The following is a 144,179-nucleotide window of genomic DNA, read 5'->3' as shown; positions in this document are numbered from 1 at the left end:
CTCAGGGCCTGTAACGCATTCCACTGTTGAAATGACACTGGTGGGTCAGGATGGACATAGGGAAGCAATCGTGTTTGATGTGATCAAGGCCCTACAATTTCAAGTAATTCTTGGAATTCCTTGGTTAGAAACACATAATCCCAGAATTGACTGGCGAGCAAAGAAGATAAGTTTTCCTGATTGTGAACCAACTTGTTATCCAAGAAATCCAGTTATGGGTCTAGCCTCAGCAACTTCCACCTCTGTACAGCTACCGTCAGAATACCAAGAATTCCAAGACGTTTTTCAGAAGGAACAGGCTAACACGTTACCTCCCCATCGGTCTTATGATTGCCAAATCGATCTGGTACCCAATGCTCAACTACCTTGTAGTAGGATTTATGCTCTTACGGAACCTGAGAACCTGCATTTGCGTCAGTATTTGGATCAGTACCTAGCCAATGGTTTTATTCGCCCGTCCAAGTCTCCTGTCTCCTCAGCTCTGTTCTTCGTGCCGAAAAAAGAGGGCGACCTTAGAACATGTATAGACTATCGCGCCCTAAATCAAATAACGATTAAGAATCGTTATCCTCTGCCCCTGATCCTTGAGCTTATCGACCAGGTGAAAGACGCTTGTGTATACACCAAGTTAGATCTTCGAGGAGCTTATCACCTGGTGCGTATAAAAGAAGGCGACGAATGGAAGACTGCATTCCGCACCAAATTTGGGCTCTTCGAATATCAGGTGATGCCCTTCGGTTTGTGCAATGCACCTGCCGCCTTTCAGTACTTTTTGAATGATGTTCTTCGGGAACTTATCGATGTCAGTGTCATCGTTTATATTGACATCCTGGTGTACTCTTCTTCAGAATCCGATCACAGAAAACATGTTAGGGCAGTTCTTGAGAAATTGCGCCAGCACAGACTATTTGCAAAGCTCGGAAAATGCGTTTTTCATACCACAGAAGTTGAGTTTCTCGGATTCATCCTGGCACCACAAGGAGTCCGAATGGACTCGCGAAAGGTGGATGCCATCCTCAAATGGCCATCTCCTAGCTCGGTGAAGGGAGTTCAGAGCATGCTTGGCTTCGCCAATTTCTATCGAAGATTCATCCCGGAATTTTCCCGAACAGTCCAACCCATCACAGCTCTCCTAATGAAAAACAAACACTTTGAATGGACTCTTGAGGCCGAACAAGCCTTTCAGGACCTGAAAACCAAATTCACCTCTGCACCTGTATTGAAGCACCCGCACCCAGATCTCCCTTACATTGTGGAAACCGACGCATCCAGTTCGGCCATGGGAGCTGTCCTGTCGCAAAGAGATCCAGAAACTAACCAACTACACACTGTGGCCTTCTGGTCCAGGAAATTTTCTCCTCCTGAAATCAACTACGCAATTACTGACAAAGAGTTACTGGCTATTAAATCTGCTTTCAAGGCTTGGCGTCACTACCTTCTCGGGGCAAGACACACCATCACCGTAATTACGGACCACAGAAATTTACAGTATTTAAAGACGGCCAAAGCTCAATCTTCACGGCAACTCCGATGGACTCTATTCTTTGCGGAATTTGATTTTGTAATTACCTATCGCCCTGGCTGCAAGAATGGTAAAGCGGACGCCTTATCCCGGATTGGCATGGAACAACCCAATTTGAGTTTAGAACCTGTGCCAATCATACCTGAACAAAGAATCTTAGGCCTAACTTCATTGCAAACTATTGAGGACATCCAAACGCAAGTAAAACAACTTCTAGACTCTTCAGCCTTACTGGAATGGAGTCAAAAGGGTCCTCATTACACCGTTAAGGATGATTTACCCTACTTCCAGGAGCGGTTGTTTCTGCCTAGTAAAGAATTGCAAGAACTTGTTATTGCCCATCATCATGAATCATTAATGGAAGGACACCCTGGTATCGCTAAAACGGAGGAAAAAATCAAACGCCACTTCTGGTGGCCTTCTTGGAGAAAAGACATAAAGTCTTTTGTATTGTCTTGCGGAATTTGCGCCCAAAACAAGGGTCAAAAGAAAAGGCCAGCCGGCCTACTTCAACCCTTGGATATTCCACCGGCACCATGGCACACCTTGTCAATGGACTTTATAACTGACCTGCCTCCTTGTGCTGGTTACAACACTATTCTTGTAATTGTGGATCTATTCTCCAAAATGGCCCACTTTATCCCTTTAAAAGGTTTGCCTTCAGCTTCCACCTTGGCCAAGGAATTTCTGGAGAATATAGTTCGCATACATGGTTTCCCTTCCATATTAGTCTCGAATCGTGGAAGTCAATTTATCTCCCATTTTTGTAAGAAGTGTTGCCAACTAGCACAAATAGATGTGCAGTTATCCACCAGCCACCACCCCCAGACCGACGGACAAACCGAGAGAACCAATCAGACTCTCGAGCAATATCTTCGGTGCATGTTACACCAATCCGAGTTAAATTGGAAAGACATCCTTTGGATCGCAGAATATGCATACAACAATTCAGTGCATTCTGGAACCGGACAAACTCCTTTTTATACTTTGTATGGTCACCATCCTCGGACCTCTGACCTAGATCCACCGCTGACCCTGGAAATGCCCGCAGTAAATCATTTGCATTCCACAATAACCTGAGCCTTCAAAGAAGCTGCAACTCATTTACAGCAAGCCAAGAAAAAGTATAAAGAAAATGCTGATTTGCACCGAAGTAAAACTCCTCCTTACCAAGTAGGAGACCAGGTATGGCTAGCAACGAAACATTTACCCCTCAAGGGCCCGCGAACCTTCAATCCCAGATTCATAGGACCTTATCCCATCAAGGCTATAATCAATCCCGTGGCCTTTAAACTGGATTTACCGTCCAACATGCGTATTCATCCAGTTTTTCATGCATCACTTTTGAAGCCAGTACAACCAGGGACCCGACTGTCCAAGCCTCCAGACCCAGTTCAAATTGAAGGGGAATTAGAATTCAAAGTTAAAGACATTTTAGACTCCAAGGTGTTAAAGTCAAAACTCTTCTATCTTGTTGACTGGAAGGGATATGGTCCTCAGGAGAGATCGTGGGAGCCTAGTAACCATGTTCACGCACCTCGATTAATACAAAGGTTCCACCGGAGATTTCCGAACAAGCCAAAACCCCCGGAGGGAACAACCTTGGGAGGGGCCTTGAGGGGGGGTACTGTCATGATGCCTACCTCCAAGGAGCCAGGTCCGACCCAGCAAACCCAGAGGCAGGCATCATTCCCCCCAGGGAAGTGCCAGCGGGCCCAAGCTGGGGCCCTTTGGACACAGTCCTGGCACCTTAGGCGCCAGGCTCATGTTGGACCCCTGTCCTGGCGCCTTACGCGCCAGGCTCATAAAGCTAGACATGTGTTCAAGTGTTTTAATGTGCACTTACCCATTGCAGACCATGCTGCTACATCCAGGCCCTCTTGAGGCCTGAATGGAACTACTTTACCTGTGGGACTATTTCCACCTGGGTGTGGTCGGGGAAGGATACATACCTGATCGGTGGAAGGATACATACCTGGAACTTCTTCCAAAGCTATTTAAACCACGCCCGATCAGCAACTCACGCTTCGCGTTGTTCTGCTCCTCGCAGATAGACGCTCACCGTGTCAGCTCCTGCATCTGGACTTCAGTCACGCCTGTCAGCATCCTGGGTCACCTGCAAAGGGAGATAAGAGAGAATTGGCGAGAAAGAAGACCTTACCTGCTAAAGCTGTATCACGGAGACATCACACCGACGATCCTGAAAGGGAAGACATCATTTTTAAAAGCATTTCGCTTCGATCGCTGCAGCGCTGCATTTCACTCACCTTTCCTGGCACCTCCATCTTCAGCAGCGACCATCCGGATCCGCAGCCACTTCCCAGAGCCTGGAGAGAGAAAGACAAGAACACAAGGTGAGAGAAGGAAGGGAATAGGAAAAGCTCAGTTTCCTTCTAAGACTTACCTGTTGGGTCATTCCCATTTCATTTCGGGTCCTGCCGCTTCCTGGCATTCCGGACCCCGGCCCCTATGGGGAAAAAAGACAAAGACATTGAATGAGCGAATGCAAAGACATTACCCGAACGCTCATCCAGAACTTACCTGTCATTTATTGGAACTGCACGTTTCACTTCGGGTCGGCGCCATATCTCCGGCATTCCGAACCCTGGCCCCTAAGGGGAAAAAGACATAAGCGTTAGCACTTGCTGCAATAAGACAATGAACATTATTATTAAGCTTGAACTTTTGAACTTGCAACAGAACTCTTACAGCGCCTTACCTGAATAGTCAAGCTTATTTGAACTTCCTTCAAACCTCAATCCAGTGAAGTAACTGGGTTTCAACGCGCCCCTGCATCAGAAGCAGGATGGAGAACTCATCCTTCCAGACCCTAAGGTGAGACTTCACGGGGAATCGTGGAAGGGTATCATGGAGGGTTGGAAGGGAGTGGAAGGCTTGAGCATTATTCCGTCAGTAGGTAATACTCCCTTTTCACGCACAGGGGAATATTCCTGCGAGCCTGAGAAGCCAGAGTAGAGGGGCCCTACCTGTCCATCTTCAGAGTCCTGCGCTTCACCGTTGAAGAAGCATCAGCACTCGAAGCCAGACCTGCGCCTCCGTGGGAATCAGGTGAGCGTGACAGGTAAGCGGAAGCACGCCCGAGCGACTGACAAGACCCACCGGTCCTCGGTGATGGTCTGTCATGCCTCCCAATGAGACGCAATGCGTCCTCACACCGGGGTCTCGTGCGAGCACGGAGAACCCTCATTTGGCAAGCTTTTCGGTAGTTTTACCACCTGAACCTGAGGAAGAGACTGAGGAGCGGGAGAAAAACCGAATCCGTTGCTGCCTCTGGCGGTTATTATCCAAAGGGGCATCCGCTCTGCGGGTTATCTGATCTAGAAACCCTCTGAAACCAGAGGAGGGCCGGCTTTGCGACAACTGTCTCTGGGTTCTGAAAGGAGTTTTAACCAGGACGGACAAGGACTTAGCTGTCTGAGTGCTGTCCTTCGTTTTGGTCAGTTCCACATCCGTCGTGGAATGGAAAAGCACCTTACCATCAAACGGGAGGTCCAACACCTTGTCCTGCACCTCCTTTGAGAACTTGGTGGCATGCAACCACGCTTGTCGAGAGGTATCAACCCCCAACATAAGGCCCCGAGCCAAAGTGTCAACGTGATGAGCCACGACCTCCAGGAGATCCTGGGCCAAGACTCTGGCATCGGGCAAACCCGCCTTAAAGTCCTCCAGCTTCTTGCTTGGAATGAATTCCTCGAACTCTGACAGACCTATCCACATTTTCATTTTCGTCCCCACTAACACCAATTCTGCACTGGCCTGCAGGGCCAAGTTAGCAAAAACCTTCCTCCCGAGGGAGTCGAGGAGCTTGTCCTCCTTTCCCAGGACCTGAGTAGCCATCGTAGAAGAGGATGCTGCAGGCCTGGACTGCAAAATGGCCGCAGCCACCACCGTGGAGGATGTGGGCGGACAAGACACGAGGGCCACCTCTTCCGAAGAATGCAGCCTGTATCGCGCGTCAATTTTCTTATTGACGAAAAGTTCAGAGTGTGGCTTCTCCCAGACTCTACGGACCTCGGCCAGAACGTCCTTCTGCAGGAACAGGCCGGTACGCTCCAAAGGAGATAAGGTGAATGCCCCTGAAAGTACACCCTCCTGCGGAGTGGGTGCCTCGGGCACTGGGACATCCAATAGACGCATCATGTCCAGTACCCGGTCGTGGAAAGCTGGAATAGAGCGGGGCTGGTCTTCGCTGTTCTGATCACCCTGCTCGTCATCCGACATGTCAGGGTCTTGCTGAGCTGCGTCAGGCACCGTCTTGTCCACCGGGGACAACGGGGGCAAGGGCGAAGGGTTGGGGAACGAACCCCAGGCAAAGGTGGCACCGGTGGAACCACCGGGAGCGTGGGCGGAGCCGCAGGTGCAGGCGGGCATATTTCCCTAAAAAGATCCTTAAAATACTCCCTCATGAGGTCGGTACGCTTGAGCGTCTGAAACTTGCCGAAAAAAGCGTCCTCCGCAGAAGGCTTTGGAGCTGCCGGAGGAGGCTTCTCATGAGGAGGATAATTCCAGGGACGCAGAGGGGAGGGTTGCCAAACAGGCCCATCCCCAGACGTTTCCACGTAAATCGAGGAAGCCAAACCCACAGGCAGCGAGATGTTGTGCGGAATAGGCATCCGAGCGTTCCAGTCGTAAACTGGACGAAAAGGATGCGCACAAGGAATCTTATGTTCACCCAAAGGACCAAACCCTACACCTGCGGCCGATGGCGTAATTGTAGGGGAAGTGGCCAAAATGGCCGCCGTGGTTGTGGCGGGAACGGCCGCCATTTTGCCATCACCTGAGGGGAACTGCGGCACGAGTGGAAGTGAAGCAGGAGTCCCCCCCGATGTATCAGGGGTTTTCATTTTAGCCTTTACACAAGGAACTTCGGCCGAGCCGGTACTATGCGGCCTGGAATGTTTCTGCGACATACCAATAGCCAAACTAGCCTTCACAGGAAGGACCTCGGCACTGCCAGTAAAGGAGGAACTTCGCTCACCCCTTGCCCCCTCAACGGTTCTGGTGTCACCACAAGAGCGGGACCGGTGAGAAAGACCTTTCACTGATAAAGCCTCCTCAGGGTTCTCAGAACTGTGGTTACCTTAGCCTCCTTACGAGGGACCTCGGACCTCAGTCCAGTCGAAGCTTCTTCACAGCGGCCTCCGAACATATGTTCGGTTTTAGTAAGCCCAGCCGAGGCCTCGGGGCGCACCCCGGTACTTTTGAAGGAAGCCGATAAGGAGGCCTTGGAGCAAGCTCCGGTACCCCAGGACAGTAGAACTAGGTCTACATGCAGCCCCCACTGAAGGGGCCCCAGATTGTAATCCGGTGTCCACAGGCCCCTTACGGAGGCCCTCTGAGAAAACTCTAGTTAACTTTTTAGGCCCAGAAGGCACCTCGGGGCAAGCCCCGGTGACAGAGCGGTCGACGCTCCTCCCGGTCCAGGAAGACCCCAGGAAGGAGTCCCCCGGCCGGGGTGCTCTGAAAAGTAAACTACTCACCGGGCGTTTCTTCTTTTCGCTGATGAAGGATTGAAAATGCGTAGGAGGAGTGCGTTGAAACACCTCCTCCCACCACTCTAACTGACGTTGAAGGGCCCGGACCGAAAGGGAATCACAATAGAAACAGGAGTCCCAACGGTGATCGGGACCCAAGCACTCAAAACAGAGAGGATGGGGGTCCGTCCTCGTGAAGCGTCGCTGACACGAGTTACAATTTGGAAAATCTAGTTTGAACGACATAGCCAGACTACTACGCGATCACTAGCGAGAGCCAGAGAGGTGGAAAAAAGGAAGACATTCTTCCGCAGATGCAAGTGCGTCCAGTCTCGAACGAGAAAAGGACTGATGGGCGATGCGCAGGGCAGAGCCAAAGTGGGCCAGGTTACGGCCGCGTGCCATACCCCGTGTAGAAAAAGAGGAAGGAGTAAAATGTTTGCAACATTTTTTTGATGCTTTTACAAAGTGCTCCGGTCCCGTCCCACAGGACGGAGGAATGTCCCATAAGTATGGAGGAAAGGGGACGGGACGTAGGAGTAAGGCAAAGTTGAGAGAAGAATCAGTATTGATAAAGATGTTTCAAATAGAGAGGCAGATTTGGAGGTTGTTCTTTCAAATATTCAGAACATCACAGCAGATGCAACAACCTACATACTACAGGCCTGCAAACCGAAGATGAGGTTCCTATAAGATACACCACTGGAACACTTTGCCTTCCTAAGAACTCATGCCTAAATATTTATCAAGCTCATCGAGTGGGATTTAAGGCTAGCAGTGCACAAGAAAAGGCAACTACTAGAACTTTAATCTTCTTGCTCCTGCTGTGTACCCAGCTACAGATGACAAAGAGACAAGTCATGGAAATTAAACAATTTAGATTTCACTATGCATGTTTTGTAATTTCCCCTGGCTTTAAAACAACTAAACGCTCATCTTGGCCTTTCACAGTTACTTTCTGAGGTTGCACTTATTAGTTTGAATATCCTGCTCATATTAAAAGCTATAATGACCCTTGCAAGATGGAAGAAGTGGATACCTCTCACTCGTGTGAACACGTATCTCCATCTAGCTCGGGTGAAATATTGGTCATTAACTTATACTGTATCCTGAGTAAATATATGTACTCTGTGTTCAGGTATAGTCTTGTTAGTGCAATTTCACTATTAGCTCACCTTCATTAGGGGTGGGGGGGTGGTAGTGGCTTATTCTTCTGGTACTGCACCCCACTGCCCCCTTATTTTTAACCTCTTTCCCTTTGGCTGTTGTGTCTGAAGACATTGGAAGAAATGTTGCTTGATCATCACCTAATCTACTTTTTCATTTTTGCTATTCTGTGATTGATTTAGTATTAGTAGTTTTCTGTACTCCTCCTCTTGCTTCACATATTTTCCTTGCTATTTTTATCCGCATGCAACATTTGGTCTTGGATAACTGCTGCCCAAACGTTTATTGTACACTTCTTAACACTTCGCTCGGGCCGATAACTTGGGCTGCCCTTGGAACGGGGGATTAATGCCATAACAAGTGCTGAAACAAGAAGTCAGAGGGTGCCTTAGCATGAAGAGACATGATCACACCATGTACACCATGGGTTCATTACGCTGGCCTCTAATAAAATGCAGTATGAAGTTGAGAAAATGTCCACCATTTGCAGGTCTTTCTGGGGTTAAGGTCCTAGCATATCTACAGAACTGTCCCTCTCTTACATGCCCAACCACAATCTCAGTTCTACTGTTACTTTAAGCACCTGACAGCTGAAGTGCTCAAGGAACGAACTCATAGCAATGCACCTCTATGTACAAGGCCCATTCTCTTGTAATGGCAAGCTCCATCTCTAACATTGCAACCCACGTATCGGCACCCAGAGAACCTCCATCAACACTGCCACTTAAGCAATAAGCATCAAAGGTGGGGGCTTTACTGCCGGGTAAATACCAGGGGACCATGTTGCAAGCCAGAGCAAATTGTGGGCCATCACCAGGTGCCCCGGAACTGCTAGAGGGTGGTGAATCCCACTTCCGTCCTTATAGCTAACAGCAATCATGGCGTGGCGGTGTGTTGAGTACTACCTGCAGTGTGCAGGAGCTGAAGAAAGAACAGAGATGGGGCCACGTTTGCCATGCATGTGTGTGTAACTGATCTTCCATGCTGCAAAGTCATGTTGAAAAGTGTAGGCGAGAGAGAAAGGACACGTGGGCCCGCAGCGCTGGAGGAGGAATGGTGCGGCAGATGCGGGGTGGCATGCACATGTTAAACGAAGACCCGACAGATGACTGTATAGGTGGATACAGGCTGTGCCAGGCCAGAATTGGGATACAGGGCAGCGGAAAGAGGGGCTGTGAGATGGTAGCATTTGACAGAAAAGTGAGGAAGAGATTGGGTGAGTCTTACACTCTGGTAAGGCCTGTCCATCACCTCATGTCAGGGTATCACAACCAGGATACTGATTGGCCAGATGATCCTGTGACATCACTACACAGGGATCAATCCCGTAAGAAAACAGACTTTGACCAGTTCGGTAGTGCAGAGGCCGCTATCAGCTCCATTTGTATCTGTTGCCTCCTTTAATCTCATGCTGGATCTATGCATTCATTGGTTTTGTTTTCACTGCCTCAGAGAGCCATGGGGGTGGGATATAGAAACAGGGAGGGGCAGGAGACGACTTTGGCTCCAGGATTATAAATATGCCTCCTTCCTGCAGCCAGATAATAATATGAGGGAGACCAGGCCTGAGAGCGCAACAAAGGTGTTCATGAAGGTGTTGCGAGAGGGAAGAGTTCTGCTGCATGGGTCCTTCTTCATGGCATAGTCTGTGTCAATGGTAAACTCTTGAGATGGGAGGATCCTCGGTGAATCAGCACATGCCGTCATGTAATGGGTGGGGCATTTAAGAGGCTGGACCTGCAAGAAGAGGTTGGAGACAACAGTTTAAGGTGAGCATTGCAGGAGAAGAAAAGGACCGACTTAAGGCCTTTTGGGGTACTTAAGGAAGACAACAGCCAGTGCCAAGTGTGGAGGCATCATGTTCCAGAGGGAAGGCTGCTGCAATGGACGTGCCAGCCCCGTGTAATCTTTTGTATTATCTTTTGTCATCTTAAATGATGTTACAGTGCCAGACACCAAATAAAGAAAATACATTACATAAAAAATGTAAACAAGTGAGGTATATTAGTTGCAATGCATGAACTGTGTTCCTTAATCAGTGAAAGTAATTAATTCTGAAAAGACCAGTTGCTAAGCAGCAGCCAATCACAGATGACAATGAGAGTCGAAAATGGGAACACACCTTTGCTAAGGTTCACAAGCCGGGATAAAGTACATTTTAAAATTATTTATAGGAATGGGAAGTAATGGAATTTCGACGCTTATTCTGTCTGATTTCGGTCCCTTTTCGACTGCCCCATTTGTCTTGCTGAAATTGTTTCTGTCAGTTGCAATTTAAGCCGGAATGAACATGGGCAGAACGCGGCCTTGAGCAGATGGTCTCCGAGATGTGTAACTGGAGTTTCAGGACGAGTTCAGCGAGCATTCGCGAGTGACTGAGTAAAGGGCTGTGCTTGGTTTAACTGCTAAATGTAAGAACACCCAGAGTCATAATTGCTGCGCATTCTGTGGAACCGGAATCCGATATTTGCATTTCTCGTTTACAGACATTTGAGAGGCCATTTTAGAGACGCGGTCGAACATATGGCATTCACTCATGCAAGTGCAGAGGACGTCTTCCGCCACTGAGTCTTTAAAGGAGGGTTCTACATATCACTCCATTGCGCCTGATCTGGACCAGGCCCAAAGAGTTCCTTCGAGGTCATGGTCACATAAAACAATGACACTCCTGTCTCATCACATGGGCATTTCGGCTCTGTCCAGGGATGCTTGAACTCCACCACTTATTCTGCCAACACAATCAGCTACACTTATGAACACAGCATCAAATTACAAATGAGTTGCATAGATTACATTTCATGTCCATAGGTTTAACACCCTGATGAAGACAGAACTTTACAAACACACACACACAGATACTTGCCAACGTACCGCACCCCATTTAGAAGATGCACACCCATTCTTGATTTATTTTGCATTCTGGGACTTATTGTGTTGGTTTGTTTCATTACATTCCTACGTACATACATACACACATAATGCATATGATAGATTAGATTTTGAAAGCTACATGCTATGAAAACCACTTTTTAATCTGAGAATGATGTTTGCTTTGTTGAAGTTGCTGATAACAGCTGATGGAGTTGATTAAAAACCCAGATGGGTGGAGCGGTATAACAACATGTAAACCCAAGGTATAAAGCAGGTTGCCCCTTGCAATACCACTCCAGGGCATTTAAATCATGTTTACAGACTTTTGCAAACAATTTGCATCTCTGGTAGTAGATCGGAGGGGTAATACGTTCCTCGTGCTTCTCACTCGATGCTTCATGCAAAAACCTCTCGATTTTACGCCAGTGAAAAAATTGCCATGCTACTGTAAAGCTAATGGATTCTACCAGCATTTTGCACCTGCTAAAATAAGTCAGAATCCATAGGAATACTTTGCAAACGGTGTCTGCAAAACATCATCTGTAGGTGTCAATTACATCTTTTACAGATCAAAGAGTAAAGGTGATTCTGTCCGATTTTATGCTTAATTTCCCACTCCGTTTCGTGGAACATTGCATGAATGGGACCTGGCAGCACATACGTGCTAACGTTGGCTGTCCGCTGCATGCAGTTAACACTTTTAGATAAATAAGCCCAAGTTCTATAGCCTTTCTTTTTCATGGAAGTGTTATTTTTGTTTTTGAAATTTAAATATTTTTTAATGTTTTTAATGATGATATATTTTTACTTGTACAGCTGTAATTATAGCATAGGACAGCAATATGGACCAAAAGATGGAGGATGACGGGTCACACTCATTTATCGTTTCTCATATATTGATAAATGTATTTTTCAAATCAGTTTTCATTTTATTATAAATAAATATTCAATGTTTGAAAACAGAAAAAGAATCCATAAACCATTGTCTACACCAATTGAACAGGCTCACATATCTCTCCCCACATCTCATTCACTCTCCATACACTTTCTTCAATATATACATGTGTGACCATCTTTACTAGGTCACTCTCAACAATTCTATTCACACATTCTTTAGGTTCCATATGTCCGTTCTCAATTGACTCAATCTGTCTGTAAATGTTTCTACAGGTTTTTGGTCAACACGTGTTTCGGTTTGACAATATTGGACTTCAGAAATAGCGTCCATTCAATCGTGCAACCTTCATCAGGACAAGAACAGTACACTCAATAAGTCCTGTTTCACACTGTAGGGTGAGCCACACCACCTATAAAAACAAATAAAACCCATTACCAACTCAGTTTTTCCATCATCCCCCCTTGTTCGTATATCACATTCCATGTGTTTCCAAATGACTTTTAACAATAGTCACAACATCTGACTCACCTGCATCTATTATTTATGGGGGAGGTACAGAGGTGATGGATAAATCCTTATTCCACTTCTTGTCAATGTCCCCTTCTTCAGAAGTACTTGATTCTGTTTGAAAGTCCCCCTTCTTCTCCTCACCTGATGTACTTAGCTCTGGCGAAGGCTCCTTTTTCTTTCTTCGTGTGGGCATCGCTCTTTTTTTTAGGAGATATGGTCTGCTACGAAAGGAAGCCACTTTGACTGCCAAAAAACCAGGGCAGGGACTTCGTTTCCGTAACAACCGAATGAATGGGGAAAAAGCCAAGAGTAATGCAGATTTCCAGTGATTGAATGCAGATGCTGTAGTGGAAAGTGTGGGCAAAGGAGTATCAATCCGGGATACTACCAAAACCCCTGAATGGTGCAAACAGCTCCAGGTGGACAAACAAAAGAAACCCCCAGACGAGCCGGGAAGGCAAAGCAGCAGCAAGTACCAGACAAGAAGAAAAGGTCCGGCCGCCTGTCCAAACAGAAGAGGTAAGCAAAGAGATGCCTGGAAAGAGGCAGAGGAAGGGAGCTGAAGGTGGAGAGGAGCGAAGGGACGCTGCGCAAGTAAAGAAACAGAGATGAGACGGAGCAGGGCAATAAACAGGCAAAAGCGCCGGCAGAAAATGGTATAAAAGGGAAACAGAAAAGTAACGAGCGAAGGCCAGAAGTAGACTGGTAAGACTAGAGGCGGAGCACTGCCAAGAGGAAAACACAAGGATGCTGAGCAGAAAACCTAATTAGTTGCAACGCGCCAGCAACCAGCGATCTGAATGAATGAATGGTTCCCGGCGGTGGCCATGTTGCAGGAAGACTAGACCGCATGCAGCCGAACGCAGAAGATCGTAACGGCAACCTCAATGGAGCCTACTCATCCAGTGGCTCCACATGCTCCAGCCTCCCGGAACCGTGGCAGTTCTACACTAGGCCAGATGTTTTCTAGTCTCACCTAGAGAATGACATGATGTAGACTCAGTTATATCTAGTCTCCTTATTGCATAGGAACAATCAATCCTGATCGTAAAACAATCTACTACAAACGCGTACTAACTTATATTGTCAAGGACACGTATGATTAACTCAGCTTGATGTGGTATATCCATTAAATAAATCTTTTACGCAGTAGTGGCCAAATCTTTCGGATATAGCCTGAAGAATAAAATAATATAGATTCATTTATCTCTACTCTCCCAGTTCCAATGATACAACTCAATCGTGATCTTTAACAAATTAGGTACAGACGAGAACTCACTTCTCTTATTAAGGTACACAAATAATTATCGTCCAGTCAATATCGTTCATCCACTGGGTCTCTCTTTTACATACGATAGTTCCTTAGCATGTAATAGATATCCATTTTTTTTAATCATCTGAGTCATTCCTTAATTCTGTTTTAAAACCTCAGTATAAAACTGTAAATACTTAATCCTGACATCCCTGTTGTTCGGTACCACTAAATGCTTCTTAGTAAGGTAAACACACTGTCTGTATTAGATATTCTTCAGTCGGTCATGTACCGGCATTTAGACTTCATATTTGGTTACGTTCATTTCACCTCACTAGAAATCAACAAAAATTCAACATACATGTTCGTCAGAACCCCTACAAGTTCATACCTTTACTCTGAATTTCACACCAGAGTCTCTTATTTGGCCATAGTACATACTTACATATTGATCTTTTACTATAGCAATCAGATTGTAGGGCAACCAGCATCCGGCAACTGCCGTCTCGTCTCCTGGCTTAGTACTGATGAGTATGGTAAATTTCATACATCAGCTGCTATTAGAAAACTCGTACTGTGGAAGAAGGAAACCAAATTGCTAATCAATCTCTGTTACATAAGACTCCATTGCTATATACCGTATCTCTACTGCCTATCTTGGGTTTTGTTACTAAGCGTTATTCCAAACTATAACACATAATGGCCCTCATTACAAGTCAGGCGTTAAGGGTTTAACGGCGCCGTCGGAGCCGTTAACCCTTAACGCCTGATTCACACTTTAACGCCTGCTTTTTGCAGGCGTTAAAGTCCAAGGCGCTAAGCGACCTTGGTGCTAATTACGGCACTGTAATTTACGGTGCCGTAATTAGCGCCTTCCCCATCCCCATTATGCCCTATGGGGCAAAAATGGGAATGGGGAAGGGCAAATGGTGAATGGGGAATTACTGCCCCGCTCACCTTGGAATGGGGCGGTAATTCTGCCATCCACCATGGCGGAATCCGGCATGGACCATGGTGCTAATAGCACCATGGTCCACCGCCTGACTCGTAATGAGGGCCAATCTCTCTATATCTGGATCTCGCTTCAGAGCTCGTGGTCCCTCTTGTCAGCAAGATGTATCTATTCCTGAATGCATATTCATCACTCCTAGCCACATTATTCACTACAAATGGCTCGCAGTAATCACTTTCTAATCCTAAGGTACTGTCTCTCTAATTAATCATCTCATTATGAATGTGACTTGTTCCTGTGCGAGCCATTCAATGGGGCACTTTCTGTCCATTTTCTCTGCCTGATGTCTGGACTCGCTATATTATAATATCTCTCCTTCTAGTTCGCGGTAACCAGTTTCCACACTAATATGGTTACCACGCATCTCCCATTCGCATGGTTAGGCTGTTCTTGCACTTACCTCAATACGGAGCCCTCTTGTCTCCCTTTCAATTAACGGCACCAACACGGTGTCTTCACTACGTCGCAGGCGACAAGGAAAAGCACCCATGTCGCGTTGCATTCTATAAGACATTCCATTCATGGTCAAAGAAAGAGGACTGTAATGGGTTTTCTTTCTATATTGACAAATGTCATCCAACCCCGTACTTAATAGATGTATTAGTTGAGGAGCATCTGTTACAATAAACAAGTTCATGAGATTTTGAATGAAGGGAAGGTATGCCTGCTGCGGATGCATTGATAATGAAGCATACAATCATGTACTTCCAGGTGTTTTCTCTGAATGTGTGATAGGAGGCCTGGGTGATGTCATTAATCCAAGATGGCCGATTCTACAGATACTCATTTTTGAGCTGTAACTGCTTTCAGGGTGATTCTATGAAAAATATTTCTAAGCAGGTTTTTTGTTGAATATGATCAAACAAATAGAAAGATCATATAAGCAATTTTTTAATATCTTTTTTATGTTTCCAAGATATAGCCCCAGAAATTATTGCTAGTTCATTGCAAACCTTCGACTGTATGCTCACTAAATTACAAAGTTTGAACTAATGTGCAACTTTCCCATTGAAATATACTATTTATTCAAACTACAATAGCTATTTACATTTGAAGAGAGAAATTAAGGTTTTACAGGTCATCTTCTGAGTCTCATAGTTCATTTTCATGATCTACAAAATGGTTGTTATCACAGAACTCTTCGTCCTCAACACAATTACACTTTCTGTGCACCTTAGTGACTGAGCTTAGCATTTGCAATGCACAGCACACTGACCTTTGACACATGCACACTGTGCCAGCTGTTTGATTGATTATAGTGCACATGGAAGAGTACACATAGTAGGAGAATATTGATTATCTGCCTCCTCCCACCCAAATTATGATGGCTCTAGGAGATTCTGGTTTTGTCGATCAGCACATCGTCACTCCATAACCTGGTTATAAGTCCTTTAGATGTATTGTCGGGGGGAAATTCTCCCGGGGTCGGCTGGGCCGTCTGCGGACCTCCGGCCAGGGAGGCCCCAACTCCTCCCGTACATCCCAAAAGAGATAGAGTATGAGACACACGCAAGAAGCAAGGTGAATCTGCTGTTTATTAAACAAAACGGCAGGGATGGGTCAAGGATCGTACGCGTCCGTCCTGACACTCTCTCAACATCATGGGGCTCGCAGGCCCTTTTTACCTTAGTATGACGCGCTACTTGCGTCACCTGAGAAAGTTAGCAAAAAACCTATCGCCACTCTGGATTGGTTCCCCGAGTGGTAGGGTTAGTATAGCATATGTATAGAGAATGTTGTTATTGGTTAAGGGTCAGTCAGGTGGTATACTTGGGTTGTCCCTTTAGTTTGTTACATAAAAATTGTTACATGAATACCCCTGAGGATTGGTCAATGTTAATGGCGTCAGTGATAAGAGCCCCATGTTCTGATTGGTTCACCAGCGAGCCCCCCAGTCTGGGACCATCGCTGTTCCCATCTCGCGGTGCACCTGTCACTTGCAACAATGTTTCACTATGGGTATGTGCAGACAATGTGAGGATTTATTCATAAACAGGAAGGCCGACTACTCCCACCGCCGCAGATGTCCATTGAGTCGCTTAATTGTATCTGCCTGTGTCTTGAGACGGGGGATCCAGGCACCTTCTTCCTTCTGGGCTTGGCACCCTATCAAGTTCGGCTTGGTCACGTGAGGTGGGGACCGTGGTTGAGGCAGAATTCTGCACAATTAATATTGCATTTCTCACTGTGTGCCTGGCTTATCTTGCAGGTGCGACCTTGGCGTCGGCTTGCGGAATGAGAGTTTGCAACGTTGTGCCCTTGACTGTCTGCTTTTGCTGGGCTCATTCTGCAGGGTCAGCAACCGAACTCTTGCTCATTCAATGTTCATGGAGGCTTTTGCTTGCGGCCTACTTGGGCCTGGTGCATAGGTGGGACCGTTTAATACACAGGTTCTTTAGGTTATGGTATCATATCGCTTCATCCCCGGTATCGTGTCTTCGTTATATTTCTCATTATGATACATTGGTTTAGAAGAAGCGTGAGCAAGCCTTTTTAGATGAGTTCCTTATGCATCTTGCGTTTCTGCATTTGAAAAGCCTATGTGGAAAATAATAAAGATGCACGTCCGTGGGTGTGTCCGTCGCCTACGTCATAGCACTGAGTATGTTCTTCGTGTGGATTGGTGTGGGAGTGTCCGGTGTGTATGTTTGCACGAGTGTGCTGACCGTTGGCTAGGTGGTCATGGCATCTCTAACGATGTGTTGATTTGGTGCTGGATGGTTTAGTCGAGTCCATCCATGCCGCAGGTGTCGGCATGTGCAGGGCAGGCTGGTGGGCAGGCGGGTGGGCACGCGAGTGGGCACATCCGTATGTTCTTGTACCAGGGTATTTGGTCGTCTGGGAGATGGGCAAACTCCTCTCGTGGCGGGTGTCTGGGCCGTGATCCTCTAGGCCAGGGTTGAGAGGGGATTGGTGGGAGCCTTTTGTTCACTTTTCCCACTTCAGTATGGTATTAGAGATGATCTTGTTGGTGACAGAATTCCACTTTGCATCCCTATTTTTGTGAACATACACCAATGCAGTTGACCAACAGCCAAAATATTTGTTACTGGCGAGAAATGTTCCCTCTAAGCTGTGCAAATGTGTGCTTGCCCAGCTTCCTTCTGGGTGCCGCTCAGAAGATTTAGCAGCGCACACAGATAATTCTCACCTATTCAAAAAGATTTAATAAGGCACAAGCCACAGCAATTACCTAAAATGTTCTTTCTCTTAAAATAAGCAACTAGTCTTGCTACTCTGCTAATTTGCATTACACTACTATGCACCTAAAATCCCTAAAAGCAAAATACAACACAAGAGTTTAAAAACTAATATGAAAAAATTGCTCCATGAACAGAGTAATCTAACCAAGATATGCCTGCAAACATTAAACAAACATTTTCCCTCCCCACCCATGACTCCGAAACCTGACTCTACCCCACTTTTAACAGTTGCGTTAAGAGCACCAGGGACCATGGGTTGCCGCGCCCTCCATCTTTGTTATCGGTGCACTAGCAGCCAGTTGGTGGAAACTTGTAAAAATGCCAGTGCTCGTGGTGCCTATTGTGTGTATCCCGAGAGAATTGTTATAGTGTCCACTCATTCAGCGCGTGTGCAATTTCTTTTGCTGAGATATACCCCATTGTCTTTTGATGTGTTGGAAAAATGTAGCTCCACAAGGTTTGTGATTTTCATTTTTTCCAATCTTTTATTGTCTCGAATTCATCAATTGATGATATAACAGGTGGTGCCGACACGTGTTTCGACCTAACAGGTCTTTTTCTAGGCTGGTAGGCCAGTTAGTTACTGGGTAGTGGTAATAGCAAGGGCTCAGTCCGCCAAGTGCTTGGTTTAGCAGAGGTCAATACCTCTCGTGTTGTATATTTCTGCCTCCGGGTTCAGGTACCATTGCTATTACCACTACCCAGTAACTAACTGACCTACCTGCAACAAGCAGGAACCAGGACAATCCCTCTATCTTACCTATCAATTGATGAAAAAATGTCTAATATTTGTAGAATCAGCAATTCTGTACTCATCAGGTATTGCTTTTCCTGCTCTTTTCCTTCGCGTAGGGTTCTTGAGTGAATTTTCTCGGTAGGTATCAAATACTAAGTGAGTTTCATCAAACGTAAGGAGATAATGTTCTATTTTTGTGTTGAATTCAATTGCAAGGACATGCATATCCTCACATATGACGGTTTCTGTAGTGCTTGCAATTCTGCCATTACCTCAATGACAGCTGCTGAATACATCTGCTCTGGCACTGATTGCCACAAACTTACTGTGGAAGAGATGGAACCGGTGGAAGCTCCTTCCCTGAACTCCGACAAAAGGTGGAACTGGTCTGACGGTCTAGTGTTCCCCTAAAATGGCCGCTGCCATATCTTTATTGCCCCGTGTACAGTGCGCATGTGCGTTGTAACCCTTGTTCCTCCTGGGTCAGACGCTATGGAGTACGGTTTGTGTACTTTACTGCCTTTACTTGTCTTCCCATACTTACCGGTTCCCCCGGTACGGGCTGCCTTTTTTCTCTGTTCTTTGGCACACTGCACTCAGCCTTGACTTCACCTTCTCAGCGTCTCAACGCTGCTTTGGCCTCTCTGTGCCTTTGTTACCCGCTTACCCTGCTGGCTGTCTCTGCTCATGGGGGTTACTGTGTCCTGCTGCTGCTACGGAATCACTCTTCCTTCTTTCTCTTTACTTGGATTTACCTTCGTTACCTGTTCTCAATTCTTCCACTGAGATACCTTGTCCACGTTGCTCTGGGTTCTCCCGGGGTGCACTCCGGGACTTGAAGGACTGGGTCTTTCTGTCTAACCGGAATTGCTGTGACTACATCTAAAGGAGCCATTACCTTTTGGGCTTCCTGGGTTGTTCTTGCACCACTTGTTCTTGAAGACGGAGTCAGCTTTACTTACCCACATCAGAACATCGAGACCAGGGTTTTTCTGCCACACAGCTTTTCCCTGGGCAAGGGTCGGCTCCCCGGGGTCCCCACTGCCTGGCACATTGCAGAGAAGGCAAAGTGGCCTCCGGGGGAGCTCGCCCCTACCTCTTCGAAAAGAAGAAGTTTAAGAAGACAACCACCCAGAGAAGGAAGAAGAAGCACGAGACCCCGACATAACCTCAGAAGACTCAGGTGAGGAGGTAGAGGAGGAGGTGTGCATAGTTACACTGAATACAAAGGAAACAGTCACAAATTATGAGACTGATAGTCTGTCCTCAGTAACACATGAGGAGACCTCTGTCATGCTGTTAGAAACCTCTGTATGTTGTTCCTCCTCCAGTATCTTCATCAGCTTAATTTTTTTGGCAGCTAAAATCATTGTACCATCTAAGTTGAACATTGAAAGAGGTACTGCAGAGAATTCATAATTACTCAAGCATTCCTGTACATCAATGCCAGTTCGACTTCGTGAAACAATCAGTAAACGTGTGATTAAAGAACAATGTGCCTTCAAGTGCACTATGGTGTCTGATACTTTTGTCTTAATAACTTTGCGTGTAATTTAAGACAGATGAATGTTCTCTTTCTTCATTGGTGTCTACAGGCTACAACTGTCTGATTCAATCTGTTCTTCTTTAAAGCTGTTGTACATCCTATGCTGAATCATTATGCATCAGGGGTCCTCTAGGTCTCGTAATGAACTCCTTACCAGTAGTCCAAAAAGGAGCACTCCCCGGGCAAGAAGTAATGCTGTTTATGACAGCTCTGCGAGCACAAATTAAACAACAGAGTGGAACAGAACTTATTGATGAGAGCTGACAGACTGGCTCACAGTGAACAGTAGTTTTATACCGTTAATACAATGTTTGCTCAAATAAATACAGTTGCAGTTCAAGCTTTGCATCTTCTCGGTTCCCAAGAAGCTAACTGGGTCGACTATGTCATACCCCTATATCAAGGCATACATTAGACAGACATGATTGGAGCAAACAGATCTATAGTCTTTCAGCCCATCTCCTCCCCGTGTGGCACCACATTGCTTCCCGCTCTATCCCAAGAACATTTTGCAATTAGTAATGACATAATTGTGCTGAACTCCGGTTCTTTATTCAACTGCCATTGGTCAGCACCAGAAAGGAAGGAACATGAGACACCCTGAGCTAGTGGGAAGGGAGACATTCACACGGCACCTGCAAGATAGTAACTTCACGAACACTATTGTGGACACTCTGAGGGCTTGTTACTTTTCAGGAATGCCAAAACTTACTGTCTGATTTTCTCTTCTCAGAGCGCCCCTCAATTCCGCATCTTGGTTGTCACTCCCACTGGCCAAGGGGTGATTTGACACCGCCTTTGTGCCATGCAAGTGCCTTCTGTGTTAGGTCAATTTCCCCAGCTCCCACGAGTAGTCGTGGGACTGGCTCGCCAACCTTGATTACATCACTCTTTGCTGTTCCCACCGACTGCGCTCTGCTGGAGACGAGCAACCTGGAGTCAGCTCCCCCCTCCCTCAATGGCAGTGCACAGGCCATGTCTTTGAAATTGGTCTGTGATGTGAAGCCCGCCTGTGATACCCCTGTGAAGTGATCCTACCAGCAGTTTCACTACCCTTGCCTTTACGTGGCAGGGTCCCCTGTGCCCATACAGTGTTTTATACAGAGTATCCTCCCTTGTTTCCCTCCATGCATGGTCCTTGGGGCTTACCACAGTTCATTGGAGCCCCCGTGTTTTTCCCCCTCTAGTGGGTGTCTCAGCATATCATTGCTATTCCCGCAATCGGTAAGTGCCCCCCCCCCCCTGTCTGGTGCTGAATCAACACCTTCATCACATTCGCCCTTCGATCGATCTTTCAATTGACACTTCCTTCCCATTTGACACAGGATACAAACCTCCAGTATAATTTCACCCTCATCATAAGCATCCTCAAACAACTGTCCATCTGACACCCCACTTAGTGGTTGAGCCAGGTCAATACACAAAACTGTACGCCAATCCTCTCCCTGTTCGTCAGGTCCTATAAACACTATCTTGTAGTCAGCAATCAACACCCCCTACAAATCTAGCATAATAATGGTACCCAGAGCATGATCTTGGGGCACTGCTGGCCTAAACAAAAGCACAGAGGGCAGTCTCTATGGTTTGTTACTGATGCCTGGCATCTCAACAACACGGTGGCCCCATACATGAACAAATCTGGGTGCAAAGGTATTCCTCTCATGGCACCTTCACTGTAAAATGCGTGTGTTATCGCCAGAAGCCTAGCATAACAAATTCCTGGCGTAGAACACACTTCCCCTTCTTCCATGAATTAAATTATCATATTTAGTTTGCTTAACAGATCACTGCCTAACAAATTCACTGGTGTTGCAGTTGAAACCAATAGCGGTGCTAACACCCCTTGGTTACCTACTTTGGGGGGTAAGTCTTCTGTAAATGGAACCAAATGTATTGCTGCCGAGAACCCTTGTGTGTCCATTACCTTTTCTGATAAGGAGAAATACCCTTTTTGTTGCACCTGTCCCAACCATGAAAACAAATGATGTGTTGCCTATTTCTACACCTGCTAGGGGTTCTTCTTCCGGGTCAGCGGTGATTAATTGGACTGGGTCGCCAGAGCTCTCTGTAGGCTGTCGTAGTCTGGGTATGTGTTCGACCCTGGGAATACAAAAGGGTTACCGCCCACCACACTGGCTCCTGGATACAGATTCACTGTGCCGTGCGGCAAAACATTTTGTCCCATACCTGTGGTGTTGGCTGTTGTAGCTGTTGTTCAGCATACACTAGCATGCTATTGGGTGTTGGGAGTTTCATTTTCTGTGGCATTGGAGCCTGATATTGATGCTGGGGCTGTTGTCCCTGCTGGGGCACCTGCATGGACCCCGCACTATACAGGGCAGTTGGAGGCATCATTCCATACTGCTGTTTATATGTGACAGGGGCTGCCGGTGCACTTAAATGTGCACAGGGATCATATGCAAATGCTTGCCTGCTCCTACACTCTCATGCTAAATGACCCATTCTCCCACATGACCAACACAGTCCTGGTGCTATTTGTGGTTCTATCTGCCCTGCAGGCGGCCCCAAAATCACTGCTCTTTCAATACTCAACTTCGCTAATTTCTTCTGTAGTAACTTTGCTTTGTAGAGCGGCAGAAGTACACATCAACTATAGTGCCCGCCCCCTCCCCTCCATAATATTGGAGGAACAACAGGAAGACACTGTGCATGACACCAGGTACCATCCTAATACTGCGTCGAAGATATGAGAGACTGTATGCGCTCAGACAACCGTACTGAATGTACATTTGCACTGACATGTTATGTTATGTTGATTTATACCATGCACATCTACAACCCAAGGGCAGTGTCCAGGAGCTCACTTGGCTCTGCAAGAAAGAGGAAAGGGTTGGTTAGTGAGGGAAGCGTAATAGGATAGGTCCAGAACCAGGAGCACCTGACGTCTGTGTGTGTTGGCTTGCAGATGGTTGGTTCTGTGCACTGGCTTTTTGTATCAGTACGGGTAAGACCCAATGCCCGGGTTGTTTTCTGTGTGACTGTTTAAGTTGAAGTGGGTTCTTTGTGTTCTATGGGTAGATTGACTGGTATTTACGGTTGTGTGCACTGGCTTGTTGGTTCCGTATGGGTAAGGTTCAGTGTCCAGGTTTGTTTGTTGTAAGCGTGTGTTACTTGTGTTGGGTATGTGTTAGAGTATAGGTTGGCTAGCCCAGTGGGTGTGTATAGTATTTGGGTGGTGTGTTGGGGTAGGCAGAAGTGAGGTGGTTAGGACATTGGCTACTCTCGATGTTCTTCTTTGTGGCTAATCTTCACAATTCTATCTAAAAGTGATGCGTGGCTAATCGTAACAGTTCTATCTTAGTGACGTGTGGCTGGTCCTTGCAATTGCTAAATGCAGAATGTGGCTACCTGACAAAATCAGGCTAAAAGCAGAATATGGCTACCGGACACAACAAGGCTAAATGCAGAATATGGCTACTTCACACAATTGGGTTAAAAGCAGAATATGGCAACTTAACACAATTAGACTAAAAGCTGAATATGGATACCTCACACACCATAACAATGTTATGTGTTCTTTCACTTGCCTCCTGCTACGCATAGTGAGGAGGGAAGCTGACGTGGTAGAAGGATGCCTGAAGACACCATAGAATATAGAAGAGCTATAAGTGAAATGTGAGAAGTGAAAAGTGAGGTCATAAAGGGAAGACACAAAGACACACTGAAACGATATGTGAATACTTAAAGAATGAATATGTAACTCAAGTAACAAAGTGAACATTTATGTGAATATCAAGAAACCATACACACTGACAGAAGATAAGTGAGAAGAGAATAAGTGGATGTATATACGCAGAAACGCAAGGTAGATGAGAAATATATAAGCTTGCAGCAGTACAAAATATAACAATGGTAAAGCAGCCATGATGAGAACATGGACGTCGACTCTGTATAGATAGTAAGCAACAAGCCTGAAGGAGAGAGACCATGGCTGCAGAGCTGACAGGCACTGGAAAATAGCTTTGTGCAAAGAACAAATTGTATTTGCTTGGGTTTGCAAAAATGAACATTCTTGGTCTGATTCCGGCGCTCCTCACAATATTCGAATGAAGTAGATGCAAAGCCGCGTAACAGAGGTCTATTACCCTTAGACTGTAAAGGGAAACAGTACTGAAAATATTAACTAATTAGACCTGAGAGTGTTTCGCGCTTTGCAGCCAAGGTATCCAAATAGTCCATCAACACGAAAAACCGAATTACTCGTGCATGTAGGTGTCTGAATCAATTGTGCTTTAAGAAATGAGTCCATCGGTATCTTAGCCTAACTTAGATTTGAAGTCTTGCATTCACGAAAATAAAGAGACTGTTACGTCACAGTTTGTAATTTTTCCCAATCTGTATACTTTAATAAAAAATGACAATAGTGTGCATTCAGGTAATTATGCAGGTTAAAGAGCAAGTTGCATGTTTACGGTTCTGGTATATTTGGTTCCAATTTGTTGTTATAAAATTAACACTGTTAACATGAATCCTGTTACATCACAGAGAGATTCACATTAACTTAGTGGATTCCAGTTTGTTATAAAATGCTGTCCTCTTAATCACTGTTACTACACAGTTTGGGATTCCATTTGTTAAGTACCTTGGATGCACAAAGGTGATTGTTATAGGTCTGAGCCCTCTTAATCACTGTTGCTTCACAGTTTTAAGTTATTACTTAACTCAGTTTCGTGCCTTCGAGTTTAACTTCACTCAGTTTTGTGCCATTGTTTATGAAAATACACTTGTGGTGAGACTGTGCCTTGTTGGTCTGCTACCCAACACGTGTTTCACCGTCTAGTTTCGATGAATCATCAGGGTTTTTTTATTTGAATACTAATTCACAAGGAAAATGCTGATTTGTACTGGTTGAATTAGTTATGGTTGGTCCTGTTTGAATTGCTCTTGGGTTGGGTTTGGATCAAGGATGCCACAGCCAGAAGAACATTTGCAAGTGCCATATATCGAACAATCAAAGATGCAGAAATCATATGAAAGATAGAGCAACCAAGTCTCCAGAGGCCAAGAGGAGTAATAGCACCTAGTATAATTGAATAAAATAGCACTAAATAGAAGATCAGGATGGACAAAATTGTTGTCTCCTCACATGTGGTACAAGACCAGAAAACAAACAAGGCCTATTTATTAGGCTCCAAATGAAGATAGCAATGTGCCTTCACTCCCATTAAAGTTCTGAGGAAGAGAACAGTCAGCAAGGTCAACTGCGAAGAAGAAGCCTTGGCTTCGGGCCTAACTGATGAGAGATGGTAGGAAATTGGCCAAGTGGGCAGTTGTCTGACATTGGTCCCCACACCTGGGTTTCATTTTGCTAATGTGCTCCTAACGAGCCGAAAGTCCAAGGATGAGAGAGAATAATAATAATAATTCAGCATTTATAAAGCGCTAAGAACCCTCAGGTATCTGAGTACTGCTTATTATTACCCACGGTTTGTGGTGCTCACTTATCGACCTTGCAAGGATGAAAGGCTGAGATGGGCCCTGCCAGGATTTGTACCTGCGTCTGCAGGCTCTGCACAGATGTCAAAGCAAGCGCTCTACTCGCTATGCTATCGGACCGGCTAATGCCAACCAATCATGAGGGCCTATGCATTGATAGACTATACATTGTTGCAGAAGGCAATCGATGCTATTATTCTGCTAGCATCTGTATTACGCATAGTTAAGAGATAGTCTAAGGCATGCCAACCAGATGAGAACAGCCAATGATGTTACTGGTACCTAAAGAAATATAGGTATATATGTTCCCCTAGCCAATCCCTCCTTTCAATCGGTTTGTACTGTTTCCCATGTAGGATGACATCATAGCTGACGTATATCAAGGTATAAAGCTTTTGTGTAACCAAAATGTATTCAAGAGTGTGTGTGATGCAATCTATTTATTCACAAGGTTCCCTACTTTATTGAGCTGATAATAAAGAAGCATTTTGCCATATTCTTTGAGTCTGTCCAGTTATTTGGGCCTCAGATCGTTTATTGGTAATTCCATCTCGCACATGACATGCTCCAAGTGCTACTGCACATTTTGGTGGCTGTGCGGATGGTTTTGATCCAGTCTCCCGGGTTTAGATCCAGACTCTCAGATGTTTGACATCTTCCACCATTAGCCAGAAGATCACAGAGTTTCGTGTGGAGGGCAGAGATAAAAACACGTCTGAAAACAAGACGGTCTGCAGATGCCCCTTTGAAGAAATTCCTATCCAGTTCCCACAGGCGTCCCGCGCACTGAAGGCGAACTGGTAGATCGGGGAAGACTCGATATCGAGAGACTCCGACTGAACAACAGATGTAAGTGGACCATTGAAAGTGGCAAATAAAGGGAAGGGATTGTATTGCAAGTGTAAATATATATACTAACATGATTTTTTTTAAGAGAAAGAGAGAGACCTCGATTCCTTGACTCAACGGGAAGGAAGGACACAGATTACACTCCTAGAAGGGGTATGTTTTAGGCATTCCTGGGGCAAGGCCAATATGAAGAATGCGTGGCACACTCCAATATGGGGTAAATTAGAGATGAGCTTCCTTTACTAGAGAAAGTAGGAGACGACGATCATAGAAAATTAAAGTGCACAGTTGTTTCAGGTTACAAATATGTTATTGTAAAACTTTTGATCTGTTTAAACAAAAAACATAAAATGATGGTAATAATCTAGCTGGTTATCATACTCTAAAAATAAGCGATTGATGTCAATCATAAGAGGATAAAAGTCGAGAAAAAATAGTAAATGAAATTATATTCTTAGAGTGTCAATTATAAAACAGCAGGACAGCAAGGATCGATAAATGAAGGAACAAGGAGAACATTATTGTAGAGGCTTCAAAATTGGCAAAAAAAAAGTTTTATAACTAATGGGTGGCAATTGGCAATTAAAAAACGGATGTCATCATGGCGGGCACAGCGATAAACACCCAAGATTAGGAAGTACCATGCCGAATGGGTAAAAGGCACGGCACACAAAATATGTATGGTTTGGCCTCAAGAAGGTTCGCTATCAAGAATTGTATTAAAACACATGACAACATACTTACATGCTGCATATACATGGAAGAAGTTGCAGAAAAGGTTAGCCATTTTAGAGCTACGGAAAATGTATCAGAGCGAAAAAAGAAGACGTGCCTGAAAAGGACTGGAGGATTAAACAGCATAAGGGAGAAGACGCAACACCCTCAGCTTCTCTTTCTCCTTCTGAAAACAGGAGTACAGACACTGAGAAACAGAGATTCTATCCCTTAAGGGAGTTAAAAGCAGCAGCAGGGTATGTTAATCCATCATACACACCCCCCACTTATAGTAGTGAGGATGACAAAGAAGAAATCAATATTAAAAAACGCAAATAAATGTCAGCACGTGATGAACATAAAGAGCATGATGAAAAAAGTGACAAACAGAGATAGAAAAAGAAGCTAAGTGACAAAAAGAAGGAAAGGACAAAGCCAATGAAGTGACAATAGTGCAGAATGATTGGATGTGAGGACAGATATTACACAAATTAGACTGAAAGGGTATTGACGGAGAGTAACGGGAAAAGAAGGAGAAGGAACGACAAAGGGTATACAAAGAGGAGATGGAAAAAGAAAGAAAGCAAAAGGAAGAATGAAGAAGGTATGAGGAACAAAAGAATGAGAAAGAGACAATAGAAGAGATGAAATGTGCAAAAACACAGAGATTGAAAGAACGTAGGTTGCAAAGAAGGTGAGAGGAAGAAGAGAAAAGGGAGATGAGAAGAAGGGAAGAAGAAATGAGAAGGAGCAGTGAAAAAAGGGATGATGAAATAGATCACATATACCTATTGAAGCACGAGAACGATCGGAAGAAGAGAGAGAGGGTTACAACAACCCTGCAGGGAGGTGCAAGGGATACCGAGAATACAGACATGGCCTGATGAGCATGAGGCAGAAGGCATAGGGAAAAGGATAGGGGATTTATATGGGCAAATGGGGGAGAAAGATGGTTATAAGACCAAAGGGAGCATTGAAGGATCTCCACCAAAAGAAACAGGAGTCTGATCGGATGACATAATGATGAATGACAATAGAATGCTGTCCTTAAGAAGACTAGATCTTGATGACGAGGAAAGGGATGCAGCCATACCAAGTGAGGTATAATGATGTCAGAAGAAGAAAGGGAAGAAAACGAAAGAGCATTAGGATATGGCACACGTAGTTTTTCATTAGATCCAAATATAGAACAAGGAGTAAAGTGGTCAGATTTAGAAGACCCAAATGAGAAAACACCAGACCCGACACCATATTCGGACTGACCACAAGCACAGTCTTGCAGTGCAGTGGATATATCCCTGCCTTATGTAAGTAGATTAAGGTCATTGCCAGAATGAAGATGAACGGTCAAAATGAGCCCCACCTGGTAGATAAGAAGTGTAGGTGGGTATGATTGTGGACGAGGATTCACACAATCCCCATTATTAGAGAAAGGGGGAGGATGACCACAATATATACTGTGGCCACAAATGGACAAAGATCATTTGAAATGTAAATTACCTAGGTGCTGGAAAATGGATTTATGAATTGGAAAGAATGACAGCGGGAATGATGTTAGCAGTGGGTGATATGGAAGGCCTACTAGCAGCTATTCTAGGTAAGAGAACCGAAGACATTTGGAGGCAAGCAGGGTATGCGAGTGTGTCAGCGCAAAACAGGACACATGATGGAGGGCCATTTAACAATTGTAGAGCAGGTGTATGGAGGGCGATTAGAGTGCAATAGCCTGACACATCAGATATAGGTGCGATTATGACAAGGAAAATGAGTGAGGATGAAGATCCTGTTGCTTTTATTCAAGACCTTCAAGAACATTGGCGTCTTGAGATGAGGGAACTGATGAATAAAACATTAGCATTATTTTATCATATTTTATTTCAGGGACTGCCTGAGCCAGTGCAATGCCAGATGAAGAAACATGATGGAAGCGAAGCAATGGCCAAAAATACAGTTCACTATTGCATATCATTGTCGATTATTAAAAGAGAAGAATAAGAAAAAAGCTGAGAGTAGAAAGCAGGAGGAAGAAAAGTTAGTTTAGAATGTTTTTTCTAAATTTGCCAAAGAAGAAGCAGTATTGTCGAGCGGTGAAGGTGTGGCCACAAAGAGTTACAGCCTGCACAGCCAAGCAATGTAGGGTACCCTATAGATGAAAGTAGGTAATATTTTTGGCCACGAGGTAGAGGGAATGGGCCTAAAGGAGGATGAGGCGTGTTTCAAAACCCTCATGGGGGAGAAGGATTTAATGAGGGACAGCTGCAACAATGCTGGAATTGTGGGAGGATAGGACATATAGCTCGATGGGAGGTGGGGGTGCTGGGGGACATGAGTCGGGCCCTGCTGGCAGGTGACCCTCACTGATGGGGGGTGGGGGTGCTGGGGGACATGAGTTGGTGATCACTAGTGCAAGGTGACATGTGGGCTGGCTGGGGGGCATACCCATGGTGGATGGGCTGCCTGCAGGACATGACCAGGGGTGCAGGGTAGTCCCCTGTGGTGTGGGCTGCCTGCAGGGGCCGTGGAGGGGGTAGAGGGCACACCTGGGAGGACCCAGACTGCCAATTCACGTGTGAAACTTCCCGCGTACCCACAGAATCCACATACCCCGCTCACACAGGGCCAATCGTGTGTGAAACTTCCCGCGCACCCCCAAAATCCATGTATCCCGCTCTCACAGGGCCAATCGCGTGTGAAACTTCCTGCGCACACCCGAAATCCACGGACCCCGCTCGATCAGTGGCAATCGTGTGTGAAACTTCCCACGCACCCCCGAAATCCACGTACCCCACTCGCACAGGGCCAATCGCGTGTGAAAATTCCCGTGCACCCCCAAAATCCACATACCCCGCTCGCACAGGGCCAATCGCATGTGAAACTTCCTGCGCATCCCCGAAATCCATGTACCCCACTCGCACAGGGCCAATCGCTTGTGAAACTTCCCGCGCACCCCAGTAATACACGTACCCTGCTCACACAGGCCCAATCGCGTGTGAAACTTCCCGCGCACCCCAGTAATACACGTACCCCGCTCGCACAGGGCCAATCGCGTGTGAAACTTCCCGCGCACCCCAATAATACACGTACCCTGCTAGCATAGGGCCAATTGCGTGTGAAACTTCCCGCGCACCCCAGTAATACATGTACCCCGCTCACACAGGGCCAATTGCGTGTGAATCTTCCCGCGCACCCCACTAATACACGTACCCCGCTTGCACAGGGACAATCGCGTGTGAAACTCCACGCGCAGGCGTGTATGTGTATTCGGAGGGGTGCGTGGGGAGTTTTACAGGCTTTTTCGTGGTTGGGGCCTGTATGCTGGTCTACTGGTCTGTGTGCCGTGTACATGGCGCATGGGGTGGGGTTGGGGGCATAACTGGCGCTGCTGCAGGGTCACTGCGCCACTCTGCGCCACGGCTGTAATGGATGTTAAAACCCATGAATACTCTGTGCGCGGAAATGGATTTTGGCGCAGGCGGCTGGCGCAGACTGTCGCACGCGCACACTGTGCGCCAGCCGCGTGCGCCACTTGTGCGCTGAATTCTATGAATTACCCCCAGAATTTTGTAAGGTATTTAGTCGTGCTATGGCTTTTTGACACATAGGTATTGTCATACCATGTACATCCAGTTTGTCTGTGGAGGAAATTTGTACTAGTGGTTAAATTTGTTTTTTTTAGCACAGTTTCATTGAATAGTGCATAGCTTGCTATAGTTGGCATTAACGACATACAGTTGACATTTTTGTGTGCTAATTTTTCCATAACATCAGTAGCACATGTGTTATGCCCGTATATCTCATGGATGCGTCTGGTATTTAAGGTAGACTGAGCTTCCTTAGATAGTACACCGATCCGAATGCTTTTTAAAATATTGGCGTAGGTGAAGTCTGCAGACTGACGCATGTTTTCAGTTAGTTCTCTGTATTGGAAAAGTTGCCAGAGATTTACATTCCCTATGCTTCCAAGAGTTTTACGGCATAGTTTGTGTCCTAAATTTTTAAAAATAGGATCACCTTTCACTGGTGTTACTTGAAGGAGATCTCCGAAAACAATAACATGTTTTCCTCCAAAGAGTTCTTTGTATTCTGTTTTGAGGACCCCTTGCAATCTGAGGTGAATCAAAGCTAACATTAGGTTGGAGACCATGCTCACCACATCTATTAGGAGCATTTTCATTTGTTTCAAAACTCTGCGTAGCTCCATAGCAGCTTCTGTTGAAAGTTTGCAGTAGTCTAATTTATTTTGGTGCTCTACTGGAAGGAGTAGCAATCGGTGTAAAGTGATGCCACCTATTTTGTAGGCAGCTAAACCTGTGGGGGTGGTTACAACAGCTGAAAGCTTGTTGTTAGTTAATTGTTGGAGGAATTTACTGATTATTTTTTATTAAGAATGTTTTGCCTGAACCAGCTTGACCACTTACATACAGCAGTACAGTATTATAGTGCTTGTTTAGTTGTGAATTTTAGTAGAGCAAAGTCTTGTGCAGATTGCTCATACTGACACATGGTGTTCTCTACTTCAGTCCTGGCTAATTCTGCCTCATTTTCTATGATGGTTGTCCAAGTGGTTCCTGGCTTCCTGTCAGAGAAGGTTGACTTCTCTCAGGAGTGTCTACGTTTAGTTGTGCTTTAAGTTCTTCTTCTTGTTGTCGTTCAGTGTCCAACATGTTTTTGTACTGTGTAAAGTGTATTTCTGTTATGGTGCTTTTGCTTGTATTGAAAGCATCTTCATAGGAGGCATGGGTGTCTAATAAATCTTCTTCTTTTCTTCATGGTTTAAAAAGTTGCAGAAGGGCCATGTAGTACAGTTCTTTGTGTTGAGGAGTTTTTAATGACAGCTTCATATGATTCATCAGGCTGCATTTCTTACGTTTCACCAGGCTACCATCACAACATTTGACTATGTACTTACCTTTTTTCTCTTCTGGTTTAATATTATTTTTGTATGAGAAGTTTTGGGCTATGTGGTATAGGCACTTGATTTCTAAAGCAGTACTCCTGTTTGGGTAGTATGTGTTCAGTAAGTTGTTGTTCAAAATGTCCTGGCTGTTGGGATCGTTTTTAGCTACTGTTTTTATGTCTTGGTATGATTTCAGAACTCCTTTTCAGGCTGCAGCAGGACCAAGGCTTAGCCAGACTATGTATTCGGATTTGCCATATAAGGCGGTGCCAGTTAACCGATCTGTGGCTTCGTAGCAGCCATATTCTCTATGTACAGTTTCTGTGACAGAGTTTTGTCTGATGATATGTCATGCCATAGGTCTTTCAGCTCTGTTTTCTCTGCTTTGGTTAAGTAGGTTGTGACATATCGTGCAACAGCAGTGGCATTGTCTGCAATGTACTGCACATCTATATTTGCATTCCATAGGAGGGCAATGATTGCATTTAAATCATCAATGTACTTTGATGCTTTAGTTCTTTGTATGCAGTATGTGTTCTTAGGAGATTTGCCTTTTACACTGTGTCTAATTGAAGATATGAAGCTGTGTACTTGTCCTGTTGCTGAAACTGGTCTAGGGAAACCAAAGCGGCATTTGCTGTAGTGTTTGCCGTTGTTTTTATATTTGCGACAACAATACCTGCCACACTTGTTTCTATGAAACTGCAAAATGTGTGCATGTAGGTTGCTATGTGTACTTTCTGAAGGGATTTTGCAAGGGACATATTTGTGAATGAACTGCAAAACAGTTGCATCACTGTCCTGACCAAATCTAGGAGCATTTTTAATCCACAAAAGCATGTGGATGTGTGGTGCTCCTCTGGCTTCATATTCTTTTCTCCAAAAGATATGTTCTACTTCTCGGAGGGGAGGAAGTGTTTTATTGCAAATGAAGTGCAGCATGGCGATAAAGCCACGATGGAAGTACCTAGATACATTTGCAGGATCAAGAGAGCAGCGTTCCGCTGGTGTTTTAATGTCTATGGGCCTCATTCCGAGTATGGCGTTAAGGGATAGCGGCCACCGGTAACGAGACCGGTGGCGGTGATCCCTTACCGCCATACTCCGAGTTCCCTTTGCGCCCTCGCCCTTAACGCCTGCTTTGAGCAGGTGTTAAAGTCGAGGGCGCAAAGGGGCCTCCAAGCCAATAACGGTGACCGTAATGAACGGTCACCGTTATTTGCATCTTCCCCATTCCCATTGAGCCCTATGGGGGCTCATTTGGGAACGGGGAAGAGCCTTGGTGAATGGGGAATTACCGCCCCGCCAACCTTGGAATGGGGCGGTAATTCCGCCATCCACCAAGGCGCTGCCGGTCCGGGTACGGCGTCAACCAAGGCGTTAATAGCGCCATTGGTTAGCGCCGTACTCGGAATGAGGCCCTATACCTGTTTTGTTTTTGTTTGCTATGTGTAGGAAAGTGTGCAAGTCTTCCCATGCATAGTCTGCACAACTTAAAGTGACAAACCATGTGGGAGGGCCAAAGTTGCGTAGCATGCACCGTAAATCTGTGTGTCATCAAAATCAGTTTTATTTTGTACCACGCATGTTTGCCAAGAGATTTGTAAAACTTGACTGTAAAATTTCATCTTTGTTTTGCACCTTTTGATGTAGCTGTGTAGCAGATATGTTTTGAAAATTGGAACCTGTTTTCAATGTGTGTTCAACTCCATAACAAAGAGGAGGTGGAATATGTATTCCACGTTTTGTCTGAATCTGGGGTCTTCAGAATACATTCCTAAAGAGCGGTATTCTGATGCTGTTATTTGTGTGGATCTTTCATTCGTATCTTCCACCTTTTCCATTAGGAAAGAGTAGGGGGAAGGCTTGTGCTTCTACACTTTTTTCCCATATAATGATTGTTGATCCTTTGGCTTGCCGCATTTGGTATGTTTCCAGTGCATCATCTATGGTGTCTTTGGAGTGCAGTGGGTGGATTGTATAGTGGTCTAAAATATTGGAGGCTACAGTAGGTTCTAGAAGTTCGAATGGCCAGTTGTTGAGGAGTCCCGAATTATTTAGGTTGTTTCTCTCAGGTTTTCTTCAATGTTTATTTCTTTTTAGTATTCATTGTTGTCTTTAATATATAGCAGGGCTTTCCTAACTTTATTTAAGTCGACTAGTTGCTGGCAAACATTTTTTGTCTTTTGTAGGTACACCATTCACCAGAATAATCAAAGATTGTTCTATTGGCCGTTGCACTCCTTTAGTGTCTACATTTTCTTTGAGATCTAATGGCAAATACACTACTTTGCCACAAATGCCTCTCAGTTTTTGGTTGTAGTTGTATTATTGCTTGAAATGGGTCTACTCTTTGGATTATAATGTTCTCATACACATTAAGCTGGTGAAGTGAGTTTGGCAGTGGGAATCATTCCAAATGATTACTGATAGCCTGTGAAGGCATTTGGTTGTTGTCAAGTTTTGCAGTGCAGTATGTGCATAGTATTGAGTGTTTAGTAATTTCATATTTGTTTTTCTGCTATAAGGTAGAGAGCTAATTTGAACCATTGGGATTCCACTTTGTCTTCTATTTTGTACATTATATCTATAGTTTTTGTGCTCTTTGTATAAACATTTCTGGGACAACACACACATACTTGCTTTGGTATTTCAGCAGATGTGCTTTTGAAGTTGTGTATTTCTTTTGTGTATGTGTGTAATAGAAAGTTGACATCTGCAAGGTTGTTGCTACTGTTTTCTGAAGATACTGGAGTTTGCACGTGCTCTTCAGTTCCAAAATATTTGCTTTGGATATGGACTATTTGTTCAAGTAGCTGTTTGGCTGTACCGTGTAGGAGAACATCATTTAAATGTTGCAGGAAATTTTGCATGGTATAGTTTGTGAATGAGATTTCTTACCGTAGAATGGTGTGTTGCTAACATTTAGATATGGTGGAAGGTGCTTATGCAAGCAGGTCCAGAGATGTAGGCTAATGAATGTCCTCATGTATTTATGCACTGGACAGGAGTCCATAGTTTGTAGTATTTTCATTTTTCCTTTGTCGTTGGCTTTCACTTAGTGATTGAGGAACTGTTGCAAATATTTGATAGAGCTCTGGCGAACGTTACACATTGATGTGCATAGCCATTTGTAGATGGAGCGTAGTTTGATGGGGATATTTGTGAAAGCAGTGTTTATTTTTCCATTATGATATTGTCTACCTTTTCATACCCTCGCCTACTGCTATGTATGGCAATTTGGTTTGTTTGCTCTTGTTTGTATGATTCTTCATTGAAGGATGGCTCTGTGCTGGTGGTGTGACTTCACTCACCTGTACAGATGTTGCCAAAGGTATCTATGCTGATATTGCGTTTGTTGCGAAGTACTGGTTGTAGTTTACTAATTCATTTTGTTAGTGGTTTCATTCTGTTTAAAATTAACAAAAAGCATTTCTTTTTGAGGAGCATTGCATTGTGTACAAGAGCTTCCAGGATCACTTTGCTGTGGTAAGTTTTAAGGGTTTAGTGTGATTTCTCTCCTGTATTTATAAGGTTCTGAAGCACTCTGTGGTGTAAAATTTTTTGCAAAATTAATTTTTTTGAATGCTTTCTTGTGGATAGGTTACCATTTGTACGTGCTATGTGAGCAGTAGTGGTAGTTGTAATTTGTTTAGTACATTTCTTTTTATTTTTACATTTTGAAAGACGAGTTAAAGTTAGTGACTGTATTAGCTGATGTGCTTCAACTTTCTGTACAAATTCTGCTAGAGGTGGATGGGTATTGTGTATGCTTTTGGGTTGATCTGCTCTATTTCTGCGTTGTTTTCTATGGAGTTCATTTTCGGTAGGCATTCTGTAGTATCTGTTGGAGAAAAAAGGAAATCATGGGTGTGCAGGTTTTGCAATGTATATGTCTGCACTGTTCATGAGTGGTTGAATATGTGGGTAGGGATACAGATAGATGTGTGCAAATGTGTAATGGGCTGCTAGTTTAGGTTGGGAAGGCTGTATTGGTACCTGGGTGTTTACTATAATGTTGGTCAGATGACAATAGAAAGTGGGCTCCTGTTGAGGTGTAATGAGTAAGAATGAATCAAATACTGTTGTGTTGATGGAATTGTCTATCGTATAATACAAGAACACTGCACTGTCTGAGTTAGAGGCAGAACACTATGATAGTATTGCACTTACTTTGTTGGATGTTGAGAGTAGGTTTCTTCTAGGTTGTATTTTGAAGTTGACACACCACTTTTTTTCAGGAGAGAGGTGTTTACTGCAACTGTGAGAGAAGAAAGTAAGAACATATCTTTTTTAATGGCATAGTGATTGCATTTGGAGAATATATTTTTTAAATTGTAGGAGGATGTTTTGGCAGGAAGAGTTAGTGTGTGTGTGAAATTGGATAGCTTTGTATGTGAATAGGGACTTGGGAGCATTAGCATTTTTGGTAAGGGGGTAAGTGGTTTATTTTTAAGTGTGCCGTATGAGGTGCACTTTAGCAAGTAAGTGTGCTGATGTAGGACTATTTAATTTGAAAATGGCTTAGTGCTAGTTGTAGAAAGGTGAGTAAAAGGTTTGGAAAGATGTACAGATTGGAAAGGAGAATGTTTTCGTGTGTGCAATTCCATTAACTTTTCTGCAGATTTATGCTTGCTACGTAATTGGAGCAATAATTTCAGTTGTTTGATTTATGCATCCACATTTATAAATGGTACTGTTGTCGATGCACATATACATTTTTGAGGGGGGTTTAAGTAATGGTGCATTCTGTGAACTGTGCAAGGTAAGTGACAGGTGCCCTGTTGACATGCATGTAATGTATGTACTTTGTTTGATTTGGTAAGATACATTCAGTTTACCTTTTTTTGAGCATTTTAGGAATTTTATAGGAGGTGTGTTAGTGGAGGAAAAGGTTGCAAAAATGACAGAAGGAAAGAAGAGAGTAACAGTTTGAACATTACAATAGGTGATATGGGTAAATGAAAACTTTCAAAGCATATAGCATTGTAAGTGGCACTTGATGACAGGTGATGTGACACATGACAGTATGCTTTTTGAGTAGGTAATGCATACATGCCAACATTCCGACACACCTGGGAGTGAGATTTCTTCAGGAAAATTGAGAGATGTAAATTTCCCCATAGTAGTACATTGGGGCTAGAATGATAATAGGCTGGAGAACGTGAAAAATAGCTATATTTTTCACTGAAAAGTTGGGAGTCTCCCGCCTAAATCGGGAGAGTTGGCCTGTATGGTTATGGAGGGTAAGTAGCAGGTATCCTGTTGAGAGGCTCTTAGAGTTCCAAATGTAATGTATACAAAATATTCATACCTGTAGATTGTGGTGATGGATGGAGATGTGGGTGAATGTGGAAACAGAAATCTTGGATAGTTTTAGAGTACTTTTAGCTGGAGGTGCTTTTCAATCACAGGAAACCTGTACTTTGAGTGTGTAACAGTAAATATGGAGTGTTGAACAGAGATGATAGAGTTAGATGCAGAGGTCTTGGATGTGATTGGTGGATGTGTTGTGACTGCTTAACAGTATTGAATGAGTGAGTGCAGCGCGGAGAGTATTGGAAAGGGACGAAGGGCTGCCCCTACCGTACGGGGTCCGTGGACACCGTAGCAGTTGGAGGATCCCACGTGCCACATCCTGCCCTTCTCAGTATGCCTGGCATGGAAATGGGACTTTGGGGATTATACAATCAGGTGTTAAGGGTGTGCTTAACAGGAAGGGGCGTTAATACTTTTTTTCATTGCTGTTGTAGTGAAGATGGCAGAGATGAAGAGAGTCAAAGTGTTGATCGTGGGTGATTCCTTTGTGGGTGATTTGCAGAGATATGCCCAGGGAAGAGGCATTGATGACAATTTTGGTTTTGAAGGAGTGGACATTTTGTGGTGCAGTGTGAATGTGAGCAGTTTGCAAGCTGTGCTTGCAGTTTGCAGAGATGTGGCTACTTGGAGTAGTGCTGATGTCCTAGTGGTGTATTGTGGAGCACTGAATTGGGCTACATCAGTGTTGGAAGTTTGCTCTGTGGACTCAAGGGCTTGGTGAAAGCTATGAGGCAGCTTTTTCCCACTGCAAAGGTGGTTTGTTTTCTCATGCATACCACCTAGAAGAGTATGGAACAGTCCCGATGTACTTTGTTCCCAGCCAGAGGAGCAAAGGTGTCTTATAAATAGAGGCATATATACATGTTTGTTCAATGCTGGGATGTTCTTCTGTGACAATGAGAACATTAATGCTTTTAATGTGAACTTTTCTTTTTCAGTGCAGATTGCTTTTATTTGTCCACCATTGGGTTTAAGGGATGTTTTGAAGAGTTTTGTATAAGAATGTAAGGAGGAGAAGAAGAGAAAAATCCCCAGAAAATACAAAATAAAAGGTGTTTGTAAACACGCACCTTTAAAAAAGAAAAAGGCTCTATTCAGAGCCACCATTAATGAGGAAATCCCCTACCGTGATTGAAAGATGTTCCCCCACCCTTATACAAAGCACAATATGTCCGCAGACACTGCGGTAGTTTGTGGATCGCACATGCCACATCCGGGGCTTTTGAGGATGGCAGACATGGAAATAGGACTGTGAAGGGTAGGTGATTGGTCAATAAGGTTTCCTGGGTGTGGGTGTAAGTGTGTAAGGGGAGACTGAGCCAGAAGGTATGTTTGATGAGAAAAGAGCAGATGGCTATGGCTGTGTCTTTCAGGAGGCAGAGTGTCTGGATTTTGGGAGACTCCTGGGTACAAGTTGGAGGTGCATGCAGAGCGCTGTGGAGTGGCTGCACATCTTCAATTCCATCATGTGAATGTGCACTTGTATGGAGTGCGCGGAATGAAGTGGCTGGATTTGGTTCTTCTTTGTGCCACTTTGGTGACACATGATCATCCAGACATTATTATTATTCATTGTGGAGGGAACAGTTTAGGACATGTTACCGGAATTTCTTTGCAGTTTGCGATGAAGGAGGCAATTGGGAAAGTCATGGGCATGTTTCCAAACTCCTGAGTCATTTTTTCTCGCATTGCCCAGAGACAGATGTGGCTGAGTTCTTCTTCATTTGGTCAGCAAATGGAGGAAGCGAGGCGCAATGTCAACAAGGCTGTTTGCGCCTTTTTGAGAGATGTTGGCATGTCCTCTTTCCACAATGAAAATATTACATTTCGTAGCAGAAACATTTTTCGCAGAGATGGGGTCCATCTTACTGATGCTGGAAATCAGCTTTTTCTGCGAAATATCCACAATGCATTGCATTGATTTTTGCAAGTATAGAAAACATTTCTCCTGGAAGATAGTGCAATGTTTTGATGGCGCCACACCTTGTATTTTTTAGATTTCCACAGGCTTTACAGGCTATGCGGTGGCAATTCTATTTCTGAACTGTGAAAGGTGGCTCTGAAAAGAGCCTTTTTCTTTTTTGATTTTTGTTTTGTATTTTTTTGTCCTTTTTACACATGACACAGAAGGAAAATAAGGGAAGGCAGGGTAGGGAAGGGGCACCAACCACAGGGATAAGAAAGGGCAAGTGGAGGAAGATGTTGGGTGGGCCTCACTTAGGTAGGGGGCACTTCTTCTCATGCTCCCAGATCAAAGCCCCGAAATCACTTTGAAGTTTCTCCCCCTGCAGAGTACCACGTCGCAGTACATGCACATTACAGTGACCTTTGAAAGGTAAGGGTCTGCTGCAGTGCGTATGGCCTGCAGGGCTGGTTCAGGGATCCACTGCCCAACAGGTGTGTCTTTTGTGGTGGCAGGAGCAGATGCGGAGGATGCTGTAGAGGAACTCAACCTACTGCCTTGTTCGAAGGTGACGACCCTACGAACTGCTGCCTTGTGATTCGATTTCAGGTTTCGCCGCATGGAGTGGTGCCGTAGCTGGTTTGCCACGACTGAGTACTTTGTTGCATTCAGTGCATTTCACCTGGTTAGCACTAGCTTTGGGCATGTCTCCTATGGTGGTAAATAGCTTCCACACCCAGGACTCACGCTGGCTGCAGGCAATGGGGAATTCCTCTACCTCATCCTTGTTCTCTTTGTGATCCCTATCTACATCACCATGTCTGTTCCCCTGTCCTGGCCCTTGGGAAGGCAGTGGTGGAGGTGAGGATGAGGGGGTGGGTGCTGCTGCGATAGAGGTAGTAGCAGCAGCCATGGTTGCCATTAGCTCCAAAGGTAGTACAGCACAACAGAATTGAGCAGAAAGAAATTCTAGCATGGACAAATCTGGAATACTTTTCTGGCAGAACAACAAAAGTAACACAGCAGAGCAGATTTCGGCAGAAAGCAATTGCAGCAGGAAGGAGCAATCTGGACCTGTGCTGTGTTCTGGACAGCCAAAAAGAGAATGAGCAACAGCTCTGGGGTGTGGCCTTTTAGAGGGGTTGTGGGGAGCGCTTGGAACCCGAAAGTGGTTCTAAAAACTTCCCAAAAGTGGTTTGTTTCATTGGCAAAAACAGCACTTCCTCTATGTCCGGAGGCACGGACCGTGTCCGGAAATAAGGGCCAACGCTCAGCATGGGTGCGGTCACATGGTGATGTCGCAAATTTTCTCGACTGGATGGCTGTCCGCAGGACGCGTATTGCATGACATATGTTGTGTGCTTGTGCATAGGTGTCATACGTGTCCTATGGACAGGGTTGGGCTCTCTGGACTAATTAAATGTGTGACACACATGGAGAGGACATTTTCGAACAGGCTGGGTGTTGGTAGTATGCAGGACGTAGGATCTGCATATGCGCAGGTGTCCATCGGACATGGGTGGATGCCTTGAACTGATCAAAGAACTTCACAAGTTTTTTCGGACATGCTGGACAGGGGCGGTGTTACCAGGACACAGAGGATGAGATACGCATGCGCGTAGGTGTGCGCCAGACAGCCGTGGGCTACCACAACTAATTAAAGGTGCATCACAAGATGCAGACATGCGGACAGGTGTGGCGTCCTACACACAACTCCATTTTGATTGCGGACAGGCCGGCCAGGTGCGGTGCCGTAGGACACCTCCATTTTGCTTAATTGTGGCCATCTCGGACAGTACCGCGCTCTGCGGAGTCATAACGTGCTTATAAAAAATAAAAACACACACACACAACCAGCAACAGTTTAGTTTACATACAAATATTGATTTACATACATACATACATACATAGATACAATTTGGAAAGGAAAGGGGTAGCAGAAATCGACACATATTTGATGTTTGTACAAGTTGGGCATGAGGGGAGGAAGGGATTGAGGTCTCATCATAACATCTCTCTTCACAGGGAATTTGTGAGGTTGGTTGGATGGGAAAGGGGGAAGCGGTAGAGTTGCATACATACATAGATACAATTTGGAAAGGGAAGGAGTAGCAGAAATTGACACATATTTGGTGTTTGTACAAGTTGGGCATGAAGGGAGGAAGGGATTGAGGTCTCATCATAACATCTCTCTTCACAGGGAATTTGTGAGGATGGTTGGATGGGAAAGGGGGAAGCGGTAGAGTTGCATATATACATAGATACAATTTGGAAAGGGAAGGGGTAGCAGAAATTGACACATATTTGAGTTTTGTACAAGTTGGGCATGAGGGGAGGAAGGGATTGAGGTCTCATAACATCTCTCTTCACAGGGAATTTGTGAGGATGGTTGGCTGGGAATGGGGGAAGCGGTAGAGGTGCATAAGATGTTCTTGTACAAATATTTTTAAGGTGGCCAAATAGTTTAGCAATTGCTCCATTTTTGCGTGCAGGCTGTCTAGTTTTTCATTTACAGAGTTTGTTTCATTTTCTTTGCCCGTATGCCGTTGTTGTAGAGGTGATGCTTGTGGTGCATTTTAATCATTTCCAGTATGTACTGTTAAAGAAAAAAATATTTGTTCGGTGTATGTGAAGCAATGGCCCTCATTACGACCCTGGCGTTAAGGGATTACCGGTACCGGTAAGGGTACCGGTAATCCCTTAACGCCTGATTACGAGGTCCCTTTGCGGGTCCCAACCTTAATGGCTGGTTTGTACCAGCCGTTAAGGTAGGGACCCGCAAAGGGACCTTGAAGCTGCTGATTACGGTACCGCATTTTGCGGTACCGTAATTACTGCCTTCCCCATTCCCATTGAGCCCTATGGGGCAAAAATGGGAATGGGGAAGGGACAATGGTAAATGGGGAATTACCGCCCCGCCAACCTTGGAATGGGGTGGTAATTCCACATTTCACCATGGCAGATTTGGTAAGTTACCGGCGTTAACCAATGGCGCTAATAGCGCCACTGGTTAACGCCAGAGTCCTAATGAGGGCCAATGTGTATTAACTGTCTTACTCTTTAGACTGTGTTGTGTACCAATGGGGTTACTATCTTCACTCATTTCGTCATTAGGGAAATTCTCTTCCAGCCATTCTAGGGTGCTAGCCATTGCTGAGTAAAAAAAGGAAAAGTCATGTTTTTCTACTATTGTATATTGAACAAACTATGCAATTATAGGAATAAATGTAGTCTACTTACCACGTAGTAGTGATGTTCTGTTCTGAGTACTTTGCAGTTCTTCCTCTAACAGTTCCTTCTTTGTTTCTATGTAAAGTAGCACTGAGGTAATATTATTGGAAGCAGACGTTAATTCTCTTGTTAGTGCATTCCATTATGGTGCATACCCTATGCATTTCATAAGTACAGAGTTTGTAGACCTACCTCATTGCAATTCGCGTATATGGTGCTGTTTGTATATGCTCAGTGTCTTTGCTGAATGGTACAACTATGTAAGAGAAACCCTGACCTTTTGAGCAGTGTGGATGCTACCCAATGTCCGCGAATAGACCCATAGTTTGCGGCCACTGTGCCCATCAGCATGGAGCCAGCGGGTTCAGTATGTTGTGTCGTATAGCTATACAAACTAAGGGCATCCTGGTAAAAACCTATGAAATTCAGTGAAAAAACGTTGTTAAAGGAACATTATGGTTAAAAGTAAAACCCCAGAAATTCGCCAGTTATGGTAATCTCGCACCACCACTGTGCACTGCAAGGACTAACACCCATGACATCAAAGATGACATCACAAATGTCATTGATGACATCACTGATGACATCACATGTGCATTTAGTTTTCATGAAACACCTCCACAAAGGTTTTTCATTATGATGTTGGCAGATGTTGGCAGAAAACTATCAGAGATCATTGGGAGAACTATCATGAGATGCATAGTTCATTAAGCAATGCATTGCTATAGACACCATTGCATTACAAAGTTTTGTCCAGTACATGATCCAACTCATGTAGAAACGTAGGCATTGTCTGGAGCATGCACCATAGAGGTGCAATATTCAAAATCTTCTCATGTTGGATAGTAAAATGATGAATGCTTTGGTTTCAGACTTTTGTGTACTTTGAAACATGTAATAAGTAGTTAACAATGCCTCACTTACTACATAATTGTACAACTACACACAAAACATAAAGAGACCACAACACATACAAATATGAGCATATACAGGGAAAGTAAAGTAAGCAAAAAACCAGAAAGTGTTCATAACGTAACTGATTATCTTCATGCACAGAAATGATTGCTGTGTTTGAGGCCTGCTTCTTCCCCTATGTATATGTATCATATAATGTAACTGAACCCTAAGGAAAGTAGTGTAAGAACATATGAGATGGGTAAGGTCTACAAATATAGTACCTTTTTCAATTTTTAGTTCCAGGCTGTTAGTGAAGAAAACCACATGGCATAGATATGTCACTGAATAAAAAAAGAGGGAGCCAGACATGTAATGTCCTCAGTGATGTCATCAATGACATTTGCGATGTCATCTTTGATGTCATGGGTGTTAGTCCTTGCAGTGCACAGTGTTAGCGCGAGTTATGGTTGCTTAGCTTAGCATAACTAGAGAATGTCTGGGGTTACTCGGTTTGACTTGTAACCATAACGTTCCTTTAACAGCGTTTTTTTCACTGAATATATATATATAGATCCATGTACACAATGTAGGCAATGATTTAGCATTTTCTAAAACTGAGCATTTGCAGACTTATCCTCAAATTATTCTGAACTGGCTATCGCGTTATCATTTATGATTTATGAAAACAACATAAATGTGCATTCCATTTTTACACACTGATGTTTAAGAAGCAAACATTTTATTTTTGAATGGGCGTCTGCTGGAGTACATTTCTAAATATCACGTTGGTGTTTACACACACATCTGCCCAGATGGTTTTGCAATCTCATGATTAAAACATTACGCATTATTGATTTAGCAAATTTCTAAAACATATAGGGAAGCCGTAAATGCATGCAGGGATATTGCAGAACATGGTTAATTCATCATCAAAGTAAATACCCAAATTCCTGAATGAATTACCACATTTGTGGTGGTGTTCCCGGCATAGTGCTCTTTTTATATTAGAACTTTGTGAAAATCATGGGATATCTGAGCTGGAGCTATAATTAGCAGCAGACCTTATAGAGGCCATTAATATAATATAATCCATTCACAAATGCAGTCTGCCTCTAAAATAGAAGAACATATTGGCAAAACATTAAGTAAATCCCAAAGGGATCAGCCTCACTAATTCAATTCTCTATTAATTGATATCTGAGGGTAATTAACTTTTTTCTACAGATTTCCCAATCTCTCTCGACATTCAGAGGCTTATGTTTGTTTACTAATGGCAAGTATTGTGTCGCTTGATTAAACCGAGTTCTAATTAAAATGATCAACCATTTCTGATATCAGGTAAAATTATCCCCACCAAAAATATCGCCGTATATATGGTCGTCCTGAAAGGCCATAGGCGATACTTTTAGTGGGGATAATATTTGGGGTTTTGGGAGCAGGGATTGCGGGGGTGTCCCCCGCAGGTTCCATGCCTTAATATCGCCGAAAAATATGGGATTGTTTTGTATGGCGATATTTTTCTGGGGATATTAGCACATTGAACCCCATTTATGTGTGTGTCTCTGTTTCTCATCTTACATAAAAGTCTATAGGCCTCATTACGACCCTGGCGCTAATGGGTTAATGGCGCCGTAAAAGGCTGCGGCGCCGTTAACCCATTAGTGCCTGATTACAGGGTCCCTTTGTGGGACCCAACCTTAACGGCTGGTCTACACCAGCCGTTAAAGTAGGGACCCGCAAAGGGACCTTGGTGCTAAGTACGGTACTGCAATTTGCGGTAGCGTACTTAGCGCCTTCCCCATTCCCATAGAGCCCTATGGGGCGAAAATGGGAATGGGGAAGGGCCATGGTTCAATGGGGAATTACCGCCCCGCCAACCTTGGAATGGGGTGGTAATTCCCCATTGAACCATGGCAGACCCGTTACAACACCGGCACCAACCATGGTGCTAATAGCGCCATGGTTTAGAGCCGGTGTTGTAATGAGGGCCTATGTCAGCAGAGAAAACGTTAAACCTTCTTTTAAGCAGTTTTCTGAGTCTGGCTAGTGGGGCTGGAATCAAATGCAGCAGGTTGACCAAGCTGGCCTTTGTGTAAGGTGGGCCATCCTGAAATAATGACATTAGGAATATGAAGAATTTTCAGAACTGAGTTCAGAGTGGTAAGTGTGGAAGGTGAAGTTTGACCCCTTAACTGCCAGACTATTATGCAAGTCTATGCAAAAAGGACGAGCATACCTGTCCTTGGCACTTAATTAAAGAGGGTTACACAGCTTTCAAATATCAGACAGAGCGATTTGGATGAAGCGATGTTAGGCTGAAGCAAAACACTTTATTTGAGCATAGACACTGAGTGATGCAGAACATACTGCTGCAAAAACAATGCAAAATAATTGACTGTTTGATAATGTCACAGACAAATGTTTCAAGGGGGAGCAGGTAGCAAGGCCATCCATGATCTTGGGTGAGCATTGTGGGCTGTTGTGGTGAACAAAATGCTCAGAGTAGAAAAAGACACCAGGAGAGGCCAAAGTGGTCGTCTACTGGGTCAGTGCTACCGGATTCACTGTTGCTCCATGTGTGGATGACGACAGAGTCTCGGTGCAGGTGTTATCCAATAAACTTGTCCTGTACATATAGATGGCTGATTTGTTCTTCACAGACATAGAGCCTCATTACACGGACAGAGGTGGACCAAGGTGCTGTTAGCACCTTGGTCCATGCCAGTAAAATACCGGCACCGCCGTGGAGGAAAGGGGAATTACTGCCCTATTCCAAGGTTGGTGGGGCGGTAATTCCCCCTTCCCCCATTGTCCTTCCCCATTCCCATTTTTGCCCCATAGGGCATAATGCGAATGGGCAAGTTGCTAATTACAGCACTGCAAATTGCGGTACCGTAATTAGCTCCCTGGTCCCTTTGCAGGTTGGTTTTTAACGCCTGCAAAAAGCAGGCATTAAAGTCTCCAACACGCAAAGGGACCTCGTAGTAAGGCGGTAAGGGTTAACGGTCACCGGTACCATTAACGGTGACCGTTAACCCTTACCGCCGTCCGTGTAATGAGGCCCATAGTCCTGATCGTTGTTAGGAGTAAATGCTACATACCTCTAGACATATGAATACGTCCTGCAGAGCAGTTGTCTCAGGGCCTACACGCTTGGTGCCAACTTCTAACACCAGGTGTGTTCTCAGCAAAGTGCATAGTGCAAGGATTCTGAACCTACTCTGTCCCCTCCAGGTGGGTTTGTGATGTAGTTCCTTTCTACTTGCCTAGAGGGGCTAGCAGTACTCTTCGAAGGCTCTGTCCTTCAGGGCTTTCAGACTCGTGGTCAAAAGCAGCGGCTCTGCCCCACCATTCCAGCAATGACGTGCAAGGCAATTCTGGACATGGGCACACAAACAGAAAACAAGCAGTTCGGCTATCGAAGCAATCTTCATTTTAGCAGGTTTGGAATTATAAAGGGATAGACCCTGTTATAATTAGTCAATAAAACATGTGGCCTGGATTGGCTGTTACTCACCTGTGGCTCCGGTTGCAACGCCAAGCAGCAGACCTTATAGAGGCCATTAATAAAATATAATCCATTCACAAATGCAGTCTGCCTCTAAAATAGAAGAACATATTGGCAAAACATTACGTAAATCCCAAAGGGTCAGCCTCACTAATTCAATTCTCTATTAATTGATATCTGAGGGTAATTAACTTTTTTCTACAGATTTCCCAATCTCTCTCGACATTCAGAGGCTTATGTTTGTTTACTAATGGCAAATATTGTGTCGCTTGATTAAACCGAGTTCTAATTAAAATGATCAACCATTTATGATATCAGGTAATATTATCCCCACCAAAAATATCGCTGTATATATGGTCGTCCTGAAAGGCCATAGGCGATACTTTTAGTGGGGATAATATTTGGGGTTTTGGGAGCAGGGATTGTGGGGGTGTCCCCCGCAGGTTCCATGCCTTAATATCGCCGAAAAATATGGGATTGTTTTGTATGGCAATATTTTTCTGGGGATATTAGCACATTGAACCCCATTTATGTGTGTGTCTCTGTTTCTCATCTTACATAAAAGTCTATAGGCCTCATTACGACGCTGGCGCTAATGGGTTAATGGCGCCGTAAAAGGCTGCGGCGCCGTTAACCCATTAGTGCCTGATTACAGGGTCCCTTTGTGGGACCCAACCTTAACGGCTGGTCTAGACCAGCCGTTAAAGTAGGGACCCGCAAAGGGACCTTGGTGCTAAGTACGGTACTGCAATTTGCGGTAGCGTACTTAGCGCCTTCCCCATTCCCATAGAGCCCTATGGGGCGAAAATGGGAATGGGGAAGGGCCATGGTTCAATGGGGAATTACCGCCCCGCCAACCTTGGAATGGGGTGGTAATTCCCCATTGAACCATGGCAGACCCGTTACAACACCGGCACCAACCATGGTGCTAATAGCGCCATGGTTTAGAGCCGGTGTTGTAATGAGGGCCTATGTCAGCAGAGAAAACGTTAAACCTTCTTTTAAGCAGTTTTCTGAGTCTGGCTAGTGGGGCTGGAATCAAATGCAGCAGGTTGACCAAGCTGGCCTTTGTGTAAGGTGGGCCATCCTGAAATAATGACATTAGGAATATGAAGAATTTTCAGAACTGAGTTCAGAGTGGGAAGTGTGGAAGGTGAAGTTTGACCCCTTAACTGCCAGTCTATTATGCAAGTCTATGCAAAAAGGACAGCATACCTGTCCTTGGCACTTAATTAAAGAGGGTTACACAGCTTTAAAATATCAGACAGAGAGATTTGGATGAAGCGATGTTAGGCTGAAGCAAAACACTTTATTTGAGCATAGACACTGAGTGATGCAGAACATACTGCTGCAAAAACAATGCAAAATAATTGACTGTTTGATAATGTCACAGACAAATGTTTCAAGGGGGAGCAGGTAGCAAGGCCATCCATGATCTTGGGTGAGCATTGTGGGCTGTTGTGGTGAACAAAATGCTCAGAGTAGAAAAAGACACCAGGAGAGGCCAAAGTGGTCGTCTACTGGGTCAGTGCTACCGGATTCACTGTTGCTCCATGTGTGGATGACGACAGAGTCTCGGTGCAGGTGTTATCCAATAAACTTGTCCTGTACATATAGATGGTTGATTTGTTCTTCACAGACATAGGGCCTCATTACACGGACGGAGGTGGACCAAGGTGCTGTTAGCACCTTGGTCCATGCCAGTAAAATACCAGCACCGCCGTGGAGGAAAGGGGAATTACTGCCCTATTCCAAGGTTGGTGGGGCGGTAATTCCCCCTTCCCCCATTGTCCTTCCCCATTCCCATTTTTGCCCCATAGGGCATAATGGGAATGGGCAAGTTGCTTATTACAGCACTGCAAATTGCGGTACCGTAATTAGCTCCCTGGTCCCTTTGCAGGTTGGTTTTTAACGCCTGCAAAAAGCAGGCGTTAAAGTCTCCAACACGCAAAGGGACCTCGTAGTAAGGCGGTAAGGGTTAACGGTCACCGGTACCATTAACGGTGACCGTTAACCCTTACCGCCGTCCGTGTAATGAGGCCCATAGTCCTGATCGTTGTTAGGAGTAAATGCTACATACCTCTAGACATATGAATACGTCCTGCAGAGCAGTTGTCTCAGGGCCTACACGCTTGGTGCCAACTTCTAACACCAGGTGTGTTCTCAGCAAAGTGCATAGTGCAAGGATTCTGAACTTACTCTGTCCCCTCCAGGTGGGTTTGTGATGTAGTTCCTTTCTACTTGCCTAGAGGGGCTAGCAGTACTCTTCGAAGGCTCTGTCCTTCAGGGCTTTCAGACTCGTGGTCAAAAGCAGCGGCTCTGCCCCATCATTCCAGCAATGAAGTGCAAGGCTATCCTGGACCTGGGCACACAAACAGAAAACAAGGAGTTCGGCTATCAAAGCAATCTTCATTTTAGCAGGTTTGGAATTATAAAGGGATAGACCCTGTTATAATTAGTCAATAAAACATGTGGCCTGGATTGGCTGTTACTCACCTGTGGCTCCGGTTGCAACGCCAAGCAGCAGACCTTATAGAGGCAATTAATAAAATATAATCCATTCACAAATGCAGTCTGCCTCTAAAATAGAAGAACATATTGGCAAAACATTACGTAAATCCCAAAGGGTCAGCCTCACTAATTCAATTCTCTATTAATTGATATCTGAGGGTAATTAACTTTTTTCTACAGATTTCCCAATCTCTCTCGACATTCAGAGGCTTATGTTTGTTTACTAATGGCAAATATTGTGTCGTTTGATTAAACCGAGTTCTAATTAAAATGATCAACCATTTATGATATCAGGTAATATTATCCCCACAAAAATATCGCTGTATATATGGTTGTCCTGAAAGGCCATAGGCAATACTTTTAGTGGGGATAATATTTGGGGTTTTGGGAGCAGGGATTGTGGGGGTGTCCCCCGCAGGTTCCATGCCTTAATATCGCCGAAAAATATGGGATTGTTTTGTATGGCAATATTTTTCTGGGGATATTAGCACATTGAACCCCATTTATGTGTGTGTCTCTGTTTCTCATCTTACATAAAAGTCTATAGGCCTCATTACGACGCTGGCGCTAATGGGTTAATGGCGCCGTAAAAGGCTGCGGCGCCGTTAACCCATTAGTGCCTGATTACAGGGTCCCTTTGTGGGACCCAACCTTAACGGCTGGTCTAGACCAGCCGTTTAAGTAGGGACCCGCAAAGGGACCTTGGTGCTAAGTACGGTACTGCAATTTGCGGTACCGTACTTAGCGCCTTCCCCATTCCCATAGAGCCCTATGGGGCGAAAATGGGAATGGGGAAGGGCCATGGTTCAATGGGGAATTACCGCCCCGCCAACCTTGGAATGGGGTGGTAATTCCCCATTGAACCATGGCAGACCCGTTACACCGGCACCAACCATGGTGCTAATAGCGCCATGGTTTAGAGCCGGTGTTGTAATGAGGGCCTATGTCAGCAGAGAAAACGTTAAACCTTCTTTTAAGCAGTTTTCTGAGTCTGGCTAGTGGGGCTGGAATCAAATGCAGCAGGTTGACCAAGCTGGCCTTTGTGTAAGGTGGGCCATCCTGAAATAATGACATTAGGAATATGAAGAATTTTCAGAACTGAGTTCAGAGTGGGAAGTGTGGAAGGTGAAGTTTGACCCCTTAACTGCCAGACTATTATGCAAGTCTATGCAAAAAGGACAAGCATACCTGTCCTTGGCACTTAATTAAAGAGGGTTACACAGCTTACAAATATCAGACAGAGAGATTTGGATGAAGCGATGTTAGGCTGAAGCAAAACACTTTATTTGAGCATAGACACTGAGTGATGCAGAACATACTGCTGAAAAAACAATGCAAAGTAATTGACTGTTTGATAATGTCACAGACAAATGTTTCAAGGGGGAGCAGGTAGCAAGGCCATCCATGATCTTGGGTGAGCATTGTGGGCTGTTGTGGTGTGGTGAACAAAATGCTCAGAGTAGAAAAAGACACCAGGAGAGGCCAAAGTGGTCGTCTACTGGGTCAGTTCTACCGGATTCACTGTTGCTCCATGTGTGGATGACGACAGAGTCTCGGTGCAGGTGTTATCCAATAAACTTGTCCTGTACATATAGATGGTTGATTTGTTCTTCACAGACATAGGGCCTCATTACACGGACGGAGGTGGACCAAGGTGCTGTTAGCACCTTGGTCCATGCCAGTAAAATACCGGCACCGCCGTGGAGGAAAGGGGAATTACTGCCCTATTCCAAGGTTGGTGGGGCGGTAATTCCCCCTTCCCTCATTGTCCTTCCCCATTCCGATGTTTGCCCCATAGGGCATAATGGAATGGGGAAGGTGCTAATTACAGCACTGCAAATTGCGGTACCGTAATTAGCTCCCTGGTCCCTTTGCGGGTTGGTTTTTAACGCCTGCAAAAAGCAGGCGTTAAAGTCTCCAACCCGCAAAGGGACCTCGTAGTAAGGCGGTAAGGGTTAACGGTCACCGGTACCATTAACAGTGACCGTTAACCCTTACTGCCGTCCGTGTAATGAGGCCCACAGTCCTGATCGTTGTTAGAGTAAATGCTACATACCTCTAGACATATGAATACGTCCTGCAGAGCAGTTGTCTCAGGGCCTACACGCTTGGTGCCAACTTCTAACACCAGGTGTGTTCTCAGCAAAGTGCATAGTGCAAGGATTCTGAACTTACTCTGTCCCCTCCAGGTGGGTTTGTGATGTAGTTCCTTTCTACTTGCCTAGAGGGGCTAGCAGTACTCTTCGAAGGCTCTGTCCTTCAGGGCTTTCAGACTCGTGGTCAAAAGCAGCGGCTCTGCCCCATCATTCCAGCAATGAAGTGCAAGGCTATACTGGACCTGGGCACACAAACAGAAAACAAGCAGTTCGGCTATCGAAGCAATCTTCATTTTAGCAGGTTTGGAGTTATAAAGGGATAGACCCTGTTATAATTAGTCAATAAAACATGTGGCCTGGATTGGCTGTTACTCACCTGTGGCTCCGGTTGCAATGCCAAGCAAAGAACTGGCCTTGACTCTGGGCACTGGTGCCATTACTGGCGGACCCACCCCACTGCTGCAGGTATTATGTGTATGAGCTAATCATCCGGGTTCTAAGGGTTAGTTATATTCAGCTTCATTAAGGAAATGGAAGTCAGTCCGCTGTGAGGAGGCCTTCCTCCATTTCTATGACACAGGGAGTCATTGAAGAAAAAGAGGACGTTGGATGAATCAGCAGAACTTGTATCATGAGCAGTAGGGAAGTATTTGTTTTGGGGCAGAAGGGGCAGGGGGGTGCTGGAAAACATGGTTGTGGGAAGTGAGCGGAGAAAGGTGCCAGGTAGAGACAAGGCTGACAGACGAAGGCAGGAGGAGGATTGACCAAAACATCATGAGGGAACATGGGCTTATACAGTGAGATTCAGTCTACGCTCTTGTGCTCCGGGGTGGCTTGCACATTCTCCCGGGTGCTACTTTACATGTGTGTCTATAGAGAAGAGGTGGGGGCAATCTAGAGAGCAGCATCTTGTAGAATGAGAACAATGCTACATTCGGCATTCCACTAAAGTTGGAGGTTTGGGATAATGACAGCAATACGTGTGCTACATCTTTACCTCATATATCGGATCAATACATTTCTAAGGAACCCACCTGTGAGTACGGGCATTATAACATAAATGATTAAAAGGAGGCAGCCCTGCCAGCAGGAAGGTCGCTGAGCCAGTTGCTCAGCTGCAAGGATGATGAATGTCTGGCATGACTGGAAGACAACCTGCAAGACTGCAGCAGGCAGTACTGTAGTGCTCCTGTGCGATAAGCATCTAGTAGTACCTCTGAAGGCTGAGTCGTGCTGGCAGCATGCCAAGATCACTGGTTAATGTTAATGTTAAAGATCATTTATGCCGTGCACTATCACCACCAAAGTGTTCCCCTGGCGCTCTGGCGGATCTGAAAGGAAAGAGTGTAGGCTGGAATCGAAGGGGTTAGTGGGAAGAGGTAGAACAAGAGTTATGAGGTCCAGTTTACAGTTCAGTTCAGTTTTCACCGTTTGCTGAGCTTGGGTGTGATTTACGGCTTGGTAGACTCCCATGTACTGTTGTGCGGGACTATGTGTGATTTGTTATGTTGTTGCAGTTTAGTGAAGTTCATGCGGATTGCTGTGCAGAGAAGAGGTTGCATTTGTTTAGTGTTTAAGTGGTGTATGTGGAACTTGAGGTTTTAGGGTTGGGTTAGTGGGGGTTTTCTTACCTCCTTGCTTCAGACTGCGTTCCTGCCCTTGCTGTGCACTGGACGTTCATTTGCCGGGTTCTGCGCACGGTGGTGTCTTTCCGCTGTAACTATCTAGCTGTCTGTGGGCATGAGGTGCTGAAGGTCTCGCTCCACCCTTTGGAGGAGATGGGTATGGTTGAATGGTTTGTTCTTAGGTTGACAGAGGGTGTGCCGATCTTTGCCTGTCCAAGATCCTTGAGTGGGATCCCCATCCTCCGAAGACCAGGCGCTCTAAGGCCTTCAGGGCCGTGGAGCATGTGCACACTTCGCACAGTGTTCATTCTATATCAGGGCGAGTGTGATGGATATCTCATGTTGGCAGTGCATGGTTGTCCTCTTCCCAGGCTTGAATGCAGAGAGAATCACCTCAGCTTTCAGAAGAAACTGAAACCTTCCTTTTAAAATGAATTTGTCACTTCATGGCGTTTCTTCCAATGTTTTATCTGCACATTGTTGATCTGTATACTTGTCCTGAACTTCTTACAATGTAATACTTTTGCACTTAACTTTTCTGATATTTTCCTAAGATTGATATTTTTCAAGAACTGGGCTTGGGAGGATAGCTCAGGGGCAAAGCGTTTGTCTTGGAAGTAACACAACTTGGAGCAACACAGGTTTGAATCCCGTTCACTTGCTTAGACCGGTCTCCTGTATAAGGCGCGTAGTAAAAGATTAATTAATTAATTATTAGGAAGTGCTACAAAGTGGTAACAAGCCATCAATAAGTATAAATAAAAAAATAAAAACTACCGTTAGGTGCATGGCTTGAATTCCTGGGCATCCATTTTGGGATTGCTGAGCAGAGAGCTTCAAAATAGAGCATCAGAATAGAAGGTTATGTGCACATCATTTACACACTGGTCATGGGACAGGACGAGGGCAGCATATTTTGTCTCAAAAATGTCTAAATGTACTCTAAACATAACTGCAGTCATTTCCTGTGACCTACCTGGGTGCTTGAAATGAAACTACTTCACAGGAAGTTAATTAAATGAAGTGTGATGTAGAATGTTAACAAGATTTCATTTTTGTATTCTGAAGGTCGCCGGGCAGAGATCTCCAGGGACCATTCCATCTGTAAGTACGTATGTTCAAAGATGAGGTAGGCATATGGAATGGCGAGCCTGTCCTTTATCGGATGCTAAGGCACCAGTGCAAATCTCCCATCTCTTGCAGTAGACAAAAAGAAATAGCCACTGCCTGCACTTGTAGCAGCACAGACACATTTCAGTCCCCCAAACCTTGAAATTTAAGGGGATGAAGGGATCCAAGAATCTCTGTTGAATCCTCACCTTGTCCCTGTCACAATCCAGACCTATTGTCAGACACAGAACAGAACCTATATTAAACATAACGGGGAGGTCATTTACAGAGGACCAGAGCACATGGTTTGAGTTAAAGTAGGAGGAAAGCACTTATAGACCAATTCTTTCATACAGTAGATTCAGGACAAAGATCAGCAGAATAAAATTACGACCCAGGCAATCTTTAATTTGGATCAACCCAACATCCCATCTGCTCATATCTCACTTTCGATTTGTCCAACTCTGAGGTCATTAGCAAACAAAATGTGCATCCAGGACAATGGCCTGTGCACTCTTAAAGGCCCTCCTAATATTCCGCTATACCATCATTGCCTTCTGCATTGGGATACTCACCGACCGTGGTAGCAAATGACACCTGAAATCCAACAGAGCAATTCTGATTTGATTACCCAGAGGTAAGATGGCCACTCACTCCACGAAAGCGGGCCCACCATCTGAGAAACGAGTGCACGTTTTGTACGTAAAGCAAGTTTATTGTACAATTATCTGGGGAGCAGTTAGATGGTGCTGTGGAACCAAACTAAGCCAAGTCTCAACAATCCACATCAGTTGCCATCTTATATAAATTTTTGCAACAGTTAAAACACTCCAAAATAATGTATTACGATCCACCCCCACAAGTGATTGGACAATAACCTCTTCAAAGAAATCCCATCTTTCTCCAATTCTTACACTCTCATTGGTAGACTTTATTTTGACTACCATTTTCAGCTCATGGCATCATCATTCAGGTAAACATTTGCATGCACACATAATTCATTACTCGTCATAGCTGATGTAAGCCCTTTTATCCTTCATTTTTTATTGTACATGGTTCGCATAAATATTTTGAGCGATATGAAGAAGGCTGGGAAAATGAGTTCTCTTTGGGCCTCATTACGAGTCTGGCATTAAGGGGTTAACGGCGCCGTAAACGGCGCCGACCCTTAACGCCTGATTACAAGGTCCCTTAGCGCCATGGTGATTTTAACGCCTGCTTTTTGCAGGCGTTAAAATCCATGGCGCTAAGGGACCATGGTGCTAATTACGCCACCGTAATATACGGTGGCGTAATTAGCGCCTTCCCCACTCCCATTATGCCCTATGGGGCAAAAATGGGAATGGGGAAGGGTAAAATGGGAAATGGGGATTTACCGCCCCACTCACCTTGGAATGTGGCGGTAAATCCGCCATCCACCATGGTGTAAACATAGTTTACACCATGGTGGTAAGGGTACGACCCAGGCGGTAACTTACCGCCTGGGTCGTAATGAGGCCCTTTGAATTAACTATAACTATTTCATTCCCTAGGTCACTGGTTCCATTCAAACATTCAAATCTAAATAACTGCAATTTTCATCACACACAGCACATCTTAAAATACAATTGAAACTCCTGGGTTTGAATTCCTTTAGCCTTGGGCATTGATTCACCCCATGTGTTACTGCCGGCCAAAAAACAAATAGCGAAACCCCTCTTGTCAAGCTCCTATGCATTCAGGAGATTACATCTGCTGTCTGTGATACTTATCAGACCATAAACCCCATAACCGGTCTCCTTCAGCTGAGCGTGAAGGTTGAAGTTACTTATTTACCCATCCCCTGGCCACTGAAATCCTGCAGAATCAGTTTCTTAAAAGTCAAAGGTCACCTTGCAAAACAACCCTGACTGTTTTGTTTTGGTATTCCATTTGTAAAAAGCCCACTACATTTAGATTCACAAATCCTCTATGTATTTGTATCAGTAAACATGCATGTTTAGTAACTGTCATATTTTCTTCACAGGGGGTTCTCTATGACCAGCTCTCTTCCTTGCATGCATGTTAAAAACCTTCCCGTCTCTCAGTTTCCACGTACTTCAGAGCACTCAATGTGTGAATTGTGTTTATGTTTCATTTGGTGGTTTTAACATTTTATCTTTCTGCACACCTGTAAGATAATATGTATCAGTTCTTTAAAAAAAAGTAAAAATACAGTAACATATCCCATCCATAATTAACTACACTGGCTACATAATCGAGCTCAGTTTGCTGCAGCCCCAGTCATCAATATGGCACATGCAGCATAACCCCCCTTGATCCCCCCTTGCTCGTGGAGACTTTTCCTGACCACCCCAACAAAAGCAGAAACAGGACCTTACGCCAAAGCACCCCATACATTATTTTTTCATTATGTTATGCAACTGCGATTACGCCCATGCCTCTCTCTCCATATGTTGCCCCATCTCCATCTCCTTCTCTCTGTCTCTCTTTGTTTCTCTCTCTCTATTTTTCCCTTTCTTTCTCTCTCTCTCATGGCAGAGTACATCACCACCATTCCCCATACAAATACTGAGCTTGCCTTTCATTTAGTATATTCTAATGCTAGATAAGACATCCTTTGCATTCTGTCCTCTTTAATTTCCTCTTTCTCTCTTTGTAAGAGTGTGTAGTGCGTGAGCACATGTGGCTAGCTATACCATGGAGGAGTAGGGAGGAAGCCTCTTTGCTGGTCCACAGAGAACGTCATCCAGATATAGTACCAATTCTGCACTAGGTTTGTACATTATTATGGCATTGTACATGTGTCTTTCTGTGAGACTGAGTGCTGATTGTGCAAATAAGTGACAATTAACGCCATTTTATCTGGCTATAGATTATTTACCAACCGAAATTCTTATACCTCTCTTTAAATTTCACTTCCACCAAACTAATGCCAACCCACAGCAGAGTGATAGCCCACAGATGTAGCATGGTGGTGGAACTGTGAGAGGATAAGTGGCATCACTGATTTTCTTTAACCTTTGACAAACAACTAATCCTCAACTCTGCGGAATGAGCCTACATCCCTCCAAATAACTGCTATATGTACAAATCTACAATGCGAGCTATCCATATAACTCCCTCAGGCTACACCTTTAGTGGTTGTGCCTTAATCATCGTTCTATCCAGTCCCCCCTCACTAGACCACGTCATATTAACCTTATTTTGCCTGAGTCATCTTTTTATCCAAAACATCTTTGTCTTCTTTACCCGAATCATCTGTACATCCTTTCACTTTTTCACATTAGGGGTGCCTTCCCTATTGCTTTCATTGCTTTCCCCGGGCCTTCTTTCATCCTTCTTCCTCTCACATTCAAAGTGAGTCTCCTCATTTTAACCCTGTGGTCTAGAATGTTATCTTCCCCTCTAACATGATGTGGTCTGGCTCTCCTTTCTACACCCCCTGCCCCCTACCTTTTTGTCTCTCTATGCCCCTTTCCCTCTCTCCACCCTCTTTAGTATCTCTCTGTCTCTCTCGGTTTCTCTTTCTTGCTATCTCTCTCTCTACTGGATGTCCTCATGACTTCTTCCATTTCTCAATGGTTCTACGTCTCTCTCTCTCTTTTATTGAGGACCATCAGGAGGATGAAGTTGGATCAGTTGCTTCCCCAGAGCTGCCATGCGGAACAGCACAGAGATTGACCTAGCTTTCTGGCCAACATCCATGCAGGTCCCAGCAGCCCCTTGTCCCTTCACCATCTCTTTGGCACCATCAGCTTCCACCCTCATTCCATGCTCAATCCCTCATTTGCCGTGCTCCACTCAGCCCTGCCCTGGCATTCCAAGGAGGAAGACTCTTGGCACCCTATTGCCCAATAGTTAGCCAATATTAATACCTCTAAACACTTCCCAGGCAACCATACATGAAAACCGCTCAAACATGTGTTCACTTTGGAGCTGTAGGACAGTTTCAGTCAGACCCTCACTGTGAAACTATTGTAGGTTCCATCATTGGGGCCCAGTTTATTTATTGCAACTCTCAGGATTTTAGATTATCTAGCGACAACAAATAAAGGAAATGTGATTTCTTCGTATGGTAAAGTGGTGGACAGAGGCAGCCAAAATCATTAATGAACTGATTAACTTGCCTGTCAAACACCTCAGCAAGAACATCAGCACTCAGCACAAGCACTCTACCCTTGGGAGTTGCCTTTTCCTTAGCCTTTTTACTCTGCCGGTGCTGTTGGCTGCTGAATGACTGTCCTGTTGATGTCCTCTCTTTGCTGGGTGCCACTCTGCCCCACTAAGGATGCGGATGACGGAGTGGCACAAATCACTGTCATGAGCAAGTGTGTGTTTACAACTCACTGAGTTGGTGGCCTGCACAGGCTTGTGTATTGGGCACGCCGTTCTGGCAACATTCTCATGGAAATAGGGAACATACCCAGATGAACCAGGCCCTGCATGCACCCACTGAGTTCCCCTACCTGTGGGGGTGCATTAAAGCCAGTATCACGCTGACACTGTAACATATGGATGTGCAGGCCCTCCTGCCCACTGAACTGGTGAGCTGCACCTAGTACCCTGGATGCCCAGTTGCTTCCTGAGCCACCCACGATGCTGTGGCAGTTCTGCCAGTTATACCAGTAGTAAAGTAGAATGAAAATCATGTAGGCTGACTTGACCAGGATGTTCGATTCTCGCTGTCACCTTTCAGATCATTGCAGCCCATGAACCTGGATAACGAGCACAGCAGCGCTGGCATGGGTAACACCTTTGTTGCTGGTTGTGTGGCTAAGAATGATTGACAGATAAAATATAAAGTTGCCAAAACACCACATTGGAATTGAACTGAGGCTGTGACAATACGTGTTGTGACCAGAAATACATTTTGTGTTTTAGCCCTGCCAAACACCACACAAATTAAGCACTGCCGATACATAAAGCAATGTTTCCTTCACCTCAATTCCCCACTCCACATACGGTCTATTAAAGAATTCTCCTTTTCCTCTTTGTCTGCGAGATTATAAACCTACAGTCAAGCTTCACTGGCCAAAAGAACACAGCATGTGTTACTGTGTTTGTCAGTTTGGGCATTGAAACATTGGCTTTGACTGTGTCATTCTTTGGATTCACTCCTTCTGGTGCCAACTCACACCCTAAATGATCCACTTTCTTTTCTCTAAATATAGACTTTTCATGACTTGCCATAAGGCCAGACCAACATATGGTGTTCAGAACTTTCGTGTAGCCTTCATCATGTTTTCTGTAAAACACTGGTGAATGAGATCAAACCAAATGGCATGCGCTTGCATCAGTACTAAACAGAGAGGATGCCCTATGTGCTGAGAAATTCAATGAATGTGTTTCAGAAAGCGACTGCTGAGGACCAGAGAGGGTGTTCCTATTAAAAATATATCATTTTATTCTGTTACAATTTCCTAAAATACATCATTTTTGAACAATTATAAGACAACAATTAATTTCCAATCAACATATATTTTTGTGAAAAAAAGTTTTTTGTGCAATTAGCACATTTTTGTGTAAACATTTGTCCTATGTGTATATCACTAACACACCATTCTACCATTCATCCTCACAATCAAATATAGTTTGTATAGAGACATTCTAAATCACTTTTACAGTAGTAATAGTCCTACTTTGACAGTCCACCATTATGTATCAACTATAAGTATCCAACATTATTCTAGTAGTATTCCTCTCATCATTGGATTTCCACTTGTATAGTTGCGACTTGACATCAATTGGCCAGATTTTACAGAACCATTGGTCAACGTCTTCTTCAGGATTAGTAGACTTATTCAAAGGCTTTATCAGTGCTACAACATATAAAACAACAACACCACCATGATTTAAAACATTAAATAATGCTTAAAAACATAGACAAACAACATTGTTAAAAAACACAATCTCTGAGCTCTCTCAGTATGCTAACATATGGTGTTCAGCACTTTCTTGTAGCCTTCATCATGTTTTCTGGAAGACACTGCTGACTGAGATCAAACCGAATGGCATGCGCTTGCATCAGATCACGACTGTAGGAGTTATGAAGTGATTAAGATCCATTGGGAGCAAATGTAGAATGGTAATCAGATCTGAGCTCAATCAGGGAGAACATAGTAGCACAGGGAAGCTCAGCCACTGGTTCGGATATGTTGGGGAGCAAGAACTTCTTCATCACCACATTTCTATTAAGGCCCTGTAGATATATGCAGTCTCACTGAACCAATCCATTTGCATACATTTACAATGGGACTGATCCACTCTGACACATCATTGCCCTTCATTATGTCTTCCTTGACTACCCTTTCCAAATATGACAATGTACATTGAGGAAAACCCTAACCAAACATTGGTACATTTAAATATCAAACCACCAATAGCTCTCAATCTACTGGGGCACATTAAGTTTGCACAATCGTTGGCTGCATGACATAAGAAACGGGACCAAATTGCATAGAGGACTTTGGGCGTGTTCTGTATAGTATATATAATTTTTTCCATTAACAGTAAATCCCATACCCTCGACAACCACAGCACTTTCGTGGGTGGGTCTGGCCTTCTCCATAGTCTAGGAATGCCCCATTTTGCCACTAGAAGTAGTTTAGATATAAGCCTCCCATAACATCAATCTTCCTCAAAATCCTCTTGCAAGATGATTCCCAACAAGATCCTTGCTGGTATAATAGACAAATAATCAGGATGAAGAGATCCGACAGAAAAAAGAGAACTTCTGTGTGTGTGTATTTATTTTGCATCAACACAGAAAGTTTTGGGTGACTAGACAATTTATTTTACAGTTCTTTCGATAAGCACGAAAGATAAGTGAAATATAAACGGACAAGGCTGGTTATGGATAGTGGTAACACAGATAGGTGGCGACCTCAGGGTTATTGAGGTCAAAACTTCATTCGGATGCAAATTTCCCACAGATGGAGGGGGTATAACAACCCTATAAAGCAGGGAAACATGCGCCTGAGACTTGCATTGGTCCAAGGCATTGTTTACACATGTTGCACACAACAATATTTACATATAACATACACGAGGGGGGATGGTATAGTTGTGTCACCGGGATCGACATAGGGTATGTTTCGGCCAAAAAAGGGGCTTGATTAACGCCTGTCTTTGTGCTGGCCTTCGTCAGGAGAGGCACCTGTGGCGGTGCTGTCCGTTGAATCTGTGGATTAAACAGAACTGTAAGGATCTCGGGTAATGATTGACTAAGTACTAAAAGTATTCAATACAGGCAAAGTGGTGCCATGGCGATACATCATGAGGTGTATCTAGAGAACAGCTTACCTACTACTGTGGTAGCAGAAAGTTGCTGTTTTGGTAATCCTTGGAAAATGCAGGATTGTCGGTGCATAAATGGCACTTGGTGAGTCGGCTGTCGTTTCCTACGGGCCGACGTCTCTCAGGGTCCCGCGGGACTGGAATAGGCCAGGAATGGTCCCATATATGAGAGGGGACAGAAGAAAGGGTGCTGGATCACAAACTGAGTGTGATGGACAGTGTACCGTTGGTGATGGTGGTCCAAATGTGCTCATAGGTGCTGGAAAAGACACGCCTTCTGACTGTTGTGGAAGCCGTGTCCTAGAGGTATTAAGTGCACTATCAGTGCTGGTGTGTCCAGGATGGAACTCGGTACGTGACGGGTGGCCGAGGTCAGCGGTCAGTGGGGTGCTGAAGAACCTCCAGGGTGACAATGGTGCTCACGTGAGAGTAAAAATCCTCAGGACCTCACTGCCGGCAAGATCAGCTGCGGCCATAGGAGGTTAACACAGCATGTGCAAACACAGTGCTGGGCAATCGAGTGCTATTGTAAGCTACGTGACGGTGCCTGGAATAAAAACCTTTGTTGGAGTGGAGAGAACGTGGTGCACTAGTGTTGCGTCTAAAATGCTGCCCAGTCCTCAAGCCGAGGGCATGGAGCGAAAACACAATGTGTTCCTAACGGTGACTTACCGCAGTAATCTCGCAGATGCTTTGCTGGACGGGGACCTCTGAACGCTGTGGTTGCTGTGTGGACAGGCGAAGTGGCTGTGACTAAAAGCCTATCTTCGGGCTGGCAGACAGCCAATCGGGAGGCGCTGTGACACTGAGGCATGTTACTCCAGCATGTTACTACGCAGACACACACCCATACGAGGTGCCCTGTAGTTTAAACCACCATCTATAAACACGTCATGCCCATGAGCCAGCACTATGAACACAGCATGTCTGCATCCACACGGCGAGGGTCCAGGGCCAGACAGGATCTGACAAACACCACTTGCTGCCAGCAGGTCCCACTATTGAGTGCACTGGAGCTGTATAGACCGGGTGGATTCTGTCTCAGTTTGTTTTTGATAAGGATCTCAATATGTCTTTTATTGTAAATAACAACACGAGAGGGGCGCCACATCCCCTTGACCCCGTGGGTGACTTCCTGATCACTCCAGTATGCTGCCCAAACCGGACGGGTACACGTTGACCCACCCCACAGCTTGGAGCACACAGCGCTGCGCAAACATGATTTGGCCCATAGGGACTACATTGCCCATCATCCTGTGCGGCCATACTTTTTTCCACTCCATCGGACATCACGCCTAGCTCCTCGCGATTGGCTCCCATGTCCAGCCTCAGTGTCACAACGCCTCCCGATTGGCTGTCTGCCAGCCCGAGGATAGCCTTTTAGTCACAGCCACTTCGCCTGTTCACACAGCAACCACGGCGTTCAGAGGTCCCCGTCCAGCAAAGCACCTGCGAGATTACTGCGGTAAGTCACCGTTAGGAGCACATTGTGTTTTCGCTCCATGCCCTCGGCTTGAGGACTGGCAAGCATTTTAGACGCAACACTAGTGCACCACGTTCTCTCCACTCCGACAAACGTTTTTATTCCAGGCACCGTCACGTAGCTTACAGTAGCACTCGATTCCCCAGCACTGCGTTTGCACATGCTGTGTTCACCTCCTATGGCCGCAGCTGATCTTGCCGGCAGTGAGGTCCTGAGGATTTTTACTCTCACGTGAGCACCATTGTCACCCTGGAGGTTCTTCAGCACCCCGCTGACCGCTGACCCCGGCCACCCGTCACGTACCGAGTTCCATCCTGGACACACCAGCACTGATAGTGCACTTAATACCTCTAGGACACGGCTTCCACAACAGTCAGCAGGCGTGTCTTTTCCAGCACCTATGAGCACATTTGGACCACCATCACCAATGGTACACTGTCCATCACGCTCAGTTTGGGATCCAGTACCCTTTCTTCTGTCCCCTCTCAGATATGGGACCATTCCTGGCCTATTCCAGTCCCGCGGGACCCTGAGAGACGTCGGCCCGTAGGAAACGACAGCCGACTCACCAAGTGCCATTTATGCACCGGCAATCCTGCATTTTCCAAGGATTACCAAAACAGCAACCTTCTGCTACCACAATAGTAGGTAAGCTGTTCTCTAGATACACCTCATGATGTATCGCCTTGGCACCACTTTGCCTGTATTGAATACTTTTAGTACTTAGTCAATCATTACCCGAGATCCTTACAGTTCTGTTTAATCCACAGATTCAACGGACAGCACCGCCACATGTGCCTCTCCTGACGAAGGCCAGCACAAAGACAGGCGTTAATCAAGCCCCTTTTTTGGCCGAAACACACCCTGTGTCGATCCCCGTGACACAACTATACCATCCCCCCTCGTGTATGTTATATGTAAATATTGTTGTGTGCACCATGTGTAAACTATGCCTTGGACCAATGCAAGTCTCAGGCGCATGTTTCCCTGCTTTATAGGGTTGTTATACCCCCTCCATCTGTGGGAAATGTGCATCCGAATGAAGTTTTGACCTCAATAACCCTGAGGTCGCCACCTATCTGTGTTACCACTATCCATAACCAGCCTTGTCCGTTTATATTTCACTTATCTTTCGTGCTTATCGAAAGAACTGTAAAATAAATTGTCTAGTCAACCGAAACTTTCTGTGTTGATGCAAAATAAATACAAACACACACAGAAGTTCTCTTTTTTCTGTCGGATCTCTTCATCCTGATTTATTTGTCTATTATATGTATACCCACCTGGGTAAATCAGGACCCCGCCAGGTGCCCTATAGTATATACCTAAGATCCTTGCTGGGCCATTTGATATTTGAGATCCCACTACTTGAGGTCTGGTGGATCTTAATGTAAAATGCCTGATATGATGATACATTGCACCCTTTACCCCACAGTTACTCCAGCAGGGGCTAGACTAAGTGGGACATTGCTGGTCTAACGCATGTGGGGTCCAATACCATTGGTTTAATAGTTTGTATTGTGCAGGTAAAGCTTCTGGTGATAGTGGGCCTCATTATAAGTTTGCCGGTCTGGGAACTACGGTACCGTAAGCATGCCGGTACCATAATTCCTGGACCGGCAAACTATGAGTTGTGCTCGCCGGTGCTTTTCTGGCCACCAGGTCGGACCTGGCGGGCAGAAAGGAACCCGCGAGCACAGCATGTCGGATGCACCGGCACCGTTAGAAACGGTGCCCGTGCATCCGACCTCCCCATTCCTATCCAGACCTTTGGGGACGAATGGGAATGGGGAGCATCTTTTTTCCGGGCTGTAATGACCCGGTAATTGCACATTAGCGGGCGCCGGAAATTTTCTGATGTTTGGCAGCAGCCTTCCGGTTTTACCGGCAAGGCTACTGCCAAACTTCTAATGAGGCCCACTGTCATTTTTCAGACTTGTGTCTATATTGGCTCCCCTGTTTGTTCAGCAGATTCCCTACATAGGTCTCTATGTCATGCGTCCCTGTCTTTCTCCATAGTGCTCTCATATGATAAAGACAACGCCTTGCAGATTGTTTAGATCAGGCTCCTTGATACCATAAATTGTTGTGTAGCACCTTTTCAAAGTTTGGCACTTTTATGGCTCCCTTGGCCTAATGTCCTGAGCTGCCAATATTGCATTCTGTCAGATTGCAGTAGACGAAAGTAAACCTTGCAGTCCTGAAAACTGTGAATAAGCACATTTTGGGTTCCTCCTTAGTCCCTTTCATCCCCTGGATTTTTCCGGCCCAATTAATATAACTTGCAAAGGGATCCATTATTATGGCAAAGGGAAGGGGGAAAGTGGGCACCTCTGTTTCGTCCCTCTGCATAGTCTGATCCGCTTTGACCAATCCCCATTAACACCAATCCTCGCTATCAGAGAAACATAATTAGCTCTGATCATTTTATCATATAACCTCCAAATCCAAATTTGCACACCACCACGACTATGAGCCCCCATCCTACTCGGTTAAGGATTGGGTTTGAAAAGATGAAATAATACTTTTATATTTAAAAGTACACAAATTGCATAGAACACCAACCTTACATATAAATCGTTTTAGAAACATATCATGCAAACATAGGATTATAGCCTTGTTTTAACCATCCTGACTAGAAGACTAGAGTAATAATCTACACGTTTATAAAGCTGTTTTCACAGTGAAAGAAAATTGACTTTAAAATTGTATTTACAGTGAATGAAAATGTAGCACAATACATTGTCATCTGCTGGAGTTCTTATGTTACAGAGCGTACAACGTCATGCTTCCCTTCCATCATTAGCACCCCCCCCCATTGACACGTCTTAATGGACATTAGCACCCACGGCAGGAGGAGCAACCTATCAGGTTCACTTGATCGCAGACTGAATCTACTGATCCAAGCCTGTGTCCATGGACCCTGATGACTGCTTCCCCCGCCCGCATGGGTTTCAAGCTGGTTTTGTTTCCCTCCTGAGAATTCAAAGTCCAAAAATTACAGTAGTTTCTTGTGATGCAGTTGAACATCAAATTGCCTTTATGGTTTGCCGTAAGAACCTAAAGAAAGGATTATAAATTCTTGTTTCCAGTCACAGACAAATATGATGAGATGTTTTTATTCTATTCCAAAGCTAGATGCACAATTTGCCTGGCGAACCCCACTGTAAATACAGAGAAAATCAAGACTATTGTGTCCTATGGGCCTCATTATATGTTTGGCGGTGCGGGAAAAGTGGCAGGAAAAGTGGCAGTAATTCTGTTACTTTGCCGGTGGGGGTTGACTGATTTACCACCAGCCAAGCAACAGCAAGTATTACCGGCACCAGCGATATCAATGCCTGTAATACCGGTGCAATTAATACCAGCAATTCCCCCCACGGACCTATAGGTCCATGGAATGGGGAATGACCGCTGTTGCTGGCACCTGTAATATCCCGGGAATACCAGGGTATCAGGTGCCAGTAACGGTAGGTCTGTTTGCCCGTATCCTACCTGAATAACGGGTGGGATACCGACAAACCTGTAATGACCCCATATGTCTTCGTTGCACAGATTGGTTTTCACCCATATACTTGCGAACTCTCCTATCTGTCACTCAGACAACCATTAGTAAGTGGATTCTCGACACACCACCAATTTGTGTCCACTGTGCAGGCCTGAATTACAACTGAGAGAATACTGCTGTGTGCCAAAAATAAAATGACATTTTAAAGACAGAATACATTTTGATTCAGTTAAATTTTTCATTAGTAAGCATTCATAATTCTTCAGGAATGGAAATAATGGGTACATATTTGGAAAGGAGAGATTTTTTACTTTCAAAATGTATGACTTTTATATTGAATTAGTTTGATTTATAAACACTAGAAATTGTTTGAATTATTTGCTTCTCTACCTCCCAGAAAAACTCATTCTTTTATGCAAATCCAATGCTGCTACTTTTAACAATGTAACATGGCAGCAAGTGATCTACAAGTAACCAGGAGAGGAGACAGTGGGGATAAGATCACCAAATCTCAGGCAGGGTGGGAGTGCAGGGTGGGTGGGCCTAGGTGTTAGGGAGGAGCCATTCCTTGAAGAGGAATATCTTGAACACTTTCCTGAACTTCTGAAGTGATGGGGCAAGTCTGATGTTGACAGGGAGAAGGTTTGACAATCTTGGAGTATAGACAGAGCAGGCCTGTCTTTTGGTTCTTTCTTTCCTGCACCGTTAGATGTGAAGTCTTCACATTTCCTTACTTCTGGTGGATCCCAGACCTCCGGAGATGCTGAGTTTCTCAGTGAGGTAGCTCGAGGACTTCAGTGACAACCTTGTATAGGATGCAACTGGATTGGAAGATAATACAGGCTTGCAGCAGGAGCCAGTGCAGTTCGCTAAGGGTTAGAGTGAGGTGGTTGAATTTGCAAAGTCCTTTGATGAGTCTTGTTGCAGCATGCAGGACACATCTCAGGAGTGCCACGATTGTCGCTTTAAGGCCTTCCGAAAGGGCATTGCCACCATTTAGGTGGTAGAGGACCAAGACTTGGACAATGAATATGAAGTTGTTTTCTGGGATGAAGGGATTGACTTTCCAGAGGAGAGAAAGTTGGTTCCAAGTTTCTTGTATTTTCCTTGCTATGTACTGTTTGATCGTGAGGTGTCTGTCAATGTTGGCAAGCTGTGATGTGAAGCCCTTGAGGATCATAGTAGAGAGCCAGGTCTGGATGTTAGGGTGGTCTGTGTTGTTGGTCAGTAGTAGGAATTCACTCTTGGCGGGGTTGAGCTTAAGGTAAGCACTGGATATCCAGGACTGGGTCAATCTGAGGCAGACCTTGAGCTTGTGGATGTCTTCAATGGAGGATATCTTGAGGTAGATCTGTGTGTCATCCGCATATTGCTGGGTGCAGATTTTGTGTGCAGCAAGGACGGTTCAGAGTGGTTCCATGTAAAGATTGAAGATCATGGGTGACAGGATAGATCCACAGGTGATGGGTAGAGTTTGTGATCTGGTAGAATACATTTGTATAAACTGTTGGCGATTAGCAAGGTAGGATTTCAACCAGGTGAGGATGATCTTTCTGATCCCCACGCAACAAAGTAGATTGTCAGTGAGTGTCTGGTGCTCTACTCTGTAAATTGCTGCTCAGAGTTCAAGGAGAACTAGGAAGCAAGGATGGCCATCATCGAGGACTTTAAGGGCATCACTGATTACCATGATGGTTGCTGATGATTTGCTGCATCTGGGACTGAAGCCAGATTGGTAAGACTGAAGGAGGTTATTGGCTTCGATGTGTTTGAGGAGTTGCATGGCTACTACTTTCTGAAGGATCTTCCATAGGAAGGGACGATGAGTGATGGGGTGGTAGTTGCTAAGATCGTCAAGGTCCAGTGTTGGTTTCTTAATATGACTTGTACGGTCTTGAGGGTCGAGGGGTTCCTTGAGTTAGGGAGCAGTTGATGATTGTCAGGCAAGCTACAAAACCATTATATTAATTTAAAAAAAGACAGTCACAAGGGGGCACGGATGGGGTGGTGTTCAAACACAGTTAAGTGTTTCAGTCAGAAGGAACGTGAGTATGGAGGAGGAGAGGATGTCTTCCGCCTACAAAGTGGCCTTGAGGGATGCTAAGGTGGCAGTGAGATCTTCCATAGCAAGTCTCTCAAAAGTTGTCCAGGCAGTTGTGGTTTGACGAGATGGGAGGTGTAGTGTACCTGTCACTTGTGGCATTGGTGTCTATGTGTTTGCGGATTATGGTGATCTTGTTGAAAGTGTTGATTGCAGTGGATTTTTTGATGGAGTGTGCTACAGATGGGTAGAGGATTGATGCAGTGCTTGATGACTTTGAAGAAAGGCTCGGCTTTCATTGTTGGCTTTGGCTATGATGATTTTGGTAGTAGGTGGTGTTGGCAGTGTGGATCAATCATCTGTGGATAACACAGAGTTCCTTAAGCAGGGCAAGGTCAGATTCACTGCAGGATTTTCTCCAATTCTTTTCTTGTTTTCTGATAGTTCCTTTGTGGAGGTTGAGTTCTTGATTGCACCAGGGTGGAGAAGGTTTAGGCTTCAGGGAGCGCTGTTCCACTGGGGCATTGCAGTTGATATTGTTTGTGTGGGTGGTGTTGAGTTCTTGGAGAAGCTAGTTGCAGTCCTGATTCATCAGGTGTAGATCAGCTCATGTTAGGTGGAATTTGGTGAGGTCTTCCGTGAGAGCCTCCACTGGGAAGTTCTTGAAGGATTGCTAGTTTGCTAGGTTTCCAATGGGTTTGCTTGAGAGGTGTGGTGTGACTAATCGAGTTGGGTCTTTCGTGTGATGTGTGAAGTTTAGGGTGTCAAGCAGGCAGTGGAGCTTTTCTTTCACTAACTTGGTTGCCTGGTTGCCAGTGAAGTTGAGGTCGCTGAGAAAGATGTTGGCATGTGTGAGAGACATGGTGGTGACCAAGTCCTTGAAACCTTCGATGAAGGAAGTGTTGGGCTTGGCCGGTCCGTAGATGAGGTGAAAAGTGTCTCTATCCATTGGGGAGAGCAGTAAGTGGCAGCATAGGTTTTCAAACGAGCCAATGGTGGAGATATCCAGTTGGGTTCATAGCCATGATGCCTTGTGAATGATGGTGCGTCCTCCGAAGATCTTGTCTGGATTATCTCATTGTAGAATTCTGCAGCCATTGGGGGTGAGGACATCTAGGATGTAGGTGGAGGTGGATGCCATCCAGGTCTCAGAAATGAAGATGTCATTTAAGTCATGATATGATATGATATGGCATTAATGACGCGCCTATACACAAGTGTTTCAAGGCACGACGAGGCAGGGGAGGGGGAACAGAGGGAGGACAGACAATGATCCTACTAGGCCAAGTGACATTCAGATCGCGCAAGTGCATGGGAAGGAGAAGGAGGAGAAGTGCGAGGGGGTGAGGGTAGAGGACAGTGCAGTGTATGGGATACAAATAAATAACAACAGTGAGGTTAAAGCCAGCAGATGGCAAGGGTAAGGCCGACAACAGGTGCCAAGTGCTGGTAGTGGGACTGTAGGGATACAGAAACAGTCCCCAAGTACGGGGGTTGCCAGGAAGGCAGTGCAGGAGTGCGACTTGTGAGGGAAGGGATCTGGGCCGAGATCAGAGGGTGGCCAGGTAACCAGTGCAGTTTCAGTATCATCCAGGAGGTCAGCAAGGGAGAGAGGGAGAGAAAGCAGAAGCAAAGAGAAAGGTTTTGAGGTGCTTCCGGAACCGAAGATGATTCTCCTCAAGTTTCAGGGAGGCAGGGAGGCTGTTCTACAGGGAGGCACCAGCCGAGGAAAGAGATCTACCACCAAATCATTGCTTGGAGAAGCGACTGACCCTGAGGAAGTTTGAGGTAGATGAGCAAAGAGCTGGAGAGGGAAGGTATTTAGGAAGAGAGAGTTGAAGGTATTGAGGCCCAAAGCCCCAGAAGGCTTTGTGGACGATGCAGAGGGTTTTGAACTTAATCCTCGCAGCCACTGGGAGCCAGTGCAGAGATTTCAGTCCTGGAGAAATACGATCTCTGGGCTTGAGGCCAAGGACAAGTCTCGCAGTCCTGTTCTGGCTAAGTTGCAGAGGGCAGAGAGTAGAAGCAGGCAGATTTAGAAAGAGGCTGTTGCAATAGTCCAGCCTAGAGAGAATCAGAGCTCTGGAAACAGTGAGCTTCTGGGGGAAGGAGAGGAAAGGAAGAATACCCCAGAGGAGATGCAGCTGGTAGTGTGACTTGTTAGAGACGTCAGAGATGTGGGGAGAGAAGGAGAGTGTAGAGTTGAAGATGACACAGAGGTTTTTAGGCTTGCAGGTGGGATCAGGAAGAGGGCCAAGAGAGGCTGCCCAGAGAGCTACAGAAAAGGAGGGAGCGGATGTGCCGATGAGGAGAATCTCAGTCTTACTGGCATTAAGGCAGAGGTCATTGGCAGGACACCACTCCTGGATAGCAGACAGACAGTCAGAGATGAGGGAAGTAGAGGAAGAGGCCGAGGGTAGCCTGAAGATGAGCTGAGCGTCATCCACATAGCACTGGAAGTGAGGACAGAGAGCGGCAATGTGGTGGGCCAGGAGTGCGAGGTATTGGTTGAAAAGCCAGGGAGAGAGGTTAGACCCCTGGGGGACACAAAAGGTAGAGAAAAAGACAGCGGAGAGGAAGGACCCAAGTTGGACCTGAGACGGTCGGTCAGAGAGGAAAGAAGTCAGCCATGCCAGAGCCTGACCAGTGATACCCAGGTTATCATGGAGACGATTTAGCAGGATGGCATGGTTAACAGTGTCAAAGGCAGAAGAGAGATCAAGCAGGATGAGGACGCAAGGGGTGTTAGAGTCAAGGTTGGAGAGCACGTCTTCACAGATGTTCAGTAGAGCAGTTTCTGTGCTTCTGGCAGCTCTGAAGCCAGACTGATGGTCATGAAGGCAACCAACAGATTCAGTGTGGAGATTAAGCTGGGAGATGGCCAGTTTCTCCAGGAGCTTGTCCAGGAAGGGGGTGATGGCGATTGGGCGATAGTTAGCCAGGCAGGAGGGGTCAGCAGAGGGTTTCTTGAGAAGTAGGTGCACAAGAGAGTGCTTCAGGGTGGATGGGAAGACTCTGGTGGCAAAGCAGTGATTGCAGAAATCAGCCAGGGCAGGAGCCAGGGAGTCGATGTTGTCCTTGATAGTTTTTGAGGAACAGGGGTGAACCTGTTTCGACAAGACTTTCATAGATCAGACTTTTCTAGAAACCTCATCTGCGGAGAACAGGGGAAAGGCAGAGAAGGATGGAGGAGAGGTGGCTGCAGAAAGACCAGGGGAGGAGCAGGGAGTGGGGGGATGGAGGGGATAGGATGAGAGAGAGGACAGGATGTCCTTGAGTTTTAGAGATGAAGTGAGAGACCAGTGCCGTACAGAGGGCCTGGGAGGGGACAGGAGACGTAGAGACTGCGGCAGGATTGGCCAGTTCCTTGCAGATTTTAAAGAATTCAGCTGTGTTGTTAGATGCCGTAGAGACGCGGGCTTGGATATGCGCTCTCTTCTTGGTTAGGACAGAGAGCTGGTATTGTCTTTGCAGCAGGCGGCAGGCCAGTTTGTCAGAGGATGTACATGAAGCACACCATTTCCTCTCAGCCACCCTACTCTTGCATTTTAGGGTGACCAGGTCTGAGTCCTACCAGGAGTTGTATTTGGTCTTGGGCTTCAGGCAAATTCTCATGACAGGTGTAAGGATATCACGAGTATCAGATATAGCAGAGTGGAGTGTGGAGAGGGCTGTGTCAGGATGAGAGTCAGCCAAAGGGGTCAGGGAGAGGTGAGAAGGTGGCAGCGAAAGCCTCAGCTGACACGCGCTTCATGGGTCGGATGACCGAGAAGGTGGGTGGCAGTGATGGAAGTGGCTTGGCCTGAGGGTTAGGGAGGATAAGGTGGGAGGAGAGGAGAAAGTGATGACTCCAGGAGAGAGGAGTGGGGAGAGGGATAGAGAGGGGAAGGTCTGAGGAGATCAGAATATCAAGGGGGTGGTGATGTGGTGATGAAGTCGGAGATGTCAGCTGCATGGTTGATTGCTGAGTGAACATTGGCATGCATCAGTTTTAGTGTACTGGTGGATGCTGTAGTGGTTATGCAGTGTATGGCGATGTGTGTGAGGTTGCTGCAATGCAGTTTTCATGATGTTGCTGGTGAGCAACATGTTTGGCTATAAGCAGTGATCGTAGGGATGGGCTGTTGGCAGAGAGGGGTAAAACATCAAGGGGGTTTACCTGATGTTAAGCTGGACAGAAGTTCTGGTCCTGGGTCCTCCCTGTCCGAACAGGTCCAAATAGAAATGGCCCTTTCTTCATCTGCCCTTCACTTTGGACACCTAGGTGAGAGAGGCCCTTGATCTAAGAGTTAAGAACGTGAAGATTAAGGCAGGGCTAAGAAGGTCAGTGGTGTCACATGGTATAGATACACTTGCACTTGCTCACTAACTGCAAAGGAAAAGAGGCTGGAAGTCTACTCAAGTAAGGAAAAAGGGCGGCAAAACAAGAAGGAACCAACAGATTAGCAGTGATTGACAGGGGGTGGGGTTTAGGTAATATGGCCTGGATCCACTTGCATTTGCTCACCAACTGCAAAGGAAAATAGGCTGGAGGGCTGCTTAACTAGGGAAAAAGGTTCGAAAAACAAGAAGGCACCAACAGATTATCAGTTTGAGAAGATCCCTCTCACCCTCTGTCTAATTGAAGCCCTTTAAAAGTGAGTAAATCAATGCCCTTAATGAATATTCCAAATCCATATCTCTGCTGAATTTGAAGTATACTAGAGGTGGTATTAACCTCTGTAGCAGAAAACAATCCTTAATTTCCCAGACTATGTTGTTCTGTGAACTCTGGGTGACCAATGAATTGTACAGAGTAACAGAGATTACTACATCTTCTGCCCTATTATTGTGTTAGTTCAATAAACATCCGGCGTGAACATTCTTGCATAGTCCATACAACAGCCTAAGGGGCTATTGTGTTGGAGGAATGGGACCCAATGTACTTGTGGCTTGAGTCCCAGTCCCTGTTTAATTTGTTACAGAGAAATATAAGTATCATTCTAAAGCATAATTGTCATCATAAGAATGCAGGTGCTAACCATTCCGACACACTCCTAAACCAATTTGTTAATATGAATTACTTTACATGTTTCCCAATTCCTAAGTAAATTATGCTGTTGCTTAGGACACAAAAGTAGCCATTGAATAAAGTTTGCATTTTAATGTTAGCTCAGGTTTGGCAACAATGTTTTAGGTGTACTACCTTTGTATTGTGAAAGGGGAATAAAGTGTGATTTACTTTACTCTTGATTTAAAGAAAATGATTATTAACAAGAGTTTGCATCTTGTCCCAGATGGTGGGAGTTGCATTGTTGTACTTTGACACATTATACTGGAGTTGCCCATGTCTGTGAAAAGTACTTAAAGTGAATAGTCTGAATCCTGTTTGTGGTGGCTTGTAAAATTGCCCTCAATACGATGTCATCCAATTAAACCCTCACTGCAGGCAGGACTGATCTCTTAGGGTTGCGGTGGGAATCTGGAAATCTGTGCCCAGCCAGATTGGAATGATGAAGACCATTCCAAGAGCCTCACCTCACTTTTCCTATGTCAGGGTAAGGGTAGATAAAGGAGCGCCATGCTACCGCAGGCTGTGAGGCTCAATACCTTAATCAGACAGGTATCCCCACCATCCAGCAGCAAAACAGTATCATCCGCCACATGACGAGTAGCTGCATTGCTGCTAGAGCATGGCTTGAATGTATGGTCAGATGTATAAGTGTGTGTCAAGCCATGGATGACTCCATTGCTGGGCGTGTTACATCCTCTGGACATGCAGTCATGGGGGCATCCTAGCTAAACCGCTATAATGGTTTGCAGAGCGGGTCCGTCTGTTTTTTTGATTATTTTACATATTTTCCACCATAAAACACATGCTTGCATTACAGTTTGCAGCCATTTTCCTTGTGATCCCATGCATAGCTGTCTAATGTCCACCTGCCATTTGACTGCACCAGCCACTCCTGGCTTTTTGAACAACCGTGTTTTGTATGCTGCAGGAATGTTGGCCAATACATAACCAGAGTACCCAGAATTCAAAGCGCTGTAGGCTTAAAAGTCACCACCAGCGCGAGGTTTAACACATGAAACCGAGTCACTTTGCGGCTATTCTTAAGTACTGGATAAATTGTGTTTGATAACATAGGAAGATGGTTGGCGTCCTATTTCCTGTCCCTGGGTATGTATGCCAAGCTGAAGTGATGTCAAGGGTGTCTGTGAGGTCACATGGAATGTGTCCCCTGATAATTCCACCCAGGACCTATGGGATCAGGTACCAGGGGGTGGGCACACGTGGGTCCTTGTGCATAGTTTCTGCAACTGGAACTGTTCAACTGAATTAGAGGAACGCCCCTGAGAGTCGTGTGGCTTCCCGACAAAGAGAACACTACAGGTGTCTTACGAAACATGATTGACATTGCGTTCATAGAGCTTATCTATTATAATGTCTTTTCCTACTTAGAAGGTAGTGCATTACTTTCAGTGACTACAGCTGCGTGTGGGCTTGGCAAGGTAATTAGTAACAATGTCCTTAAAGGTCAGAGCGTACATGATGGATGGGGTGAGACTTCACTCACTGATCTGCCCTTGCTGCGCTCCTAATTACATTCACTGATCTGTACTTGCTGCGCTCTTAATGACACTCACTGATCTGCACTTGCTGCGCTCTTAATTACACTCACTGATCGGCACTGGCTGCGCTCTTAATGACACTCACTGATCTGCACTTGCTGTGCTCTTAATTACACTCACTGATCTGCACTCGCAGGCCAGTTATTGACTTTCTCCAACCAAACTATAATGTGCAATTATGGGCTGCAACACCTGATTGATTTTATGATGAATGACACAAAGTGAGGAAAGGGCCGAGGTCTGCTGAGTCAGCAGTAGGAGCCTTCATGTGTTCTCGTTGTACACCTAAGCACGGGTGAAACCATTGAAGTGTCAGAATCTAGGTATAACCGATTGCTACAAAAGAGGCACATTTCCACTCACATTAGCACGTGTCTGTTGGTATTGGGTATGTTACATTGTGAACACAGTTTCATAAAACGTAATGGATCACTGAAAGTTCGGATTCACAAATGCTTCCCTACATATGCCCTGAAAACATTACCAGTGTGCTTGTAATTATAATGATTACTAATTTTGTAAAAAAAATAAGAAGTGTACAACAACGTAGTCAATCAATGTTTGAGTTCTCCTCTCCTTTTAGACCAGTTTAATTTTGCTAACACAACACTTGACGTGATGTAACCAAGTAATTGTACCAGCTCGTGCATGCATTCATTTTTTTTTTTTTTTTTAAATATTTATTTACAATTTAACCACAACAAGAATACCTCAATCACAAAGCAAATACAATAAATACAACAAAGGAAGAGCGGAGAAGAAGAAAAAAAAAAAGCCCTGCAATATATACAATCCTCAAGCCAATAAATGTTTACATATAGTCTACTTGCTAATACAGATCTAAGAATGAATCCACACCTTAGCATGTACCTGCAGTTTCCTCAATGGCCTATATATCACCCTCTCAATATTTGCCAAGGAAATCATCTCATCAATCCAACTTTCCGCAGTTGGAGGAATCTGGGATTTCCAACCCCTTAAGATCAGTCTTTTAGACACTGAAGCTCCCCTAAACAAGTGCATGCATTCATTATGTGGTGCATAACTGACCGTACAGCAATATATGGCCTCAGAGATGCCACAGTGCTATTGGATGATAATCTCTTAGTGCACCATATCCCATTGCTTATTATCCGTCCTCCCTCCCAATGCAGGGGCTCGTGCCAATTAATACCTTACGATTCTCCGACCCTACAATTATACATTATAATAATGCATCCCAAGAGAGGCCAAGAAACTACAAAATGCAAGTAAAAATGTGTCTGGGCTATTGATACAATGCACCACCACCAATAGGTGAGAAAAAATGCCAAATCCTAGAGCAGAAAGATAGATAGAGTTTAATGTTATACCATCTAGGCCAACATTTTCGCTTCCTCTCCCCTGCTGATGCACCTGACTGGTCCGCACATTAGTTACCTGGTCACCCTATGAACTCCGGCCCAGGCTCCTGCATGTCGAGTTGCCCTCCCACTGCCTCTAAACTCCACAGCACTTAAGGGACTGTATCTGCAACCCCACAGTCCCTTCTCTCTGCACTTATGAGCGCTGGCTGCACTTGTGAGTTAACTGCACTTCCCCCTTCCACTCCCCCTTGGCACCTCTCCCCTTCCTTTTTTCCCGCACTTTCGCAATCTGAATGACACAAGACCTAGTAAGATCGGTTTAGGGTCAAAGATTTGAATACAAAGGTTCGAATAACAATACTCTCGAAACAAAAGGACCGGAAAAAAAAGAATGATTTTTTTTTTGTGGGGTCCCCCCACCAAACCCCCGTTTTTTGGACAGAAACCATTATTTTTACCTATACCAAAACCAAAAAAAAAAAAACATTAAAAAAAGGCATTCAGTCTTTTTTTTCGGTCCTTTTGACTCGAATGTATTGCATTCGATCCTTTTGTTTTCGAATTAGTGACTGGACACCAGTAAGATCGTTATTTTGTCCTCCCTTGTTTCCCCCTCCTTGTCTTGTCGCGCCCTGAAACACTTGATACAGGCCCAATTTTAAATGATACAACATATCATATCCCATCATAACATGTCCAATTCTATATGAGAGGTGCAAATCCAGGCATTGCATTCTTGGACTTGTATTCCTTAATTTCCCAAAAATAAATCTAAGAGTTCAATGTTCAAGTCAAAATGTATTTCATATATGAAAATAAATTCAGGCTAAAAGTCCCATAATGAAAAGTGCAGAGTATCTACTGAATGGAATGGGGCTGTTGGCATACACTAGAGGGCTCCAATGTGTGGCTCTCCAGATATTTTGGACTATGACTCGCATGATTCCTCTCTTTTGACCATGCTTGATGGGGCTGATGGGAGTTGTAGTCCAAATCATCGGAGACCAAACATTGCAGCCGGTCAAGTGGCACAGCGAGTAGAGCGCTTGCTTTGACATCAGTGCAGAGCCTGCGAAAGCAGGTTCGAATCCCGGCAGCACACACCGTGGGTAATAATAAGCAGCGCTCAGATACCTGAGGGTTCGTAGCGCTATATAAATGCCAAATTATTATTATTATTATTATTATTATTATCCTTGACATACAGTCATACTGCAGTGACTTTACACAAGATGAAGATACAGCATAGATGAATTCATAACAAGACCAAACATGGATTTTTAACCAGTAGCATATAGAGACACCTTTCAACAAAGGTGCATCTGCCCACCAGATATTTAATTTGTACTATGATATAGGAGGCATTATGGTTCATAGATCTCAAGCAATGTCCCTTCTGCAAGAGGGTTTGTGACAAGTAGACCACAGAGCAGTTTCTGTGGTGTACATATTGGGCCTCATTACGAGAAGTGCCGTAAAAACGGGGTCATTACCGGCATGGAGGAACTAGCGGGTCCATGCTCGTTTGATGCCGCTAATAGCAGCTGATTACGAGTGCGCGAGCATGCGCGAACCCCCATGCCAATAATGGCCATACCGCCATGCCGCTAAAGGCCCTCCAACGATAGCGCCATCACGGGATCCGCCGATACCACCTGGGAGGCACCCCTTAATACCGACTCGGTAATAACATCATGCTAATACTAGGCTCGTAATACCAGACCCTGAAGTAAGGTCATCGCGTCGGAACGGGAAATGCGCGGGCAGCCATCTTTAAAAACACAATCCATTGCAATCCTCCCAAACCACCAGTGTTGCACAGGAGAGACGTCCAAGGCAACCAGAAAATCAAACCCCCGCCTGCGCAAGAAGCGTTTTTCCGATGAGGAACTCAGCATGTTGGCGGATGCCCTCGCTGCCCATGCTGAGGACATAAACACCCATAACCCCAAAAGGGAGGCGCAACAGAGGAAAAAGGAGATTTGGGAGGAGGTAGCCCGCAAGGTACCTGCAGTCGGCACCACCCCACAAACAGTCAAAGACTGCAAGAAACGGTGTGATGACCTCTGCCTTAGGGTACGCAACATCCTGGCCAGCAATCGGAGGGAGGCCATGGCCTCAGGCTGGGGTGCCCACTCCCTGACAAATCTAATGTGCTGGGAGGAGACGTGTAGTACCTTCATCCAGATGGAGTCCATCGAGGGCTTCGGGGAGATGGAGTCAGGTGCCGCAACATCTGTCGATGGAGGTGAGTGACCCTGCAGACCCTAGTATGGGAAACCATGACGTAGCACAAGTGATCTGGAATAGAGTCTAGGCAAGGCAATACATGTCCCAACACACACACACACATCAACATATACATGTCCAGATGGAGGCCCAAGCCCTGCCACACTGAAATGCATGCCAATCCCATTACCAACAGACAGCCAACACACAGGGACCATTCCCATGTCATACATCACACAAACCCCAATACAACGGCATGCCACCTGCCATGCAGCATTCCTGAATTGAGACGTCATGGCAAATGCCAATATGCCCCCCTTCCAACTAACTTGTGTGACACACCTGTAAGAGATGAATGCATGATAAAGGAAAATCTCCACAGCACCATATAATGCATCTTGCATGTAACACCATCACTGATACCCTGCATCTCTTCTACCGCCCCAGGCACCGATGGAGAAGATGCCAGTGAAGAACCACCCACAAGGCCATCCACGTCCCGGGCCAAAACAACTGCCACAGGTGAAACCACCTCCAGGGCAGCCTCGCAGCCCACACCAAAACCCATTGGGAGTGCCCAGGCCATGCCCGCACATGAGGGCCCCTCAGCTAGGCCTGAGACCAGAACCACAGAGCTGGCAACAACAGCGGAAGGTGAGGCCAGTGGCGCCCATTCTGCAGAAACAAGTTCCATGGGCGAGGCAGCAGCCACAGCCCCACTGAGCGACATTGAAATTGGGGCGGAGGAGTATGTGGACGAGGAAGGCCTAATACATGTGGCATGTCCACACTCCCCAAGCCCCCTTTCAATACTCCAACCCCACACTCAGGCCACACCCACCAGCACCATTGCAGATCCTGCACTCCACAGTTCAGACCTCAGCACCACCCCCGAGGCCAGCCCTGCAAATGCACGCCTGGTCGCAGCACCCTCAACCACTGATGCTCCCACCGACCTTGAGGCACGGCTAGCAAGGGTGGAGGCAAGACAGAACTCCATGCTGAAACCTGTTCGACAGTATGTGGTGGAGGAAGAGGACACAAGGCGGGAGATAGCGCAGGCCATCTCAGGGAACACTGCCGCCATAAATGCTTCTGCGGTGATGATGTGTGACAGTCTGGGGGCCGTCACGCAGGTCCTGACCTCAATACTGCAGCACATGCAGCAGCAACAACCCGCGTCAGCCGTGCCAATCACTATGGCATCCACCCAATCCTCCACACCCGCTTCCTCTGCACCCTCCAGCCCTCTGACAAGGCGCAGTGCGAGGCAGTATGAAATGCTGCCCCCGGACACCAAGAAAGCACGGAAATAGTGTGGGACAACAATGCGAGTGGGAGAGATGGTGTCGGTGGTGTATAGGTGTTTAAGGGGGTGTTCATTGGGGGTATGGTGAGTTATTTGGGGGTTATGGGGAGTTCTTTGGGGGTATGGGGAGTTTTGGTGTTTTGGTGGGGGCATAGGGGTAGCACTTTACTGTAGTTTACATTAATACACCTGTTGTGTAAAAAATAATTTCATGCCTGGACATTGTTAATTTCGTGTGTATCCATTTTATTCATGACAGTGCACAGTGCCCAACTCCCCACATACCCTGTGTGCATGTCCACATGGATCCAGTGCTCAGTGTAGCATTGACACATATCCATCAACTTCCCTATGGTTCTGAAGTATTCGTCAATCAGTGATTGGCATACAGCACGGCCATCTTGTGCATCACGTACTGGCAGGGGAGGTCTTCTTCCTCATCTTCCACACCCGGTGCATGCATGTCAATGTCAGGTGGCAGTGGTAAATTTCTCTGGATGCACATGTTGTGCAGCATGACACAGGCCATGGTGATCTTTGCCACCTTCTCAGGCCTATAAAGGTTTGCTCCACCAGACCGGCTTAGGCAGCGGAACCGCGCCTTCAACAGGCCAAAGGTCTGCTCAATCACTACACGGGTACGGGTATGAACCCGATTGTACTCCTCTTCATGGCTGTGCCGTGGGTTCCGCACAGGGGTGAGTAGCCACGGCTTCAAGGGATATCCTCCATCACCTGCATGCGAATACAAAGAGGTCTGTGTGAGTCACTCTGAGCTGCTACATTCAGGAATCACAGCCATGGCCGCAGCAATTTGGTGTTGACATGCACATGTCCCTGTACATATGCACAAATATTTAGATGCATTGTATACTGCAATATGGTGTACGAGTATGGATGGCGTTGAACGGATTATGCAGGGTGATTACTTGTATGCTGATGCGGATGTACTGCAGATGCAGGACAATGTCTTGCCTCCCATGATTGCTATGTATACTACTCTGTGCATGATCACACTAGCCAAATTGGCACCGTTGCAATCATGTTTGGTCATGCATTGCTTGACATACCAATAGTGGCCAGGTTGTGCGTCTTACATGTTGTCATTGATATACGGCATTGGTCCAATGTGTGGCAGTGATGTGTCATGTTCGGTTGGGAGGTTCAGGTCAGGAGTGTTTAGCTCTGCGTGCATTCTCCACTCACCGCCCATTCCCACCCTGGTGGAGTATGCATCCCCCCACGTCGCAACCCCAATGCACTGCCATGGGCCAGTCAGGCAACTCACCAAGCAGTCAGCACGTTGTCCAGCATGTCGCTCCATGTGACGGGGTAGCATGGAGTTACACAGCACCAGGGCATCATGTGTTGATCTGGGATATCGGGCGCAACAATGTGTGATGATCTTGCTGGAGTGACATACCATCTGCACATTGATGGAGTGGTATTGCTTGGGATTGTGGTACACCGCCTCTAGGGCATGGGGGACTACCAATTCGACATGGGTGCAGTCGAGGGCACCAACGCAATTGGGCATGCCTGCCAACTTTGGTGTCGGCAATCTCCTGGTCAATCCGTGGTAGGGATATGTGGGTGCTAGCGTCCTTCAGGAGGGCATCCAGCACTTGGATCAGCATGCGTGAAAATAGTGGTTGTGATATGTCATCCAGCTGGCCCACTGTTTGCTGGTAGGTGCCTGTGGCCAGGAAGTGGAGCACAGCACCACCTTAAGTAGTGGGGGGATGGCAGTGCGTATTTCAATGAGGCTCATGTCCACAATGGTGGTGATGGTGTCCCGGTCCAACCGGTACAGGGTGTGGATCTGCTCAGGGGTTAGATTGAATGGACTTGGTCTAATGCGAGGGATTGGTGGCTGCCTACGAGGTACTTCTGGCTGCACTGGTGGTAATTGCTGGGCCTGTCTCACTCTCCTTCTCCTCCTGCGTCTCCTCTGTGCTGCCTGTTGCTGTAGCTGTAGTTGTTGGTGTAGTTGGTGTTGTTGCTGTAGTTGTAGTAATATAGGCATGTCCTCCAGCCCCATGATTGCACAGCTAGTGGTATCATTTTGGTGTAGGAGGGGGTGTGGTGTGTGGGTGCACTCCTTTTATACTGGGACAGGCTCCATTGACTCCACCTGTGGTGATTGTGTGCACCGGTGGCAGTTGCCTTGACTGCAGGTTGCTGTTTACGGGTGGTCCGCGATGCCTGAATGGCCGCCATCGTGCAGGCCCTAATTGCCGCCTTCGGGATGCCGGTAATTGCATGCCCGCGTGAGTTGTGATGTCCTCCTATTACCCGCATTCCGGTATTTAGTTGCGTAGGGGCACGTGTACGCGCGCGAGCCGGTAATAAGACGCACGGTATGGGCGGTATTGGCGGGTTGTCGGTTCGTAATGGCCCAGACCCGTTAACGATGCCGGTAATACCATTCCGCCTTCCCATTTTCATTACCTCCATTCTCGTAATGAGGCCCGTTGTGTGAAGTCCTCAATGCTGGGGCTATCACAGGTCTCCCCCATCATGTTATCCACTGTCAACAGGTTTACAAGGTCAGGGGGAGAAATACTGTTGTTAAAAGGGACGGGCATCCCCCCAACAAATCTTATCAGCGGCATCTTGCTCGATAGTTCCAGATACATATGTTGTCAATGCAAGTATATCCAAGCAATGTTGGTTGGTGGATGAAGCAACATGCTCCCAACATGTTCTAAAATACTTTTGATAAAATAACTATTATGAAGACGACACAACCTCAGGTAAGTCTTCATATAGGATATTTATTTAAGTAGAGAAATGAAAAGACCCCCCACAACTGAGGACCCTTCTCCTCCAGGGCAAAGACACCAACTGACAATCACAGAATCTTGTAACACCCAAAGATCTCACAGGTTAGTTCTATGACATCATCAGGGCTACTTGCACCAGATTAACATATCATTCTATTTATGCTTGCTATTTATTTCTTTCTAAATAACAACTTCACAACACATCTCCCCTTTTTATTTTCACAAGAATGCGCATGCATATCCCTGTATCTCTCCTCAGGCTCCACTCATCTCAGACCTCTCCTCACAGTGGCAACTCTATTTTTGTTCCAAACTTGACCACCCTCTACTCGTACTGCACCCTTCATAACTGCAACTACTCTAACTGGGTCTGAATATAAAGGCTCCCCCTTCTTCTTCACCACACCCTTCTTTATTCTCACCCAGTCACCTCGTTCCACATGTAACTCCTTCCTTCCTCTCTTTTCGTTCTCTCTCATAACCCATTCACTCTTCCATTTTTTCAAAACTCGTCTCACTTGATCAATGACTATATCTGACTCTCTACTCCTCCCTAACCATGGAGGACATGCTATAGAGGATGGTTTTCGACCCCTCATTAGCTCAAAAGGACTCAGTCCAGTAGTTGTGTGCGGTGCCATGCGCAAAGCCCATATTCTATTTTGTATTGATACCAATTTGTCGATACCACACTGTTCACTCATTCACACACTCTCCATTACGCACCTATTAAACCTTTCCACCATTCCATTTGTTTCGGGATGATATAGTGCCGTCCTCTTATGAGCTACTCCACACTTCTTTAAATATGTCGGGAACACACCACCCACAAATTGCGTTCCATTATCCGTGAGCACACTCTCAGGCAAACCTTCATCAGCAAAGATCTCCTGCAATACCTTCACCATGTTTTCTCCTGATATTTCTCGGACAACTTTGAACTCTACCCATCTGGAAAATAAATCAACTACTATAACTACATATTTTCCTCGTCCATATCCTAACTCAACCGGACCTAAAATGTCCATCGCTATTTCGCTCCAAACCTTGGTAGGGACACCTACATCAACAAGGGGTTGTTTTCTAGCTTCCATCCCTTTTCCACACTTGAGGCAAAATTGACACTCTGCCAGTCGATTTTCAATCTCTTTGTCAAATCCCGGCCACCAATAGTCCGACCTCAAAACTCCTTTAGTTTTGGCAATTCCAATATGACCCGTATGTGCCAGATCAATAATCTTTTTTCGTATCCCTGCCGGAACAACTGCTCTCTCCCACCTAAACAGTACCCCATCGTTAACCGACAATTCATCTTTAACCTCCCAATAAGGTCTTTCCTCCTCGACCAATTGAGATTTGTTGAGCCAAACTGCTGTCAATACATAAGTGATTACTTTGCTAACACTCTCGTCCCTATCCATCTCCGCCAACCACTCTTCCTTACACACAATTCCTTCAGTATTTACGAATACCATTTCCATTCCCATCTCCTCTTCCGACTCTTCCTGGACGGCAACTTTCACTCTTGAAAGATTGTCCGCCAGCACGTTCTCCTTTCCGGGAATGACCTCCATTAAAAATGTATGCGCTTGCATCCTGGTAACCCATCCAGCTACCCTGCGTGACACCTTGTCCAATCCTTTACTCTCGAAAATACTTTTCAGGGGCTTATGATCCGTACGTAAAATGAATTCCATACCCCATACAAAATTCTTGAACCTTTCGACTGCCCAATAACACGCTAAAGCTTCCTTCTCAAACACGGAATACCTCAACTCTGCACCTCTTAACCCCCGTGATGCATGTGCTATGACTACCTCTGCTCCATCATCTTGTTTCTGCGAGAGTACTGCACCTAGACCACCTTCACTGGCATCTACTGTGATGATGGAGCATCTCCTTGTGTCAAAGCACCCCAATGGGCGGGCCATGTCAATTTCTTGTTTGATCCTTGAAAATTCTATATCACACTTTTCGTTCCATTTAAACTCCACACCTTTTTTTAGAATTTTCCTCATTTCCAAGACCTTAGAAGCATAATTCATAACAAACTTCTGATAGAATTCCGTCATTCCCAAAAATGAACGCAGTTCACTTTTATTAGTTGGCTTTTCAATCACCTTAATCGAATTTACAATACTTTCCTTGGGTTTTACCCCTTCATGAGAAACTTCATGACCTAAGTACTCAACTTTGGGAACAGCAAATTTACATTTTTCCTCCCTCAAGGTGATTCCTCTCTCCTCAAAAATTTTTAACACTTTAAGCAAACTCGTGTCGTGTTCTTCCAGTGTTTCCCCGCAAATCAAAACATCATCTTGGAAACAAAATACCCCTTTCACGCGCCTGAGCAATCGATCCATCACTTTTTGAAAAACCGACGAGGCTGATGCTAATCCAAATGGCATCCTTCTAAATTGAAAAACGCCCTCATGAGATATGAAAGCTGTATATTTTCTACATCCCTCCTCCAATTCAATTTGGTGATAAGCTGAGGCCATATCCAATTTTGAAAAATTTTTACCCCGCCCAACCATGGTCAACATCTCACACATATTTGGCAACGGGTGCCTGTCTACCATGACACATTTGTTGAGTTCACGCATATCTATGCATAATCTCAGATCCCCTGAACTCTTTTTGACAACTACTACCGGGGACACCCACTCAGCACCTCCTGCCTTCTCAATCACCCCCAACTGTAACAACTTCAACAACTCCTTCCTGACACCTTCCCTTAATGACAATGGTACCGGTCTAAGTTTTGCAACTACAGGTGTGCTATTACGCTTTAGTACAATCTGGTGTATGAATCCTTTCACTTTCCCCATGTTCCCATTGAACACACTTCTATGTTCTGCTACATATAGACTAATTGGCATGATGTAGGAGTGGATCTCCATTGTTGAGAGGTGCGGACAGGCATGGATACCCTCCAATGGTAGAAGGGGTAGCGGCCCATTTAATTAGGGATAGAGTTCCACTGAAGAAGGGATAGCGTCCCATTTAATTAGGGATAGCGTCCCATTGAAGAAGGGATAGCGTCCCGTTGAATTAGGGATAGCGTCCCGTTGTAAGTAGGGATAGCGTCCATTTGTAAGTAGGGATAGCGTCCCGATGAGAATAGGGATAGCGTCCCATTATAAGTAGGGATAGCGTCCCACTGTGTGAAGGGATATCGCCCCGTTGGAGAAGGGATGGCATCCCATTGTCTGAAGGGATATCGCCCCGTTGGAGAAGGGATAGCCTCACATTGTAACCAGCAGCATGGTTTGACTTTGTCCCAAATTAATAAAGAGTGAAGTTTGAAGATAGAGTAGTGGTGAAGGGATTGGGATTACATCCCACCTTAGTGAGGTATCGAAGTTTGAAGCTGTCAAATGGTGGCGAAGCATCTCAAGTTTCTGATGTTGTGAAAACTGAAGTTTAATGTAGATGCAGTGACGCCCGTTCTTTTGTGTAACATCTCTCCAAAAGGTTTTTGGGATTATAATTTAAGGCGTGTGTATGTGGCTTCCCTTTGTTTGGATTGTTATTCGAAAGAGAGGAGATGTGTTATGATGTGCTTATTGCCAGTGCATGCCTGCAGGAATGTTGATGGGTCCTATCTTGGAATGCTAAGTGAGCCTGCGGAATGTTTGGCAATGAATCATGCCGCAGGGTTCCAGCCTGGTCAGTTGAGCCTGGGTGATGGGCGCTTACCATAGCGGCTGTGTGACTGGTGATGTCACAACGGGTGCAGAAGGTGATGGCGAGTAGTGGAACGCCATCCACGATACGTGTTTAACGGAAGTGCTGTTGGCGATGTGAGCAGGGCACCGTGGGATCCGTATTTCAACAGTATAGAGGAAAGGACCTCTAAGCGTGGAGGTGACGTGATGACGTCCGTAACTTCAGAGAAAGGAAAGTAGTGTCTTTGTGTCTCCAGCAGTGTCGGTTTACCTCTCTGCTTATCAAGCTAGCACAGCAGGGTGCCTGGTTTTGGCGAGGAAAACAAACCATGGCTTCATGAGCGACAGTGGAGCTTCGTTCTGTGCAATGTCGGAAAGTTTTTTTTTATTTACCTCAAAGAGTGTCTCGCGTGGCGAAGCGGTCCCGCAAGGTGATGTTGAGTCGAGCCTGCAACCACTAGGTGAACATATGCGGCGCTGATATGGGGAGAAGCCACACCAAGCATGAGCGCCAGGGGCCACAAGGAGGAGCAGAGAATAATTAAGGGATGTCGAAGAGTGTGGAAGTGGAGGATCAGCACAAGGTCCTCCATGGGAGGAAGTTTCCATACTGAACAAAGATTTTGTGTTGTATGGAAGTTAAGTGCAGCTTTATGATGCACACTGTTATAGTGGAATCTGCATTCTTTGAAGTTGAAAGTTGGATGATTCTTACGTTGGGCGTTCAGGAGCAGCCCTGTGTATCCTTTTACTGTTTCATCATAGTGTGAAGCCCTCACAACTTCACCACTAATGCTATAGCTCTAGCTCTCGTGGAAAGCTACCTCAGGCGTAACCCCCACCCATACTTCAGACTCAATACTTTACTAAAATGGGACATAATCCCCACACCATCTTCATAAGCCCCTGAAAAGTATTTTCGAGAGTAAAGGATTGGACAAGGTGTCACGCAGGGTAGCTGGATGGGTTACCAGGATGCAAGCGCATACATTTTTAATGGAGGTCATTCCCGGAAAGGAGAACGTGCTGGCGGACAATCTTTCAAGAGTGAAAGTTGCCGTCCAGGAAGAGTCGGAAGAGGAGATGGGAATGGAAATGGTATTCGTAAATACTGAAGGAATTGTGTGTAAGGAAGAGTGGTTGGCGGAGATGGATAGGGACGAGAGTGTTAGCAAAGTAATCACTTATGTATTGACAGCAGTTTGGCCCAACAAATCTCAATTGGTCGAGGAGGAAAGACCTTATTGGGAGGTTAAAGATGAATTGTCGGTTAACGATGGGGTACTGTTTAGGTGGGAGAGAGCAGTTGTTCCGGCAGGGATACGAAAAAAGATTATTGATCTGGCACATACGGGTCATATTGGAATTGCCAAAACTAAAGGAGTTTTGAGGTCGGACTATTGGTGGCCGGGATTTGACAAAGAGATTGAAAATCGACTGGCAGAGTGTCAATTTTGCCTCAAGTGTGGAAAAGGGATGGAAGCTAGAAAACAACACCTTGTTGATGTAGGTGTCCCTACCAAGGTTTGGAGCGAAATAGCGATGGACATTTTAGGTCCGGTTGAGTTAGGATATGGACGAGGAAAATATGTAGTTATAGTAGTTGATTTATTTTCCAGATGGGTAGAGTTCAAAGTTGTCCGAGAAATATCAGGAGAAAATATCAGGCTCCAAATAGCAACAACTCCTGCCACTGTGAACTCTTCCACTCCGGATGAAAAGAAACAAACGTACATCATTCCGATGGGACTCCCTTCACTTCCTGAATGCACGTAGTGACGGCAAAGCAACTTTGCGAGGGCCTCTCTTCTAATCTTATAACAACAATGCAGGAGACAGCCCCGGAGCTCCGAACACGGCACAGGGGTTGATCCAATCCGTTCCAGCCCAACGGCACGGCTGGAACGTTGGGGGCTCGCTCTTGGGCGCGCGCCACCCAAGGCCCCTAGCGGCCCATTTAATTAGGGATAGAGTTCCACTGAAGAAGGGATAGCGTCCCATTTAATTATGGATAGCGATAGTTATTTTTCTCATTACGATCTTATTTGCTCCTACAGAACGTACTTCGCACTGCAGCACTGGATGACCAACATTATTTCTTCAAACGCTATATTTTCTTTAGGCTCCCTGCTGCGGGGGGTGCAGGATGAATCAGGACCTAAAGAAAACAGAGGACACCGCCCCCAGAAACCGTAAGTCCCATCACCCAGGGGCCCAAGGGGTCGTCAGGAAGTAGCTCTGACATGATTCCCATAGTGCAAGGGGAGCCGGAGGGAGAAAGCTCCATGGTTGTTTGGGACCAGTGCTCATGCTGAGCTTGTGGAGTGTGGGGAAGCTGGGTCCCAGGAGGGTGCCAAGGAAAAGCCAGATCCTAACTCCTAACTCAACCGGACCTAAAATGTCCATCGCTATTTCGCTCCAAACCTTGGTAGGGACACCTACATCAACAAGGGGTTCTTTTCTAGCTTCCATCCCTTTTCCACACTTGAGGCAAAATTGACACTCTGCCAGTCTATTTTCAATCTCTTTGTCAAATCCCGGCCACCAATAGTCCGACCTCAAAACTCCTTTAGTTTTGGCAATTCCAATATGACCCGTATGTGCCAGATCAATAATCTTTTTTCGTATCCCTGCCGGAACAACTGCTCTCTCCCACCTAAACAGTACCCCATCGTTAACCGACAATTCATCTTTAACCTCCCAATAAGGTCTTTCCTCCTCGACCAATTGAGATTTGTTGGGCCAAACTGCTGTCAATACATAAGTGATTACTTTGCTAACACTCTCGTCCCTATCCATCTCCGCCAACCACTCTTCCTTACACACAATTCCTTCAGTATTTACGAATACCATTTCCATTCCCATCTCCTCTTCCGACTCTTCCTGTACGGCAACTTTCACTCTTGAAAGATTGTCCGCCAGCACGTTCTCCTTTCCGGGAATGACCTCCATTAAAAATGTATGCACTTGCATCCTGGTAACCCATCCAGCTACCCTGCGTGACACCTTGTCCAATCCTTTACTCTCGAAAATACTTTTCAGGGGCTTATGATCCGTACGTAAAATGAATTCCATACCCCATACAAAATTCTTGAACCTTTCGACTGCCCAATAACACGCTAAAGCTTCCTTCTCAAACACGGAATACCTCAACTCTGCACCTCTTAACCCCCGTGATGCATGTGCTATGACTACCTCTGCTCCATCATCTTGTTTCTGCGAGAGTACTGCACCTAGACCACCTTCACTTGCATCTACTGTGATGATGGAGCATCTCCTTGTGTCAAAGCACCCCAATGGGCGGGCCATGTCAATTTCTTGTTTGATCCTTGAAAATTCTATATCACACTTTTCGTTCCATTTAAACTCCACACCTTTTTTTAGAATGTTCCTCATTTCCAAGACCTTAGAAGCATAATTCATAACAAACTTCTGATAGAATTCCGTCATTCCCAAAAATGAACGCAGTTCACTTTTATTAGTTGGCTTTTCAATCACCTTAATCGAATTTACAATACTTTCCTTGGGTTTTACCCCTTCATGAGAAACTTCATGACCTAAGTACTCAACTTTGGGAACAGCAAATTTACATTTTTCCTCCCTCAAGGTGATTCCTCTCTCCTCAAAAATTTTTAACACTTTAAGCAAACTCTTGTCGTGTTCTTCCAGTGTTTCCCCGCAAATCAAAACATCATCTTGGAAACAAAATACCCCTTTCACGCGCCTGAGCAATCGATCCATCACTTTTTGAAAAACCGACGAGGCTGATGCTAATCCAAATGGCATCCTTCTAAATTGAAAAACGCCCTCATGAGATATGAAAGCTGTATATTTTCTACATCCCTCCTCCAATTCAATTTGGTGATAAGCTGAGGCCATATCCAATTTTGAAAAAATGTTACCCCGCCCAACCATGGTCAACATCTCACACATATTTGGCAACGGGTGCCTGTCTACCATGACACATTTGTTGAGTTCACGCATATCTATGCATAATCTCAGATCCCCTGAACTCTTTTTGACAACTACTACCGGGGACACCCACTCAACACCTCCTGCCTTCTCAATCACCCCCAACTGTAACAACTTCAACAACTCCTTCCTGACACCTTCCCTTAATGACAATGGTACCGGTCTAAGTTTTGCAACTACAGGTGTGCTATTACGCTTTAGTACAATCTGGTGTATGAATCCTTTCACTTTCCCCATGTTCCCATTGAACACACTTCTATGTTCTGCTACATATTTGCATGCCCCTACACCTGGTTCTGATACCTGGAGGACCTGCTCAATTTTGTTGGGATCTAGTCTGATGGCAAGATTCTTCTGCTCTCTCCACCCTAGCAATGTCTGACCTCTTTTTGTTACATAAACCTTGCCATTGCATTTGCGTCCCTTGAATTCAAATTCACTCCATTCATACCCCAACAAGTCAATTTTATCTTCATTATATCCACCTGGATTTATATCAGGTTTATATAATCTGCTCACTTCTCCTTGCATGTCCTTTTCAAACACGCTTTTAGGTACCAAGGTAATTTTGGACCCAGAATCTGCCATCATACACATCTCATGACCATTCACTTTAATAAGTGCATATGGACGCTCACAGTCATCCCCATCTTCATCCTCAGACACAACGTTAACAGTGTTAACCACAACACTCTGCAATGGAATAGACATTTCCTCCTCAGATGATCTTCCATCTTCTTCTTCATTTACATATAAGACTTTCCTTTGATTCGTTTGTCCGAATTGATAGTTCTTACAACAGTTTGCGTAGTGCCCCTTCCTTTTACACTTAGCACATGTGACTCTGCGTCCTGGGCATATCACAGATGATGCGAAATGGGTATTGCTGGCACAACGGAAACACAGTCTCTCCTCCTTTTTCTCCGTCTTCTGTACTGTTTCTTGGCTTCTCTTCTCCTCCACAACACCACGACTTGGTTGTCGAGTTCTGGACTTTTTCTTCAGCTTCCCATCCGTCACACTTAAGATTTCAGATTTGTTTTCCTTCGTATCTCCTGTCTCATTTTTAGATAACTTGGCCACACACGCTAACGAGTGTTCCACTTTTCCTGCAATGTTCAACACTTCGTCTAGATTAGGCTCATCTCGTAACCATATTTCCTCTCGAATTTTGTTTGCCCTGCAATGTGTCATAAACTGATCGCGTATGTGCTCATCAAATTTTTCTTCAAATTTGCATGACAACGCCAGATGCCTCAGAGCAGTTACATACTCTTCCACTGATTCTCCAGCTGCTTGCACGCGCATGCGGAAATTATACCGCTCTAGTATAGTGTTAGTCTTTGGATTGAAGTGCTTATCCAACTTCAATAAAGCTGCGTCAAATTCATTCACGTCATCTCCCGAACCATCGCCATGGAGTTGTGGGAGCGTCTCATATATTCTTTGTCCCTCATATCCCAAAAAATGCATTAACAGGGCCAGTTTTCTCTCACTTGAGTAAGATGTACCCCCAGCTGCTTTCAAATAGTGCAAAAACCCTTTGCGCCATTGGGCCCATAAAATTTTAACTTGCCCTGGAACTGGCATGAAAACTGGTGGGCCAGCGATGCCTGGTAATCCTGCCATGCTGCTGAGAAGCACTCCTGAGTGGGATGCAGTACAGCCTATATGACTCCTATCTACTGTAACCTGACTCCAACGAGGCTGCTTGCCGGCTCCACTCTCAACACTTTGTGGATCCTCTCACTTCTCCTGTATAGTTTTTATTTTAAATATGCCAGGTTACACCACTATCTCGCACCGATTATCTTGCTCTCGATTCGTGTTGCGCGTCCCTCAGTTTATATATGGTAATTGCTCCTTGCTGTGCCCTGCCCTTTGCCTCGTTGTCAGCGTTGTCGGCGTTGGTTTCAATGCAGTGTGCGTCCCGCTGCTTTCAATACGGTGCGCGTCCTTTACGTACTACTCGGTACTGTTCTCCGGCTGTGCCCTGCCCACTGCCTTCCACTCCCTTCCTGTCACTACGGTACGTTTTGGTACCAGCGTAGCGATCCTCTTCGATTCACACGGGAAACGGTCTCTCACTCCAGCCTACGGCGCTGCGACAGGGTGCCGCTGGCCTGTCACCGCACCCTGAACCTCCTTCACTCACGCGGGTGATTCGGTCCTTCGCCTCACCGCACCGGAACGCCCTAGCGGCAATCAGACTCTGCTGGGCCGACGTCGCGAAATCTACACGATGGAGTTTTCCCGATCCCGAGTGCTCCTAATGTGGGTGCTGCGGCGCTGGGAGTCTATTACGGCGCCGGCAGGGCAACGCGCGCACACTTACTTGGCAGTGGGCAGCAGGCTCACACTGGGATATATCGTCCGGCTCCCTCGCATCCAATTATCTCCTTCACAGATTTGTCTCCCTCGCCTCCAGGAGATAGGGCAGTCCGGGCCTCCAGACCAGCTAGACCAGCATATAACCTTGCTCCCTCGGGGGTCACTCAACGCTAGAGCGAGCGGAGCGACTTACACACCGTGGACTTGCCGTGGGGGGTCTCCCGTCATCCCATCCTCGTCGCCATTATTATGAAGACTACACAACCTCAGGTAAGTCTTCATATAGGATATTTATTTAAGTAGAGAAATGAAAAGACCCCCCACAACTGAGGACCCTTCTCCTCCAGGGCAAAGACACCAACTGACAATCACAGAATCTTGTAACACCCAAAGATCTCACAGGTTAGTTCTATGACATCATCAGGGCTACTTGCACCAGATTAACATATCATTCTATTTATGCTTGCTATTTATTTCTTTCTAAATAACAACTTCACAACAATAACCTTTACCACAATTAGACAGTCCTGCCAGGATGCAAGAGAAAGTATGCTGTAAAGGACATTCTATGTTAACAGGATGAGGCCCTACCTGCGCATTACATTGCCAATAGCCACAAGGTAACATGTTACAGCAAGGCATGGGAACTCTTGTGGTCTTGTGAAGAGCTGTTTGGTTTCTTAACTCTGACCATGTTAGACTTGTCAGCAGTTATGGAGTGCGCATGTCTCGCGCCCCTACCTCTCGCTTATTCGCCAACCTTCAGTTCTAATCTGCCAATGTTTATTTCAACTCATGTTTAAAGCAATTCCTTTACCCTTCATGCATATTTTACACATAGGGGTAAGAAAGACAGAGGTCTCATGGCAGGCAGATACAAATTCAACCATGAGATCAGCGGTTGACAGCTCGCTCGTCATTTCAGCAAGATAGTCTTCTAAAGGGGGACATGGCTCAGCCTCGGCTGCCACAACATTCAGAAAGTATGTTTCATGATAAAGGCACCTGTCCTACAGCTGATCCGTAACATTGTAACATTGTAAAGTACCAAGCGTGAGTAGGTGGAGTGAAGCATGCAGTGAATATGTTGCCATTATGGGAAGTTGTTAGTATATCTTTAGAATACTTTCAATACACGTGCGCAATCTCATCGTCTATGCCGTTGCCGTGCAGTCATGTGTTGCTGCTCAAGTGATCACAGCACGTCTCTAACCAGGACGGCTGTGATCACGTGCAATATGGTAATAAAATGGGCGAGCGGCTTCCCGCTCACCAGTTATTTTCACTCTCTATCCTCGTTTTTGCCTTAGTTCCCAGTAAGGCACCATTTTCCTGCTCCCTTCCTGGCATCCCTTCCTGAGCGGCCCCCCTACCTGTGCCTTAGCGGAGCTGCGCGATCCGTTTTTAGGCCATTCCCGATTTAGTCCTCCCTTGTCCAAGACCCTTCCTGGATCCTCCTTGGAACTTTGAACGCATCCTGACTCCACGGCTCCCCCGCCGGCTGGAGCCTCGGCCTTCAACGCTCGCTACCTGCCTGCAGACTGGCTTCAGTGGAAACACGAACGTACATTTACAAGACCCGCTCCTCCAAGAAGAAGAAGCCTGTTAACACCAGAAACAAGACAACAAGAAACAAACAGGTGAGTCAAGAATCCGGGGACTCGGATTCTGACACATACACCCCTGACTAGAGACATACGATAGATAACCTGCATACTTTGAATACAGATGAAGCTAGAACTCTTGAAAAAAAGTTTACATCCTTCAAAAGTATACAGAGAAATATTTGTGTGACATCTGATATGGGCCTCATCGGGGGTTGGGCGGAGCGGTAAAAATGTGGGCGTAACAGTATAACTGCTGCATTACCACTCCGCCCGATCCCGAGTTTGGACGGAAAGTGGGAGGTATACATTTAGTTTTTTGGTGCAGGTAAACACCTCCCCTTTCCACCCATTTATGCCACTATTACCGCTGGCGGTAGTAGTGCCGAAAAGCCCCATAGACTCCTATGTAATCAGATTAAATGGGGTTTAACAGTGGCACCACAACTCAGGATCCGGCACACATTGCACCGGAATGAGTTGCATTAACGCTAATAGCATTGGGCGGTATCCAGGTGCATTCACTGGCCAACTCGTGATGAGGCTGTATAGTCAGATATTGGACTACATATATTAGCCTTCCTACAAACAATGCGAATCTTGTGCAAGGTTGAAGGAAAGGAAATAGAAACGTATCCAGAATGTGGTGTATGGTAGTGATTGTACACGCACATAAACGGTGCGGCGTGCCGCACCACAAACCCACCTGCATCCTAATTGATGGAGGACATGCGGTCTGTCACTAGATGCATTTTCTCTGTGGTGCCATCACGAGATGGTGGGCATTGCACATGGCACAAAGGCGATAGCAGAAGAAACAGCCGTTTTATAGCTCAGGGAGGACTGTGCTTTAAGAGAGAAGAGCGTGAATTGCAGTTCCAAGCATCCGGTTTGATCAGCCAGGTGGCATGCTTCGCACTGCATTCTTGATAAGCCTAGTCACTCGAAATCATCAAGAGGTGGGGTACATGGAGGTCTTCCCCCTGACACCCATTGGGCCTCATTACGACCCTGGCGGAGAACCATGGTGCAATTTGCACCATGGTCCATGGCGCAAAGCTGCCAACTCCGCCATGGTGGTTGGCGGACTTACCGCCCCATTCCGACCTTGGCGGGGCGGTAAGTCCCCAATCCCCATTTACCCTTCCCCATTCCCATTTTTGCCCCATAGGGTATAATGGGAGTGGGGAAGGCGTTAATTACGCCACCGTAAATTACGGTGGCGTAATTAACAACAAGTCCCGTAGCGCCATGGATTTTTCCACCTGCAAAAAGCAGGCGTAAAAATCACCATGGCGCTACGGGAACTCGTAGTCAGGCGGAAAGGGGCGCCATGGTTTACGCCGGCGTAAACCCCTTTCCGCCAGGGTCGTAATGAGGGCCATTGTCTTTAAACGCTATGCAAGCTCTGTTTTACCTCGTCTAATGACTAACACTTAACATTTCTTTATTTCCCGGCCTTTCATAGTTCTGTGCACATTCAAACCTGACAATTTACTTTGCAATCTAACTTACACAGTTAGCCTGTGAGGGCTTGCCATCTGGCAAGTGTGCAAAAGCCCTATTTTTGTATCTGTATTATATAATAAGAACTGATGCGGGTAATTTCATCTCAGAAACAGTGTTTTGCACGATGCCAAAAGCAAAGTGACACCAGTGCCCTGTTGCACCAGACTCCGGATCTGAAGCTGCTGCCCGCCAGTAGCACAGGACAGGTTTAGAAGTCACAATGTGCCTTGTTTGACAGCTGCTGTGACAGCAAGGTCACTGCAGTGCAGAGGTTGCATTTTATTCTACACCTCTGTTCCAAAACCATCAATTTTTGTTCACTCCAATGGTGACGTGCACAGTACAAATACCTTTAACATTAACATTGTATTTGGTTTAATCAAAACCTTTAGAATACATACATTAACACAAATACATTGACATACTACATTAAAAAAATGAGTGTCAATCAATGAGTACACCAAGGAGAAATACATTACAAGGTTTGCTCTAAAATCCATAAATAGCAAATGATATGATATATGCAAAGCACAATCAATACAGATGGGGTTACTTTAAAAATCGTCAAGACCCCACCATACAAGCACTCATGTACTTCATTACAATATAAATATTAAAACTCAAACACTAACATCATTCTTAATACCTTAGAAATTCTAAAAAATTGTAATCCTAAGAATCCATCTTCAAACACTGCAAATATCCTGATACAGCGATTACATATGACGTGGGATTTGCATCCAAACATCTTTTCATTAGTAAATCACCATCACCACAGTTGAAATCAGCAGCTCATTTCATAAAATAATTCATTTTCAGGGGTAAACGTGGAATACAATTGGTCAATAAATGTCTTAGGGTTTCAACAGTCTTTGTGTCTCTAGAAAATCGACAGGAAGCAAGTTCCATCTAAAGCGCAGAATGACTTCTCGATAATAACCATTCAGGAATATGATCCGGTGCAACTGTTCCTCCTTTTCTATGCTCCAGGCATAAGTGGAACAAAGAGGGTTATTTATGAAATAGGTCCCCTGTGTTAAACCCATAATAATTATGATGAGCTATCGACTTGTGTCAGGGTAATCATGAAATATAAGCCATATCTAGGTTTTGGTATGGTGTCTGCTAGTTCATAGAATTATTAAAAGCCATACCTGATTTCTAGCATACACATGTCAATACCACCAGCCCAGACCAGCCAGAGAAGGGTTGTGGGTATTGTAGCCAAATTGCCTGTATTCCAGACAGCAGAACAATGGACAGAAAGACTGCCTCTAATAGATCATTTGTGAGGTCAGGTAACACTTCTCTCCAGCACGGCAGCTCCCAGGAGGAGCTTCCATGGGAATCAGCCTTCATAGGACACACCATAAATAAAAGGACCAGCCTCACACGAGGGCATTGCATACCAAAGGGCCTTTAAAGTGCAGGCTTAGAGAAGGGGTCGGGATTAGACAGTCAATCAAAGCAGAACACAAGGGAGGAAAGATTCCTCCATCTTTGTTTTCTGTGGGCTTCTCCTTCCAGTCTCCTACACTTCCTGGCCAAGCAAAACACTTTGTTTATGTTGGCAGAAGTCAGTAGTCACTTGTTACATTAACAAGGATTGTGCCCCTTAAAGCAGGTTTGCTTTTGTCCAATCCTGGGGGGCCTTTTGCATTGACAAGGAAGGGCTCTCGCACTCCTTCCTTGATAAATGTCGGACCTTCAAGAAGAATACATTTGGATCTCTTTTGGTAAAGCTGCCCTTTTCAGAGTCCTCCACCAGTGAGGTAAAGATAGAGTGTTCCAAGGCAGAGGAACGCTTGGCACATTGTGGGTGAACAGCTGTGGTGGACCAGACCTTCCTTTGTCTGTCAGCTGCACTGGTATCCAAGCCCTTCACTTGAGATGAAAGGCTCCTGCAAGTGCTAGCAAGCCTCACCCAGGTTGGGAGATGAAGAAAACAACGTCCAATCATGTGCATGACTTCTGGTTTGGGACGCACAACACCAGAAGAAGCAAAGTAGCAGATTTTCTGTATTCTACAGTGTCAAACCACCATGGAACTGTGATTTGACTGCTTTCAAACCATCAGGACCTTCAAACTACTACTGCTGCTTCCTCAAACTTGTTCGACCGCTGCATCATATCTGCAGAGCATGTCAACTCTTTAGCTCAAACTACCAGCTCATCACTGGACCTCAATTCAAATCCTCAGAAGCATCTTGTCACACGTCAACCTGAACAAGTGGTTACCAACATCTTGAACTGGCTTGACTTCAAAACAGCACCTCTTTGAATCACAGCTTCAAACTGCCCAGACCCAGACTCGAACTGCTGGAAGTATTGTGTCACGCATCGACCAAAACCATTGTCGCGGAGCTAGTCTCAGAGACGGAGCAGTCTTTGCAGTCCACTACCTCCTGCGTGCTCCAGTTTCCTGTGAACCTTCAGTCTATCTACTAGCTTCATTGCTGTTCGTGGGAGGACCCACAAATACTGCCTCAGGCCGCGGAGCGGCCGCGGAGCTTGTCGCAGAGGTAGGAGCAGTCTTTGCAATCCACTACCTCCTGTGTGCTCCAGTTTCCTGTGAACCCTCAGTCTGTCTACTAGCTTCATTGCTGCTTGTGGGAGGACCCACAAGTACTGCCTCAGGCCGCAGAGCGGCCGCAGAGCTAGTCGCAGAGGCAGAAGCAGTCTTTGGAGTCCACTACCTCCTGTCAGTCCTTGTCAGGCCTGCAGGAAGAAGAACTGACATGCCTCCTCCTGCGACTCGCCCCTCCGCAGATCAGCAATCGGAAGGAGACAGCGAGAAAAGGTGCCTCTGGAGCTCCAAGGCTCCAACTGGAAGAAAGGACTCGCCGGCAAGCCCGACTCCACACAGAAGCCGCCTGCAGTCGGTGCCTCCAAAGTTTTGTGAACAGCTTTCTGCGCAAAGAGACAAAGCACTGGTTGAACCTCTATTGCCACCACCAAACACACAAATGCACACTGCTATGCTGCCAAATGCGAGCGCCAAACAGACGCCCGGTGGCACTGAAGTAATTCAGTTCAAAGACCAATGACAGGCTGAGGATAGCCCCTCCACAAACGACAGTCGGCCGAGTCAGGCTGTTGGCACAGTCTCTACACCGGGGGCCGGAGGGCTCCCAGAGGTGAGGCTTTCCCCAGCCAAATTGGCAGATGTCGCCTCGAGGAATGAGGAGGCGTGCAGTCCAACAAGGGACCAGTACTCCGCTCCGGTCTCTCTGTCCGCTGTAAACTCATCACCGGAAAACTCAAACGACGTGAGTCCCGTCCAACAACCAGGGGACTCTGATGAATGCCGACTTCGGAGAAGCCCAAGACAGGCCTCCGAGTGAAAATATAGTCAACAAAGAAACACAAATGTCCCAGAATAAAAAGGAAAAACTCAAAAAAACACACAGTATAGAGAGACAAAGAAAGCCTCAGGATGACTCCTTAAACAGCCTGAGAAATCAGCAAGAGAATGAAAGCAGCAGAGACCTTCAAGCCTTGCCGGCGGGATCGCTTAGTTGTTGCTACCGAAGAGAAAAAGAAGTATATAAAAAGCATGACATACAAAAGGACAAAGCCACAGAGAAGAACTTCAACCAAGAGCCTTCACGAACAAGCATCTCCGGTTGATCCAGGGGCGGTCTGAAAGAACGATATCAGAGGACAGACAGGTCAACGGATCGAGACAGGCGACACAGACAGGAAAGAGCCGAGCAAAGTTCGGCTACGTTGACCTTGAAATTAGAACAATCTTCGCGGAATCATGCAAATATCGTGCTCAACAGAAGAACAGTGAGGAACATCTGCAGCAAAATCACGACTCCGAAAAGCCTAAAATCAGGGCACTACGCCAGGGTCGAACCATATCACAGAGGGACGATCGCGAAAGCTTATATCTACATAAGATCTGCCGCCCTGCCTCCTTCCATCAAAAAAGCACTGGAGGAGCTGACACTCTGTGGCTTCCATCTGTCAATACTGGCAAAAGCCAACCACATATCGTCCGCCCGGGAATACAGGCCAGAGCACACATCTGAAAATAACAACTACAAGTCCAAAATGGAGGATCTGTACAATACCAACAGACTGCCTTGACACATGGTCAAGCTGGCAGAGTCAAGACAAATTGGCAACAGAAACTCAACCTTCTCAATGAAGAATGATCCAAAGTGGGACAGGATGACAAGAAAGCTGTCAATGAGGGTTCCTTGGACGCCCCCGCCAACAAACCATAGTCCTCAAAACGGGGCCTCCTCTTCAACAGCTGACTTGCCTACAGTACAACGCCGAGACAAATCCGGCACCACCTTAGTCAATTCACCAAAGCTGGCTACAAAAAAAACTCTGCTCTCGCCAATGAAGCAACTTTGGGCCTGGTTGCCAAAAACATTATCGTCTCACAACAAAAAATAGCAATTTGCTATCGACGGCAAAGAAGTGCGACCGTCGGAGACGTCAGAAGATCCTACCCAGTCTGTCACTACATTACACATGAGCTCATGGAATACGTTGGGATATCAGAACTTGATGAAAAAGGGCGGTGTCAATCTGAGCAATTTTGACATCTTGGCCCTCCAAGAAACGTGGCTATCAGAAAAACCACATCTCGACGGCTTCAGCATTGAAATCTCGCCAGCGAAAAAAAGCACCCTGGGCCACCCATCAGCCGGAATACTACTGGCGGTCCGTTCAGGAAGCGGCATTAGCATCCAAAGGACACTGGCCCTCATTACGATCCTGGCAGAAAGGGGTTTACGCCGGCGTAAACCATGGCGTACCTTTCCGCCCGACTACGAGTTCCCGTAGCGCCATGGTGATTTTTACGCCTGCTTTTTGCAGGCGGAAAAATCCATGGCGCTACGGGACTTGTCGTTAATTACGCCACCGTAATTTACGGTGGCGTAATTAACGCCTTCCCCACTCCCATTATACCCTATGGGGCAAAAATGGGAATGGGGAAGGGTAAATGGGGATTGGGGACTTACCGCCCCGCCAAGGTCGGAATGGGGCGTTAAGTCCGCCAACCCACATGGCGGAGTTGGCAGCTTTGCACCATGGACCATGGTGCAAATTGCACCATGGTTCTCCGCCAGGGTCGTAATGAGGCCCACTGTCAGTCTCCTTAAACCATCTGGCAGTGCTGACAAGTTGGACCGTGCTAGATCTCAAAAGTAATCTGGAAAAAGAGCTAACAGTAGCAATTATTAGCATCAACTGGAATCCCCAAACTATTACGGATGAGCGTTTCTTAAAAGTCATTGAGAAAGTAGTCAATTCTCTCTACGGTCAAACAGAAGTGATTCACATCATAATTTGTGGAGATCTGAACGCTAGGTGCCCTCTATCTTCGGAGGTACAAAAGCAAGGAACAACGCCATCGGAAAAAAGAGGAGCCCGATGGCTGGAGCTGATGGAGTCACGGGGCTGTTACAACTTTGCCCAGGCTTTCCCCAACTCAAATGCTGGCCAACGTGGGAAAGAGATACTTCAAGCGCAACAATCGACTACATCTTCGCGTCAGAAAACATGCTGAAGCTGGCAACCTCTTTTGAAGTCATTAAGACCGCTGCAAGCGATCACAACTTGCTCAACGCGACTTGGGTGTTTTCGAGTGGAGGGGCCCCGAGTTGTGAACCACGAACCGAGTGCAACATCCAAGGGACCCGACTAAAACTAACAGAGTCGAGATTAAAAGACCTAACCCTCAACTATCAGAGGCAGCTGGCTGGCAACAAACTACTCGCCGCAATAGAACCTGATTACCAACCACTATTGAGCCCGTACAAGACAAAGACAAGGAAAAAACTCATATTGAGGGACTCAAGTTTGCATCATTATGACAAGCAGTCGGTTATAAAAAGAGCCGTCTTGAGACGACTAAGAAGAAAAGCAAAAATCACAAACTCACTATCGGCTCAAAGGGAGCTAACAAAAGAAGTCAAGTCCTACAAAGCATGGCTAAGAAACCACTGGATCTCTCTATATCAAAGAGACTCAGAAGCAATGCTGAAGAAAATGGGTGGCAAGAATGCCAGAGAATTCTGGACTCTGATCAAATCATTGGGAGCACACACCGAACCCTCTTACTCAAACTGTGTCAGTGAAGCTAGCTGGATAGACCACTTTACGGCCCTTTTCAGAGACCCACCTTATTCTGGTTCTGTCGACATCACTGAGAGCAATGCTCCCTGGATTGACCTAGCAAATAAAGAGGACATTCAAACAATCATTTGCAAATTAAAAGCTTTGCGGGCCCCAGGTCGGGACGGAGTGCCCAATATTGATTTTAAGATCTTTCCAGAAGAGTGGTCTACATTCATCAACATGGCATTCAAAAAATGTGCCACCGACAGATAGGGCAAACCCGCAAAACTATCGACCAATCGCCCTCCTCGACATGATTGGAAAAGTGTTTGGCACGCTCTTACTACGGGACTTCCAAGCTTGGCCCAAGTCTGCACCCCTCAATGACCCGTTTCAAGCCGGATTTCGAAAAAATTCCGGGACCATTGTAAACATTATGATCCTGAGCATCCTCAAAAACAAAACTCAAGAGAGGACTACAAAGATGTACCTAGCATTCATAGACCTCACCCAGGCGTTTGACAGGGTAGATAGATCACTACTATGGGCAAAACTCTCATCAAGAAACTGCCCCGGTCCCAAGAACGCTCTACACTGATAACATTACCCTGGTTGACCAAATACTGATTGGCATTCAGCCTCAACTAACCAACCTATCAGACTACATAGATACCAACAAGCAGCAAATCAGCAAAAAAAAACAACATAATGATCCTAGAGAGAAAGAATAAACGGGCTAATTTCACATTTTAGCAACTAGAAAACACCAAAATTTAAGTAGTGTCCGAATTCAAATACCTGGGGGTCATGCTGGACAACACTTGTTTAGAAGCGAGTATGCAAAGATTCATCTGGACCAAAGCTAGATCACTGACAACACAAGCTCTCATGCTGGACAACAAATTTGGATGCTTCTCTTTGATCCCCCTACTCAAGTACGACATAGCCGAAAGCGGTCCTGTGTTTGATCTACGGCGCAGAGGCAATGCCAATGATACCGGAGGAGATCTGGCGAAGGATTGATGGTTTTTTTGGTGGTCCCTGCTGTCTCTCCCTAAATCAACCTCACTTCCGGCAATCAGGAGAGAGTTGTGATGTCCGCCTATTACCCGCATTCCGGTATTTACTTGCGTAGGGGCACGTGTACGCGCGCGAGCCGGTATTAAGATGCACGGTATGGGCGGTATTGGTGGGTTGTCGGTTCGTAATGGCCCGGACCCGTTAATGATGCCGGTAATACCATTCCGCCTTCCCATTTTCATTACCTCCATTCTCGTAATGAGGCCCATTGTGTGAAGTCCTCAATGCTGGGGCTATCACAGGTCTCCCCCATCATGTTATCCACTGTCAACAGGTTTACAAGGTCAGGGGGAGAAATACTGTTGTTAAAAGGGACGGGCATCCCCCCAACAAATCTTATCAGCGGCATCTTGCTCGATAGTTCCAGATACATATGTTGTCAATACAAGTATATCCAAGCAATGTTGGTTGGTGGATGAAGCAACATGCTCCCAACATGTTCTAAAATACTTTTGATAAAATAACATTTACCACAATTAGACAGTCCTGCCAGGATGCAAGAGAAAGTATGCTGTAAAGGACATTCTATGTTAACAGGATGAGGCCCTACCTGCGCATTACATTGCCAATACCCACAAGGTAACATGTTACAGCAAGGCATGGGAACTCTTGTGGTCTTGTGAAGGGCTGTTTGGTTTCTTAACTCTGACCATGTTAGACTTGTCAGCAGTTATGGAGTGCGCATGTCTCGCGCCCCTACCTCTCGCTTATTCGCCAACCTTCAGTTTTAATCTGCCAATGTTTATTTCAACTCATGTTTAAAGCAATTCCTTTAACCTTCATGCATATTTTACACATAAGGGTAAGAAAGGCACAGGTCTCATGGCAGGCAGATACAAATTCAACCATGAGATCAGCGGTTGACAGCTCGCTCGTCATTTCAGCAAGATATTCTTCTAAAGGGGGACACGGCTCAGCCTCGGCTGTCACAACATTCAGAGAGTATGTTTCATGATAAAGGCACCTGTCCTACAGCTGATCCGTAACATTGTAACATTGTAAAGTACCAAGCGTGAGTAGGTGGAGTGAAGCATGCAGTGAATATGTTGCCATTATGGGAAGTTGTTAGTATTTCTTTAGAATACTTTCAATACACGTGCGCAATCTCATCGTCTATGCCGTTGCCGTGCAGTCATGTGTTGCTGCTCAAGTGATCACAGCACGTCTCTAACCAAGACGGCTGTGATCACGTGCAATATGGTAATAAAATGGGCGAGCGGCTTCCCGCTCACCAGTTATTTTCACTCTCATGCTGGCTCTGCGTGTTATACCGCCTTTTGTGTGTTATTCATGTTTGTATCCATAGAGCAAGGCCCAGTCTTCCCAGAGCCTACAACACCTTGTGTGCTGTGGTTGGTTAACGTGGGAAACCAGGAAGTATGAAGTCCTTACAAGGCCCACGTCCCAGAATTGCCCCTCTTTCATCCTCCTACACCTCTTTGTTGAAAGTTACTTTGGGATGTTTGATCTGGGAGAATCAAGTGAGACAAATTATTTATTAATAATGTTGATTAACAACCAGACCAATTCAGGTGTCAATGTGCTGTGCATTGTGAAGTAGTTAAATGATTATTATCAACGATTTGATTCCGACCCTTCTGGATGGTCTGGTCCCTTAGACATTGACTATTGCAACTCAAACCCTCCTAACAGGGCTAAAGCCGTTGAACTGCACGGTCTAGTCTTCTGATCCTGTCTCATACTTCCTTGAAAACAGACACGCCCTCATGGCTCGGTGCGTCTCAACACAACGTTTGTCTGTACTCCTCGTCCTGGCAAGTTGTGTATCTAACTTCTCTTTCCTCGTTTTTGCCTTTGTTCCCAGTAAGGCACCATTTTCCTGCTCCCTTCCTGGCATCCCTTCCTGAGCGGCCCCCCTACCTGTGCCTTAGCGGAGCTGCGCGAACCGTTTTTCGGCCATTCTCGATTTAGTCTTCCCTTGTCCAAAACCCTTCCTGGATCCTCCTTGGAACTTTGAACGCATCCTGACTCCACGGCTCCCCCGCAGGCTGGAGCCTCGGCCTTCAACGCTCGCTACCTGCCTGCAGACTGGCTTCAGTGGAAACACGACCGTACATTTACAAGACCCGCTCCTCCAAGAAGAAGAAGCCTGTTAACACCAGAAACAAGACAACAAGAAACAAACAGGTGAGTCAAGAATCCGAGGACTAGGATTCTGACACATACACCCCTGACTAGAGGCATAAGATAGATAACCTGCATACTTTGAATACAGATGAAGCTAGAACTCTTGAAAAAAAGTTTACATCCTTCAAAAGTATACAGAGAAATATTTGTGTGACATCTGATATGGGCCTCATCCCGAGTTTGGACGGAAAGTGGGAGGTTTACATTCAGTTTTTTGGTGCAGGTAAACACCTCCCCTTTCCACCCATTTATGCCACTATTACCGCTGGCGGTAGTAGTGCCGAAAAGCCCCATAGACTCCTATGTAATCAGATTAAATGGGGTTTAACAGTGGCACCACAACTCAGGATCCGGCACACATTGCACCTGAATGAGTTGCATTAACGCTAATAGCATTGGGCGGTATCCAGGTGCATTCACTGGCCAACTCGTGATGAGGCTGTATAGTCACCACTTTTATGATATTGGTCTACATATATTAGCCTTCCTACAAACAATGCGAATCTTGTGCAAGGTTGAAGGAAAGGAAATAGAAACGTATCCAGAATGTGGTGTATGGTAGTGCTTTTGAGTTATCACGTGATTGTACACGCACATAAACGGTGCGGCGTGCCGCACCACAAACCCACCTGCATCCTAATTGATGGAGGACATGCGGTCTGTCACTAGATGCATTTTCTCTGTGGTGCCATCACGAGATGGTGGGCATTGCAGATGGCACAAAGGAGATAGTAAAAGAAACAGCCGTTTTATAGCTCAGGGAGGACTGTGCTTTAAGAGAGAAGAGCGTGAATTGTAGTTCCAAGCATCCGGTTTGATCAGCCAGGTGGCATGCTTCGCACTGCATTCTTGATAAGCCTAGTCACTCGAAATCATCAAGAGGTGGGGTGCGTGGAGGTCTTCCCCCTGACACACATTGTCTTTAAACGCTATGCAAGCTCTGTTTTACCTCGTCTAATGACTAACACTTAACATTTCTTTATTTCCCGGCCTTTCATAGTTCTGTGCACATTCAAACCTGACAATTTACTTTGCAATGTAACTTACACAGTTAGCCTGTGAGGGCTTGCCATCTGGCAAGGGTGCAAAAGCCCTATTTTTGTATCTGTATTATATAATAAGAACTGATGCGGGTAATTTCATCTCAGAAACAGTGTTTTGCACGATGCCAAAAGCAAAGTGACACCTGTGCCCTGTTGCACCAGACTCCGGATCTGAAGCTGCTGCCCGCCAGTAGCACAGGACAGGTTTAGAAGTCACAATGTGCCTTGTTTGACAGCTGCTGTGACAGCAAGGTCACTGCAGTGCAGAGGTTGCATTTTATTCTACACCTCTGTTCCAAAACCATCAATTTTTGTTCAATGGTGACGTGCACAGTACAAATACCTTTAACATTAACATTGTATTTGGTTTAATCAAAACCTTTAGAATACATACATTAACACAAATACATTGACATACTACATTAAAAAATGAGTGTCAATCAATGAGTACACCAAGGAGAAATACATTACAAGGTTTGCTCTAAAATCCATAAATAGCAAATGATATGATATATGCAAAGCACAATCAATACAGATGGGGTTACTTTAAAAATCGTCAAGACCCCACCATACAAGCACTCATGTACTTCATTACAATATAAATATTAAAACTCAAACACTAACAACATTCTTAATACCTTAGAAATTCTAAAAAAATGTAATCCTAAGAATCCATCTTCAAACATTGCAAATATCCTGATACAGCGATTACAAATGACGTGGGATTTGCATCCAAACATCTTTTCATTAGTAAATCACCATCAACACAGTTGAAATCAGCAGCTCATTTCATAAAATAATTCATTCTCAGGGGTAAACGTGCAATACAATTGGTCAATAAATGTCTTAGGGTTTCAACGGTATTTGTGTCTCTAGAAAATCGACAGGAAGCAAGTTCCATCTAAAGCGCAGAATGACTTCTCTATAATAACCATTCAGGAATATGATCCGGTGCAACTGTTCCTCCTTTTCTATGCTCCAGGCATAAGCGGAACAAAGAGGGATATTTATGAAATAGGTCCACTGTGTTAAACCCATAATAATTATGATGAGCTATCGACTTGTGTCAGGGTAATCATGAAATATAAGCCATATCTAGGTTTTGGTATGGTGTCTGCTAGTTCATAGAATTATTAAAAGCAATACCTGATTTCTAGCATACACATGTCAATACCACCAGCCCAGACCAGCCTGAGAAGGGTTGTGGGTATTGTAGCCAAATTGCCTGTATTTCAGACATCAGAACAATGGACAGAAAGACTGCCTCTAATAGATCCTTTGTGAGGTCAGGTAACACTTCTCTCCAGCATGGCAGCTCCCAGGAGGAGTTTCCATGGATATTAGCCTTCATAGGGCACACCATAAACAAAAGGACCAGCCTCACACAAGGGCATTGCATACCAAAGGGCCTTTAAAGTGCAGGCTTAGAGAAGGGGTTGGGATTAGACAGTCAATCAAAGCAGAACACAAGGGAGGAAGGATTCCTCCATCTTTGTTTTCTGTGGGCTTCTCCTTCCAGTCTCCTACACTTCCTGCCCAAGCAAAACACTTTGCTTATGTTGGCAGAAGTCAGTAGTCACTAGTTATTTAACAGGGATTGAGCCCCTTAAAGCAGGTTTGCTTTTGTCCAATCCTGGGGGGCCTTTTGCATTGACAAGGAAGGGCTTTTGCACTCCTTCCTTGATACATTTCGGACCTTCAAGAAGAATACATTTGGATCTCTTTTGGTAAAGCTGCCCTTTTCAGAGTCCTCCACCAGTGAGGTAAAGATAGAGTGTTCCAAGGCAGAGGAACGCTTGGCACATTGTGGGTGAACAGCTATGGTGGACCAGACCTTCCTTTGTCTGTCAGCTGCACTGGTATCCAAGCCCTTCACTTGAGATGAAAGGCTCCTGCAGGTGCTAGCAAGCCTCACCCAGGTTGGGAGATGAAGAAAACAACGTCCAATCTTGTCCATGACTTCTGGATTGGGACGCACAACACAAGAAGAAGCAAAGCAGCAGATTTTCTGTATTCTACAGTGTCAAACCACCATGGAACTGTGATTTGACTGCATTCGACTGCTTTCAAACCATCGGGACCTTCAAACTACTGCTGCTGCTTCCTCAAACTTGTTCGACCGCTGCATCATATCTGTTGAGCATGTCAACTCTTTAGCTCAAACTACCAGCTCATCACTGGACCTCAACTCAAATCCTCAGAAGCATCTTGTCACACGTCAACCTGAACAAGTGGTCACCAACATCTTGAACTGGCTTGACTTCAAAACAGCACCTCTTTGAATCAAAGCTTCAAACTGCCCAGACTTGAACTGCTGGAAGTATTGTGTCACGCATCGACCAAAACCATTGTCGCGGAGCTAGTCGCAGAGGTAGGAGCAGTCTTTGCAGTCCACTACCTCCTGCGTGCTCCAGTTTCCTGTGAACCTTCAGTCTATCTACTAGCTTCATTGCTGCTTGTGGGAGGACCCACAAGTACTGCCTCAGGCTGCGGAGCGGCCGTGGAACTAGTCGCACGCAGAGGTAGGAGCTGTCTTTGCAATCCACTACCTCCTGTGTGCTCCAGTTTCCTGTGAACCCTCAGTCTGTCTACTAGCTGCATTGCTGTTTGTGGGAGGACCCAAAAGTACTGCCTCAGGCCGCAGAGCGGCCGCAGAGCTAGTCACAGAGGCAGAAGCAGTCTTTGGAGTCCACTACCTCCTGTCAGTCCTTGTCAGGCCTGCAGGAAGAAGAACTGACATGCCTCCTCCTGCGACTCGCCCCTCCGCAGATCAGCAATCGGAAGGAGACAGCGAGAAAAGGTGCCTCTGGAGCTCCAAGGCTCCAACTGGAAGAAAGGACTCGCCGGCAAGCCCGACTCCACACAGAAGCCGCCTGCAGTCGGTGCCTCCAAAGTTTTGTGAACAGCTTTATGCGCAAAGAGACAAAGCACTGGTTGAACCTCTATTGCCACCACCAAACACACAAACGCACACTGCTGTGCCGCCAAATGCGAGCGCCAAACAGACGCCCGGTGGCACTGAAGTAATTCAGTTCAAAGACCGACGACAGGCTAAGAATAGCCCCTCCACAAACGACAGTCGGCCGAGTCAGGCTGTTGGCACAGTCACAACACCGGGGGCCGGAGGGCTGCCGGAGGTGAGGCTTGCCCCAGCCAAATCGGCAGATGTTGCCTCGAGGAACGAGGAGGCGTGCAGTCCAACAAGGGACCAGTACTCCGCTCCGGTCTCTCTGTCCGCTTTAAACTCATCAGCGGAAAACTCAAACGACGTGAGTCCCGTCCAACAACCAGGGGACTCTGATGAATGCCGACTTCGGAGAAGCCCAAGACAGGCCTCCGAGTGAAAATATAGTCAACAAAGAAACACAAATGTCCCAGAATAAAAAGGAACAACTCAAAAAAACACACAGTATAGAGAGACAAAGAAAGCCTCAGGATGACTCCTTATACAGCCTGAGAAATCAGCAAGAGAATGAAAGCAGCAGAGACCTTCAAGCCTCGCCGGCGGGATCGCTTAGTTGTTGCTACCGAAGAGAAAAGAAGTATATAAAAAGCATGACATTCAAAAGGACAAAGCCACAGAGAAGAACTTCAACCAAGAGCCTTCACGAACAAGCATCTCCGGTTGATCCAGGGGCGGCCTGAAAGATCGATATCAGAGGACAGACAGGTCAACGGATCGACACACCTGTGTGTCGACACAGACAGGAAAGATCCGAGCAAATTTCGGCTACGTTGACCTTGAAATTAGAACAATCTTTGCGGAATCATGCGAATATCTTGCTCAACAGAAGAACTGTGAGGAACATCTTCAGCAAAATCACGACTCTGAAAAGCCTAAAATCAGGGGACTACGCCAGGGTCGAACCATATCACAGAGGGACGATCGTGAAAGCTTATATCTACATAAGATCTGCCGCCCTGCCTCCTTCCATCAAAAAAGCACTGGAGGAGCTGACACTCTGTGGCTTCCATCTGTCAATACTGGCAAAAGCCAACCACATATCGTGCACCCGGGAATACAGGCCAGAGCATACATCTGAAAATAACCACTACAAGTCCAAAATGGAAGATCTGTACAATACCAACAGACTGCCTTGACACATGGTCAAGCCGGCAGAGTCGAGGCAAATTGGCAACAGAAACTCAACCTTCTCAATGAAGAAAGATCCAAAGTGGGACAGGATGACAAGAAAGCTGTCAATGAGGGTTCCTTGGACGCCCCCGCCAACAAACCATAGTCCTCAAAACGGGGCCTCCTCTTCAACAGCTGACTCGCCTACAGTACAACGCCGAGACAAATCCGGCACCACCTTAGTGAATTCACCAAAGCTTGCTACAAAAAAAACCTCTGCTCTCGCCAATGAAGCAACTTTGGGCCTGGTTGCCAAAAACATTATCGTCTCACAACAAAAAATAGCAATTCGCTACCGAAAGGCAAAGAAGTGCGACCGTCGGGGACATCAGAAGATCCTACCCAGTCTGTCACTATATTACACAGGGGGTCATGAAATACGTCGGGATATCAACACTTGATGAAAAAGGGCGGTGTTAATCTGAGCAATTTTGACATCTTGGCCCTCCAAGAAACGTGGCTATCAGAAAGACCACATCTCGACGGCTTCAGCATTAAAATCTCGCCAGCGGAAAAAAGCACCCTGGGCCACCCATCAGCCGGAATACTACTGGCGGTCCGTTCAGGAAGCGGCATTAGCATCCAAAGGACACTGTCAGTCTCCTTAAACCATCTGGCAGTGCTGACAAGTTGGACCGTGCTAGATCTTAAAAGTAATCTGGAAAAAGAGCTAACGGTATCAATTATTAGCATCAACTGGAATCCCCAAACTATTACGGATGAGCGTTTCTTAAAAGTCATTGAAAAAGTAGTCAATTCTCTCTACGGTCAAACAGAAGTGATTCACATCATAATTTGCGGAGACCTGAACGCTAGGTGCCCTCTATCTTCAGAGGTACAGAAGCAAGGAACAACGCCATCGGAAAAAAGAGGAGCCTGATAGCTGGAGCTGATGGAGTCACAGGGCTGTTACAACTTTGCCCAGGCTTTCCCCAACTCAAATCGCTGGCCAACGTGGGAAAGAGATACTTCAAGCGCAACAATCGACTACATCTTCGCGTCAGAAAACATGCTGAAGCTGGCGACCTCTTTAGAAGTCATTAAGACCGCTGCAAGCGATCACAACTTGCTCAACGCGACTTGGGTGATTTCGAGTGGAGGGGCCCCGAGTTGTGAACCACGAACCGAGTGCAACATCCAAGGGACCCGACTAAAATTAACAGAGTCGAGAATAAAAGACCTAACCCTCAACTATCAGAGGCAGCTGGCTGGCAACAAACTGCTCGCTGCAATAGAACCTGATTACCAACCACTATTGAGCCCGTACAAGACAAAGACAAGGAAAAAACTCATATTGAGGGACTCAAGTTTGCATCATTATGACAAGCAGTTGGTTGCAAAAAGAGCCGTCTTGAGACGACTAAGAAGAAAAGCAAAAATCACAAACTCACTATGCGCTCAAAGGGAGCTCACAAAAGAAGTCAAGTCCAACAAAGCATGGCTAAGAAACCACTGGATCTCTCTATATCAAAGAGACTCAGAAGCAATGCTGAAGAAAATGGGGGGCAAGAATGCCAGGGAATTCTGGACTCTGATCAAGTCATTGGGAGCACACACTGAACCCTCTTAGTCGAACTGTGTCAGTGAAGCTAGCTGGATAGACCACTTTACGGTCCTTTTCAGAGACCCACCTGATTCTGGTTCTGTCGACATCACTGAGAGCAACGCTCCCTGGATTGACCTAGCAAATAAAGAGGACATTCAAACAATCATTCGCAAATTAAAAGCTTTGCGGGCCCCAGGTCGGGATGCAGTGCCCAATATTGATCTTAAGATCTTTCCAGAAGAGTGGTCTACATTCATCAACATGGCATTCAAAAAATGTGTCACCGACAGATGACTCCCGAGGTCATGGACTATGTCTGTGGTGGTCCCAATTTTCAAAAAGGGCGATAGGGCAAACCCGCAAAACTATAGACCAATCGCCCTCCTCGACATGATTGGAAAAGTGTTTGGCACGCTCTTACTACGGGACTTCCAAGCTTGGGCCAAGTCTGCACCCCTCAATGACCCGTTTCAAGCCGGATTTCGAAAAAAATTCCGGGACCATTGTAAACATTATGATCCTGAGCATCCTCAAAAACAAAACTCAAGAGAGGACTACAAAGATGTACCTAGCATTCATAGACCTCACCCAGGCGTTTGACAGGGTAGATAGATCACTACTATGGGCAAAACTCTCATCAGGAAACTGTCTAAAGAAGATTCTGGAGCCCATAAAAGCCCTCTAATCAGGAACATCAATGCGGGTGAAGTTGAACAGAAACGGTACACTATTGGACGAAATCCCGATAACAAGAGGGGTGAAACAGGGCTGCCCCTTGGCGCCGGCGCTGTTCACAGCTTTCATAGGAGACTATAAAGACTCAACAATAGCTGTGAAAGCATTTCCACCAAAAATTGGGGGGATCCCGGTGCCAAGAACGCCCTACACTGATAACATTACCCTGGTTGAGCAAATACTGGTTGGCATTCAGCCTCAACTAACCAACCTATCAGACTACATAGATACCAACAAGCAGCAAATCAGCAAAAAAAAACAACATAATGATCCTAGAGAGAAAGAATAAACGGGCTAATTTCACATTTTAGCAACTAGAAAACACCAAAATTTAAGTAGTGTCCGAATTCAAATACCTGGGGTTCATGCTGGACAACACTTGTTTAGAAGCGAGTATGCAATGATTCATCTGGACCAAAGCTAGATCACTGACAACACAAGCTCTCATGCTGGACAACAAATTTGGATGCTTCTCTTTGATCCCCCTACTCAAGTACGACAAAGCGAAAGTGGTCCTGTGTTTGATCTACGGCGCAGAGGCAATGCCAATGATACCGGAGGAGATCTGGCGAAGGATTGAAGGTTTTTTTGGTGGTCCCTGCTGTCTCTTCCTAAATCAACCTCACTTCCGGCAATCAGGAGAAAGTTGGGACTCATCTCCCTAAAAGCAACAGCGGAAAACACCAGCATGTCACTATACAGGAATATCCTGCTACCAGGACTATGTGCATCATCACATAGTCCCACTGTTTATGTTGCTCTAAAGCCATGAGGTACTACACTGCACGCCCTCTGGAGGGTGAAGTGGGAACTGATATCTTCATCGCTGTCCTCCCCCACCTCTACGCCCCCCAAGAAAGAGGTACCTGAGCTGGGAGCTCCAGAACGCTGATTGCACCCAGGATCTCCTCCCCCTCTAACTTCCTCAAAAGCCTGGAGTCTCTTAAGCAGTTCAGCTTTCTTGGCCTTACCGCCACATGGGTGTCATCTCACCTTCGACACATTTGATGTGGCTAACTTGCTTTCAACCTTTGAGCAGAACTCATGTCAAGTTCCATTTTGACAATTTCATTTTGGCAAGGACTTAGCTGTAGGCACAGTCTGTATCAAATCCTAACTGCTGTCCGCCAGTGTTAGGAAATGACTATGAGCTGCAGAAGTACAAGGTGGTTAAAAAGCCTACTAAGACCTCACGCCGCTACAGAACAACAGGAATCCCAATCATAAAGATAAACACAGTCAAGAGATAGACCGCCTACTTCTTTTATGGTAACATGGGCTGAGGGCAAGCAATACTATTAAGAGGGGTGTGAATGTGATGACAATAACAACCCAAACAACAATAGTACAACAGTCCTAAATAAAGGAATATCCAATCAAGGGTCTATGAAAATATATATAATTAAATTAAACACATTACATGCTATATAACTATACTAAAAACATATTAGCAAAACCCCACCCTGTGGAAAGACACAGAACATACGGAATGCAGATGATGCAAGCACTCTGGGTAATTTAGCAGGGGTGAAAGGCAAACAAATCATACAATGTCATGAAAAGGATGTTCTCCGGGAAAGAAAAGTGCAATAAGAAATGTAACCAGTCACTAAGGCACCAAAAATGTACAAAGGATACAGGGGCTCTCAATAGTACCTGATTCCATATTGTTTTTAGGCAGTTCAATTAAGTCAAACTAAGCTTCTGGATGCTGTTGATGCAGGTTTCACCAGGTTCAGATGCAGCAAGTCGTGCTGGTGAGAAGGGTACTGAGTTGGTTCAAAGCAGAGCTCCATGTCGTTTGAAGGTTGTATTCGACAATGCAATTCTGAAGGCTCACCAAGGTCAGTCCGTAGGTTGAGCCAGTTTGAGATATTGGTAACCAATGTTTTTTTTTAAAATACATTTTTTATTTGTGTTTACCAAAAACTGTTTGGTTTTACAAAAAGAGATGCACTCCGAAAATTACGTTAATTTGGACTCTCTTGTTGCCCAGATTGATTTTTTCACTTGTTCACTCAGTTTCCTTCGATCCTTCTGCTTCTATTTGTGCTAAAGCGATTTGCAGGAATTTTGCTGTAGCGATTACCCATGAGGTTTTTTGTCCACTAATCAGGCGTGGCCACCAAGTCTCTTCCTCGCGGTCGGAGAAGGTCTCTAGGACAGATGATAAGTCATTTTTTCTGATTTTCTGTAGCGCCGAGCATGACGTCAGTAGATGGCGAACTGATTCAATTTCCTCAGCCTTTTTGCACAATCTGCAGGTGTTAGTATTTGCTAGGCCTCTGATGTGCAGGATTTCATTAGTCGGTAGTAAGTTTAATCTTGCTCTTAAGAAGAACTGTCTAAATGGTCTGCTGGGAATTTTTTAATAAATTTCCGCTAAATCGTTTACTTTCCTTGGGAGTAGTGGCAGGTGGCTTAGGAGTTTGTTCTTTTCCGCCAGCTCCAAGATGCCTATCCAGTCAAGTTCTTCTAGTTTTCTTTTTATTCTGAGAGGATATTGCATTAGATCATCCTGTGTGCATGCAATTGACTTCAGTTGTTCTTTTTTTTTGGCTACCCATAGTGATATTATTTTGGATCCACCTGTCTTGATTTCTGTACTTATCAATTTGTACAGGGGTGATGACTCTGTACTTATCAATTTGTACAGGGGTGATGACTTTTGTACAGTGGGACTATGTGATGATGCACAAGCTTCATCTGGAGGATCCGAAGGATGTCCACATACAGACCTCTAGTGGGGAGGGAAGTGTCTCCAGTGGTGCCTCCAAATGAAAGTCTAGGTTCCACATCCCTAAGGACTTAATCCAGCCATATGAGGTGGTGAAGGACATTTTATTACTGGTTTAACATGCTCGATTTGTCTTTGAAGGCAGACCCTTCAATAAAGCTCGATTTGATTTGGTTATTGGCAACTGCATGAATTAAGTCAACTGTGCTGCAAGAGTTACCAATAGTTTGCTTCATAAAATACACTTTGGGTTTGCTCTCTTGGTTCCATGTGATAATAACTAATGAATAAATAACTAAAACATTTTATCTAATTAAAAATAATGAGAACATGATTATTTGTTTTTGTTTTTAAATTTGGAGAGTCCTCATCAGACCCCTTATTTCCCTGGCTTTATTAGTCCCTCCCCAACACCCTCCCCGCCCCTTTGAGTCCCTTATCCACCACATATATACTTTTATCATAAGGTTCTACATGTTTTCGATATTTTCGATTAGTTAAAAAAGATATTTGCTATTTCTAATTAGTTATTATCACTATATACGGCTCTCTTTTCCACTAAGGTCTCCAATTTGTTTTTCTCTGTAGCTGTCATGCTGAGCAGTGAACCGAGGTATGGGGAGCATCAGACGGATGGTACTGATGTTATCATTCAGTTGACTCCTGAGGAGAGGCCTCTTTATACCAAAATGAAAGCTGCCATCCTCAAGAAATTCTGCAAAATCCCAGAACAGTACTGAATGACCTTTAGAGAGTTCACAAAAGGGGGAGTCAAAACATTGAGACATTTGTACAAACAGTTCTGAGTGGATGTGTAACCCATGTCCTCACGGGGCCAGGCTATTAGAGGCTACCTGTTTGCCCCCTAACGGAACACCTATGAATGAATACACAGACACCAGGATAATAAAGGAATTTTATTTAATGTGTACTATTTATTTATTTATGTGTGTCCTGTGTCCTCTCAAACCGACACCAGAGTACAGTAGAAAGAACGTGAACATGCAATGAGAACTATATAGGAAGACAGAGAGAATGCATCACAGAAATCAGCCCACCTGTCCATTAAAACAAACTGCTTCCTAACTGCAATGTAAAATAGTGTGAAGAGGATCAGGGATATGCTTCTGGATAGCCTGAGAAGGCTCTTTTTAGAAGTGAATCTAGAACTCCTGTAGGGTCCAACATATTAACTTTAGGGTACTTTGTATCTATGCATAATCACTATCATTGTACGCCACCCTCTGCAGCTCTCACCACTATGGGGAACAGTGTAATGAAAGGAATGCCTGCACAGATTAAGTCAATCAATTATCATTTAGTTTGAAGCAAGGAAATAATTGAGCCTGGGAATTATGGCGACGGGCTCCTGGATCCCATTTCATCAGTAAAGTAGCAATGCAGCAGGATGACCAACAAATACCGTAGAGGATTTTCGGGTGGAAATGCTGCATATTAAGTCATTCTGATCTCCCGGAATGTTCCTGTATTCCCCACCACAGAAGGACGACTATTGGTGTTCCCCGACTTGAACCTCATCACATCTGGGGCCAACTAAATCAAGCCCCCTACAGTCAGATCTCAATCGTAATCTGGAGAGGAAGGGAGGCTACTTGTTTTTAGAGATCCTTTTGAAGTTAATACCCAAACAGGGCAAACCATTGCAAACCTTTGGGGTACCTTCTGAGGTGTCTCAGAAAGGACAAAACCCTTGTGAGAAGAAAACGTGTGCAAAAATAAGTCCATGATAAATGCAGCCAGAAACAATAATTTCCTTTTGTTTCCCCACATCAGGAGCTCAGACGTCCAGGCTGAGTTTTAGCAAAGGCTACAAGTGAGATTGCAAGGTTGAGCAACACACTGAAAGATACAATAGGATAGTAACAGCTGCCACTCTACCTCAGTAAGATGTATCAGTATGACAGAAATGAAAGCCAAAAGGCCACAAACAGGAGACAAGAAAATGAAGGATGTGGTGCACGATAGAACAAACGTAACATTTGTAAAAGTGAAAACCCATTCTCAAAGAAAGATCAGGGATGCACTGATAAAAAAACAACAGCCCTGTTCAACCGCTGGACACAGTCAGACACAGCATATCTGAATGCAAGACGTGGGATTATATAAAAAAAGTCTCCAAATCAAAGAATGGACCGCAGAAAAAGGCTTTGTTGTGGTGGAATGTGGAACACACCCCCCCCACATTTCCTATGGTGCAAGAATGCTGAAGAGGAAAAGCTCTGACTTGAAGGTAATGTTGGACAACTATGAAACCTTGATCCCATCACACGGCAATCTTCCCTTGGATGAAAAGGGAGGCTCCGCAAAGAAGTCTCTTTACATTTCTATTTATCAAATGTAAGCAATTATTCCACAGCTTGGATTCTACATTTCTACTCAGTCACATCCCTTGATTACAGACCCCACTGGAAAACATGTCTCTATTTTTAATGTTTAGTTCTAATATAGTCTAATTTTTTTAATTGTGTTACAGTTTATAAAAACCTTTCACACATGTTCTAAGAAAACAAATCTTCAATTAATCTTCATACAAATGCACACAGAAAACAATTATATGTGTACATTACATTCTAAAAATACCCTTCCGCTTGGTGAGAAGAATCTAAAAATTGTGGGTAACTGAACATACAAGGCGGGTGGATAACAATTGTTTTACTAATGGTCATTACGGCACAGGAATAACAAGAGGATTGTATAATTTAGGTTACATAGAGCATATTGGATAAAGTCCCATGGGTTACAATAGAGGACACATTGACAGCAAAGGAGGCAGGTGCCAACAAAAGGTTATCCAAAGACAGTTAACGTATAAATAACGTAAATACAATAGAACATTCTGCATATAATAACATTCAAATTTCACAATTACAATTTACAGGTTTAGATTATGTCAGATTAGCAGGGCGATAGAATGCTCATGTTTTAGTTATCGTGGTCCTTAATCCATTGGATAAGAGTCGTCCTGAATTGTAGATAAGGGAGGTTTTCTCTTAAGGGGGGGCAGAAGTGAGTTCCAGTGTAATGCTGCTTTGACAGGGAAGCTGCTCCCACCGGTCAAAGTGCGTTTGAATCTAGGTACTAATAGTAGGTTGACATTGGCCTTTCTGGCAGGACGGTAGGATGACTGTCTGGTAAATCTCGTTATAAGATATTTGGGGGCCAAGTCGTGGAGGCATTTGTGAATCAAAGAGACAGATTTAAGGATGATCTTATCTTTCGTGGAGAGCCAGTTGACAGATCTTTTGATGTCGGAGATGTGGGCTTTCTTCGGGAGACTTCGGGCTGCTCTTAGAGCGTTATCTTGCAATATTTGAATCTTATTCATGATGTTTTTATTGCTACCCACATAAAGGGCATTGTAATAATCCAACTTGGATAGGATCAGAGCTCTAGCCAGGGTGATGCAATTGTTGGAGGATAGGAATGATTTGGCTGCTCTGATGAGTTTACAGGTATAGGCGGTGGCGGAGGCCATTGCATTTACCTGTTTTTTGACTGATAATGTGGAATCTAGGTAGAAGCCGAGAGTTTTTACCTCCTTGGCCACGGCAATAATGTTATTGTCGATTTCAAATGATGAGTAGTTTTGGCTAACTTTGTTGATATTATTTGATGTGCCAAGAATGAGGAGTTCTGTTTTGTCATCATTCAGGCATAGTCCATGTGAGGCCATTCATGCCTGGTTGATGAGGTACACTCTGTTTACAAAGGCCGTCAACGGGATAAGGATCTGGGTATCATCCGCGTAGTTCGTGTAGGTGATACCCAGACCATCGAGATCATCGAAAAGGGGCTTGGTAAAGATGTTGTACAGGGTGCGAGAGACGCATGAGCCCTGTGGCACGCCGCAGGTGATAGGCGTATGGTCATCAGCTGCTAGCGGGGAGAAGACCTGCATTGTTCTATTACAGAGTTAGGACTGAATCCAATCTATTGCCTCTTGGGAGAAGTGTGCGGCCGACTCAAGGTGATTGCACAGGATCTTGTGGTCGACTAAGTCAAATGCAGCTGAGAGATCAAGGAGCAGCAGTAGTGCTGTCTTTCCCTCGTCTCTCAACTCATCTATTTGTGTCTTGAGGTTGACCAGAGCGGTTTCAGTTCCGTGTTGAGGTCTGAAACCTGACTGCCGGATTCCTAAAAGGTGGTCGTGTTCTAAATATTGTCTGATTTGTAGGTATGCCATTTTGTTGAGGATTTTGAGCAGGAATGGCATTGTGGTAATAGGGCAGTAGTTTGTGGGAATGGACGGGTCTAAGTTTTGTTTTTTAAGGAGTGGGAGGACCCAGGACTGGTTCAGATTGTTAGGTATCATGCCTGAGGTGAAGGATGCATTTATTAGATTAGTGATAAAAGGTGAAAGTTTGCGAGCTGCATCTTTTATAAATTGTGCTGGACATAAATCGCCATGGCAGTTCGATGGTTTGAGAGTGAGGATGACTTTCTAACCTCTTTGATGGAAACTTTGCGGAAGTTGAAGTGTGTAGTGGATTCATGTGGGGGGGTCAAAGTGGATTGCATCACTGTCACATTACTGTTGTTAGGTTTAGAGGTAGTGAGAAGAGTGTCCTTTTTGTGGTTAATCTTTGTTTGCAAGGTCGTAATTTTGTTAGACAAGGCATTTTGGATGCTAGTGCACCAATTTTTATCCTTGAGGCAGGAGTCTGGAATTTGGATAGGAGATTCTACCTCTTTCAGAATTGCAAAAAGCTCTTTGGCATTGGACTTAGCTTGCATAATTCGGAGGTTGCATGAAGTTTGTTTGGCGGAGATAATTTCTTTCTTTTATAGAGGGCCGATTGCTTGCTTAGGTTATTCTTATTAGTCTCTGATGGATCAAGTCTCCATATTTTCTCGCAACAACGTTTCTCAAGTCGAATTGCTTTTAATTGTGGAGAGAACCAAGTATTCACATGTTTACGGGGTTTGCTCTTTCTCATCTTTAGGGGTGCTATGGCATCAAGGGATGATAACATCACTTTGTTATACGAGTCTACAATGGTGAATGGGTCTATATGATCTGGGATAGAATTAAGAGTAGGTAAGATCAGGGGGATACGTTTTTCAGGGGTAATGTTTCTTTTGTTTCTAGTGGGGACTGCTGGGGCTGCACTGTTGGTAAGCAGAGGATGTGAAGCTTCTAGAGAGAACGTAATCAGATGATGGTCGGACCAAGGCTGGGGCATAATGGATAGGACTGTGATAGGGCAATTGTGCTCGGCCATCCAGTCAAGGGTTCTACCTTTCGTATGGGTGGGACATGTAGTCTTTTGGGTGAATCCTAATTCCTCTAGGGAATTGTTAATTTGAGAGGCATTGGAGTCTAGAGGATCGTTGAGTCCCAAGTTAAAATCCCCTAATACAAGTCTCTGGGAAGAGCTTTTGAGGTTGTTAGATAAGATGTTAGTTAGTTCTTCTTCGAAGAGTCCTAGAGGGCCTGGTGGTCAGTAAATGAGGTGGATATTTACAGACTGTGTGTTGGTTAAAGTTAACTTGGCTGTAAGGGCTTCACAGGAGTCTGTACTATGATGTGGGGCGAGTTTCAATGTGAGGTTGGTTTAGTATATTATGGCAAGACCTTCGCCTCGAGAGGTGGTACAATCTAGTCTAAGGAGGGTATAGTGATCTGGGATGGCTAGCATAATTGCTGGACCAGCTGCAGGGTGGAACCGGGATTCTGTAATGGCTAGGAGGTCTATGTTTTCATTTTGTAGTAACTCTGCAATCTCTGTTGCGTGGGCGACCATAGAGCGTGCATTTATAAGTGCACCTTTTATAGTTGGCTGAGCTGATTGGGGCAGTTCCTTGGGAGTGCATTTCCGGGTCGTGGTAGTCTCTCGGAGGAGTCTACTATTAAGTTGCAGGTGGTGTCGGCTGGTTTTGCCAGGGCCGGTGGTAGCATTATTGGGCATTTTTTTAGGTAAAGGGTCATACAGTGTAGGGAGTCTTGCGCGTAATTTAAGGTTCCTCTGTATTAGGGTGCAAGGTCTAGTACTCATGTTGGTCTGCTTAGAAGGGTTTTATGCAGGTGATGGCAGTGGGGGATGTTGTAGCATAGTGAGATCTTGTTGGGTGATTATATAAAGGAGGGCCCTTAGTAGAATCGCATAGAACAGTGGTAAGTACATGGCTATGTATGGGGCTATGTGTATTGGGTAGGAGGTAAGAGTGAATGAGGTCTGTGTGCTAGTAGGCTAAGATCCAGGATGGGACCTTAAACTGGGGTCATACATGTGGATCTGTTTAAATATCTACACAAGGTTAAACTCAAGGCTATCAGTTGATCCATCATAAATCATGCTCGCAGCTGTTCTGCTACCAAATCTGAATAGGTGTGTGTGAATTTTTGCAAAATGTGAAGTGCGTAACTCCAAGGTCTCCTTACATTCTGTAACCAGATGTTTCAATGACTCCTGCACATTTTTAATTTTTGCATAATCTACAAAAACGCAGTGCCTTACAGGTTTTTGGCTTTGAGCCCATGACTTTGCGAGTTGGAGTTAGATTAAATTTGAATCTCATGTATAGTTCATGAAATTTGCGAGATGGCAACATGATTAGATACTCAGGCGTTCTGCTAAGAGTAGTCCTTTTATTAAAGAGTACTTGGTAAGGGTGTTGACTGTAGAGATCCAGCCCCTTTTGTATAGATTTGTTTTTGTTAGTATTAGATTTGTAATAACATTTTGCAAATCCATGTCCAGATCGGACAGAGTTTTATAATTTCGGTTACCAAAATGATTGAGTTCCGCCATTTTCTTATTTTGCAAAATAGTTCTTAAATCATTGAACTTGAAGTTTTAAACAGGATCAATGATTTTAAATACAATTGGAGCTGTTTCCAGACCCAAATCCCTTTAATATAGAAATGCATCCGAGTTCAAATCTAATAGCACTGCTTGGCACTGACATCGGGAGACCTTATACATTCTTCCACATTATTCCTTCACAAGTCTTCAGGAAAGGCCCCACATTCTCATTTTCAAATCCAATATATTTTCATATTGTAATATTTGATTATAGAAGAAGAAGAGTGAATTTACAGAATTTGAAAAATATTCGCTTTAATTGATTTATTAAAGGTTTCATTTTCTGTCTATATCTTGTTTCTGATTTTCTTTTGGAGTACATACTAGAGAAAGAAACGCCAAGATATGTTTATTCCTCCATTATTTCAAATTATTTTTTTCACACCCACGGACAAGACTTTTTTCATCCCTCTCCTGTTTGAAAATATCCGAATCTGAGATTTCTTTACATTTATTGCAAGATTGTTTGTTTCTGTAATATGCTGCATGTTTCCTTTGTAAGCCTATTGAGGTCTGATCAAAGAAAATGAGAGCGTCTGCATATGCAAGCCAGCTCAGACGAAATGTGCCAATTTCATAGGGAATTAATATTAGAGCACAGGTCCTGTATATCTGCCATATATAAATTATAGAGTTGTTGTGCTAGCGCACAACCCTTATACTCAGGCCCGTATTAGTTTGTATTTTCTTCAAGTTTCCCTCAGTTGACAAATTTAACCAAATATTGGTGTCTGTATTATTATTTGTGATCGTTTTTTTAATTTTCTCTACATATTTTTTTTATTATGTTTATTGATTTCTCACAAATAGAACCTTTAACATCTTCAATCCTTTATCTCACATAAAAAAATAACTATTCATGTCTTTAGCAGCACTCAATCAAGGCAAAATGAATCTTAAAGAATACACATTTCCTTCTAAAAAAACCTTTTCCTTCTAAAAATTATCCCATCCCCCAGAACCCCCCCACCATTTTTCAGCCGACAATGAGCATATGTGTTTTACATGGCCCTCCAGAAATCTTGATCTTGCTTCTGTTAGTGTTTTACACAAGGTCACTAGATGGAAAAGTGTTATTTGAAATGTTCTCTGGGTATGTTTTTGCTTATCTCACACTGACCCTGTACCCTTATTTTACCTGTGTTCTAATACACCAAAAGGCTGTTGCTGAAAGGTGTTTTAATCATCTCTTAACTCTAGCTGGACATCAATACATTTTGACAAAGGCAAAAGCAGTGCTTTTTACATTTTGTTATTGTTTTACTTATTTGGTCACACCTACCCATTGATTCTGAAATAGAACTCGTTGCTCGGTCTGCTAATAGATATCCAGAAGGAGCAACTGTCTTAAGCCACTGTTTCCTCTTTGAGCTAAAATTTCTCAATCTGAGTTGATAAGTGCTTTGCTAGAGCATCAATATAACCATTTAAAAACTCTTGATACAAGGCCTTGAAACATCCACACAATGGCAATGTTCTCTGGGATCCAACATTTCCCACTCATGACCAGAACTGCCATGTAAAAATAATGACATAGTCTTCAACCCTGACAAATAGTCCATTCCTTAGTATATATCAATCATGGCGAGGACACAACAAGCCTTCCTGCAGCCCATTTTCCATAAGCGAATCACAGAGAAACAGGACATCTGAGAACAGACGGTTATACACCTACCCTGAGAGAAATGGAGTTCTTTCAATCTCTGTCATTTGCCACAATCACCTTCGCCCTGCCCTTGTACCACACTCTTCTGCTTATTGAACGTACGGATAATTCGGACTTATAATTGCTAAGTAAGTTCTCTGCATACATCTAAGTGCCCTTGGCAGGCTTTCTTTTTACACCAAACAATGCATCTCTTCTTGGCAGGGAGGGATATTTTGGGGACTATCCACTGAGGCACTTGGCCAACAGCTCTCTGTTTGAAATCTTCCTACCTCTAACCGGGAAGAATATTACAAGATGGCTGTAGATTGATTCAGATATTCGGTTTTGCCTGTTTCTTTAAGATTACTTTTGTAATAGTTTCTTACAAAAAATAACAAACATTTAAAGAGCCAATTTACACATAAAGGGGCTGATTCAGAGAAGCGTTTTATAATGTGCAATCCTTTAGTAAAACGCTCTGGGAATAAGGCCCAAAATGTTTTACTAAGCATTGGAGAGAAGCTTTTAATTTATATTTTAAAGATAGCCTGTCCGCAACACAATCTTCTAAGCCTAGCCGCAGACAAATTACAGACAGAACAGTAAGATACAGAGAAGTCTCCAAAGCGCAAATCAACATGGGAGTGCAAACAAACAATGAACAATACCTTTTTACTTTCCCTTAATAGGACACTAGAAAAGAATAAGAAAACGGGCAGCCAAAACTCTGCCCAATATAGAGGTACATGAAAGGCGCCATAGCCTTTTTTTCTTGCCCACCTTCTGCTTTGCCAAAGGACCCTGTTCACCATCTGAGCGTCCCGCATGCCCTGTGCCTACAACACCCAGTACTCTGGCAGGAAGTGTGGAAGCCATCCTGAGCACTTTGATTGTCTCCCAGAGGGGCATGTGACACACTAGGTCCCTTATTCAATCTCCTCTGGGTGTCCAGCCCGGGTGTCTGCAGCCAAGGACAAAAGTAGAAAAGAGCAATTCCATGTATGCTAGATGGGGCTGTAAAGAGCCTGAGGCCAGAACCTTTGCTCAAGCCAGGACCTTTCCGAGCTCGCCCTTTACCTGAGTTCTGCTTCCATGCAGAGAGATCCTTCCACCCACTAACTATCCTTTCATTGCAGAGCTTCCGTTACTTCACAGGACCAGTGAACATTGATGTTTTGGGCCTGTTATCTGTCTTTTGGTTAACTATGGACTCGTTCCATCCCAACTCAGAACTGCTTCTTCTCAGTCAACTATGCACCCCTTCCCTTTCCTCTCTTTCTTGGGCTGCACCCTTTCATTATTGTCTTTACTTGCCTATTTCTTCTACCCTTCATCGTGCTTTTGACATTTCTCCATACCTTCTTCTATTCTCTCTTCTCCTTCCCTACACTCATAGCCCCCAGGATTTCCACCCTCATCTATCTTCCTCGGCCGACTGCACAACACCTGCTCCCCTCCCTCACAACCTATGACTCTTTCTTTTGGTCTCTGGAATGTACAATACATCTGCAACAAGAATTCAGACACTACACTCTTACCCCTTAATGTGATGATGTGAGCACCCCTTTCCTGAATCATTCCCCTATTCATGCCTCTTCCTTCGACAGTGCTATTTCTGGTTTCATTACGCACTTATAACTCAATTTGACCAACACTATGTTGCTCGCACATTCACACCTCCACTCTCGCCCTCACCTTGGATCACCTCCGAAATTCAGACCTTCAAAATAAACATGTGCTGGCACAAATTCCATACACCTAACCTACTGATAGCCTGCATAAATTCCCTTGCTGCCCTAACCTCTGTACCGAGCCTTCCACATTAAAAGGGCCCTGCACATAATTACTGTGCTCACTGCCCATGTAACCAAAAAGCATGTCAGACTTATGGGGAAGGGAAGGTGGGGTGTTATCCTTTTTGGGCATTCCTTACCCCTAGATGGGGGGGCACCGCCAATGGGAACACGCTTTTGCTGTCCCCTCTGGAGGGAATTGCGTAGCATCTCACCTCCCTAGTGCCAAAAGGGATGGCTCACACTTGGCAAGAAGCGACAAATTCCTTGTGTTCCTCACAACAGCTAAAGGGTTTTTTGAAGTGTTCTTACATTCCTTGCATTGAGCTGTTGAATGAGTAATGAAAGGTTTTGAGCATAGATAAGTCCTAATGACATTTGCTGCAAGGCTATTGGGCATGTGAAAAAGGTGTTTCCAGAAGCCATGGAGTGTAATTTTTTTTTTGGGTGTGGTGCAAAGACATATTATGATAGGAAGGCATCTGAGAGAATATGAAATAGGAGAGCAGGTATATAAGTTTAAATTCGGATAAAGTCAACATAAAAACTCTAAATTCCTTGCAGTATGGCAAGGGCCATATAGAATTGTAGATAAGGTTTCACCTGTGGTCTACAGAATTTCTAAAAAGGAGGGAGAATTGACAGTGGAGCAGTTTCTCCATGTTAATCAAATTAAGCCCTTTCACCCGAAACATGAAGTGAAAAGACTAGAGCGAGTTGTGACTAGCAGGGAGTGAAAAAGTCAAGCGCTTACCTATTAAATAGAATGTACAGAGTAGGTGGATAGGTGAAAATAGTGTGAAGATATCAAAATGAGATTTGAGGAGATAAAAAGGGAAAAATATATCAAGTTAGTGAGCAAAAATGTAAGTAAGTAACTAAGAGAAAGGAGTGTGATGTTGGAGACTGTTCCCTGAAAAATAACATGTGATATTAGTGTGCTTAATTCATGTTATTTTCAGATGATCCTAAAAAGATGTCTCGGAGGCATAATATGGTATTTGGTATCATTTTCATTTGCGTGCATAACTGAATTTGATTCAGATATCCCAGTGAGAAAGGAAAAGTAAAGAGTTTGATGTTCTTGATTCGTAAGTTGTCTTTTCCTTTTACTCTAGAGAAATAATAGTTTCTCTGTCAGCGCCGGATGCTTGGAGTGCCGGATCCCTGGAGGATACAACTGGAATGGAGTTCCCTGGAAATCCCCCTGGACCAAAAAAGGGGGTGAAGATGATGACCTAAAAGATGTGAAGATGATGACCCCAAAAGAAGTTCAATGTGGTCCCAGAATGCAGGTTCATTTCACCAAGAGCGGTTTCCTGAGTGATTTTTTAATTATTTACAGACTATTTTTTTACAAACTGATTTTTATCTGAAATGGATGTTTATTGTTTTTTTTACAACAGACTGAGGCCATTGGCACAGTTTTATAGACTTATGTTTTCTGAAACCGATGATGTTTTTCTTTAATATTTTATTTATAAAAAAAGAATAAAAAATATAGCTCAACAATTAAAAGATAAAAGATAAAGGTGGTTAAGAAAACAAAAGAAAAAACGTTCAAAGAGAAGAGTTTAAAAAAGAATGTCTTGACATAATGTTCTCGTGTATGAATATTACCAGTTGCATGATGTTTGTTTTTGGCTGATAAGATAAAGATAAAGTTGTGCAGCTCGGAGAAGCACATGTGTTTTAGAGCATATATGTTTATTTTTCCTGCAGTGATTTCGGGTTATTTCCAAGTAGAAAAAAAGGAGGGAGTGTAGGAATCTAGACTCTGTTTTTCAACATCTAGACTTCTCATTTCATCATTCACATTAAGGCGAGGGTTTGAAATTTAACTAGGGTCAAGGATGTGAAACTCATTGATGGACGCAAGACCATGAGTGTTAGGCTGAATTTAAATAGATGCCAGTGCAAAGAGCACATGCTAGAAAATGATCACTTTGCTCCATGATACTATTTTAATTAGCTGAGTTGCATTCAAAAATAATACTAACATGAAACGAATATACTAATTAACCCAACTACATTTAACATTTAACTGATTCCCATAATAGCATTTAGTGAAAATTAGTTCATGATATAAACTGGATGCAGATTGAGCGAAATACATGATGCTCTGGAGATGTAAAAGAAAAATGATTTAAATGTGCAGGCTGGATCCAGGCTGGATCCGTGTTGTAAGCTGAGGAATGTGTCCTAAAGACATCACATTGTATTGGAGCAGGAAGCGCAAGAAATATGTATCATTTTCTCTTCGGCAATGCAGTTTGAAAAATGAGAAAGGCACAGAGGAAATCACGTGCTGTTTTAGTGGGATGATATGGTCAAAGGGAGGTGCTTGTGAGTGACAGGGAGTTTTATGAAAAGGGTTTGAGGCAGAGTGGCTGGGCATTCTGCACTCACTGATGAAGGAAGCAGAGGTGCTGGTTCCAGGGCAGACTGAGTCCAGTGCTTGCATGCTGTCTGGCTGCTACACTCTCTCTCTCCTGGGTTGACAATCATTAGAAGAAATACAAAGACTCGAGCAACCTTATCTATGAATGACCCTGAGTCACTGCTAAGCTGAGTCAGGGAATATCGCTGGTTTAATTTAGGTAATTATGCTGTTATTGAGGGGTGAGTGAAGTGAGTGTTACTATGTAGAACAGATTAGATAGTTCAGTTCATTTTAGGGGCTGCATTAGTGATACAAATTTAAATGTGCATGTAAAACTGTTCATATTTCTCAAGGTTCTGCTGTTATTCATAGTGTTTTTTTTTCCTGCCAGTTTTGTTGCCCTTTATCGCAGATAGAAACTTGTTCATGTTGTGAATTAAAACGTGGCTGTGCGTGACACTCTGTGTGACTTGCATAATTCTAGTTACGATAAAAAAATATATACATTCGAAAAGGTAATTTTATCTCATTGTATTTTCCTGCATTTCAGTCTCATTTGTTTGGTGTGCATAGGTAGTTAGAATGTCTGCTAAGAAATCTCTTAGCAAAGTGGGTCACAGTAAATAAGAGGGGCTGAATGAATGTTTTGTATTTCATTTTCATGCTTTGCATTTGTTGGAACACAGCCAAAAGGGAAGAGGTGTGATGTTGTAAATAAAACATTACAAGAGAGCATGAGCCATTTATTCAGAGTGTATTAAGTCCAATATTTGTTAATTGCTAGTGACCTTGGTGAAATAATTATTACGCAGTATTCTGAAATTAGTCTCACTGCTATAAAAATACCATCATAGCAAAATACCGCAAAATAACACTAAATGCTAGATATAACTCCAAAATATCTCCAACAGGGCTGCAATGAATATGTAAGCCTGGACCCCCATGACTGTTCTCTGCATTACCTTACCACCTGTCGGATTGTGTCATTGGCATTAGAAATTACTAAATATATTTGAACTGCAAATAATGTACTCCCATCAAATGCTTTGCAAATAAATAAAACATAATTAATAAAAGATTGTAACATGTCTTTAGTTAACCTCCCATCATCTTACAACTTACTGTCACATGCATGCCAACATGCCCAATTCCATCCTGGCACTGCTTGTCCAGCAGTATTTAAATTTATTTTATTGTTCATTTATAGCACGCTGAATACCAGTGTATTGGGGGTCACCTCTCAGAACTCACCAAAAAATTACAAAATGAGTCATAACGGAGTGTACGCCGGTGCAAGAAGTAAAACAATTTTATTCATGGCCCCAGATACAGCTGGGACAGCAAATTCAAATAGAACATGGAACAGAACTGCATGAAAAGGCACTGTCAAAGAACAGCCCCCAAAATAAATTATACAAAGAAAAATAATTAGCATTTTCAATCATGCAACATGAACAAATCTCCCTGCACAAAAAGGATTGGACACCACGCTTTAGACCCTTATAGAAAATCATACATTGGAATTAATCATTGGGTCCATGAACCTTCCCACACCGCCCTCAATTACAATGTTGTGACATCACACTCTACCCCCAATTCCCACAGCACAGAATGGTGTGATTGAAACATTTGAGACGACCAGTAGAACTTCAATAATCTGCTCTGGTCGCCTCATCCTGACTCTCATGAGAACGGCTACCCTCCATGACACCATCCGAGCCTTGAACCACGGACATACTGCTGCACAAATGTTGCATTTGGGGAACACTCTAACCCTCTTCTCTGAAACTGCCCTGTTTTTTTCCAGCTCCATTTGACAATCACATTTCATTAATGATTTTTAATCATAAAATGATCATGTATTCATTACTTGCTGGCGGAACCTGTGAGCTCTAATCTGTTGACCTAAAAAAATAACAACCAATTTGTTCTTCCTGCAGAGCTGGCCTGGGATCGCAAACTCTGCGCTAATTAACCGGCTACAGTGGCCTTTGCCTGAAACAAAATGATTGCACACATTTAAAGCAGAAGCGAGCTTTTAGGGTCTATTTACCGCGTTTCATTCTACACTACTCATAACTAAACTTAGCTGTGATCCAAGATTTATGGATTCGTTTTAAGCTTTCAACTTCACATATATCAGAAAGAGCCTCCTCCCCTTTTACAGTGCTACTCTCCGAGCTGATAGGTGCGTTCCATCATACTGCGCTAAACTTGCATTTTTATTACACTAGCAAGTGGTTTCTAAGTGTGCTGAGCCTGTGTTGTGCTGTGTTGTCTTGCTTCCAAGACAAATGCGTTGCCGCATGAGCCATCTTTCGTCCCCAGAGTAGATACTACTCCTAATTTTCCCATTAGAAATCCAGAACTACATGTCCAAGAATACAAAGAAAAACCTGCGGGGCAATCACCCCCCAAAAAATAAATTGATAAAAATACAGAAGTCACAAGCCTAAAAGAATATAATAAGGATGGTGGGTGTTGGTCGATGACTACTCACATTAAGAACTTTTCTATAGAGATCTTGTTATAGTGCAAAACTAATAATTACGATTATTAATAACTGGCAGAAAAAAACATAATATTAAAGAACAAGAGACATTGGAGTATCATCGAACCAACAAGATGTCAACATGAATGGTAGACATAGCATGACTGCACACACATACACAAACACACACACACACGCACGCAGACACATACACACACACACCTGGAGCAAATATACTAGACTTCAGACCAGCAACATAACCGTAAAGATCAAACACACAAAAAAAGAATGACCAGATATGCAGCATTTCTATCTAACACAGGGTACACCTAGACTGCATCCAGTTGTACTGTATGCAAAAATCACTTTTACGCATATCCACACAGTCTGTTTGCTTACAAGCTGCATCAGCACAGCAGTAAAACAATCTTTCACTGCTCCCCCTGGTCCTAGTAATGATTTACAACCCATTCTGCCCCAGAGTGCCTCGAGACCATATAAATGGCAGCAATACAAAACTAGACAGCATAACATCGGTAGCTCAGTCTCAGATTTCCAAAAGTCTGGTACAAAACCTACAGTCGATTCACATAACTAGGTTTGAGATGCAGGTCTCACACCCCAATCACATAGCTGTATCCTCCAGAACACACAGGAGTCTAGCAAATCAGAGCCAGATACCATGATCCAAATTTAGCAGGCTTTTTTTACATGGCATTTTGCCTTGATTTAATGGGTTTTTACCCACCATGCGAGCCAGACATTGACAAAAACTCCTAAGATCTGTTCAAGGCATGTCTGTGACCGGCAGAGCAACAATACGTAACAATGTATGGCACTTTGAAGGAAACAAACCAGCTGCCAACGATTTCTCTCAAGACTCAAGTCGATGAGCTCAGAGATAGTGGCAAATCAGCCCTGCTCCTCCTCCTGGACCTCTCAGCTTCATTTGATCTGGTGGACCATACTATATTATGCAAACATCTCGACAAAGCAGCACATTTCTCTAAGGACGCTATAACTTGGATTACATCTTTCATAAGTGGCAGAACCAGGAAGGTCTTCTCGCCCTCTGCAGCAGCAGACCCCATACCCATCACTTGCGGTGTTCCACAGGGATCATGCGTCTCACCCACACTGTACAACATATTCACCAAGCCCCTATTCGATGATCTGGAACATCTTGGTATCACCTACACTAACTATGCAGATGATACCCAGATCCTCCTCCCACTTTCAGGGGATTATGATAAGGATTTGGTCTTGGTGAACAGAGTGTGTACATCATCATCCAGGCATGGATGACCACGCACGGTCTATGCCTGAATGATGATAAAACAGAACTCATCATCCTGGGTACCCGCACTAACTTAAGAAAACTGGGACCTGACTACTCCTCATTCATTATTGACGGCAACCGCATAAAGGTAGCACAGGCGGTAAAAACATTAGGTTTTTATCTTGATTCTATGCTCTCATTCACCAAATAAGTCAACACGCTAGCGTCCTCCATGGCCTAAACATGCAAACTTATAAGAACAGGTAAGCCATTTGGCACTAGACATTTCCAAAAGAAACAACATCTCTGAGAGTAGACGACAGAATAATTGGCTCAGAACCAATGACAAAATCCTTCTAAAAACTCTGTCGCCCACCCATAGATCTCTCAACAATGCCGCCCCTATCTACCTCTCTGAGAGGTTCCACAAACACACATCAATAAGACCTACCAGATTAGCAAATAGGGACTGCTTGTCCATCCCTAAATTCAAACTAACCACGATTGGAGGTAACAGTTTTCCTGTTAAAGCAGCTAAACTTTGGAACTCCCTGCCTCCCACACTGAGAACAGCCAGTCTTATCTTAACTTTAGAACCAATACCATCTTGTGACTGAACGCCAATGACTACTAACTCCCATGACGTCAACTGAATTGCAACTAACAACGCTTATCCTAAACTGTAAACCTTATTTGCTGCTCCTAGCATACAACACCTGTTGTAAAATACTGTAAATATTTGTAAAATTGTGCCATTGCAGAAATGTATTTCTTCTTCATGCCTCCACATATGCTACCCATTGGGATAACTACTTCATTGTACATAAGGCCTGTAAATAACTGTAAATAGTAATTTCTCTCGCTCTGTAATTTATGCTTCACTCTTTTGACTCCCTGTAACTAAGCTTTGCATTATCTTGTAACTGTTGTGCCCTGTTTCCTTTGGGTCTGGCGCGCATTATAAATGATAAACAAACAAACAAGTACCCCTGCACAGTGAAGGCGAGCATCCCCAGATAGCACGATCCTCCCCACAATGAGAGACAATAATGGACGCTCCCAAGATGGGAATGAGGCTAAGACAAAGTGCGGGTGAGCTTAATGGGAGTTTATATAAGTCGAAATAGGGCATGCAAAGGACTCTACAAACTCTGAGAGTGCTCTGTCTGACAATAGCAAAGACAGGCGTATATATTTACAAAATGTGTCCTACACACTATAGGGGGCACACGTTCGTGGGGATTGGGTGGCGACGACTAAATATAGGTGCAGCTGTGATGTGGTTTGCCATGGTTGGAGGACGTCACTGGTTACCCACGTGGGCCAGGCTGGGCCGGGCAGGTCAGCTAGGCTCATTCGGGCAGTGTTGTTGTGCCAACCGTGACCAGTGTCAGTGATCAACGTCTTTCTTGGCTTTCTGCCCTAAGGCCACGCAAACCGCATTCATTCAATATTGCAATATTATCTTCCCCGGTAAATCTTCCAATAGGTTATTCTACAGGTTAATGCAACACAGGAGGAATGCACCTAGAGTGGGGTCTTTTGGTGATACATCAATACATGGTTACCATTGTCCTGTTGACCGGGTATCATAGGTCGCATGGTTGGGTCTCAGGGCAAGGGGTAAGCTGTCCAAGTTATCATGTCTCGTTAGAAGTCATTATGAATGTGTTCCTACAGTGTTGCTATAATATTGGGAGTCCTAATTTTACAGGGGCCATTAACCTGGGTGAGCTGGTGGCTCGTGGAGCCTAAGAAAGGGCGCCTTCGGGCCTGCGTTTATGGCCGGGGTTTACTGCTGGGTTGTAAATAATTCAGGTGGCTGGTGAAGGCAAGCGTCCCCAACCAGCACGATCCTCCCCGCAATGAGAGACAATGATGGACTCTCCCAGAATGGGAATAAGGCCAAGACAAGTGCGGGTGAGCGTAAATGGGAGGTTATCAATCAGAATAGGGCATGCAAAGAACTCTGCAAACTCCGAGAGTGCTCTGTCTGACAATAGCAAAGACAGGCGTATATATTTACAAAAAACGTCATCAAAACCTACACACTATAGGGGGCACAAGTTCAATGGGATTGGGTGGCGACGACTAGCTATAGGTGCTGCTGCGATGTGGTTGGCCTTGGCTGGAGGACGTCACTGGTCAGCCTCGTGGGTTGGGCTGGGCCTGGCAGGTCTGCTGGGTTCATCCGGGCGGTGTTGTTGTGCCATTGTGGCCAGTGTCAGAGATGAATGTCTTTTCCTGACTTATTTGCCCTAGGCCATGCACACCGCAGTCATTCAGTTATTGCAATATTATTTTCTTTTGTAAATCTTTCAATAGGTTATTCTACAGGTTAAAGCAACACAGGAGGAATGCACCTTGAGAGGGGTTTGACGGCGATTCGTCAGTACATGGTTACCAGTGTCCTGTTGACCGGGTACCATAGGTCGTGGGGCTAGGTCTCGGGGCATGGGACAGGCGGTACATATCTTTTTGTCTTGTTAGAAGTCGTTATGAATGTGCTGCTGGATGTTGCCATAGTATTGGGCGTCCTAATGTTACAGGGGCCATAAACCTAAGGTTATCCGCTGGGTTGCGGGGAATAAGAGAGGGCGCCTTTGGATTTGTGTATTCAGGCGGAGGTTTACTACTGGGCTGTAAATAATGCAGGTGGCGGGCCGTGGCCTTGGGTGCTGCAGAGGGGATTACAAATCTTTGAAGCGGCTCCAGCCTAGTTGGGGGAGGTGGAGCAGCGCGGCGCGGGCCTCTGCTCTTTCGTCTGGCAGGCCCCACTGGGAGGGAAGGGGAATGGCCTTGCATATACTCACAAAGGCGTCTTCCTCGTGTGCTGCCGATTTGAGGTGAAAGCATCATAAACATTCAAATAACACACAATACTAATTGAGTCATTTCAAAGCTCACATCTTAACATTGCTGATTCCTCTTGAATATAGCCAGTTCGAGCACATTACTTGTACACTGTGTTTTAACAACTACAACATTGTGTTATATGCATATACATTTGCAGTAAGTGAGGTAGTGGTGAGGTTGGTGGAGCACATGGGAAATGACTTGCCACTATACATGACAGTGGTGGCACATAAGGGGCTTGGACTTGTACACATGGAGGGTGCATTCTCGCATGTCCTTCTCATGAGCCCTCAGTATGGTTGCATTTGTCTTTCCTTGCACTCTAGCAGCATTAGTTCGGTTATGGCGTGGGTCCGTGGGGTGTAAGCTTTTCAATGATGCCCATAACAAATAACCCCCCCGGGATGCTTTTATTATTTACACGCAACTGCAGTAGTGGGGGTGCTTCACTGCTTGTGCCATGTGAACATGTATTCTGCCATATTTGTACGTTTTAAACATTTTCTAATCAAAAAGGGGTCTGTGGAGAAAATGCGCGTGTTGCAAGTAGTCTTGGCATTAGTATTTGGGAACGTTTGCTTCTGTCCGAGGGCCATTTTACAGGCCTCTTCTTCACCCAGGCTTCGCTGGCCGGGTCATGCTGGGAGCAGTGATACACTACGGAAGGTGAAATGTTACAGTGTTGGTATCTTACACTAGCTCATGTCTGTCTTGTTCATGGGAACGGGCTCACAGCGGATCTGCCAGGGAGCTGCGGCCACAGGGATAACTGAAACTCTCCAAAGGTGGGGGCCGTGCTACAGTGTGCAGAGCTCACACCATCTTTGTTAGACAAAATGGTTTCTGAGGCCTAGCTAAATTCAATACGTCTGGGCAATGTCTTCAGCAAGCGTGCCATCCGCCACCTGGGCCCTGGTGGTAAGGAGGGGACGCTCGATGAGTCATGGCCCTCACCTGGGGAGGGGATGTAGGCAAGGGGGGTCTTTTGGACCAATCCTCCCCTACAGTGGCCACGGCCCTGGGAGCTGCGGGGGAACGTGAATGTTTGAAGCGGCTCCCGCCGAATTGGGGGATGTGAAGCAGAGCAGCACAGGACTCTGCTTTCCGTCTGGCAGGCTTCAATGGGGAGGAAGGGGGAATGGCCTTGGATATGCCCACAATGGTATTTTCCTCGTGCAATGCAGATTATGTGGAAGAGGCATAAACATTCATATAATGTACAATACTCATTGAGTCTTTTCAAAGCTTATGTTTTCTACATTGTTAGTGCCTTTACATGGCCATTTTAAATGCGTTACCTATAGCCATTTTGCAATTGATAACTATATGTTAAGTATTTAACAACCACAACATTTCGTTACATTTCTGTACATGCACGGTAAGCGAGGTAGTAGTAAGGTTGGTGGAGCACACAGGAATAACTTGCCAATGAGACTGATGGCAGTGACACATGGTGAGCTTGGACATTCAAATACATTTTGTGCATTTTCGTGCACAATTTACATGAGCTCCCAATGTGGTTGCACTCGTCTTCCTTTGCACTCTAGCAGCATTAGTTCAGTTATGGCATAGGACCTTGGAGTGCATTCTTCTCGGTGAAACATATAACATGAAAACCCCGGGACACTTTTACCATTTGCGCATAGCTACGGGGATGTGGGTACTTCAACCAGACTGCCATATAAACACACATTCTGCCATCTTCCTGGAGGTTACATGTTTTAATCAAAAAGGTCCTGGAGAGAAGAGTTTCATTACGGGCAGGTTACATATTAGTATTTGGGGTCTTTACTTTTGTCGGGGGACCATGTTATAGTTCTTTTCCACCCTGGCCCTGCTGGCCGGGTCATGCTGAGGGCAGTGATACACTGAGGAAGGTGAATGTTACCGTGTTTGCATCTAGCACTAGCTCATGTCCGTCTCCTCGTGGGAACGGGCACTCAGCGGATCTGCCAGGGAGCTGCGGCCGCAGGGACAAGTGAGACTCTCCAAGGGTGGGGGCCGCGCTGCGGTGCACAGGGCTCATGCCATTTTCATTTCACAAAATGGTTTCCAGGGTCTAGCTTAATACAGCATGTTTGGTCAATGTCTTCAGCCAGTGGTCCACCCGCCTCCTGGGCCCTGGTGGCAGGGGGAGCCCCCGACGAGCCATGGACTGCACAAGGGGGAGAGGCTGCAGGGGAGGGGGGGTCTCTTGGACCAATCCTCCCATACATTTCCCCCCTTTCGTTACTTAAGTAACGAATACTGTAACTCCCTCAACCTCTTGCATTCTTCTTCTTTAGCTACAGCCTCATCCCATGCGGGGTGCCTTTTATGGGCATCCATGCCCTACACACTCCTCGCAGGCTTTCTCCCCTTCTAGCATACTCGTCCGGGGTGCAGGTCAGATATATACAACCTTCATCCTCTTCCAAATCCACCCACACCTCCTCATACCATTCAAGTACACGGGGCTCTTTAATTGTAGTGTGCCACAGCCTGTTTACTACATCTCCGCTGTGGTACTTGGGCACCATCTGGAATCTTGGTGTGTTTTCTGCTCCTGTTTGTACCTCTACTTCCTGCATATGTTGTATCGTACCGCGAGTGTTGCCCATTGTCACCATCATCATTGCACCGTTTGGTACTGCGTTTGCACAACATCGAAGGCCCACCTGGCACATACAAAAATTAAAAAGGAGGAACACTACTGCCGGCATCAAAAATTTAACAATCACACCCAGCCATGATGGGACCCAGGAGAAGATGTTGTCGAACCACGTGCTTGCTTCTGCTCCACCTTCCATTTTCATTCTTTCTCCTAGGTTATGTACGGCTTCGATCACGTGGGATAAGGAACCATTATCTGCATCTTCGGAAGGTACGAAAGTGCAGCAGGCACTTCCAATTTTTCGGCAAACACCTCCGTCCATCGCTGTTAAAAGGTCTAAGACATACCTATTTTGCATGGTCATTAGCCGCAGTGCTCGCAGTTCCACTTTTATTACGTTAAATCCTTCTTCAGTGTAATTCGCCAGCTGGATCAGCTCCCATAGTGTAATTTGGAGCCATTTTGAATTTGCCAGTGCCTGGATGCTGGGGATGAGTGAGGCGAAGAAAGTCTCTGCAGAGCTGAATAATCGGTATCTGTCCGGAATCTGCGCCAGTAGCTCTGAAGATGCTTTTAATATGTAGTTCGACGATCGTCTATTTCGTGACAGCATCTCTCCCTTATTACCGGAAGACAGGGCATATACTTGTGTTTTTGCAGTTGGTTGGGCCTCATTCTGCTGAGGGGTCTCTCGCATTTTCTTGCTCCCATCAATGTGGCTTTCCGGTATCACCATTAGTGCGGAATGTAGGGTGGCCAATGAGCAGCTGCCACTCCAGGATTGTGGGAGGTGCAGGTATGCCTGGTTGCCACATACCCAATAGGGCCGCTGTTCCTTTTCTCATATCCGGGATGGTGAGGGTCTTGTTGCAATTTTTGTTTACCCCCATGATAGCTTTCCCGTCTCCCTTGAAACACAGTTCATAGTTTATTTCTTTCTGTAGCTTGAATAGCTTTTCAATGGCCGTCACCCAAGTCAATTTTGAGATGTGCTCCTTTCATACTGGTGTGCATGTTTTCTCTATCCACTGCAGTTTCTCTGGTGCCACACCTCGCAGCGCTTCAGCTTTGAACATTATTTCTTCATTTTTCCACTTATTTTCTGAAAATAATGTCCCTTGTATTATAAAGAATGGTTCTTCCAAACATATCATTCCTTCCGCTTTCGGATAGCAGGTCTTCTCATTCTGCAGCATTTCAAAAGCTACCTGGTGTGCCTGGAAGGTGTTCTTAATTCTACATAACGTGAGATGAAGGAGACATTGGGCATCCACAATAGGCAACTCTTTTGGCAACAATACTTTTGGTGTACCTGAAGCATGGGGAATGAGGGAGCAGACATAGCAACTCTCATTTGTTGTCTGTTTTGCAGTTGCACTCATGTCTGCATACCATTTATTTGTCTGGTGGGGGTGTCGTGGGTCTTCCATCTTGTCGAGTCCCAACCCGTAATACTCGTCGTATTTCCTCCTTCTCGCCTCCCTTTTCCTCCTATTATTTCTAAGATGTCTCCCAGCTTCATGGGCGAGGAACAGTGTAGGCCCCCCTTTGTCCCCTCCACCCCCCTTTCCCAATTCATTGTATAATGCTTTGTATCTCACTGTCATCTATTCATTCTCTTTCTTTATACTATCAAGCAGTGTGTTTTCTGTTGTGGGGGTGGGTACGCTGGTGGGGGTGTTGTACAGCCATGATATAACAGAAGGGTTGCGATCATTTAAACTGTGGGCATTGAAATCAGATGCTTTTGGCTGGGAAGTTGTGCTGTTTCGCATTTTTTCCTGCAGTCTTTCATTTGGAGAGGTAGCAACATTGGGCGGTGTCGTGTAATATCCCCACACAAGTTTAGATCCGTCCCACACCAAAAAATAACCTTCTTTAGTATTTACAGTTGTGGTTTGATTTGTTACATTAATCCCGTTATTCCCTCCCCCCTCGTTCATCTCGATAGAGATGAACGCTATAAACCAATAAGTAACCAAGCCAAACAGTATTGTAAGAAATAATGTAATGCATCCAGACAACCCATACTCATACGAATATCTACATCTTTCAGCTAAAACTTCTCTATATCTAATCAATCTATTTGTTGCAGGCTGCCCGTTTGTTGCCATGGTAGTTCCTGTTTGAGAAATAAAAGTGCATTAAGTACGTGCATGTAAACATTTTTGTTGGCACTGTATGTACCACGAGGTCATAAAAGGGAGATGGTTGGGGAGGACGGGAGGGGAAATGCACAGAGAAGGGAGCAGACAATACATATATATATATTTATTTTTTTACACCGTTATTTTCACTTAAACACATTTGGTTTTTCTTTTTTTCTTTTTTATTTATCTCGATCAATAACATGTAATAGAATTCTTTCGTTAACAGTTTTATCTATCAGTTACACTCCTCCATTCATTTGTTCACGTTCACTCATCATTTTCATTACTTTTGTTTGCTGTTGTCTGTGCCTCCCCGTCCACCTCTTCCTGAACACTATTATATGCCTTTCGCATATCTGTCAAATGTATCCAATATTTGAGCCCTTTTACCTTTACAGCTGTGGGTGTGCGAAATACTACTTTGTACGGCCCATGGAACCTTGGGGCATTCCACCGGCGCACAAAGCTCCGGACATAAATGAACTCTCCTGGCATTAATTGTACTTGTGTTTCAGGTTCCGCAAAAGACACCGTTGTGTTCCCTTCTTCCCTTGTGAATGGTGGTGAGAGCTGCCTTGATATTGCACGCGCCGCCCTAGTTAGCTTCTTCAGATACTCTGTAAATTAATCTCCAAATATTGTGGCGCTTCTGTGTGCATCTGAGTGTTGGCGCAGTGGGGAATGTGCTGTGTGCATCCGTCTCCCTGTCATAATTTCGTGCAGGGACAGATGGTGATCCTTGCTCGGCTGATTCCTCAGCTCAAACAGTGCAAGGGGTAAGCAGTAGATCGAAAAACACAATTTAGACAATCTCCCTTTTAACAGACCGTTCATCTTTTCGACAACTCCGTTACTTTGAGGATGATAAATCGAGCACAGTTTATGCTTTATTCCCAATAGCGCAGTCACTTCTGTGAAGAGCTCGTTCACAAAATGAGTGCCGTTGTCTGAGCGAATTACATCGCAAATTCCCCAGCGCGGGAACACTTCCCTTACTAGGAACTTTGCAGCGCTCTTAGCAGCAGGTCGCGCACATGGACCCACTTCCACCCACCTGGAAAATGGACATACAACCACTATCATGTAGCGTGCCCTATTACACTTCTCCCTCATCTCTGAAGGGCCCTGTAGGTTTTGGGATTGTCCCCCTGAGTGTCCGTAGGGTCATCCCAGAGTTATATATTTGGCAAGTTGTGCACTCCATTGTCAATCTAGATATGTGTTCCTGGAGACATGGCACAAACCAATCTTCCTGTATCTCTGCTGCAATGTGTTGTTTAGTATTATGCGCTGGAAAGTGTAACTGCTGAAATGCTATCTCTAACAGTTTGATGGGCATTACTACTTTTCCTGAGTTATTTTGGCGCCACAATAGGTCTGTTGCTGATTGGCTGCACCCCCTTTTTTCCCACACCATCTTTTCATCACAACTGGCACCTTCCTGCAGCTCTAGTATTTGTGATACGGGGATGGCATTGTATCCTTCTGGAAGCTCTTCGTTCGTCTGGTGCTGCAATAGGTACTCGCCTGTTCCATGTCTTTCAAAATATGAAGCCTCCTTGGCAGCAGCGTCTGCTGCCGCGTTCCCCAAAGACACAACGTCGGTGTCGGACGTATGTGCTTGGCACTTCACTATTGCTACCACTGTTGGATCTTTTAGGGCCTCAATCAATTCCTTCAACAGTTCAGCATGTTGCAATGGGGTCCCATCTGCCCTTCGAAACCCTCTCCGCCCCCACCGGGCTAGACCTCCGTGTACTGTTGTCGTCATGTAGGCTGAATCTGTGTATATTGTTACTGAACATCCGTTAGCTGCATGTAATGCTTCTATTAGGGCGATAAGTTCTGCTGCTTGGGCTGAGAAATGGGACGGAAGGCGATACTGTACTAGTACTTCACACTCACCTTCTTCTAGCCTCACCACTGCTAGTCCCACATGTTTCTCTCCTGTGTCCATGTCATTCGACGCTGACCCATCCACAAAGTACACCTCTCCCTCGCTCAGGGCATTTTCACACACCACCGTGCCCTCCCCCACTTCCCCTGTGTATGTTGCACAATTGTGTTCTTGCATGTCTTCTAGTGTGCATGGTTCTGTGATGAATGTTGCCGGGTTTACTGTCCTGCACCTTACCACGTGAATATTGGCGCTAGACAATAATATCTCATAGGCAGTTGCTCGCTGTGTGGTCAGTGTGCTTTTTGATCTTTCAAGTATTGCAAATAATGAGTGTTCCACAAATAACGTGACAGGGCACCCCATTACTATTGTGGCACTTTTCTCAATGGTGAACGCGGCGGCGGCGAGAGACTGCTCGCACGCGAAGTGGCCTTGCATCACTGCATCTAATGTGCCACTATAGTAAGCCAATGGTTTGTGTCCTAGGGGAGTCTTTTGTGTCAGTACAGCTGTCATAAGAGTTCCCTTGCAATGTGAGAACAGGTAAAATTTGCGCTCATAATCAGGATTGGCGAGTACTGGAGCACTCGAGATCAGCTCTTTTAGCGACCCAAACAAGTCACTCATTTCTTTTGACCTCTCTATTTTCCTGTTCTCTTGCTGGGCCTCTTTGATTGCTTGCAGTAATGGCCTGGTGTAGGCTGCATAATCTAGTATCCATGCTCTACAATAGTTACACATTCCCAAGAATTTCTGCATCTCCTTCACTGTGGTTGGTTCTCTCACTGACCTTATTGCTTCTACTCTGTCAGGTGTTATTCTTTCCCGTCTTTTGATATCAGCTGTCCCAGGTACAGCACTTCTAACTGACAGTATTGTAGCTTCCCCTTGTCCACCTGGTACCCTTTATTCGCCAGCAGCGTCAAGAGGGTTACTGAGTCTCTTCTGCATGTCTCTTCATGCTGTGCGCAGACGAGCAAATCATCTACGTACTGAATGATCGTGCTTTCAACTGATAAATTACCCAGGTCTTCGTGTAGTGTGCGGTTGAATATGCTTGCACTTTCACAGTACCCCTGAGGTAGCCTGCAATGCTCGTATCTCTTCCCCCCTAATGTGAATGCTGTCAAGTATCTGCTTTCTTCTGCCAAGGGGATGGAGAAGAATGCATTTTTCAAATCAACCACTGTGAAATGTAATGCCGCTTTTGGGATGCTGCACAGTATGGATGCAGGGTTCGGGAACAAAGGGAATTCTTTTTGTATGACATCATTTAGGGGGTGTAAATCTTGGATCATCCTCCAAGCCCCTCCCTTTGCTTTTTTGATCAGATAGATACAGGTATTACATGGGGAGTTTGAGGGCACTATTATCCCCTGTGCTAGCAATGCATTTAGTGTCTCTTTTATCTCTTCTTCTTCAGCTTCGCGGGACAATGGGTATTGCTTCACTCGGGGCACAATTGCCCTTGGTTTGAGTTTTATTACCACTGGTGTCACTCCATGCAACAAACCTAAATCATGGGGGCCTGCTGTCCACAAATTGTTTGGCACCAGTCGCATGTCATCATCAAAAAAGGACGGTGGCGTTCCCACCACTGCCATCAACTGGATGGGTACTTGTCTTGTCTGAATCAAAATGTCACAGGGCATTGCTATTTCCATTATTATCTCGCCATCACTCTCCGCATCAGAAAAGAGATCCTCATCAGATAAGTCTCGTAGGGCAATATCAGCATTGATGCACAGTACAGTGCGCCATTCACACCCGTCCATGTCCATCCCAATTACTGCAATCCTTTTTTCTGATACCTGTACAGCATGCAGGTCTAAGGATACTACTGACCCTGGTGCTATGTCTGGGCGTACTATTGGGTGGAAGATAAATTCTGCGGGTATTCTCCACTCTAACTTTTTTAGCTCTGGAACTACTTGGGCCAGTGTTTTTAAACCTTCGATGAACATTCTTACGTCCACTGGCATGCCGCGTATTTCTGGTGCTGTTGCCCGAGCATGCACCACCAGCATTACGCGTAATGGGCATATTCCTGGGGTTGAGCACACTATCCCTCTTTCTTTAAATTATATTGTCATGTTAAGCTTGCTAAGAAGGTCCCTTCCGAGCAGGTTTATTGGCTATTGTTCATAATACACTAAGGGTGTCTTTACCGTTTTACCCCCCACTGTCACATCCAAATCTTCTGTGTAAGGAACTTCAATTACAGCCCCAGAGAACCCCTGCATCTCTAACTTTCGGTTAGATAATGGAAACCGGCCCTCACGGATACATGATTTCTCGGCTCCCGAATCCACCATGAATATGAACTGCTTCTCCTATCTGCGCCCCTACCAATGGTTCCTCCGCTGCATCGTAGGTGGTAGATAGAACAGGATACGCAAGTGTTCTCTGTGGGCTGTCCTATGCTGGTTGTCTCATTGTCCCCCCCTGGCTGAAGACGCTTCCTGAAACTACTGACACACCACTTTAGGGGGCTGGGGCATTCGTTGCAAAAGGGTTGCCTGGGGTGTAGTGCATATTATCGTTGTTTTGTGGGTGATTCTGTGTTCTGTAATGATGCGCTTACCTTTGCTCTGGGTACCCCTGTCCTTGTTCTCTCTGTTGTCGTCCCATTGGAAGACCATATGGGCTTCCCGGGTGAGGGTTGCCATAGTATTCCATCTCTTGAAATCCGTTGTTTGATCTATTCCTGCACACTCTGGAAAAGTGCCCCCACCTCCCGCAG

The sequence above is a fragment of the Ambystoma mexicanum genome, chromosome 5q (assembly GCF_040938575.1).
Source record: "Ambystoma mexicanum isolate Mex_15411 chromosome 5q, UKY_AmexF1_1, whole genome shotgun sequence".
Lineage (NCBI taxonomy): Eukaryota > Metazoa > Chordata > Amphibia > Caudata > Ambystomatidae > Ambystoma > Ambystoma mexicanum.
Note: the sequence above shows the minus strand (reverse complement) of the source record.